This window comes from Mixophyes fleayi, chromosome 5, assembly GCF_038048845.1.
Source record: "Mixophyes fleayi isolate aMixFle1 chromosome 5, aMixFle1.hap1, whole genome shotgun sequence".
Classification (NCBI taxonomy): domain Eukaryota; kingdom Metazoa; phylum Chordata; class Amphibia; order Anura; family Limnodynastidae; genus Mixophyes; species Mixophyes fleayi.
The window spans coordinates 275737861-275880555 of NC_134406.1; the positions used below are offsets into that span (position 1 = coordinate 275737861).

General features: G+C 44.5%; 6 protein-coding genes, 1 long non-coding RNA gene and 4 other non-coding genes across 17 annotated transcripts in view; 10 read left to right on the forward strand and 1 right to left on the reverse strand.

Moving 5' to 3' along the window:
* TBRG4 (transforming growth factor beta regulator 4) overlaps nucleotides 1–284 on the forward strand; it is a 14040-nt gene extending 13756 nt beyond the window's left edge. The window contains exon 11 of the mRNA XM_075214177.1: nucleotides 2–284. Within this exon, the coding sequence (XP_075070278.1) occupies nucleotides 2–106 (105 nt within the window). The 3' untranslated portion in view covers nucleotides 107–284. The remainder of the gene's footprint in view (nucleotide 1) is intronic.
* Nucleotides 285–21715: 21431 nt separating this feature from the next.
* On the forward strand, nucleotides 21716–55613 carry LOC142159361 (uncharacterized). The gene is made up of 9 exons (XM_075214179.1): nucleotides 21716–21982; nucleotides 39971–45106; nucleotides 45932–46201; nucleotides 47250–47338; nucleotides 48838–48921; nucleotides 50944–51090; nucleotides 51849–51980; nucleotides 55032–55154; nucleotides 55449–55613. The coding sequence occupies exons 1-9, from the start codon at nucleotides 21913–21915 to the stop codon at nucleotides 55461–55463; spliced, it is 6066 nt and encodes a 2021-aa protein (XP_075070280.1). The 5' UTR covers nucleotides 21716–21912; the 3' UTR covers nucleotides 55464–55613.
* A 4782-nt stretch (nucleotides 55614–60395) lies between these two features.
* On the reverse strand, nucleotides 60396–84010 carry CCM2 (CCM2 scaffold protein). Of its 5 annotated transcripts, none has more exons than XM_075214184.1 (11): nucleotides 83824–84010; nucleotides 80675–80983; nucleotides 69015–69194; nucleotides 68726–68809; nucleotides 66322–66505; nucleotides 65142–65278; nucleotides 64924–65059; nucleotides 64032–64086; nucleotides 63754–63865; nucleotides 63385–63523; nucleotides 60396–62110 (listed from the first exon to the last, which is right to left on the reverse strand). In XM_075214184.1, the coding sequence occupies exons 2-11, from the start codon at nucleotides 80702–80704 to the stop codon at nucleotides 61809–61811; spliced, it is 1359 nt and encodes a 452-aa protein (XP_075070285.1). In that variant the 5' UTR covers nucleotides 80705–80983; nucleotides 83824–84010; the 3' UTR covers nucleotides 60396–61808. The 5 variants fall into 5 exon arrangements, with proteins under 5 accessions (XP_075070285.1, XP_075070286.1, XP_075070288.1 ...); XM_075214185.1 differs by having other exon boundaries at nucleotides 69015–69191; nucleotides 83824–84005; XM_075214187.1 differs by lacking the exons at nucleotides 80675–80983; nucleotides 83824–84010 and adding an exon at nucleotides 74172–74238 and having other exon boundaries at nucleotides 69015–69191.
* Nucleotides 84011–84032: 22 nt separating this feature from the next.
* Nucleotides 84033–89654, forward strand: ANAPC15 (anaphase promoting complex subunit 15). The gene is made up of 5 exons (XM_075214191.1): nucleotides 84033–84138; nucleotides 86775–86897; nucleotides 86985–87044; nucleotides 88632–88766; nucleotides 88870–89654. The coding sequence occupies exons 2-5, from the start codon at nucleotides 86778–86780 to the stop codon at nucleotides 88915–88917; spliced, it is 363 nt and encodes a 120-aa protein (XP_075070292.1). The 5' UTR covers nucleotides 84033–84138; nucleotides 86775–86777; the 3' UTR covers nucleotides 88918–89654.
* A 4039-nt stretch (nucleotides 89655–93693) lies between these two features.
* LOC142159369 (uncharacterized) lies at nucleotides 93694–99072 on the forward strand. Of its 2 annotated transcripts, none has more exons than XR_012692942.1 (6): nucleotides 93694–93849; nucleotides 95533–95582; nucleotides 96031–96084; nucleotides 96332–96399; nucleotides 97556–97614; nucleotides 98969–99072. It is a non-coding gene; the product is annotated as an uncharacterized LOC142159369 (long non-coding RNA). The 2 variants fall into 2 exon arrangements; XR_012692943.1 differs by lacking the exon at nucleotides 93694–93849 and adding an exon at nucleotides 93973–94064.
* On the forward strand, nucleotides 94562–94696 carry LOC142159728 (small nucleolar RNA SNORA9). Its single transcript, XR_012692987.1, has one exon. It is a non-coding gene; the product is annotated as a small nucleolar RNA SNORA9 (small nucleolar RNA).
* Nucleotides 95634–95767, forward strand: LOC142159725 (small nucleolar RNA SNORA9). The gene has a single exon (XR_012692984.1). It is a non-coding gene; the product is annotated as a small nucleolar RNA SNORA9 (small nucleolar RNA).
* LOC142159726 (small nucleolar RNA SNORA9) lies at nucleotides 96116–96249 on the forward strand. The gene has a single exon (XR_012692985.1). It is a non-coding gene; the product is annotated as a small nucleolar RNA SNORA9 (small nucleolar RNA).
* On the forward strand, nucleotides 97648–97781 carry LOC142159727 (small nucleolar RNA SNORA9). The gene has a single exon (XR_012692986.1). It is a non-coding gene; the product is annotated as a small nucleolar RNA SNORA9 (small nucleolar RNA).
* Nucleotides 99073–101064: 1992 nt separating the features above from the next.
* On the forward strand, nucleotides 101065–117706 carry RBM43 (RNA binding motif protein 43). The gene is made up of 4 exons (XM_075214183.1): nucleotides 101065–101314; nucleotides 102491–102689; nucleotides 103264–103358; nucleotides 113180–117706. Exons 1-4 carry the CDS (start codon nucleotides 101096–101098, stop codon nucleotides 114335–114337), a joined length of 1671 nt encoding a protein of 556 aa, XP_075070284.1. The 5' UTR covers nucleotides 101065–101095; the 3' UTR covers nucleotides 114338–117706.
* A 14004-nt stretch (nucleotides 117707–131710) lies between these two features.
* LOC142159363 (unconventional myosin-Ig-like) overlaps nucleotides 131711–142695 on the forward strand; it is a 135152-nt gene continuing 124167 nt past the window's right edge. The window contains exons 1-3 of one of the 2 annotated variants that reach the window (XM_075214182.1): nucleotides 131711–131729; nucleotides 132034–132153; nucleotides 138743–138951. In XM_075214182.1, the coding sequence (XP_075070283.1) occupies nucleotides 132059–132153; nucleotides 138743–138951 (304 nt within the window). In that variant the 5' untranslated portion in view covers nucleotides 131711–131729; nucleotides 132034–132058. The other variant, XM_075214181.1, reaches the window with a different exon arrangement.

Genomic DNA, 142695 nt, shown 5'->3' on the forward strand with positions numbered 1-142695 from the left:
GGTGCCGTTTTACGAGTGGCAGGAGCTGAAGTCACAGTGGCAGAAGTCCACTTTCCTGAAGGAGCAGATTAAGAAAGCAGCGGCTACTGAAGAGACGTCCTTCTGAGGAGCCTGTGAGCCGAGTACTACAAAGACCAGGAGGAGCGCTGTATATATGTATCTTACTCCCCACTGGGCTGCGCTTGTTGGGGCTTCACTATTTTAGGCTATTGTGTATTTTAAGAGATGTGACAATGAAAGTGAAGGGAAATTATCGCAGATAAAAAACAAATCTAAAAACCAGACCTGTTCTTCTCCGTTGCTTGTGGTGTGTTATCATTTATTTATATAGCGGCTACATATCACAGCGCTGTACAGAGGATATGGAATCATTCACAAAGACATAAGTTATTATATCGAGGTACCATCTTCCATATTATAGCCCCCCGTCTAGTTATCTGTATGTAATTCTGTTTATTTGGAAAAGCGGTTCTGCGGTGTCCATAGTTGTATAATAACGTTCTTGGCTCGCCGGGGGTTAGAGCCGCTGCACTTTAGTTCTTGTTTTATATCTTGCTTTAAATTTATTGCCTAATTTTGTTTTTAGTGGTATGAAAAAATGGGTTTATTGTGCCCTGTTGTGTGGCTTCCGCTGACCGTCAGTAACCCCCATTACTGACCGTTTCTACACCGACTGCACACGAGTTGTGCGAGAGTAGTCGCTGCCACCACCGGGCTCCTTCATCGGCACCTGGAACAGATAACTTCTGGGTGGTTGTATAGCTGCTGCAGCGCCTCTTTGCTAGGGACTTGTGGCTGGTTACTGCTGACCGCATACTTTTGGATCAGCCCTGCAGGACAGTCGGGGCACAGATTAGAGTGTTAGCTCTAGGTCACAGGATTTCATCTGATACAGGAACAGAGGAGGATCCGTAAGAAGAGTAATATTTATTGCTGAATAGTATCTCAGAGCGGTTACACATCACTGTCAGGTAGTAGTGATGTTACGATGGGATACACACCCTACAAAATGCAACGTGCGCTGTGTATATTTATCTATATGAGCCGGAAGTCGTTTCCACCTGTCATACATTCAAATATAAATGACATATTCTCTGTGCAGTGCTATGTAACTAAACTGTAATAAATACACGTGAAATACGCCTAAAGGGTGATGTGAGGAGTGGGGTTGTTCTGGGAGGGGCTGGACTCCGCTGAGCCAATCGGAACACGTTTTGACTAGACCTGTGGACAAGGACTTTCTGCTCATGAGCAGCTCACGTCACTCGTGAAGACAGCGCTGCTGCAAACAGAAGACTTACACTCTGATATTACATATTGATGGTTGGCATTCGGGTAACTGAACTCTAAACAATGGGTTTTAAATACATTTTACAATAATCTGTGGCTCCCAAATAACAACATGGTTCATCATTGAGACAGTTTCCATTGCTAGTCCTTTCTTAGCCAAGGGGACTCCCCGCGCTACAGGCAGGCGATATAATGTAGTGGGTAAGGTTACACCATCCCCCTTCCTCAGGGCAGATGCTCAATACGCAATATCCTGTGTCAGGTGCAGAAACATACTGGGGGGGGGTCACAGCTCAGCAGCTACAACAATATACACAAAACGCACTGCTCCGATAATAGAAAAACATTGCTGTGATAAGTTATTTTTTCCCTGTTTTTGTACTGAGGAAGGTGGGTTCAGCCGCAAGTGGAAACCTGATTTACTTGAAAACAATAATTGAAAAATGTAAGACAAAGTATTGTAAAGTGAAGATAAAATCTAACTTATTTATTTTTTAATTGCAAATCTCGGTGGGTAATAAAGTTCTAAAGATTGAAACAACGTCCACAGTCTGACATGTTATAATTCACGCTGTTGTCTTCCCTGTTCCTTATATATATATATATATATATATGTTATGTTTATATGAATTTACATATAAACAAAACCGATTCTCTTTAAACTCTTGTACTTGCAAAACCTTTTTAGGATTAATTGTGAATAAAAAAAAAAAACATTTCTTCTGCATTTCCTAATATCTGAGATGTGAGAGAAAAAATATATGCTTGAAAACATTTTCCTCCACAAATTACTTAATCATCTTTCCCCACATCCTGCACATACTACCTCCTATTATTTAGGGTATTTGCAACAGAGATGATATATGACACAGAATTCCTGTTCCTATAGTGGAATATATTAGTCATAAATTGCTTTATACAGATATCTAGTGCAGCCGCCTCTGTCACATCAGAATGTAACGTAAAACAAGGAGAAGCAAAAGTGTCTGGTTTTATACAATGTGGGTCCCACTCACTGACTGTAGCCGTTTATTTCATTTTGAAAATCTAGATTTTTATTAATACGATAAAGGAACACAAGGGGTACAGAAAGGAGGAGCGGGTGCATCCATAGTGAAAGGGTTCATCAGGAATCCATCATGCGAGGTATCATCTAAGGGACCATCGGAGAGGTGGATGGAATTTGATATCCTAAAGATAAGAAGGGGGGTTAGTATGGGCTTGTTTTTGGGAGTGGGGGGGAAATGTTGGAGTCATAACCTGTAGTTTGGTATTCAGTAATAGAGAATCATTGTCTAGTATGAGGGGTCCTGGTACCTGCACACCTGTTAGGGGGGGTTGTGACTAACGCTAGTGATGATCTGTGGGCGATGGGCTTGTACCACTAACCCTGGGGGGGGGGGGGGGTTCTAGATGTGTCCAGTTGGCTGTCACTTGGACGTGATTTTCATTCCACAATGCGGTCGTCTTGGAAGAATCCCACTATCTGGTTTGGGGAGTTTGGAAAAGCTCCATAAATGCCAGAGAGCCGATGAACCATCTATAAATGATTTTAAGATGATTTTATTAAGGTCTTCTCAGTATTTTCTCTGATAGTCGACCACTCGTCAAAGTAGAGAATCTGCTCTTTCTGCTTCTCACTTGTTCATGTGGATCTTTAATGGGTTGATTATGGGTAACCAGCAAATGATCAATTGAAATGAGCCCCTGAGCTGAGGAACTATGGAGCAAAGAGCCTCCGGGGTTAACGCATTTATAGCGGAGTATAAAGGTCCCAGTTGGAACTATTGTAGTAAAATATATATTGGGAAAGTGGGTGGGAAATATACAGAGGTTTTTCATGAAGGAGACATTTTGAGGGAAATTAAAAGATGAAGTTCTATGTCCGTGTGTACAGCTATCATCATCATCATCATCATCCTCATCATCCTCCTCTCAGAGCGCACTAAGATCCCTTCTAATAGGCGTATGTTAGATATCTTGAAGACAAAACAATGCATCAATGAGGAACGTTCATAACTTGTCTCCACGTCCGTACCGCGCTGAACTTTCATGTGAACGCTCCGATCCACCTTCAAGAGCAACAGGCTGCGGGCTGTGTGCAGCACATTTCATTATTGTGTGCACCAAGGGACACCTAGAGAAGGATGCTCTGCGCGGTGGATTATCACTGGACGGGAGTGTCCAGCGCCACCTAGAGGGGAGGTTGTCTAGAAGTACCCAAATAATATGCCACACAGTAGAGCCTCCAGTTTCATATATACACACATCAGTAAACACATATTATACCCCTCAGCATTAAACTAAAGAACCCATCGCCTTACCTTAATTGAATAGGCCCCACCATTAAATAATTAGCAACTTTCCACCATTAAATTAATATCCCACCTTCCAACCTCATTATATTAAGACTCCCTCATATTTACCGTCTTCCATCCACGCTGTGTAGGAGCCTCTGCACACGTGTGACGGCTCCTGTCATGTGATGCGTGTTCCATGTGAGACATCATCAGTGACAGACACACACAGGAAACTAATCGTATGATGGAAATTTACATGTGACACAAAGGGTCATTGTGACAGGATGGACTGTGTCACCCTGTCCGTGTGCTGCTGGGATCCAGCTGGGCTTGGCCTTGTCACTGTCCCCTTTCTTTATCCCGATTGTGCCCTCTAACCACAGTAGGAGGGGCATTTGCTACTGCCACCACTAAGTTCCTTAGCGGCACCTAAAACCGGGTCCTTCTGGATAACTCCCGCTGCAAGTGTACCCCGTCGCTGGGCACCTGGGCTGGTACCCCTGACCTCTTCCTATAGATCCGGGTGCTGTGGAAGGTTCCCCCCCTGGCCTATCACACTGATCAGAGCCGCAGGTACCAGGCAGAGCAGTGGTACTGGATGCTGGGTCCAAATCTCAGAACAGCCGGATAACGGATTAGATTGGTCTAATCTGTGGCCACAGGAATTACATAATTAAATAGCTGCCCTCCCTAAAGACAATGGTCCTGTACATTTTTTAAAATTGGACATGAATTGGGTATAGGCACGTTTGAATTCAACAAGGAGCAGATCTGAAGATTCAGTTGGTGATAAATACAGGTCTAGGGCGTATGACTAATGTACAATGTATTGGTAGACACAGATTAATTGATGATTGTCTCCGTTTCCTGTGTCACATTTGTGTGAGGATCCGCTGCAATACCAGCTACAGACGACAGGTGGCGGTGCACAATCAACACTGAAAACTGCACCATGTGAATATCTGCTTCAATACCAGCTACAGACGACAGGTGGCGGTCCACCATCAACACTGACAACTGCACCTTCCACAACGCGCTAATACCTAGTAGGTAACATCTGGCTTCCTTCCCAACTATTCTCATATTTTAAAATAAATTTCAGTTTATACTTTTCCCTGTCACAATTTTGCACTCCCAAAAATTTTGATCACCCTTTAAAGCCTTGCGCTCTAGGCTGCAGCCTGTTCAGCCTATTGGATAATCAGGCGCTGACACTGACAACAGCAGCATGTGGGGAAAAGCCGCCGCCGCTATACCAAATACAGACAACAGGTGGCAGTGTGCCATCAACACTGACAACTGTAACATGTGACCGGCAATGGCCATAATTGCGACTTAACGTGACGATGTGAAAAGCAAAAAAATGAGTAAGTTTTCTCTTGGACAAACCATGTTACAATACAAGGGGTGTGAATTAGTTTATTATCCTGCACATAAGATAAATACTGGCTGTATTTTCATGTAACACACAAATACTTGATAGCTTTATTTGTACACTGAAATGTAAACTTGATCTAGGACATGTCCTACCCCAACTATACATCTGTCCCCACATTTAAAATTTACCTCCCCCTCCAATGCAACATGGTTTTGCCAAGGTCCAAACTTACTCATTTTTACGCTTTACTTCCTTAATAAATCAGGTCCATTACATTTATCTGAGGCAGAAATTGAGACGACCTTGCATGATGCTAACTCTAATCCTAACATTACAGCTGCCCCAATTACAGCAAAACTGCCGGACTGTGGAACGTGCTAAATACACCAGACTTTTCCTGTATATATATATATATATATATATTGTTACACTATTATATTAATGGCCTGTGAGGCTTTTTATGCTTCTACTGTTTGTTGATTGTGATATTTTCGCTATAGAATTTAGAATTACATTTTGTTAAATCCATGTGTAAGGTTTATATATATATATATTGTCACGAGCCGCGGCGGTACTCACAGCCGCCGCGGCTCGCTTCCTGTCGGTCCCAACGTCCCGGCCGTCACCATGACGACCGGGACGTCATTTCCTTCCAACTCCCGACCGTTGCCAAGGCAACGGTCGGACGCTTCCTCAGCGCCGTGTCCTGGCAGCCAGGCGCACATGCGCTCTAGGGACAATCAGGCAGATTTAGCCTGTGGCTGAATTAGCAGGCATTAGCCTGCAGGTGTGGATTTCAGGGCTAAGCCCTGATTGGTCTTGCTAGGTGCTGGCAATTAGCCTACAAGTGTGGCCTTGTCTAGGGGCAGGTTCTGATTGGTTGTGGGTTGTATTTAAGGCAATGAGGTCTGCTGCCTCATTGCCGGTTATAGCTTCTGTGCTCCAGTCTGCTGACCTGCTTGTTCCAGTTCCTGTTTCCTGTATCTACGTTTTGACTTCCCGTGTATGACCCTTGGCTTCGTATTTAACTTCGCTTGTGTTTCCTGTGACCCTGATCCTTGGCGCGTTTACTCGTTCTGCTACTTTGCCTGTGACCTCTGACCTCAGCTTGTTCATTGTTACTGTTACCTGCTGCCGACCTTTGACCTCTGCGTGGACCTGACTCTTCTTGCCTGGGTTCTCCCCAGCCGGTACACACTTCACGACCCTCTGTCAGTCTGCAGCCCAGTCTGTCCCCACCATCAGGGGCTCCAGTGAACACCTGACTGGCAGAGTAGACTCCGGGTTGTGTTGTGCCGGCTGGAGGGGTTCCTAACATTATAACCGGCCCACTCACGGAGACGAGGTTGGAATGGATGCAAGTGGATCCTCACCGTCTCCGGCACAAGCCCTAGCAGCCCATGTTGAGTCCTTATATCAGATGATCCAGGGACTGGCTGAGCGTCTGTCTGTTCAAGAAGAAGCCGCAAAAGTGTCACAACCCACTTCAAGTTCCGTCTGTGAACCTAAGATGAACTTGCCGGATCGCTTCTCTGGAAATAGATCCCTGTTTCGGAATTTCAGGGAGAGCTGCAAGCTCTATTTCCGATTGAGACCCCGCTCCTCTGGGTCAGAGCATCAAAGAGTAGGGATTATCATTTCCCTTCTACAGGGTGACCCCCAGTCCTGGGCGTTTTCCTTGCCGCAGACCAGTCCTGCCATGCAGTCAGTAGACGCTTTCTTCGAGGCATTAGGTCTATTATATGACGACCCGGACCGTATTGCCTCCGCTGAAGCTCATCTACGGGCCTTGAAACAAGGCCGGCGCTCGGCAGAGGAATACTGCACTGAATTCCGTAGATGGTCACCTGATAGTGGATGGAATGATCCTGCCTTGCGGAGTCAGTTCCGTCTTGGCCTGTCGGAACAGGTCAAAGACTCTTTGGTGCAGTACCCATCTCCTACCTCTCTGGAGGATCTGATGCACCTCTCCATTAAAATCGATAGGAGATTTAAAGAGCGGAAAACCGAAAAGGAGACATCATCACATCTATCCGGCTTCATTCCTGTTCCCACGGATGGTGAGGAACCCATGCAATTGGGAGCGTATTGTCTCTCCCCTGAGGAAAGAGACAAGAGAAGATCACAGGGCTTATGCCTCTATTGCGGCACAAAAGGCCACTTCTCCCGTTCCTGCCCGAATAAGCCGGGAAAAGAGCATGCCTAGGGAACGAGGGGAAAGTTCACCTAGGTCTACAGATTGTCTCCCCGAAAAACGCCTTATTGATCCCTGCACAACTCACGTTTAGTGCTCGTTCAATGGACCTGTCCGCCTTCGTTGATAGTGGAGCTGCAGGCAACTTCCTGGACATCGGGTTCGCACGCGCTGCTAAAATTCCGATGGTAGAACTCAAGTCCGCTATTACTGTCTGTGGCTTAGATGGAGGTCCGTTGCCTGGTGGCAAGATTTCCTGGGAGACCTCGCCACTACAATTAAAAATCGGAGCTCTCCATTCAGAATCAATAACCTTCCTCCTTATCGATTGTTCCTCAGTTCCCTTGATCTTGGGCCACCCATGGCTTTCCTGTCATAACCCTGTCATGGACTGGGTAAAAGGAGAAATTGTCCAGTGGAGCTCTTATTGTACACAGTCCTGCTTGTCACTGCCCCTGCGGGTGATTCAGTCTATTCCGGAGCAGCTTCCCTCACAATATCATGAGTTCTGGGATGTGTTCTCCAAGAAAGCTGCTGACACCTTACCACCTCACCGTGACTTTGACTGTGCCATCGAGCTTATTCCTGGTTCCAAGTTGCCTAAGGGTCGCCTGTACTCTCTCTCTGTTCCCGAGACCAAATCCATGCAGGAATACATCGATGAAAATCTGGAGAAAGGCTTTATCAGGCCATCTAAATCTCCCGTAGGAGCAGGATGCTTCTTTGTATCCAAAAAGGATGGAGGGCTAAGACCCTGTATAGATTACCGGGGATTGAATCTTATCACAATTAAGAACACCTATCCTCTCCCGCTCATTTCCGTACTTTTTGATCAATTGAGAGGGGCTACGGTCTTCACAAAAATCGACCTTCGTGGAGCGTATAATCTCATCCGTATCAAGGAAGGAGATGAGTGGAAGACGGCATTCAATTCGCACTCTGGCCACTACGAGTATCTGGTCATGCCGTTTGGCCTTAGCAATGCACCTGCAGTGTTCCAGGACTTGATCAATGAAGTTCTTCGGGAATTCCTTGGTTGTTTCGTGGTCATCTATTTAGATGATATCCTCATCTATTCCAGATCTTTGCCCGCCCATCAGACTCACGTCAAACAAGTTCTACAGAAATTACGAGAGAACCACCTGTACGCTAAGCTGGAAAAGTCTGAGTTCGAGGTGCAGAGGGTATCCTTTTTAGGCTATGTAATCTCTTCTGAGGGATTCTCCATGGATCCAGCTAAGGTCCAGGCTATTTTGGATTGGGTGCAACCCAACAATCTTAAGGCGGTGCAGAGGTTCCTGGGCTTCTCCAATTATTATAGGAGATTCATTCACAACTTTGCCGACATTGTGGCTCCCATTGTCGCTCTGACCCGTAAAGGAATGGATCCAACTAATTGGTCGTCCCAAGCAGTAGCCTCATTCGAAAGCCTGAAAAAGGCCTTTGTCTCCGCTCAGGTCCTTAGACATCCGGATCCAGCTAGGACATTTATTCTTGAGGTCGACGCCTCTGACATCGGTGCCGGTGCCATCCTATCGCAGAAGGATCCTCATACTAATCGTCTGCCCCCATGTGCTTATTTCTCCCGTCAGTTCTCTTCAGCGGAGGCCAACTATGATGTCGGTAATAGAGAACTATTGGCAATCAAATGGGCCTTCGAGGAGTGGCGGCATTGGTTGGAGGGTGCTTCACATCAGATCTCTGTCATTACCGATCACAAGAATTTACAATATATACAGTCAGCCAAACGTTTAAATCCCAGACAGGCCCGGTGGGCGTTATTCTTTACCCGGTTTAACTTCCTGATCACCTACCGACCAGGCTCCAAAAATGTCCGGGCAGATGCCCTTTCCAGAAGTTTCTCGGCACACCACATTCCAGTCACTATCCCAGAGCCGATTATTCCTCCTTCTGTAATCCATGCCGGGTTGACCCAAGATCTGAGTATCACACTTCAGAGATTCCAGAAATTAGCCCCTGATACTACTCCGGAGCGACGTCTCTTTGTTCCAGTCCATCTAAGGAAGGCAGTTATTGCAGAGGCGCATAACAGTAGGGTTGCAGGGCATCCTGGAATTTTCAAGACGTTAGAAATCCTTTCCCGTACAGTCTGGTGGCCATCTATGTCTGCTGACGTCAGGAGTCATGTCCTCTCATGTGAGGTTTGTGCCAGAAACAAAGTTCCTAGGATCCGCCCAATAGGCCAGTTAGTTCCTTTGGCACCACCTGCAAAACCATGGACCCACTTGTCCATGGACTTTATAGTGGATCTACCACCTTCTGCAGGACACAATACCATTTGGGTCGTGGTAGACCGGTTCAGCAAGATGTCCCATTTCGTTCCCTTACCCAGACTGCCTACAGCTCGGGATTTGGCCGTCTTATTCATTCAACATATTTTCCGGCTCCATGGACTCCCTACTGACATAGTTTCCGATCGGGGTTCTCAGTTCATAGCGCAATTCTGGAGATCTTTCTGTACCCTTCTCGGAATCAAGGTTAGTTTATCATCCGCATATCACCCTCAGTCTAATGGGCAGACCGAAAGAGTTAACCAGTCCTTGGAAAAGTTTTTGCGATGCTACACGTCAGAGTTCCATGATAATTGGTCTTCCTTGTTACCCTGGGCGGAATTTGCCTGTAACAATTCCTGTCATTCATCTACTAAAACTTCTCCGTTTTTCTGCAATTATGGTTTTCACCCCAGATCTAACTCCCTGTATTCGCTTAACCCAGTTGGTGTCCAGGAGATCCGTTCCACTGCAAGAGATCTCAGAGTTATCTGGAGGAAAGTACAGGCATCTCTGAAACAAGCTTCAGTTGTCGCAAAAAAATTTTCGGATCGCCACCGTACTATCTGCTCCTTCAAGGTGGGCCAGAGAGTGTGGCTGTCTACAAAAAACATTAAACTCAGACAGCCTTGCAAAAAGTTGGGTCCCAAGTTCATCGGCCCGTTCCTTATCATCAAGCAGGTTAATTCTGTCGCATTTAGGTTAAGAATTCCGGGCTCGTTGAGAATTCCCAACACATTTCACTGTTCTCTGTTGAAGCCGGTATTATATCCTACTCAAATCCAGTCTTCAAATTTGCCTGAGAGAAAATCAAACAGATCACCAAGATACGTTGTTCAGAAGATCTTGGATTCCAAAAAAGTGCAAGGTCAGGTGCACTTCCTAGTGCAGTGGAGGAATCGTGGGTTAGAAGAACGGTCTTGGATCCCACGGAGACAACTCGATGCTCCTAAACAGTTGAAGGAGTTCTTTAGAAAATTTCCAAGGAAACCGGGATGTCGGGGTTCCTTAACCCCTCCTCAAGGGGGGGGTACTGTCACGAGCCGCGGCGGTACTCACAGCCGCCGCGGCTCGCTTCCTGTCGGTCCCAACGTCCCGGCCGTCACCATGATGACCGGGACGTCATTTCCTTCCAACGGTCGGACGCTTCCTCAGCGCCGTGTCCTGGCAGCCAGGCGCGCATGCGCTCTAGGGACAATCAGGCAGATTTAGCCTGTGGCTGAATTAGCAGGCATTAGCCTGCAGGTGTGGATTTCAGGGCTAAGCCCTGATTGGTCTTGCTAGGTGCTGGCAATTAGCCTACAAGTGTGGCCTTGTCTAGGGGCAGGTTCTGATTGGTTGTGGGTTGTATTTAAGGCAATGAGGTCTGCTGCCTCATTGCCGGTTATAGCTTCTGTGCTCCAGTCTGCTGACCTGCTTGTTCCAGTTCCTGTTTCCTGTATCTACGTTTTGACTTCCCGTGTATGACCCTTGGCTTCGTATTTGACTTCGCTTGTGTTTCCTGTGACCCTGATCCTTGGCGCGTTTACTCGTTCTGCTACTTTGCCTGTGACCTCTGACCTCAGCTTGTTCATTGTTACTGTTACCTGCTGCCGACCTTTGACCTCTGCGTGGACCTGACTCTTCTTGCCTGGGTTCTCCCCAGCCGGTACACACTTCACGACCCTCTGTCAGTCTGCAGCCCAGTCTGTCCCCACCATCAGGGGCTCCAGTGAACACCTGACTGGCAGAGTAGACTCCGGGTTGTGTTGTGCCGGCTGGAGGGGTTCCTAACATATATATTATTTATATTAGGACCATTGGTAGGTAAAAGTTTTGCCATTTTTTTGTGGGAGGGTATATATATCTAATCATTTATATTTGCAGAATGTCAGGGAGTTATTGGTTTTAATGTAATTTGTAATCTGTGCAACTTATCGTACTTTTGCCCTATACCTTGTGAGGGGATATTCTAGTGAGCGATTCTTTTACACACACAGGGTCTATGCATCGAGCTAATTTTCCATTTAACAGATGCGGAAACCAAGATTATATATGTGAGCACAATTGCACAAAATTCATATCTGCACTATGTGGGGTCCTCTCTGACACTCACAGCCCCTGTGTTTATGGGACAGTACTTACACTTGGTTTTACGATGTATTTCTTACACCCGCTACAGGTCAGGAGTAACCGCTGGACGGCAGGGATGACCGACGCAGTCCACGTACATCTCCGTAGCGACCACTGTACACATTGAAGATTTATTTATTTTGTTAATGTTAAATATTGTTATGAAGTAAATAAAAATAAACTATGGATCTGTTAAAGGACCCGTGTTTGCGCCTTCGTTGTGCACATTATCCTCTCCTGTTCTCAGATACACTCGTTATAAAACTCCCACTTTTATGCACTTTACCTTACACAGTGTTGCCTTACTCAGTCTTTTGACCACACTAAATAACACAAGTTTTACAGAACTATTTATCCAACAACCACTGTATCTCAGCAGTACTTCTCAGTATATATTTGTTATAAATAAGCAATACTCACAACATATGTATGTATTTAAATCAAAGTATTTTACTGTTAACGCAGAAAACTCAGCATTCACAGTTCACACATATATCATAATATAACATAACATAACATAAATATCAATATAACATTAACCCTAGGTTCACCACTGTTATTCCTGATGCCATCCTTGCACTATTTTCTTTACATATTTTTCTTTAATAAGAATTAGCATTTATAATATTGATTTAACTATCACAAATATCAAACAATAGCTACTCAGTTATATGTATATAAATAGTTAAATCAACATTACAAACACAGCTTTATAGATATATAATTATCAAATCCTTGTATCCTGGATCCAATTCTTTGTCTGCAATGTAGGGAACGTTCCTGTAGCATAGAATCCTTTCCTGTAGCGCAGTGTATATTTTCTGTAGTTTAGTGTATCCCTATAGAATAGTGCAGGGGTCGGCAACCCCCGGTGTGGCACGCAGCCCCCTGAGTCCTGGAACGCCGTCTGTTCTCAATGACAGCCTGAGAAGAGCTGAACTGGACCACGGATCACGCCTGGAAGAGGTAAGTATAAACATATATTTTTTTATTCATTTATTTGTGTCTTAAAAATTTATTTCATGCAATTCTGAGGCCATAAGAGTCATTGGGGGCATTTTTTCTCTATCTACAAAATTTTTTGGAGGCACTTTGAAGTGTGAAGAGAAGGGGGCATTACTGTGACATAAAAGGTATTGGGGGCAACTGTGGCATACTATGTGGCTCTGGGGCAACTGTGGCATACTATATATTTATGGGGGCAACTGTGGCATACTATGTGTTTCTGCGGGCAATTGTGGCAAAGTATGAATTGGGGGCACAACTATGTGCCATAAGATGAATTGGGGGCACAATTATGAGGTAGGATGTGAACTGGGGCACTACTGTGCGGCATAACATTTTTTTGCTGGTCCCTTACTGTTAATATGATATTAGCCTCATAAAATGAGACATAATTATATATATATATAGCCGCCGAGAGGGGAGGGGGCGGCTACAAATTGCCTGGGCTGCTTGGTGGCCCGAGTCCCCCTGGAGACCTAATTTTGAAAAAAAAAAAAAAAAAATTTTAAAAGTACTTTTTTTAAAATAAATTATTATTCGACCAGTGTAACTTTCACGAATTGGAAGGGATCCTATTAGGTTCCCTCCCTCATGTATTCAATATGGTTTAACAGCAGAATTGTTTAATGTGTTCCCCCCACTATGTACCCCTTCAATCCTTCCCCTTTTTTATTTTGTGTCCTTTCCTTACCCCACATCCCTTTTCTTCTTTCTGTACCCCATAATTTTTGAAAAATTAATAATAAAAATACTATTGAAGTTAAAAAAAAATTATTGAGTGCAGGGGGATCGGTAGTGGCTAAATCCCCTTCAGCTCAGGTACCTTCAGACGCCAGGTCATGTGACTGCAGTGGTCACATGGTACTCGGCGGGCTGCTGGATATCTTTCCATGCTGTGCAGTGGAGAATAAGGTAAGAAGAAGGTGTGCTGGAGAGGGGGCATGTGTGACTAAAGGTGATGGAGAGGGGATATGTGTCACTAAAGGTGCTGGGCAGAGGGGGGGGGGCAAGTGTGATTAAATCATATGGGCAGAGGGGACATATGTGAGCAAAGCTGCTGAGCAAGGGGGCATGTGTGAGTAATGCATTTTTCTGTAAGAGGGTGGCCTGGTGCATTTCACCTGCTAGACACGCCCCCAATGATGCACTGCCACACCCCCAATTGTATGACTACTTGCATGGTAAAAAAAATTGCTGTGGCGCAACATTTTTTTAACCATGCTTAACTATAAGGGAGGACACATGAAGTTGCTGTACTGGGCCATGAATTTCTCTAGGCAGCTCTGTATGTATCAGAATACCATTTAACAGAGAGCAAATGTGTCTAGTTTAGGGCACTCAAAGGATGTGATAAGTATAAGACATTTTCAAAGTTTATTGGTATACATTAAAATTATAATCATCATAACACATTTAAGCAGTGAAATATTAAAAGTTGCACAATGAAAATATGAACCAAATTGAGGTGATTATAACTGTTAAGACTAGCTATACTTACTAGTACGCGCCGTCCATTCTCTATTTATATAGAAGGGGGTATAGATAAAATATTATATATTAAGGAGCATATCAGATGTTAATAGAATACTAGGGTTTTATATCCGCCTTGAAAAAGCTTAATGTAGTGAAACGCGCGTTGGCATAAGTAATGATCTCCTCAAGAGACAAGAAAAATGGCAGGGAAATGCTGATGAGGAATTCCTAGGCAATACTTCCATATACAATAGAATGGCAGGGGACTGGACACAATTACTCAATGATTTGAAAAACTCAATGTACAAAAAAACAAAAGTTTTTGGTAACAAAACTATGTTTAACAGTTACCTAAAACAACAAATGGTCCCAAGGGGTCTAAGACCCAAATTATACCCAGCATTCGAACTGTATAATGGAGAACTGAAAAAAAAGTGGGAAGGGGTTTTAACAAAATGTTCTACTGATTTGATTCATACACTAATATAACATGATAGTCTACTCCTACAATCTTACTCAGAGGAAATTACATCATTGGGGGAAAAACTGAAACAATATGAAAACATAGAAAAGTTTCAAAAAGCATATGACAGATTTAAACTTGACCTTGATCAATTTGAAGGTATGATCATGGACAAGAAACGGCAAAAATTTACAAGAGACACAAATGATTATCTAAACAATAGAGTCTTCAGATGGGACATCTCTAAGTTTAAAAAATCAACATCAGGGTACAGTACTTCTGAAATAGAATCGTCAGGTAATGAGACCTCTGACCAATCCCCAACAGCTAGAGATAATCAAACCTCAATAAAAGATTTGATCATCCCTGACGAAGTCTAAGGACGAAACGCGTTGGGCCAATCCTACACACCCCGCAGAAGGCTCCATGAACATTCACCTCTGCTCCTGGAAGCACCACTCGTAAAAACCTCCAGAAGCGAAGTTTGAATCAGATAGACGAGAACCAACCCAGCCCGCAGTGGAACGCACAGTGCGCTCCACCAACACCGGAAGTCCGGCGCAAGCGCATCAGTTGATCCAGCAGTACCCGGTCGGCTACAGTAACGCTACCGCTCGGTACACGCTACATTCAAAGTCTGACTGCAGCGCCTAAACCACAGGACAGAGAGACCGGCAGGTGAACACCAAACTGCTCTTTTTAGAGCTTTCAAAGCAAAAGTATTTCCCCACCCGTTCTCACTGCACAACCCACCGGATATTAACACATATTCTATATCACCTCACATAACCACTTGCCAATACAATACACTATATAGCATCAGCACATCACAGCACATAACAACACATTTTAAGAGCTAATCATAACATTCACTGCCCTCTATTAAGCTCCATTTAACCAAGAGCTTAACCATATCTCCCCCAGACCTACAGACACACCCCATACAGAAGGTACCAAACCACCACAATATACAGTGCAATAGGGCTGTAAACAGGGCAAAGAGCTATAGACCCACACCAGCAAAACGAGCTATAACCCTTAAACAAGCCCCATTAGTATATTGTTGGTACCACACCTGTACTGTGTTCTCTACACATCACCCCTGCCCCCCCCCCCCCCCATTTCTTTCTCTCTTTCTCTCTCTTTTCTCTCCCCAGGTTGCGCCACGGCACAAACAAGAAGACAGACAACAAGTTCGGTAACCAGAACACCCAAAGAATCCGTAAAGGCAGCACCAATCCCAAAGACACTCCCGTCAAGTGCAGACGCCCAAGTTAAGCTCACCAACAAGAGCCCCTATCACCTGATCCCGAATCCAAAAGATTTTTTAGATCTAAATCCAAGGCGCAGAGAAGGGGGTGGAATGCTAAACACAGGCCGATACGGAGGGGGGGAGGGATACCAGACCAAAAAAAAGGAAAGGTCTGGAAGAACAAGACTCCCAGGGAATGCAATTGCCCCCCAGGAGACAAAACAGGAGACCACGTTACTAAATGACACTATGAGAATAATCAACCTATCAAATCAAGTTATCACTCCGGATCAAATTTCTCTTTTGGAAAAAGGTCTATCATTTTCACCCATGAAAAGTCTGAATAGATTCGAATGGGAAAGAGACTTAACCCTTTTTTCAAGAAAGTTACTTTTAAAAAATGTTTTCCTTACTAAAACGAGGGAACAAGCAACTACCCCAGATCTTTATTTTAACCCAGAAAATTTGGGTCTAGATTCAGCAGAGGAATCGGTGGCACTCCAAATCTTGGAAGATCTGGACACATCAAACTCACTTTCCCACATAGATGGAGAAAGAATAAGGGAGAAAATACCACCTAAAAATAAGAAGAAATCTTACTTTACCCCGGACATTTCAATCTGTCCACAGGTCAAGACATATGTAGATCTGGTATCAAAGGATCTAGACAGATTATATCAACAAGATCACCACAGATCCAAGAAAGAATATAATCTGACAAAAGGGGAATGGAAAGCCCTCAAGGAAATAGAGAAATGGGAGAATATTGTGATAAAGCCATCTGACAAAGGTGGGAACATTGTCTTATGGCCCAGAACACAATATGTGAAGGAAATTTACCGGCAATTGAACAATACAGACTGTTATAAACGGCTAATTTTTAACCCGACTGCCAACTTCCAGCTCAGCTATGATAGGTTAATACAAGACGCTTATGCAGAGGTATCATTATGCGTGCAGATCTGGATTTTCTAACAGTACTTCATCCGAAAGTGGCTACTTTCTATGTGGTTCCAAAAATTCATAAGAATGAATCGGAGCCACCAGGTAGACCAATAGTCTCCGGGATTGGCAACCTCACAGAGAATGCCAGTAAGTTTATAGACACACAATTAAGAGATTTTGTCATAAGCTTAGACTCCTATGTTAGGGACACTTTGGATGTCCTAGCCAAGATCAATAATATCGTAGTGAATAAAACCACTGGACTGGCTTCATTGGATGTAGAGTCTCTATATTCCAATATTATACACGAACAAGGCATACTAGCAGCAAGGTACTTTCTGGAGATGAGAACACAGGATGACATGAATGATTTTATTCTAAATCTATTGAGGTTTGTTCTGACATGCAACTATTTTGTTTTTGAGGATAAATTTTATCTTCAAATCAGGGGGACTGCCATGGGCAGTGCCTGCGCGCCCACTTATGCTAATCTTTTTCTGGGGTGGTGGGAGAGGGAAAAGGTTTTTGTTGAGACTAACCAGATGTATACAACCCACATCATCCTTTGGCTAAGATACATAGATGATGTATTGATTTTATGGGATGGGGATGAAGATCTTTTCTCGGATTTTGTTGAGGCTTTGAACCTGAATAATCTGAATCTCAAACTCACATCTGAGATACATGAGGAAAGCATTAACTTTCTAGATCTTACCATCTTCAAGACACCAGAAGGACATCTTAACACCGATATATACAGAAAGAAAACAGCAACAAATAGCCTTTTACATTCATCAAGTTCCCACCACCCTGCAGTTATTAGGAGCATCCCCAAAGGGGAGCTCCTGAGAGGTAAAGCGCAACTGCTCTGATGAACAAATATGTTCTGATAGAACTAGGGACCTGAAGACAAGATTGGAATTCAGAGGTTACAGTAAACGTACCATACGACAAGCTGAGAGGACAGTCCATAAGAAGAATAGAGATAGCCTCATCTACCCACCCCCTAAAAACAAAACACAGGACTCCAAAATCCGTCTTATTGGCTCGTTCTGCTCTGAGTGGAGACAGGTTTCTGAGGTTTTCCAAAGATACTGGGATGTACTCAAATCGGATGAAGATTTGGCTAAAGTGTTGGGTAACAAAGTATCAATTACATGGCGCCGATCAAAGAACCTAAAGGACAGTTTGGTTCACAGTAACCTGTCCCCAAGAAAGAGGTCCACAAATAGACCTTCTGGGTTCCATAAGTGTGGGAGGTGTCTAGCATGTCAATATGTGATAAATATCAAAGAATACCAGGATCGTTATCAGAAAACATGGAAAATTGCTGAATTTCCTAATTGTGATTCACTAAATGTGATATACTGCCTGACATGTCCATGTGGCTTGAAGAACCCACCAGTCGACCCCTGAAAAGAAGGATATTAGAGCGTGTAGGAAACATCAGAAGGGCAGAGAAGGACACACAAAATATGAAACAGATTACCACGGTAGCCAGGCATTTTCTCAAATGCCATGGAGGCAAACCAACAGGACTCCAGGCGTTTGCGATGGAACAAATCCATATGGGCTTGAGAGGGGGTAATCTTAATCTGGAGCTCCTTAAAAGGGAAACCAGGAAAGTCTTTCTCATGGATAGTGTGACCCCCAAAGGTCTGAATGTCCGCAATAATTTTTCGGTATTTTTATAATTTCGTCATACATTAGTCAATGTTATGCTGAATATGCGTATATCCAACGGTTACCTGCTCCTTGGCTACTTTTTGTCATGACACGGGTGAAGGCACATCTAAAGTTTACAAGATAAATAGTAACACATAGTCACCAGACTGTTTTCTATCAAAGAACATCAAGTCAATATTCACATTGAATTGAACTTAGTAAGTTACACTAAGAAGGTCGACAATGAAACAGTGCTAAAGTAATTTTGGCATAATGATCTCAGCGACCAGCACTATACCCCTAATCACTTTTTATTTAGACACACATTTGGGCTAAATACCTCAAATTCACGAATCAAAGATAGTAGCTCTAAATAGATAAATTAAATCACCACAAACACTAAGGTAGGATTTCTATTAATATAATATTTAATATCAAGCATTTCTTTTCACTAATAGTTCAAGAGTAGGATGCTCTTTACAACATTGGAGGAAATAAACAAAATAAAATAAAATAAAGGGATACTGAGTATATCCTTATCACACTTATTCAAGAACATCTGCATATATCCAATAACAGAGTAATAATGTATAATCACGCTCTGACGCTCTGACCTGAACTTAAGGGATCCGAGTAGGCTCACGAGCCGGCTCGGTACTTTCGGGCGTCCTTGGATCTGAATCGAGGCAAAACGTCATTGTTGCCTTGTCGGATCTTGCGGGTTTTGGATTCCATAAGTCCCGCCCTCCCCAGGACATCCAGTGCCATTCCTCATACAGAAACAGGAGAGGTAGCAGTGTTCTTGTCACTCTCCAGTCTCCAATGCCATTCCTCACACAGAAACAGGAGAGGTAGCAGTGTTCTTGTCACTCTCCAGTCTCCAGTGCCATTCCTCACACAGAAACAGGAGAGGTAGCAGTGTTCTTGTCACTCTCCAGTCTCCAGTGATATTGCTCATACAGAAACAGGAGGGGTAGCAGTGTTCTTGTCACTCTCCAGTCTCCAGTGATATTGCTCACACAGAAACAGGAGAGGTAGCAGTGTTCTTGTCACTCTCCAGTCTCCAGTGCCATTCCTCACACAGAAACAGGAGAGGTAGCAGTGTTCTTGTCACTCTCCAGTCTCCAGTGCCATTCCTCACACAGAAACAGGAGAGGTAGCAGTGTTCTTGTCAATCTCCAGTCTCCAGTGATATTGCTCATACAGAAACAGGAGGGGTAGCAGTGTTCTTGTCACTCTCCAGTCTCCAGTGATATTGCTCACACAGAAATAGGAGAGGTAGCAGTGTTCTTGTCACTCTCCAGTGATATTGCTCACACAGAAACAGGAGGGGTAACAGTGTTCTTGTCACTCTCCAGTCTCCAGTGATATTGCTCACACAGAAACAGGAGAGGTAGCAGTGTTCTTGTCACTCTCCAGTCTCCAGTGATATTGCTCATACAGAAACAGGAGGGGTAGCAGTGTTCTTGTCACTCTCCAGTCTCCAGTGCCATTCCTCACACAGAAACAGGAGGGGTAGCAGTGTTCTTGTCACTTGACAAACATTGACTGGAAATGACTGGAAATTAATGTTATTGAGGTTAATAATAATGTAGGAACAAAAAAAAGAGCCAAATTATGTGATTTTAGCAAAAAAAATAGGGATTTTTGAAATAAAATAGGAATCCAAAACCAATCCCGAACAATGCGAGGGCGGTTTTGCCAAAACCAAAACATGAAGTTAATCCAGATCAAAAACCAAAACCAAAACAGTGAACATCTATAATCTATAGCTTATATTCATCTAAAGACACACAGACAAATCATTGGTCATGTACATACGTCATCCTTAAATTGTATTTTAAATCTGGATCATAGTGTTTATTTACACAATATTTTTATGCTAGTGAGAAGCGCTATTATTATTATTATTATTATTATTATTATTATTATTATTAGTACGTGTCAGTGCTTACCTATAATGGATATTAGTGTTTGTGATAAATCAATCACTATGTATCTGTCAGGGGGTAGATGGAACAGAGCAATGTTCTGCAGATCTCTAGAGAGGTCAGTAATGTAATAATCTGCAGAATATATCACTATGTATCTGTCAGGGGGTAGATGGGACAGAGCAAAGTTCTGCAGATCTCTAGAGAAGTCAGTAATGTAATAATCTGCAGAATATATCACTATGTATCTGTCAGGGGGTAGATGGAACAGAGCAATGTTCTGCAGATCTCTAGAGAGGTCAGTAATGTAATAATCTGCAGAATATATCACTATGTATCTGTCAGGGGGTAGATGGAACAGAGCAATGTTCTGCAGATCTCTAGAGAGGTCAGTAATGTAATAATCTGCAGAATATATCGCTATGTATCTTTTAGGGGGTAGATGGGACAGAGCAATGTTCTGCAGATCTCTATAGAGGTCAGTGATGTTATAATCTGCAGAATATATCACTATGTATCTGTCAGGGGTAGATGGAACAGAGCAATGTTCTGCAGATCTCTAGAGAGGTCAGTAATGTAATAATCTGCAGAATATATCACTATGTATTTGTCAGGGGGTAGATGGAACAGAGCAATGTTCTGCAGATCTCTAGAGAGGTCAGTAATGTAATAATCTGCAGAATATATCGTTATGTATCTGTCAGGGGGTAGATGGAACAGAGCAATTTTCTGCAGAGTTAGATAATAATTAGCAAACAATTACTACAAGAGTACAGGAAGGTCTCCACATGACAGAATCTATTAGGTTAATAATCCATGTTTATAGGTTGACATTCTCTTCCTCTAATAAAATCTATTTCCTTCCATCTCACACTGTACAAGTGCAGCATAATACATAGTTTATACACCAGTATCTGTTCCCATCTAATACACAGATTAAGGCTGTATTATAAGAAATACTTCACTGTTCATTTTACAAACATAAGATGTAGGATTCTTTTCATTGCCACTGATAGTTCTATGTAATAAATCTATAACTAGTACAGATCTACGCTATCAATGAATGATATCATTGGATGTATTATTTGGAAATAGGACCCCGGTGTTTGCAGGGATCTGTCTGGTGCCTCTATAGTCTTGTTTACAGGTCTTACAAGGGTTAATAGCCTGAATAGAGAAGCAGAGAAGACAAAGCTGATGTAATTATATGGTGGAGAGAGAGGGGGTGACTGACACTGAGAGAGAAGAACCTGGACAAGAGGAAACAAGGGGTGCCTGTCCTCCTTCCTTCCCTCCCACCTTGTACACCTTCCCATCTCCTCTGCAGTGCTTAGCACACACCCTGCCCCTTCTGCATGGGAGAAAAACACCATCCCCTATGTGACATCATGCGGAATGACAGAGCATCACTGGAGGCTGCTCCTTATCATTCAGTGAAGCTGCACTAATACAGAGGAGCTTAGTGCGCAGCCTCCTCTCAGCAGCAGCCTGTGTTCTCCTAGCAGGAGAGATGCAGATTCATCCACAGCACTGAGCTCCATTCAATTATCCCCAGAGAGAGGGGGTCCTGACACACAAGGGGACCTCCAGGATTTACAATAGGAGACGGGAAGATGCCGGTGGAATGCACCCAGGAGGAGAGCGCTGCGCAGAAGGATGTCAGGACCTTGCAGGCTGCAGGAGGTGAGAGGGAGGGGGATGAAATGAATCCTGGTGTATTTCGGGAAGGTAGAGAAGGATAGAGGATCAGGCAGGGATTAGGCGTAAGACTAGAAGGATGGGATCATGAGATGGGTGATGACACTGGTGTTGGGATCAGCAGATCACAGGATGGCACGGATCCTTGTGTACCCAGCGTGTGTGATACAGGGCCCAGTGGTGATGACACCAGACATCTCACTATCTCCAGGCCTGCAGCCTCAGGCTTACTGTCACCTACAGGGATTAACTCTCTCGGTTAATCACTTCCAGAGTGGCCAATAGTCTGGTACGTCAGTGAAAGCCTGGTCCATGTATAATATGCCCAGTCACTATTTCATTATCATTTGTGTACCCAGATTCTGCAGACAGACATGTGAGCTGAGATATGGTGATGTAGAGCGATGTAGAATGGAGAAAATTGGGTGTTAATGACTGTCCTGTTCCCCACGGCATCAGTAATCACAGTGACCCACTTACCAAAAATTTGTCTGACCTAATTCTCACATGTTCTTGTTCTCCGGGGGCTGCTGGACATGTCTTCTGCTCAGCAGACTATGGTCAGATCCCAGGTCCAGGGGAGGGTTCAGGAGGAGAAGATGAGAAAGTGTTTCCTAAATAGTCAGGGTACCAATGAAACTGGTGATACAGGAATCCTGGCTAATGGAGAGACTGTTGGGCTGCACCCCGGGTCATCTGGGCACCAGAAAGAGGGGTAGTGTGGGACCCAGTAATACAGGTAGATTGGTTACCAGTAAGAGGAGCACTATGTACAATACACAGACAGATAATTTGGGTACCAGGGAAGTCGGTAATAAGGATACAGGTGAGAGGGGTAGAATATGTATTTATGAGATGGGTACTTTGGGTATCTATGATTCTATATTATGGTAATTTGGACCCCAGTAAAACCAGCTTATACTTCTCCTTGGCATCTGGGTGCCAAGAAGAGGTGTAAACTAGGTACCAGACGACAGGTGCTCAAAGGACCAGAGAGTGGGGAGTACTGATGCCAGTAACACAGGTAATCTTGAACCAGGAGAGGAATACTCGGCATAGTAACGATAGGGGTAACAGTGAGGCAGTTACTGTAGGTGCCAGCGAGATACTAGTAAGATGGGTATTTCTGAGTAACAACGAGAGAAGAAACCTAGGAACTATGGGCATACAAGAGACAAGACATCTGGGTGCCGAGGAGAGAGGTGGACTGGGATTTTGGGAAAGGATAAATATGGTTCAATTGTCTTCAGTCTGATACTGATACCGATACCGGCATGATAGAGAGAAGACTGAGTATCATACCAGCAGCTAATCTGTGTATTCTGGAGAGAGGATGTCTCTGGGGTTACTCGGGGTTTTCAGAGGAGGGGATATCTCTGGTTATTCTGGTAATGGTTACTCAGTATCCAGGAAAAGGAAAAGTCTCTGACACTGTTACTCTTAATATCAGAAGGAGAAATGTCTCACAGTATTAGGGGAATGATCACTCCAAGTATCTGGGAGACAGTTGCTCTGAGTATCTAGGAGAGGTGATGTCTCTGAATATCACAGAGAGAGTTACTCTTAGTATCTAGAAGAGGGGATATCTCTGGGTATCACAGACACAGTTACTCTCAGTATCTAGGAGAGGGGATGTCTCTGGGTATCACAGACAGAGTTATTCTGAGTATCTAGGAGAGGGGATGTCTCTGGGTATCACCGAGTTACTCTCAGTATCTAGGAGAGGTGATGTCTCTGGGTATCACAGACAGAGTTATTCTGAGTATCTAGGAGAGCCGATGTCTCTGGGTATCACCGAGTTACTCTCAGTATCTGGGAGAGGGGATGTCTCTGGGTATCACAGACAGAGTTATTCTGAGTATCTAGGAGAGGGGATGTCTCTGGGTATCACAGACAGAGTTACTCTCAGTATCTGGGAGAGGGGATGTCTCTGGGTATCACAGACACAGTTACTCTGAGTATCTAGGAGAGGGGATGTCTCTGGGTATCACAGACAGAGTTACTCTCAGTATCTGGGAGAGGGGATGTCTCTGGGTATCACCGAGTTACTCTCAGTATCTGGGAGAGGGGATGTCTATGGGTATCACAGACAGAGTTACTCTCAGTATCTGGGAGAGGGGATGTCTCTGGGTATCACAGACAGAGTTACTCTCAGTATCTGGGAGAGGGGATGTCTCTGGGTATCACAGACAGAGTTACTCTCAGTATCTGGGAGAGGGGATGTCTCTGGGTATCACAGACAGAGTTACTCTCAGTATCTGGGAGAGGGGATGTCTCTGGGTATCACAGACAGAGTTACTCTGAGTATCTGGGAGAGGGGATGTCTCTGGGTATCACAGACAGAGTTACTCTCAGTATCTGGGAGAGGGGATGTCTCTGGGTATCACCGAGTTACTCTCAGTATCTGGGAGAGGGGATGTCTCTGGGTATCACAGACAGAGTTACTCTCAGTATCTGGGAGAGGGGATGTCTCTGGGTATCACAGACAGAGTTACTCTCAGTATCTGGGAGAGGGGATGTCTCTGGGTATCACAGATACAGTTACTCTGAGTATCTGGGAGAGGGGATGTCTCTGGGTAGCACAGAGAGAGTTACTCTCAGTATCTGGGAGAGGGGATGTCTCGGTATCACCGAGTTACTCTCAGTATCTGGGAGAGGGGATGTCTCTGGGTATCACAGACACAGTTACTCTGAGTATCTGGGAGAGGGGATGTCTCTGGGTAGCACAGACACAGTTACTCTGAGTATCTGGGAGAGGGGATGTCTCTGGGTATCACAGACACAGTTACTCTCAGTATCTAGGAGAGGGGATGTATCTGGGTATCACAGAGAGAGTTACTCTCAGTATCTGGGAGAGGGGATGTCTCTGGGTATCACAGACACAGTTACTCTGAGTATCTAGGAGAGGGGATGTCTCTGGGTATCACAGACAGAGTTACTCTCAGTATCTGGGAGAGGGGATGTCTCTGGGTATCACAGACACAGTTACTCTGAGTATCTAGGAGAGGGGATGTCTCTGGGTATCACAGACAGAGTTACTCTCAGTATCTAGGAGAGGGGATGTCTCTGGGTATCACCAAGTTACTCTCAGTATCTAGGAGAGGGGATGTCTCTGGGTATCACAGACAGAGTTACTCTCAGTATCTGGGAGAGGGGATGTCTCTGGGTATCACCGAGTTACTCTCAGTATCTGGGAGAGGGGATATCTCTGGGTATCACAGACAGAGTTACTCTCAGTATCTGGGAGAGGGGATGTCTCTGGGTATCACAGATACAGTTACTCTCAGTATCTGGGAGAGGGGATGTCTCGGTATCACCGAGTTACTCTCAGTATCTGGGAGAGGGGATGTCTCTGGGTAGCACAGACAGAGTTACTCTCAGTATCTAGGAGAGGGGATGTCTCTGGGTATCACAGACAGAGTTACTCTCAGTATCTGGGAGAGGGGATGTCTCTGGGTATCACCGAGTTACTCTCAGTATCTGGGAGAGGGGATATCTCTGGGTATCACAGACAGAGTTATTCTGAGTATCTAGGAGAGCCGATGTCTCTGGGTATCACCGAGTTACTCTCAGTATCTGGGAGAGGGGATGTCTCTGGGTATCACAGACAGAGTTACTCTCAGTATCTGGGAGAGGGGATGTCTCTGGGTATCACAGATACAGTTACTCTCAGTATCTGGGAGAGGGGATGTCTCGGTATCACCGAGTTACTCTCAGTATCTGGGAGAGGGGATGTCTCTGGGTAGCACAGACACAGTTACTCTGAGTATCTGGGAGAGGGGATGTCTCTGGGTATCACAGACACAGTTACTCTCAGTATCTAGGAGAGGGGATGTATCTGGGTATCACAGAGAGAGTTACTCTCAGTATCTGGGAGAGGGGATGTCTCTGGGTATCACAGACACAGTTACTCTGAGTATCTAGGAGAGGAGATGTCTCTGGGTATCACAGACACAGTTACTCTCAGTATCTAGGAGAGGGGATGTCTCTGGGTATCACAGACAGAGTTACTCTCAGTATCTGGGAGAGGGGATGTCTCTGGGTATCACCAAGTTACTCTCAGTATCTAGGAGAGGGGATGTCTCTGGGTATCACAGACAGAGTTACTCTCAGTATCTTGGAGAGGGGATGTCTCTGGGTATCACCGAGTTACTCTCAGTATCTGGGAGAGGGGATGTCTCTGGGTATCACAGACACAGTTACTCTGAGTATCTGGGAGAGGGGATGTCTCTGGGTATCACAGACACAGTTACTCTCAGTATCTAGGAGAGGGGATGTATCTGGGTATCACAGAGAGAAATACTATCAGTATCTAGGAGAGGGGATGTCTCTGGGTATCACAGACACAGTTACTCTGAGTATCTAGGAGAGGAGATGTCTCTGGGTATCACAGACAGAGTTAATCTGAGTATCTGGGAGAGGGGATGTCTCTGGGTATCACAGACACAGTTACTCTGAGTATCTAGGAGAGGAGATGTCTCTGGGTATCACAGACACAGTTACTCTGAGTATCTAGGAGAGGAGATGTCTCTGGGTATCACAGACAGAGTTAATCTGAGTATCTGGGAGAGGGGATTTCTCTGGGTATCACAGACAGAGTTAATCTGAGTATCTAGGAGAGGGGATGTCTCTGGGTATCACAGACACAGTTAAGCTGGGTACACACTACAGAAATTTCGACCAACTTTTTATGCCGAGCGATTTTACATGCGACCGATGGTCCGATCGCTCGGTCCATGGACTGCATACACACTAGCCTTGTTTAGGACGATAAAGGGAAGAGCGGACGTCCCGTTAGCGACTTTTTACAGCCATGTTGTTGTGAGCAATGACTGTATTTTTAAATTCACTGTTGTGGATCGGTCGGAAGTTTATACACACTACACAGCGGAAACGAGATTGGAACGAAAATATTAAACGTTACGACCAACCAAATGAGGCGATAATCGTCCACTTGGGCAGACTTTCGACCATCGTGTCACTACACACACTGACCCGACTTTTGAACGAGCGGTCGTATGTCGCTGTTTGAGACGATTATTGGATGAAAACAGTGTAGTGTGTACCCAGCTTTACTCTTAGTATCTGGGAGAGGGGATGTCTCTAGGTAACAATGAGAGAGTAATTGCTGTCTGTCAGAGTACAGTGACAGTCACGTGGTGATAACAGATATAAGTAATGATAAATGAGATTACCACAGACAGAATATTATCTAATAGCGATTGTGTTTCTGTTTAACTCAGTGTGGTTGTTACTGCAGTGTCAGAGGACACGGTTTAATGTATATTAATGTTACTGGTTGGTTACACTAAGGAAACATTTAGAAATATCTCTATATAGAATCATATTTTGTTTCTGAAAACATGAAGCCCCTTATTCCCAGAGACATCATCTAGGGTTCTGGATGGGGAGGGGGAGGGGGGTATCACTTCTGTAACTTCAGATAAAATACAAATACACCAGATAAGGGTGACTAGAGGGACCTGTAGCCCAATATTTGTATGTTTCTAAGGTATCGATGTTTACCTAGAGTGGGACCAGGGGGTGGGTGTATCTGTAACCGTATCCCGGATCTATGGATTTGGCTCTAGACATGGCACCATTATCTCCAGATACTATAAATCCTGCTGGTGTATTTAGGGCACAAACCTTTACTAGAATATGATGAAAGCAGACCCCAGCTGTCCTGATTTTTAGACCACAGGGGTAGAGCCTGCACTGTAGTGGATATATCTTAAAAAGTGGGAGCGTTTGTTGCATCAGATTTTGCTTGTATAGGTGTCGGAGGGATATAGTACATCGCAACTGAGTATGGGAAGATTTTCAGGCTCCATCACCTGAGCAGAATTTAGGAAGAAGATTCAGTGAGAGTCAGCGTTATATGTGTCTCACCGACTGAGATCCCAGGGGACACTGATCCAGATATACATAGTGCTGGGTCAGGAGAGATTCTATTACACAATAATACAGAGAGGTCCTGATGGAACATTGACTACACACATTAATCTGACACCTGAGAATTACACCATGTCCGACACTCTGGACCCTCTCTCAGGACAGGCTCCGAGAACCCAGTCAGTTTATTTAAAATTTTAAATTTAGTGGGTTTTTTTGATAGTGAAAAAAACATTCACTATTAGTCAGTGCATATATTTGTACTTTACGTTACACAAACAGCCATACAGTCAGCTCAGCAGCAGGTCCTGGGCCATCATCCCATATACAGATCTTCATCATACAGAAGGCGGATTTGATGTCCTGTTCTCAATGGCTCCCGCGGTGTAACTATGTCTCCACACAGTCTCGGCCATGTTTTGTCCTTGTGCTTTGATAACTAATCTACCTCTGTAACACTCCTCTCCATTTGCCCTATTATGTCCTAATTGTCCATTTCCATCCTGTTGCTTTCCATTCTTTTTTGCGCTCTTTTATTTGAGTCATTGTCACCGTTTTATTTTCTATTTCCTCTTGTACCATCATGTTCCAGTATTTGTAGTGTAATCCCAGCTTGGAGCTCTGTGGGCCGATAATGATGATGTAATTGGACGCTCACGGTTTCGGTTCCTCTGTGATTTTTGGTTGTGAGAAGTGTTTGGTGGATTCTCCATCACAGAGATGACGGGACGATTTTCTGCTGCTCTGATCACACTTACTGTCATTGTCATTCTGAGCTGCTGGTGTCACTGCTGCTGGGAAACTAAACACGCGCTGTGACTTACCGTGTCCCCGCTTGGGCAGAGCAGTGGTTAGCATTGCTGCCTCTCAGCGCTGGGGTCATGGGTGTGATTCTAACCAGGGCTCTGACTGTGTGGAGTTTGTATGTTCTCCCCGTGTCTGCCGGGGTTTATCTGTGTACTCTGGTTCCCTCCCACACTCCAAAAACATAATGTTTGGTTCATTGGCCACTGTCAAGAATGGATCCTAGTCTGTGTTGTTATGGTGTGTGAGTGAGTAGGGAATATAGATTGTAAGCTCTGTTGGGGCAGGGACTGATGTGAATGCTGACATATTCTCTGTACAGCGCTGAATAATATGTAGGCACTATACAAATAACTGTTATTAACTTCACAGCTCACAGGGTGCAGCAGTTCTAGATTCTGATGGTAGGTGATTGTGTAAGTAGACTGGTTGGATGCTGGCGTCTGTCACCTCCGCGGGCTCAGCTGGTTGGACGGTAATTCTCTGCTCCGGGTGTGGTGGAGCATCTCTGCTGATACTGTAATAGGAATTGGTGGTATTGCCGGGTGCCTTTTGTGTCATCTACATCATCTATGGAAGGCACAAAATACTTGTTAGCAGCCGGGGATTGAGACCGTCTTATGTTTCTCTCCGGCCGCTCTATCTCTGCTCTCAGCTGGTCACTGCACTTGTCCCCATGGACTACAGAATTAAATTTAAACATCTCACTGTCACCTACAAAGCTCTCAACCAATCCACCCCCTCACATGTCCAAGCTCATCTCTACCCACTCTCCTACCCACCCCCTCCGCTCTGCTAAACCCTCGGCCTCACTACGTCACTGAATACCTGTTCCCACTCCCACGCCCCATCAGAATAGCCTCTACCAAGTGTGACAATCAGTCCCGCTCCTAACTCCTTGGTCTCAGCTTCCCCTCAACTCCCCTATTTGTGTCTTCCCTTTAGGATGTAAGCTCTTGGGAGCAGGGCCCTCCCTCCTTGTGTTCTCCCTCTATTATCCCATCACCCTCTGTAGCTGTAGCCCGTCATCGTGATCCCAGGAATACTTCACGTTGGACATTTCCATCACTCTCACTCAGTGTCCCATCAATAAACTGATTTGCATAAATGTCCTGCACACATCAATATGGATCCTCTCCGGTAAGGGGAGCACTGGGGATGGTCTCTTGTGAGCGTCGGGGGTAGTGAAGGCAGCGGCTTTACTGCACATGTCCCAGACCCGCACTCTAATCTTCTGAGAACAGCACGGAGGACTTCAACGCCACTACTTCTATTACTACAGTACTTCTCTTACAGTATTTATTATATTACTACAGTACTTCTCTTACAGTATTTATTATATTACTACAGTACTTCTCTTACAGCATTTATTATATTACTACAGTACTTCTCTTACAGTATTTATTATATTACTACAGTACTTCTCTTACAGCATTTATTATATTACTACAGTACTTCTCTTACAGTATATATTCTATTACTATAGCACTTCTATTACAGTATTTATTCTATTACTGTAGTACTTCTCATACAGCATTTATTATATTACTACAGTACTTCTCATACAGTATTTATTATATTACTACAGTACTTCTCTTACAGTATTTATTATATTACTACAGTACTTCTCATACAGTATTATATTCTATTACTATAGCACGTCTCTTACAGTATTTATTCTATTACTGTAGTACTTCTATTACAGTATTTATTATATTACTACAGTACTTCTCATACAGTATTTATTATATTACTACAGTACTTCTCATACAGTATTATATTCTATTACTATAGCACTTCTATTACAGTATTTATTCTATTACTGTAGTACTTCTATTACAGTATTTATTGTATTACTACAGTACTTTTATTACAATATTTATTCTATTACTGTAGTACTTCTCATACAGTATATAATCTATTACTATAGCACTTCTATTACAGTATTTATTCTATTACAATAGTACTTCTCATACAGTATTTATTGTACTACTAGAGTAAATATTACAGTATTTATTCTATTACTACAGTACTTTTATTACAATATTTATTCTATTACTGTAGTACTTCTCATACAGTATTTATTCTATTACTGTAGTACTTCTATTACAGTATTTATTATATTACTACAGTACTTCTCATACAGTATTTATTATATTACTACAGTACTTCTCATACAGTATTATATTCTATTACTATAGCACTTCTATTACAGTATTTATTCTATTACTGTAGTACTTCTATTACAGTATTTATTGTACTACTAGAGTAAATATTACAGTATTTATTCTATTACTACAGTACTTTTATTACAATATTTATTCTATTACTGTAGTACTTCTCATACAGTATTTATTCTATTACTATAGTACTTCTCATACAGTATTTATTCTATTACTGTAGTACTTCTCTTACAGTATATAATCTATTACTATAGCACGTCTCTTACAGTATTTATTCTATTCTTATAGTACTTCTCTTACAGTATATATTCTATTACTGTAGTACTTCTCATACAGTATTTATTCTATTCTTATAGTACTTCTCTTACAGTATATATTCTATTACTATAGTACTTCTCATACAGTATTTATTCTATTACTATAGTACTTCTCATACAGTATATAATCTATTACTATAGCACGTCTCTTACAGTATTTATTCTATTCTTATAGTACTTCTCTTACAGTATATATTCTATTACTATAGCACTTCTATTACAGTATTTATTCTATTACAATAGTACTTCTCATACAGTATTTATTGTACTACTAGAGTAAATATTACAGTATTTATTCTATTAAAATAGCACTTCTATTACAGTATTTATTCTATTAGTACAGTACTTCTCATACAGTATATAATCTATTACAATAGTACTTGTCATACAACATTTATTGTATTACTATAGTATTTTTCATAGTTTTTATTGTATCACTAGAGTAAATATTACAGTATTTATTATATTACAATAGTATTTCTCATACAGTATTTATTCTATTACTATAGTACTTCTATTACAGTATTTATTCTAGTACTATAGTACTTCTCATACAGTGTATATATTCCATTACTATAGTACTTATCTTACGGTATTTATTGTATTATTACAGTAAATATTACAGTATTTAATATATTACTACAGTACTTCTCATACGGTATATATTCTATTACTATAGCACATCTCTTACAGTATTTATTCTATTACTACAGTACTTCTATTACAGTATTCTATTACTGTAGTACTTCTCATACAGTATTTATTCTATTACTATAGTACTTCTCATACAGGATATAATCAATTACTATAGCACGTCTCTTACAGTATTTATTCTATTATTATAGTACTTCTCTTACAGTATTAATTCTATTACAATTGTACTTCTCATACAGTTTTTATTGTATTACTAGAATAAATATTACAGTATTTATTCTATTACAATAGTATTTCTCATACAGTATTTATTCTATTACTATAGTACTTCTATTACAGTATTTATTCTAGTACTATAGTACTTCTCATACAGTGTATATATTCCATTACTATAGTACTTCTCTTACGGTATTTATTGTATTATTACAGTAAATATTACAGTATTTAATATATTACTACAGTACTTCTCATACGGTATATATTCTATTACTATAGCACGTCTCTTACAGTATTTATTCTATTACTACAGTACTTCTATTACAGTATTCTATTACTGTAGTACTTCTCATACAGTATTTATTCTATTACTATAGTACTTCTCATACAGGATATAATCTATTACTATAGCACGTCTCTTACAGTATTTATTCTATTATTATAGTACTTCTCTTACAGTATATATTCTATTACTATAGTACTTCTATTACAGTATTTATTCTATTACAATTGTACTTCTCATACAGTTTTTATTGTACTACTAGAGTAAATATTACAGTATTTATTCTATTACAATAGTACTTCTCATACAGTATTTATACTATTACTATAGCACTTCTATTACAGTATTTATTCTATTACAATTGTACTTCTCATACAGTATTTATTCTATTATTATAGCAAGTCTCTTACAGTATATATTATATTACTACAGTATTTCTATTACAGTATTAATTCTATTACTATAGTACTTCTCATAGTTTTTATTGTATTGCTTGAATAAATATTACAGTATTTATTATATTACAATATTACTTCTCATACAGTATTTATTCTATTACTACATTACTTCTAATACAATATTTATTCTATTACTGTAGTACTTCTCATACAGTATATAATCTATTACTATAGCACGTCTGTTGAAGTATTTATTCTATTATTATAGTACTTCTCTTACAGTATATTTTCTATTACTATAGTACTTCTATTAAAAAATTTATTCTATTACAATAGTACTTCTCATACAGTATTTATTCTATTACTATAGTATTTCACATACAGTATTTATTGTATTATTACAGTAAATCTTACACTATTAATTATATTACTATAGTAATTATCATGCAGTATATATTCTATTACTATAGTACTTCTCATACAGCATTTATTATATTACTGGAGTAAATCTTACACTATTAATTCTATTACTATAGTACTTCTCATACACTATTATTTCTATTACTATAGTACTTCTCATACAGTATTTATTATATTACTCTAGTATTTATTATACACTATTAATTATAATACTATAGTACTTCTCATATAGCAAATTTTCTATTACTGTAGTACATCTCTTACAGTATTTATTCTATTACTATAGTACTTCTCATACAGCATTTTTCTATTGCTATAGTACTTCTATAACAAAATTTATTCTTTCACTATAGTACTTATCATACAGTATTTCTTCTATTACTATAGTACTTCTCTTAAAGTATATATTCTATTGCTATAGTACTTTTATTACAGTATTTATTCTATTACTATAGTAGTCTCTTACAGTGTTTTTTATTTTCTCATAGTACTTATCGTACATTATTTATTCTATTACTAAAGTACTTCTCTTACAGTATATATTCTATTGCTATTGTACTGCTCTTACAGTATTTTTTCTACTACTATGATACTTATCATACAGTATTTATTATATTAATATCGTACTTATCTTACATTTATTCTATTACTATAGTACCTCTCATACAGTATTTATTCTATTACTGTAGTACATCTCTTACTGTATTTATTGTAGTACTATAGTACTTCTCATACAGTATATGATCTATTACCATAGTACTTGTCATACAGCATTTATTGTATTACTAGAGTAAATCTTATAGTATTTATTCTATTACAATAGTACTTTAGTACTTCTCATACAGTATTTATTATATTACTATAGTACCTCTCATACACTATTATTTCTATTACTATATTACTTCTCATACACTATTAATTGTATTAGTATAGTACTTCTCATACAGTATTTATTCTAATACTATAGTACTTTTCATATAGCATGTTTTCTATTATTGTAGTACATCTTTTACAGTATTTATTCTATTATCATAGTACTTATCGTACATTATTTATTCTATTACGAAAGTACTTCTCTTACAGTATATATTCTATTGCTATTGTACTGCTCTTACAGTATTTTTTCTACTACTGTAATACTTATCATACAGTATTTATTATATTAATATAGTACTTCTCTTACAGTATTTAATCTATAACTATAGTACATATCTTACAGTATTTATTCTATTATTATAGTACTTCTCATACAGTATATATTCTATTACTATAGTACTTCTATTACAGTATTTATTATATTACTATACTACTTCTCATACAATATTTATTCTATTACTATTGTAAATCTTACAGTATTTATTCTATTATTACATAATTGCTATCTACACAACTTTTATTACAACACTACTTTTACTACTGTGTTCATTTTATTACTACACTATTTCTATTACTTTACAACTGATATATAAAGAGCTGATGATGATGCTCACATTTTTTGTATTACTACACTACTTCTACTATTATACTACTGAAGTTATCATTTTCTGGTATTACTACACTACTTCTATTACTATACTACTGATATTATCACACTTCTTATATTACTACACTACTTTTATTACTATACTACTGATATTATCACACTTCTTGTATTACTACACTACTTCTATTACTATACTACTGATATTATCACACTTCTTATATTACTACACTACTTCTATTACTATACTACTGATATTATCACACTTCTTATATTACTACACTACTTCTATACTGCTGATATTATCACACTTCTTGTATTACTACACTACTTATATTACTGTACTACTGATATTATCACACTTCTTATATTACTACACTACTTCTATTACTATACTACTGATATTATCACACTTCTTATATTACTACACTACTTCTATTATTATACTGCTGATATTATCACACTTCTTGTATTACTACACTACTTCTATTACTATACTACTGATATTATCACACTTCTTATATTACTACACTACTTCTATTACTATACCACTGATAATATCACACTTCTTATATTACTACACTACTTCTATTACTATACTGCTGATATTATCACACTTCTTATATTACTACACTACTTCTATTACTATACTACTGATGTTATCACTCTTCTTATATTACTACACTACTTCTATTACTATACTACTGATATTATCACACTTCTTATATTACTACACTACTTCTATTACTATACTGCTGATATTATCACACTTCTTATATTACTACACTACTTCTATTACTATACTACTGATATTATCACACTTCTTATATTACTACACTACTTCTATTACTATACCACTGATAATATCACACTTCTTATATTACTACACTACTTCTATTACTATACTGCTGATATTATCACACTTCTTATATTACTACACTACTTCTATTACTATACTGCTGATATTATCACTCTTCTTATATTACTACACTACTTCTATTACTATACTACTGATGTTATCACTCTTCTTATATTACTACACTACTTCTATTACTGTACTACTGATATTATCACACTTCTTATATTACTACACTACTTCTATTACTATACTGCTGATATTATCACACTTCTTGTATTACTACACTACTTCTATTACTATACTACTGATATTATCACACTTCTTATATTACTACACTACTTCTATTACTATACCACTGATAATATCACACTTCTTATATTACTACACTACTTCTATTACTATACTGCTGATATTATCACACTTCTTATATTACTACACTACTTCTATTACTATACTACTGATGTTATCACTCTTCTTATATTACTACACTACTTCTATTACTATACTACTGATATTATCACACTTCTTATATTACTACACTACTTCTATTACTATACTGCTGATATTATCACACTTCTTATATTACTACACTACTTCTATTACTATACTACTGATATTATCACACTTCTTATATTACTACACTACTTCTATTACTATACCACTGATAATATCACACTTCTTATATTACTACACTACTTCTATTACTATACTGCTGATATTATCACACTTCTTATATTACTACACTACTTCTATTACTATACTGCTGATATTATCACTCTTCTTATATTACTACACTACTTCTATTACTATACTACTGATGTTATCACTCTTCTTATATTACTACACTACTTCTATTACTGTACTACTGATATTATCACACTTCTTATATTACTACACTACTTCTATTACTATACTGCTGATATTATCACACTTCTTGTATTACTACACTACTTCTATTACTATACTACTGATATTATCACACTTCTTATATTACTACACTACTTCTATTACTATACCACTGATAATATCACACTTCTTATATTACTACACTACTTCTATTACTATACTACTGATGTTATCACTCTTCTTATATTACTACACTACTTCTATTACTGTACTACTGATATTATCACACTTCTCATATTACTACACTACTTCTATTACTATACTACTGATGTTATCACTCTTCTTATATTACTACACTACTTCTATTACTGTACTACTGATATTATCACACTTCTTATATTACTACACTACTTCTATTACTATACTGCTGATATTATCACACTTCTTGTATTACTACACTACTTCTATTACTATACTACTGATATTATCACACTTCTTATATTACTACACTACTTCTATTACTATACCACTGATAATATCACACTTCTTATATTACTACACTACTTCTATTACTATACTACTGATGTTATCACTCTTCTTATATTACTACACTACTTCTATTACTGTACTACTGATATTATCACACTTCTTGTATTACTACACTACTTCTATTACTGTACTACTGATATTATCACACTTATATTACTACACTACTTCTATTACTATACTGCTGATATTATCACACTTCTTATATTACTACACTACTTGTATTACTGTACTACTGATATTATCACACTTCTTGTATTACTACACTACTTCTAGTACTGTACTACTGATATTATCACACTTATATTACTACACTACTTCTATTACTATACTACTGATATTATCACACTTCTTATATTACTACACTACTTCTATTACTATACTACTGATATTATCACACTTCTTATATTACTACACTACTTCTATTACTATACTACTGATATTATCACACTTCTTGTATTACTATTGCTACACTACTTCTATTACTATACTACTGATATTATCACACTTCTTGTATTACTATTGCTACACTACTTTTATTACTATACTACTGATATTATCACACTTCTTATATTACTACACTACTTCTATTACTATACTGCTGATATTATCACACTTCTTATATTACTACATTACTTCTATTACTATACTACTGATATTATCACACTTCTTATATTACTACACTACTTCTATTACTATACTGCTGATATTATCACACTTCTTATATTACTACATTACTTCTATTACTATACTAATGATATTATCACACTTCTTATATTACTACACTACTTCTATTACTATACTACTGATATTATCACACTTCTTGTATTACTATTGCTACACTACTTTTATTACTATACTACTTGTCTTAATACATTACTTGTATTACTACAGTACTTTTATTACCACGGTAGTTCTAATGCACTATTTCTGTTATTGAACTTTTTATATTCCCACATAATATCAATTACTATACTAATTGCATTATTGTAGTACATATATTACTACAGAACTTATATGATTCAGTTAGGCGGAAGGTGATAGGACCCTGCTGATAGGACCTTGATAGGGGGACTAAGAGACACACAAGATAGTAGCAGATCGAGGGAATGATTAGACTGTCTGGGCAGGGTGACATAAGGAGCAGGGAGGGAGTACTCCAGGACAAAGGGGTTTGTCCCCCTGACCCACCCTATTCCTTACTGCATCTCTGCCTCTGTGGCTCCCTCACCTAGGACCCCTTACACTCCTTCCCTCTCCCTCGCTGTAGTCTCCTCTGTAGTTCCTTCTCTCCTCCCCACTCCACTTCTTCCCCTCATTCCCTTTGCCTCCTTGCTCACGCCCTATAGCCATACTCTAATCCTGCCCCATTCTGAGCCCCAGACCCTACGCACCGATTCGAACCTGTAACCCTGACAATCTCATCGACATCTCTCCACTGCCCACTCATCCTTTCTCCTGTGCCCTTTGGGATGCCAGATTCATCTGCAATAAACTTCCCGCTGTCCACAACCTCTTCTTATCCAACTCTCTTAACCTCCTTGCCATCACCGAAACCTGACTCATCCTCTTGTACCACTTCCCCTGTTGCTCTATCCTAGGGGGGCCTTTCCTTCTCCCAGCGATCCTTCTGGCAGTGGTGTGGCCATCCTCCTTTCCCTAACTTGTACCTTCCATCTCATCCCTCCTTCCCTCTCGTTCTCCTCCTTTGAGGTCCAAGCCATCAGTCTCTTCTACCCCTTTCATCTTCTTGTTACAGTCATTTCCTGCCTCACTGGCCCCACTTCCCTATTCCTTGATAGCTTTGCTTCTTGGCTCCCCCACTACCTCTCGCCAGACCTTCCTTCCATCAACCTGGGCGACTTTAACATCTCCATTGATAACCTCTCTGACCTGGGTTCCATCAAACTTCTGGCTCTTTTATCATCTTTTGGCCTATCACAGTGGACCTCCCCCGCCCATTGCCTATGGTCTCATTTAGACCCTCCAGATTTAGTGTCTGCAATTTAAACATCCAAGATACCTCTTCCCCACACAATCTTTTATATCAGTCCCCTCCTGTTATGGTGGGTTGAACATTTTCTACTCCTACAATAGTAAGACCTATGGGATCTGCGTTATGCTTCTCTAAAAAGTGTCTAGAGACACTATGTATCTGTGAACCTTTTATAGTATTCACCCTATGCTCCCTAAACCGCATTTTGAGTGAGCGGGTCGTCCTACCTACGTACTGGAGTCCACAAGGGCACTCCATAACGTAGATTATATCAATTGTCTCACAATTTCCTTCAAAAGCTGTACATATATCATTTATATTTTGGCTTTGTAGAGGTCCTGTTGCTTGTAGCAGAGGCATCCAAATTGGTAGTCATTCAAAGGTCACTAGGATGCAGTACCTCCTAACAATCTGTAGGTGATGCTGTGTAGCTATGACCAAAATAGTCATAGCTATTTTATTGAATTACACATGTTTACGGTAGGTTTTTTAGATGTGATTTGCCTATTGCATTTGCCCAGTCTGCCTGCTCCCCTCTTGCAATATATGTACGGGTTTCCATGTAAGATGGGTTGATACCCCAATGAAGGCACAAGTACTGTGAATGGGGGGAGATTCAGCCTGACATACGTACAATGAACACGTGTGTGTGTGTGTGTGTGTGTGTGTGTGTGTGTGTGTATGTGTATGTGTATGTATATATATATGTATATATATATAGATATAGAAAATCAAGCAGACAGGGGCGCTTCCATAGTGCATTACCGTATTTTAATAATTAAAAACATATGTGATTTACACGTACCAAAATAACTCTTGTAATACAGCATATAGTAATGACTGGAACAGCAAAATGGTCCGTAGTCAGCAAAGATATTCAGCTGTAAAGCTCTTTACATCCTCTACGCATTTCGTTGGTCAACAACTTCGTCAGGAGGTATAACTACAGCTCAGATTGCATACCTCCCATATATATATATATATATATATATATATATATAGCACATGCACATTGAATCATATTGAATTTACTGTACTCACAGATAATTGACAGCTCACATTTTTCTATTTTTCAGGTATATCACCAGTGGCTTCCACAGCGTCGACTCCAAGTAGTGACTCGGCCACTCCCAAGTGTTTAAGCCCATTGGAGGAATCTCTTCTGGTGGACCCAGCATGTGCCACCAACAAAGACCTCGTGTCTTCATACCTGCCGGCCACAGAAGGAGACCGACCTCAACCAGAAGGAGCAAGTAGTGAAGCATCAGCAGGGGGCGCCGCTGGGATTCTGCATCTGGACTGTGCAGCATCAGACGAGTTACCAGTAACTCAGGAGCAGGAGTTAGAAGAAGCTGTGCAACATTCTCCTTCTGAGGTTCTAAACACAGATACGCTCGATACAAGAATTGTAATGGGGGAAGAAACATCTTGTAGCCCTGAGGAAACAGGAACTGTAAATAGGATCCACACCATGATTCCTGAGAGTGAGACTGCTCCTGGGGGCACTTTAGATGAAGCAACAATGCACTTACATCATCCTAAATCTGAAACGTCCGAGGAGAATTCGGTCCAGGAAAGCGAGGAAGCCATTGTGTCCCAGTCTTCTGATGATTTGCACTTTCAATACAATGAGACCTGCAGAGAGTATGCTTTGAAAGATGGCTTATTTTCTCAGGGCGAACCGGTCTCTGATGTGCCTTCATTTGTCAAACCCACCAAAGAGTCGTCCTACAGCTCCACAGAAGGTGATGCTCAGTCATTACAAACCAGACCTGCATGTAACACAGATTCCGACTTATACACCACCGCTCCTTCTACACCAGTGAAAAACATCTACACACAGCTTAAACAACACTCCTTCTCAAAGGCTGCTCTGAACGATGACCAGAACGACATTGAAAACGACAATATGTCTTCTCCTCCCACGTCACCTTCCGGATCCTACATCACTGCAGAAGGAGGTAGCTGGGCCTCCTCAGTCACCTCTAGTGGCTCTCCTTCTTATTCCCCAAATTTGATGGCTGAGGCAGACACAGTTGAATCACCCAGTCCTTACCCAGACCATATGATAGCTCACGAAGAAGGTCTCTGTGAAGACCCCTGTTGCATGTCCCCTGACATGTTAGATGAAGATATTCCAGAACTCTATGTTGGAGACATAGATCCTGAAGACTTCTCTCCAGCCAATGAGGAACTCATAGATGGGTATCCAAGTGATGTACAATCCAGTGTAGAGGATGAGGATGAAGGTGAATGGGAAACTGACTTTTCACCATCCTTTAGTAGCATCCCCTTGTGTCCTGAATATATTAATGCTGGTGGTGCTATTGATCACCATGTAGCCGAGACACAGCAAGTATCTCAAGCAAGCTGTTCTACTGACGTTGATGTTACCCTACAATCAACGAGCCCAGATGAAACATATTCAGAATTACCAAGGGCTACCCTGCCGAGCACTGAGAATGACCACATGATTCCAGCTTTCATGCTGCCGTTCCAGGGTAGTCTGGTGTTTGAAGCAGAGTCTATGGAGATCACATTGTTCCCCCAAGGGGAGGCCGCTGAAAGTGAGGTGATTTTTGGGGAAGGAGGGGAAGATGGTGATGACGATGATGATGATGATGATAGCACCTCTGCTTCATATCTCCATTCATTGTCCGAGACCTCAATCAATGAAGGGGTAGACGAGTCGTTTGCTTACCAAGATGACACTTCGGAGTCCTCAGACTCTGCCTCTTATAATGGGGATGAGGATGACAAACGGTATACCACGGAGGAGTACGCCGTAACAACCGATCCTGCTCCTGACGCCGCAGAGGCCCCTGTAACAGCCCCACACGACTCTTCTAATTCTGGATGCGAGAGTGAGATGGAAACATCATCGGACCTGTCTGAAACGGAGGACGACTGTGCAGGTAGAGCAGCTCTTGGCACGAGAGGCGCAGAAGTGGTAGGAAGTGAAAATCCACTTCTAGGGGCAAATTCCAGCCCCAATGAAGCTGCTTCTGCAAACGAAGAGAACAAATTAAATAGTGATGAAGAACATGATGTAAGTGTTGGATTATCCCATTTAGCCGAAGGTTTTTCAATACCAGAGTCTAAAGAGACTTGTATCACTCAAGACAGTTCAAGTGAGCTGGAAGATTCTAGTGCCAGCAACGCAGCTCACGATATATATGGGGAAGACATGAGAAGCCGTTTTGTTCTAACATCAGAAGCTGAAACTGAACTTAATTTTGTAAATCCAGAGTTATCACTGAGACTGGAAGAAAGAGAGAGAGCTATGAGGATGTGGTCTGATAGTGTAGTAGAGCAATCATCACCATCATCATCATCATCATCAGAAATGGACCGTGTCCTTACAGCCGGGATTAGCAATGTTGGAGAGTGTTTAATCGCTTGTTTTGATACTGATGAAGAGCTCGATACTCTGTCCCCTCTAAGCACCACTGTGCAAAGCCAACAAGGTGACCACAGACAGCGTGACGAAAGTGGAAGGCAATCTTCTATGGCAGTGCAACTGGCCGAGGACGGAAATTATTTCACAGATCAATGTGAAGATTACGGAGATGAATATGCAGAGATGCCTCCATTACTGATGCACCCAGATGCACTCAAAGAAGAAGAAACAACACATGGACACTTTACTTTACAAGCTGATGAAAAATACCATGGGGATTTAGAGGCTGTGGAAACAGAAGAGAAAGGCGTGGCATCGGAAACTGTGTTACAACAAAGAGCTGAGGATGCCCGTTTAGGAGATAAACCTGATGAAGAGTGCTTGTTTGTATGCTACGATTCTGAAGAGGATCCAGAAGAGGTGATACCCCTGGATCGCCCCACTCTCCTTGCCCAGATATATAAACAACAAGAGGAAGCTGCTAATTACATCACAAACCAATCATCTTGTGATACAGATACAAAATGTGCATCATTTCAGAAGGAGATACCAGTAGAGATAACACATCTTGAGGGAAGTATTATTGAAACATGTTCTATGGAGAACAGGACTATACTTACTAGTGAAGTTCTTGAAATAAGACATGAGATATGTCAAATGTCAGGTAACGCAGTTCCTGATGATCCTGTTGATGAAGAGCCAGATGTATCCTTGATTAATGCAGATTTTAAAGAAAATTTTAATGGCTCCGTTACAAGTAAAATTCCCTCTAAGGTAATTCAAAATAATTCTCCATTCAGCAATAGCCCTGATCGAACAGAAGCTTCCTCAAATGATATCACATCCATATCTAGTGAAGAATCTGCGACTAAAGAGGTGGTCATTGATATAACCGCCCAGGTGCTACCAACACAACTCATAACTTCACCATCGCCACCCATAACTTCAGATAATCCTGGAGATCAAACAACGGAATCTGTGGAATCACAGTGGTGTAATGTGTCAGAGGACCAACAAACATGTGCTGTAATTCAGAGTACCGTTGATAAATGTCCTCACTCTTCACAGAGAGAAGTGTTGGACGAACTTTCTTTAGAACTCAGTGATGCAACTACTGTAGGTCAAGAAGTAAGTTGTGTGCAAGAAGTTTCCCAAAAAAGTGAAATTGAAGAGTCCACTGATATACGTGACCATCCTGTTTCTAAGGAACCACCCGATCGGGAGAGTCTTCTTCAGTGCAGCAAACAAGCTGAGGATCATGGAGATAGTCCACAGTCCGTTGATAGTAGCATCTCTTATTTACAGCAGAGCAACACCTCAAACATGGAGATGGAGAACAGATTTATGTGCGAGAGTCAACCACGTCTGGGCACAGAAAATAAATTACCCAATATTTCACAACTGGCAAACAATTTGGAACTTGAAGAAAATAATAAGGGTTTTTGCCCTAATGACGCAAAGGTTGAAAATGTAACTTTTGAAAATAGGTTACTGATCTCTGATAATCAAGACTCTGATATGCCAAATGCTGTCAAGAAGGCAGATGGCAAAAAGACCATCCCTAGCCAGATGACCCATCCAAATGTTCTCTTCCCTGAGACATCGGCAGAAAAAGATATTTCGGAAGAGCGCAATTCCATAAAAAACCCTACAGATACCAAAGAGAGTGTTGAACAATTAGATAATTATGAATCACATGCACTTTCTAAAGACAACATAGTAAATAGTGTAAATATTTATCGTACCGTTGTTTCAGATAATGAATATGATTTATCCCTGAATGATACACCTGGGCTATTAAAAGATGATAATCACAAACCAACAGATACGTTTTTCATCCCTAAATCATCACCAGAACGTTCACCAGCAGAGATGTGTACAGAACCTAGATCCTGTGACATCCCAAGACAAGGGGTCCTACCACCATCTGCCGGTACTTCACCAGATATAACTTCTAAATCTAGAATGGTCAATGTGGAGATGTCCAGTGACATTCAAGAGATGGCGAAGTTGCTACAAGGTTCGTTTGGCAAGCTGGAGGCTTTGGATCTTAGCATTCGGTTGGGTTCTTCAGATATCAGCACTTCTAGGCCCACAAGTAAAACTTGCAAGGTTACTGGCAGCGATGATGCTGAGGGTTTGTCACGAAACAAGCAGCATACGGCAAAAGATGCTGAGTCTCAGCCAGGGAAGGTTGTAGATGTTTGTGGTTTGGAGGAACAGGAAGTTGAGATAAACCAGGATGGTCCTGTACTCTCAGAGGAAGCTCCAAATGAGATGCCCATCACATTAGAATTCAACGCTGACAGGGAAGAAAGTATTTCTTCTAAAGAAGATCAGACCCAAGAGAACATTGGAGATGATGAAGGGAGGGTAGGGGAGAATACTTGTCTTGAATTACAGAAGTTACACGATCCGCCATCACATGATGAACTACAAACCCCAACCGAGACGCTCAGTGTGGCCGATAACACAAAACGGGACAGATGTGTAAAAAACAGGTTTAGCGAGGAACTGAGGACCTCACACCTCATCACTGAGAACATTGAGGATGAGCAGGCCAGCCAATCACATAACCAGATCCTGCGGATGGACAATGAGCGTCCGCTATCTCTGCATGTTGCGCCCCAGACGGAAGCAGCACTAACCCTTGCAAATAATGTTCTACAAACAACCAACCTATGCCCTGTTGTAAGTAAAGTGCCTCCTGCAAAATCTTTTACCCCGGTGCCTGCTGGATGCTCTCAGGATCAAAAAGTGGTCAAACATCTGTCTGCGTCTGAAAACCCCAGGACCAAAAAGCTTTCAACAGGTAATTTTATTTCAATGCATTATCCATCATCTGTCTCACTCTAGACCCATCCTTGAATCTCCCTTAGCTCATATCAGGTGAGGACAACGTACTGTAGATGTCCTCAGCTCCTCATCTTCTGAAAGGTAAACTTAAGGGATATAGAACAAAAGTACTCCCTGGCGCAGTGTTTTGGACTTAACTTAAGGAAGCAGTTTTATGCTGTTAAAACAAGTATATATTTATACTTTTCAAAACAATGTACAAAACAGTACAATATATAACATAGAGAAATTGCTTTCTGCTTTCATCCACAATTGGTTCTAGACAGGTACTTTCCCTTTAAAGATGTAAAAGAAATACTTTATTCCAATGTTTCGGTCTCAGATAGAATCTTTTATGGGTATATGGGACCTTAGTGAGGGGATGAAGACCCTGTACCCACAGCTGAACCCCTATCCGCACAGCAGAGCATCTGGAAGAATCCAACGCAAGACAAGAACTTAGAGACTCCAAGGTGATAGGTCCGACTGCTGTGCGGCACCACAGTGTCATCGCGGCATCCACTACTTCTGTAGTCTTCATTACTAGAATGAGCCCACCTCAGTGAGGAGAGGGGTGTACAGCACGTTGTCCTGAATATGGTTTCTAAGACATCTTTAACTTTTTATAAATACTACAGAATAAGTCCTAAAATCACCCCTTGATAATCCAAAGCAAATGATTAATAAGATATCGTTATTAGGGGAATGGTCGATGTACAAATAATGTTGATTGTGTGATATCACCAGATATGTGAACAACTCGTCACTGACTTCAGTGTCATTATACGTTTGTTATTTTCAGATGTTCCTGAAAGTAGCTCCACAAACCCCATTCTGAGCACAGAGACCCCTCTCTCCAGTAGATGCCCAAGAGCCCCCCCAGCCCAGGAACAGATGGGGAAGAAAATCCAACTGACCTGTCCTCCATCCGAGCCCAGTTCCTCTAGTGATAGTGAGCTGACCTCTAGAGGGCAGGAGATGCAGCTCCTAACGGAGTCCTCCACCGTCACCCTACTGGGCATCACCAAACCCCTCCTGAGGCACCGAGGCTGCGAGACGCTGAGCCACCGAGGTGAGAGAGGTCGGTGCGGGGAAGGTATGAGCTACTGTAGAATTGTAGGAAAGTGGGCAGAAGTAAATTCTGGTATGGCTCAGTCAGAGACCTCTAACCACATCCATAGCCCCCCCCACCATGACTCTAGCCCCCAATACTGTTACTAAGTGGGAGTTTTGGGTAAAGTGACTTTTGTCCCTTGGTCTTTTATAAAATGTCTACATCTTGTCTCAAAATGATTTTAACTTCTTTATCAGCAACTGAAAAGCTTCTACTATCCCCCTCTATGGCCCAGCTGATAAATAAATAGAAATTAGTTTGTGCCCCGGCCGAGAGTTCAAGAGTTCGTGGCTCTTATACCCTAGACAGGGGCAACTGTGGTATTTTTACATTTAATATACAGAAAGACATAAATATGAAACCCACATCACAACTGCAACGTGTGTGTAATCCTGCCCAAGAATAGTCTACAAGTCGCTTGGGTCAATGACATCTATAAGAATGCGGCACTGCATCTATTTACGTGTATAAATCCTGCCTGTATCTTACTTCACCTTATTTATAGACGTGTTTCACCAACAACATCCTGGGTGGTGACTATAAATATTTACTAGCATGTTGTATAAATGTGCACCCTATTTATTCATGCAACAATAATGTGACCGTCAGTTACTAACAGATTTGTGGAAATGTTGCACAAGGTTGTACCTGGGAGGTAGAAGACGAAGGTCAGGAACGGTTGTATGTCACCGTTCCTATGTTTTCTTTCTATTGTTTATTAACAGTCGATTTATACATTTGTGCAGAATTATGTCTATATATTTATTTATTTAGGAGCTGGAAAGGGAAGATCGTGGTTGAAGTGGGTGAGACACGGGAGGGGCTGGGGGCACAGAACAGTAGACTACAGTGTAAAATATACAAATCCCGATCGGTCCTCAATGTGTTTGGTGAATTGAGTTGAACTCTCGTTGTAGTGTTGGAGTTTGACAGACAAGTGACAACGGAATTTGCACCGCTCTCTCTAGCGCCCCCTATAACAATGTGTTTGTATTCTGTGTGTTAGGTTCCTGCAACGACACTGAGAGTAACGACGAATCCCTTCCTGAACTGGAGGAGCCAGACATGGCCGAACCACGGACATCATCCACCCAGGTACAGTTCTACAGAACCTCAATCTCTCCTCTAGGATTAATGGAGTGAAGGTCTGTAAGATAGGGAGCGAATTAATAAAGGTTATAGTCTCTATCACAAAGTGCTAATTGTCAATGATAAATAATAATTAATAAATAATAATAATTGTCCCTTCTTATGCTTCCAAATTCCAACAACTGACAAACTATCCTATAAGATTACCGACATTGTATTGTCGCCCCTGGCTTGTCTCAGCAATGGGACCTTACCACAGGTAATACAAGTAACACAATCTAAATCTAGATAGAACAATCAAAACAAAATAAAAATTAGATTGAAGAGGAAGAGAGAGGAGATGCCACAGACCGGGCATCGTAAAAGCAAAATACACACAGTGTGCCAAGGTGCCCATAGGTATAGGTAGACATGTTATAAATCATTATATTAATATATCCAGTGTGGGTCTTTGTCCCGCTCAGACATGTTTTCATAAACAAGGAAGAGGGGCATTTGCCAAGGGCCTACCGAAAGACTTGGCCCATCGTTAGACTGTAAGAGACGTTATTCCAGCACGGTAGAGCAGTAGGTGGTCAGAAGACCCCTTACGTAGAGAACTAAACATATGATTTACCTGACATTACACCCAAAATAACGCCAGCAGGCCAAGTTCGTACCTCTACCATAAATAGCCTAAACTAAGGTAATAATCCCGTCGTGTTTATGAATCTGCCAGGTAATAGGGATAGTGTTTGATGTAGTTTCAGAGGTACTCCTGGTTAATGAGTGTACCGCAGTTCCTGACTCACAGACATGTACATGGTTCTCTTGGAGAGATCATTTTACACAGACTACAGTTGTAGAATGCTGTGGAATCTGCACATATAATTTCCAAGATAGGGATCATTCATCCCTATTTCTTTGCTTACACTGAACCAACCTTCCATGGTCCATACATCTGTACATTTGAACCAAGATCTCCCGGCACCCTCTGGCTTACCAGCACTATTCCACCACTTAAATCTGTGATTGGTGAACGCAGCATTAACTGAGCTGGGTATAAAGCAATCTGTGGCTCTCCAGTTGTGGTGGAACTACAAATCCCAGCATAGCGTTAGCCAGAGTGCCATAGGTTGTCTAAGCCATTCTGTCAGATCATGCTGGGACTTGTTGTCCCACCAGAGATGAAGGCACAGGGTGATGGACCATTACTGAAGCATCGTAGTATCTTCCATCCATTTCCTAATATACAGATATATAGAAACCAGCCAGGAAGTAATGATACTAAACTCCGACACAAACACTTCTCCTCTCTGATTCCAACGCTGCTAATGTTTTATCTCCCTATAAATTCCATTAACTAAGTAATCTTGTGACTCGCAAGGAGCAGCGGAACGATGGAAGTCAGGAGGTATAGGAGACATTAATGCTGTGAAACAATCAGCTGACATTTGCATTTTTGGATGGAATTGACCATCTAAGCTGCTCTGATTGCTGAGCACCATCCATTTGTGTTTCTGCAGAACCAGCTGGCTCACTGCGTGGGCTCTGGGGAGGAATCGATCAGCAAAGCCAAGCAGAGCCGCAGCGAGAAGAAGGCCAGGAAGGTGAGTGAATAATTCATCAGAGATATTTGAGCTTGGAGGAGACCGGCTGCACAGACACCCTGCAAATCTGACACAGAAGTGCTGCTTGTATGCTGTATATTACTCTATGCAGGATCTAATGTATTAATGTATAGACTGGTTCCTGATGTACATTAAGCTGTTTTACAACTTTGTGCTGCTTGTAGATATGTATAAAAGGTTAATGTTTGCTGCACAACCCCAGATAGACAATTTGGCAGCACGCCTATCCACGCAGGTTGGATGTACGCCTACGCACGCAGGTTGGATGTACGCCTACCCACGCAGGTTGGATGCACGCCTATCCACGCAGGTTGGATGCACGCCTATCCACGCAGGTTGGATGCACGCCTATCCACGCAGGTTGGATGCACGCCTATCCACGCAGGTTGGATGCACGCCTATCCACGCAGGTTGGATGTACGCTTACCCACGCAGAATGGATGTACGCCTATCCACGCAGGTTGGATGTACGCCTACCCACGCAGGTTGGATGTACGCCTATCCACGCAGGTTGGATGTACGCCTATCCATGCAGGTTGGATGTACGCCTATCCACGCAGGTTGGATGTATGCCTATCCACGCAGGTTGGATGTACGCTTACCCACGCAGGTTGGATGTACGCCTATCCACGCAGAATGGATGTACACCTCTCAACGCAGGTTGGATGTACGCCTATCCACGCAGGTTGGATGTACACCTCTCAACGCAGGTTGGATGTACGCCTATCCCCGCAGGTTGGATGTACGCCTACCCACGCAGGTTGGATGTACGCCTATCCACGCAGGTTGGATGTACGCCTACCCACGCAGGTTGGATGTACACCTCTCAACGCAGGTTGGATGTACGCCTATCCACGCAGGTTGGATGTACGCCTATCCACGCAGGTTGGATGTACGCCTATCCACGCAGGTTGGATGTACGCCTATCCACGCAGGTTGGATGTACGCCTACCCACACAGAATGGATGTACACCTCTCAACGCAGCGTAAAAAAGCAGGTTGGCACTGCGCGTGCCTCCAAACAAGCCGATATAAATTCACACTTATCAACACAAGCGCTTGCTTGTGACTGGCTGATTGTGAGCTCTGAAGTGGATAGGTGCTTTCTGCAGTGATCACACATATACTATACGATTGAGTGGATGTCTTTACTAAATAACTTTTTGCTGCTTTCATACTCGAGAAGGAAAATTATATCTGCTGTATTATACGAAGCCTTACAGCCCATGTGTCTATCGCTATAAAAACAACTGTGAACAAACTGTTCTTGTGCTTATGAGCTGGTTGTGTGTATGTGGGTGTAGTTATGCCTGAGGTATGTACACACTATGACGTATATATACTATGACATATATACACTATGTTGTATACGCTGTAGGTGCAGTATGCAATGTGTGTGACTCAGTGTATGGCGTAAAATAAGCTATTTTTACTCAGGCCCCTTGTATCGTAAAATCCTCGGTATCCATCTTTCAAAACCTTGTGAGGTGCAGAGACAGTGTGTGAGTAGTGTGAGTGTACACTCGTTCACCGGCACTTCCAAGTGCAATTTAAAAGGAAAGGAACCTCCTCTGAAAAAGACACATGCTAAAGAAAGGTGAACTGCTTCACCTTGACTTGAATATCAAGTTATAGATTGGGTTGACCAAAAATTTATTCTGAAGTTGCTTACTGCTTGTTGCCATATTTTCATAAACATTTCCCTAACATTTGTTGGGTACATTACTTTAATCAGTAAACTGCCAGAATAGTATGTATGTTACTGAAGAGTTCTTGTTATCTATTATTATTCAGTTTTATTTTCTCTGTGAGATTTGATGACTGTTACCCTATACAGTGTATTGGGAGCTCTTGCCAAGTGGCTGTAGAACTACAAGTTCCAGCATGCCACGCCACAATTTGCCTACCTCTAATCTAGATGAAGCTGGGAAAACTTGATGGGAGTTCCCACCATCATCTCTACGTAACTCACCCTGCTGTGTTCTTGCTCTCTGCCCCAAGGCCATGTCCAAGCTCGGTCTACGGCAGATCCACGGCGTCACCAGGATCACCATCCGGAAATCCAAAAACATCTTATTTGTGATCACTAAGCCCGACGTGTTCAAGAGCCCGGCCTCCGACATCTACATCGTGTTCGGAGAAGCCAAGGTGATTGCTGCAGTCAGGAGTTGTATACGCCTGGTATCCTGTTGGTGTTCTAGGATATAAACACTCAAAATTGACGGCAAATAAATCTTTATTGACCTCTGTTCCACACGTGTTGCTGCAGCTGCAGGATTAATGCCCAGGCTGGCAGTCTGCATCCTCAGTCGTAGGAATAGTCATACATGGGCCGCAGGGGAGGGCTGGCAAATTTAAGCCCAGGGGGCGAAACTTGGCTTAGCAGCCAATTAGGAACATTTTAAAGGGAGGGGGGGGGAAATGCAGTTGGTCCAGTGACCCAGCAAAAGGTGACCCCACTATGGGACTGGTCTCCCGCCCAGCCCCTGATGGGTCGTAGCGATCCTCTCACCATCTTATTGTTCCATCAGACATCGCTATGAACATTCTGTGATGTCCATGAGATCAGGGCCAGTTGTTGATATCGCTGCAGATGTAGTTACAAAAGTTTATTCTGAGGATCCTGTTTTGATCCCAGGCACCACCCTATATAGTTGTTCCCACCACTGCATTTGATATAAGTCCTTTCTAGAAAAATTATATTTAATAACATAACGGTTCAGCTTTCACCCCACCAGTATTATTCTACACATAGACATTATAGCCCTTAACTGTATAGTACAACGACCAGTCTATAAGCACGGCCATGGGAACCATATACGTACCCAGAGATCATTCTGATCTGGGAATATTCTCTGTCTTATTGCTCTTGGATACATTGGTGAGTTCTTTCTCTACCCCCCCAGATTGAAGACCTCTCACAACAAGTCCACAAAGCAGCTGCTGAGAAGTTTAAGGTCCCAATGGAACATTCCCCCCTTATCACAGAGACGGCCCCCACCCTGACGATCAAAGAGGAGAGTGAGGACGAAGAGGAGGTAAAATGTCTAAAACGTTCAGTGAAATCACTAACAACAGAAACAAGTAAAACTAACAACCTTGAGATAAGTAGCTCTGGTACTGAAGTTACAGGTAGTTCCTCTGTTCTGGTCTATCCTACTCTCTGGATAACTCTATTTAAAAATCTCAGATGGGGGAGGGGTTATTTTAGGACTTTTAGGAGTTCTGTTCTATCTGCCATTGTCCTTTATGATCTGCAGTTCCTCCCAGTAAACACACAATTGACTTTGAGCTCCAAAGCCCCGCCCTTAGTGGGCAGGGCTACAAAAGCAGCGTGAAGCTGTTGGGAGGAGATGTGGGAAAGAGCAGGAACCTCCAACCTCAGGACAAAACTGTCTGTGGGTGATGGGACAAACCCCTTAAAATCAAGACAGCTGAGAGGTACGGATATAGAGCCTAATTTAGCAAAGCAAAATAAAGGAGCAAATTTGCACCTTGGCAAAACCATATTGTACTGAAGGAGAAGGGGGGGGGGGGTATTTCAAAATTCTGAAAAGGTTTAGAACAGGCCTGTCCAACCTGCGGCCCTCCAGATGTTGTGAAACTACAAGTCCCAGCATGCCCTTCCAGCTATCAACTGGCTATCTACCAGCAAAGCTTGTAGTTTCAAAAACACCTGGAGGGCCGCAGGTTGGACAGGCCTGGGTTAGAGTGAGGAAGGGGCCTGTCCTAGCTCAACTAGACACCCAGTATTTTCCCTGCGTACTTATGACCCCCACCCCCTGTACTGCAACATGTTTTGTCCAGGAGCAAATTACACATTTATTTTGCTTTGTTCCCAACTCAAAATGACGCCTGTAATCTGCAAAGAAGAAAAAGCTTTTCATCCATCTATCAATTAATTGCACAATATTCTTTTTCCTTATTTTATTCTGATATATTGTTCATTTTCAGATTTTCCTTTTACGGTATAATACCCGTAGGAGATAATAAGGTTTTGTTTTATAATCCCATGTAAGAGAATGGAAAGAGGTTTTCAGGTGTTTATCGGGAGTAAATTTGAAGCTACAAAGCACTTTAAATATGCAAAAAAACAATGTTTGGACATCTCCTAAAGATTTGGACAACTTTAATGCTGTTGTTTAGGTTAAAATGTCTTTTAAGGATTGGTTTGTTCCTCCTTTGTAAGCCAACCATTCCCAACAGCAGACTAATGATACACAGACTCTCTAGAACAGGCTTGGCTAACCTGTGTGTTGTGAAACTACAAGCCCCAGCATGCTTTGCCAATATATAGCAGCTTATTGCTGGAAGGGTATGCTGGAACTTGTAGTTTCACAATACCTGGAGTTCCACAGATTAGCCAACACTGCTAGAACATTGCACAATTCACTTATTCCATCGGGTGAAATAGAACCCACCCACTGCGTAGTGTCTGGAGAAACCATGGTTTGGGTGTCTGCAAGTTTCAAAATGGCCGCTGTTCATATATAATTATCAGATAGCTGGATAAGCCACATATTAACTGTTCTGGTGCCCGGTACAGGGAGTACTATTGTTATCGTAGATTTGTAAGAAGTTAATGCAGAAATAAAAACAAAGTGTATAGAGGACCCTGCTCATTAGAGAGCTTACATTCTAAGTGGGAGAGGTCACAGCTGAAACAAGAGGAGTGAGTGTGGCTCAGAGTGGAGATTGGGATAGTTGTGAGTGTGTATTAGTGTGAGTAGTGTTATCTGGGATAAGGTCATCTGTAAAAAAAGAGATGGCATTTCAGAAAGCGTCTATAGATTTGACGGCCGTGGAAAAGTCTGAGAGTGGTAGGGAATTCCGTAAGTGCGGAGCAGCACAGGAGAAGTCTTGTAGGCGGGAGTGAGAGGATATTACCAGAGGTGAGACAAGGTGCAGGTCAGAGGTAGATCTAAGAGGGTGGGAGGGAGAGTATTTGGATATGAGATTTGTGATATATGAAGGATTAGTGGTGTTGAGGGCTGTGTAGATAAAGGTGAGTAATATGGATTTGATTCTGGAGGACACAGGGAACCAGTGTAGGGATTTGCAGAGTGGTGCAGCAGATGTGGAGCGGTGAGAGAGGAAGATCAGTCTTGCAGCAGCATTTAGGAGGGATTGAAGTGTGGATATATGGGTGTCAGGAATGTCAGATAACAGGAGGATGCAATAGTGAAGAGAGGAGATGATGAGAGAATGGATAAGGGTTCTGGTAGCACGTTGAGTAAGAAAAGGGCGTATTCTGGCAATGGTTTTATGGAGTCAACAGGACTAGGAGAGAGTCTGTATGTGAGGAATAAAGCAGAGGGCGGAGTTAAGTGTGACATCAAGAGAGCGGGATTGGGAGACAGAAGCAATTGTGGTGTTATTAACAGTGAGGCAGATTTGAGGGCAGGTGGTGACTCTGGCAGGAGGGAAGATACTAAGCTGTTTTGGACATGTTGAGCTTTAGGTAGCGTTGGGACATCCATGTGGAGATAGCAGAAAGACAGTTGGTTACACGAGATAGTACAGAAGGAGAGAGGTCAGGGGAAGAGATATAGATTTGGGTGTCATCAGCATAGAGGTGTTACTGGAGGCCGAGTGAGTGAATTAGAGCCCCAAGAGAAGAGGTGTACAATAAAAAATGTAAAGGGCCAAGAACAGAGCCTTGTGGAACCCCAACAGATAGTGGGAGCGGAGGGGAGGATGTGCCAGAGGTAGAAACACTAAAGGAGCGGATCGATAGGTAGGAAGTGAACCAGGAAAGAACGAAGTCATGAAGGCCAAGGAAGTAAAACACGGTGTTAGCTCATATATGAGTCAGTCGCTCCTTGTAACATGTTACATCAGCCACCGGACAGATATCAAACCAAACCAATATGGTGAAACTTTTTGACAAAATCACCAAGAACCAGAGAAATAGTTAATATCTGTAACAAGTCTGTCTGCCGCGGGCTCAGGTCCTAATCTCTGGTTTGACTAGATTAAGAACAAGAATCGGCAGCTCCCCTAATCGCAGCAGAGCTTGTTCCCAGATTTTCACCGTGTCCCGTCCCAGCTTGTACCTTGGTTTTCATCGTCTCATGCTCTTCCCGCAGGTGGACGAGACGGGTTTGGAAGTACGGGACATTGAGCTGGTGATGGCTCAAGCCAACGTTTCCCGAGCGAAGGCCGTGCGGGCGCTGAGGCACAACAACAACGACATTGTCAACGCCATCATGGTAAGAAGTTAACCCTTGCATCACAACTTGTGCGGGCATAAATCTATTATATGGATTAGTATATCCCTGAAGACGCTGGAGTGGAGAAATATCCAAATTAATATCAAGAGTAGAATTCAATGTAGCGGTGTAGGATGATGCATCCAGTCTGGCGATTGGTCACTTAATAATGACTGTAAATATTTCCTTTCCATGTGAAGTACGGGGCGGGAGGAACGGATACTACTCAGGTTTGTGCATTTATGAAGTGTCAGCTTCTGTGACCAACGTTTTTCATTTCTCTTTGCTCTGCAGGAACTAACAATGTAGCGGCTGGTCTGATCGGCTGCCCGGACGCCTCTTCTGCCTCACCGTGTATAGATGCACAGCTATTCATTACCCAACGCTCTCTCTTAGACTTGCATATATTCCGACTAGGATGCCACAATGATGCTGCTCAATAAACCTTTGCCTCCTACATCCAAACTGTGATTTCACTGACGTGTCCCGGAGGGATCACAGCCCCCAGCACTAGATTTATTACCCAACATATGGAACAGCAAAGGATACACTCAAAGCACATTTACAGCATAGGCTGTAGGTTATACGAGAGCAGGAGTCATATGTACCATACTGTATAATGTATTGTATATTATAAGTATGGTACACTTATATTCCGATTAGATGTTACTAGATGCAACCTGTTTATCATTAGAAGTACACACAAATGGAACTACAAGTATCAGCATACACAGCTAGCTAGGCAAGGAGCCGGTGGTTGCGTATATCCCCATATGTATATAATTTAATGTTAAATATATAATTCTGAATAGGAAGGTCAGACCGATCGTTACTGGCAAACTAAGTGCTTTTATATCCCCGGCAAACGGCTATATCTATTAGGTACATTGTTATAACGGGAAGAAACTCCTAGAGTCAGTGTTGGCTGACCTGTGACACTGCAGGTGTTGTGACACTACAAGTCCCAGCATGCTTTGCCAATATATAGCAGCTTATGGCTGGAAGGGTATGCTGGCACCTGTAGTTTCACAACTCCTGGATCGTCACGGGTTAGCCAACACTGGTCTAGATGGATCTGGTGATCACTGGCACAGTGTCACCCAATAATCATCATGAATGACCTTGGACACTCGCACTGCCTACGGCCCTAGAATCAGACTCCTGAGCGGGCACCGTAATCATGCCTGGGATAGACATATATCCTATATCTGGGGTCTGAGATTATCGGGTATAATGCCAGGTAGGCTGTACCGGCCGCGTGAATCTGCTGTGTCTATGATCGGCCGCTTAATCAATTTATAATCTGAAAATGTTGCAGATTAGGGGAGCGGCAAATTACTAAAAGCTCCCAAAGTCAGTTCCCCTGCCCTCATCTGCCAGACCCCAAACCTACAATTAGGAAACGGAGATAAAAGAAAAGGAGATTTCCGTTCCATACATTGGTAACCACGTAAGAGGTGACCTCTTCCAAGCAGATGGTCTGTAACCTAATTAATAAGAGTACCAACATTTACTCACATATACATAAGAGCACAGCTCACCCGGTGGTTTCTCTTCCCAGAGAGGCCCTTAGGCAGTGGCCCCCATTTGTGCTTGTAAAAGTGATGCTACGAGGGTTTATTATTTACCTCAGGAATGTATTGTAACAAATATAAGACACTTGGTACTGGTGCATGTGTTTGGGTGAGGTAGGCGTTCCCTGAATGCTGTTCCACGCTTTCTTTCTCACATTTTCTGACTTATTTGCTGTCACTTTAAGTCGCCTTCCAACCACCAGAAAAAAAATAAAAAAGTAAAATAATTTCATCCAATGCTGTGACAATAAGGCCCAGCCAGCTTCTCCATCAATATAATAATCCTGGAAAGGCAGAACTGGCCGTCTCCCATATATTATATAATCACAGTGGATCGGACGGCCTCTAACATCACCAAGGTCGTTGGTGTCCACGTAACGCAGCGCAGGGTGAATGGCCCCAGTCTGAGATGGTCCATGGAAGACTCTCCCGATGGGTCATTCAGCTCTCTAGTAGTTTGCATCAATGTCCGGGACTATGACCCCCTACTCTGTACATTGTATCTCAGCCTCCAGCTGCCTTATTTTAGTCCTTTTCATCTCTCCAGGAGACCACCTACCCTCTTATCAATATAAGACATCAGGCTCCATAAACTCCCTCCCTAACCTCTATTGTGTGGGGGAAACAGATTGTGTCAGCCCCCTGCTGGGTCCCACACCCAGGTCCCGTCTTTATGGCCATACAGCTGAATGATTGGGGTCTACCTGTCCATTTGCTGCTTGTGACTTTCCACTCTACAGTTAACGATCACCGGTTTGGCCCCAGTTATGTACGGTGGACTTTGCTGTTTGACATCTACAGCTACACCCTGCGATCTCCAGAAACTGCGTGATCTCAGACAGATACCTCCATTCAGCCCCTGTCCAGAAACACTGACGGACAATTCAATCGCTCTTCACGTCTCTGTAAACAGATCATTTTTCCACAGATGTTTTGTTTGGAAATCCAGCTATGCAAATCAGGGCTCCCCAATACATACCGTACAGCAACCATGCCAAAATACCCACAATTCACCAGCTCCACCCTGTGAGCCTGCTGTCCCGAGGCCGAGACCCCATATTGGTACCTGGTCTAGTCCTTATCATCACCTCCTCCCTATATGGAACTAATTAATAAGTCTCTAATTCCAGACTATAAATTTATATATAAATGATAAATAAAACATGGATAGAGGGTGTAAAACAAGATATTTGTACTTTGTTCTTGTGATATAACCATGTTCTGTTCTTGTATCCAAAACACAGACATTCAATAAAAGGGATGAATGTGGTATCAAACGCTAATAAAACCGTGGCGGCAGGGGGGGTGGGGGGGGGGGGGGGGGGGGGGGGGGGGGCAGCGCTCATCGGGAAGGATCAGAAAAAAAAAAACAGGAGCGGGTTAGAGGCACTCATATATTTACAGATAAAAATAGCACATACAAAATAAATCATACAGTCAGCGGAGTAAACAAGGAATATAAAAGCACTAGATAAAAACAAAACAAAAAAACAAAAAACCAATCAGCACTTCAGTCTCCTCCCAACATGCCCAAATATCCAGCAGTAAAATAAACACAACAACAAACTCTTCAATCAAAAGCTGCTACACTAAGCCTAAAGAAATTGGCCGAAGTAATGCTGGTCGCCAAAAACTCTGCTCTGGCTTTAGACATAAAAGTCAGGTGATCACGGCCGGGGCCACCGACTCACCTGTGTGTCACTCAGTATAGATTAAAGTACGAGCATTACTATACCCGGGAGAACCCGCCTCCCCCTCTGTGATATTCCACCTACACTCAAAGGAAACAATCAACTTATTGGCTACATGAAAACCGGTGCCTGGGAAAGTTACAGATACCGACCATTTGCTTGTAGGTTCTTTACTGCAGTAGATGGTTAGATCCTGACCTGGTGCCGTGAGCTCCAGAACCCTTTTCCCATGCACCAGTTTCTATATAACAATACCACGTGTTTGGGTTCAGCTCAGGATGCTGAATGAAATGAATGGTCCAAGTATCAATGATCCGGTTTAAATTTTAATAACTGGTGAAGTCAGAGATATATGTAATTATATTCTATATAATGCAGCCGCTGCGGGTCCTGTGCTACGGATGACAAGGCAGCTGCCGTGTACATATAATATCCCATAATAAGGAAGCATAAAACGGGACATTGAGGAAACCTGAGTGTTCTATAGTGAGCGGAGGAAACTCTCTGATACAAATATATGGTGAGATGGAGTAAATATGTCATGTACCAGGTGACTAGCAGCAGCCAATGACACCGTGGTATGTATTATACTTAGACATAATGTGAGGGGGGGGTGGTGTCTTTTGACTCCCCCAGGACACAGACAACAAAAGTCTAAAAACACATCCCGAGTGATGGTATCACTCCGACATCCTCCTTCTTTATACCTGGTATAACCTGCCCCATCTACAGTGCACGAGTGATGCTCATTTAACAGCGCTGAACTTCTGGAAATAATAATCGGTGTAAACGTTCTGATGTCATCACTTCAGTGCTTGTTAGTAACACTGGTTCTACGAGGGACAGAGCTGGGACGTCTGAGGGGCTACAGCTTGTACAACCCAGAACTCCTCTGACTTATAATATCCATATTATTTACAGGCGGGGGCGAGTAATCCCACAACATCTAACACACCTCTGGTCCTGCTAAGGAAGGAGCCGCGGCAGCCTGGGGCAGGGGCCTGCTCTGTAAGCAGCCGCGAGGGACTGGGGTGGGGGGCCCGCTCTGTAAGGAGCCGCGGCGGACTGGGGTGGGGGGGCCCGCTCTGTAAGGAGCCGCGGAGGACCGGTGTGGGGGGCCCGCTCTGTAAGCAGCCGCGAGGGACTGGGGTGGGGGGGCCCGCTCTGTAAGGAGCCGCGGCGGACTGAGGGTGGGGGGGCCCGCTCTGTAAGGAGCCGCGGAGGACCGGGTGTGGGGGGCCCGCTCTGTAAGGAGCCGCGAGGGACTGGGGTGGGGGGGGCCCGCTCTGTAAGGAGCCGCGGCGGACTGGGGTGGGGGGGCCCGCTCTGTAAGGAGCCGCGGAGGACCGGGGTGGGGGGCCCGCTCTGTAAGGAGCCGCGAGGGACTGGGGTGGGGGGGGCCCGCTCTGTAAGCAGCCGCGAGGGACTGGGGTGGGGGGGCCCGCTCTGTAAGGAGCCGCGGCGGACTGGGGTGGGGGGGCCCGCTCTGTAAGGAGCCGCGGGAGGACCGGTGTGGGGGGCCCGCTCTGTAAGCAGCCGCAGGGACTGGGGTGGGGGGGCCCGCTCTGTAAGGAGCCGCGAGGGACTGGGGTGGGGGGGCCCCGCTCTGTAAGCAGCCGCGAGGGACTGGGGTGGGGGGGCCCGCTCTGTAAGCAGCCGCGGCGGACTGGGGTGGGGGGGCCCGCTCTGTAAGGAAGCCGCGGAGGACCGGTGTGGGGGGCCCGCTCTGTAAGCAGCCGCAGGGACTGGGGTGGGCTGGTGAGCTCAGTTCAGCACCGTAAGGGGCGTTCACGGGGTTCTCCACCCAAAATGATGTATAAAAAGAGAATAATAGAAAATATACTAAATTAGTCCAGCTGCCTCCAGAGACTGCACAAAATCTGTACACCAGATATTCGCTTTTTTCAGTCTGATCTTAGTGAGGAACTGAGCCCCATCATAGCCAGAAAAGTCCACAAACTGCGCACAGAGACACGTTTCATGAAAACTCCATAGGGATGCGTTTAATTACGGCGGTATCGTGGCCCTAAGTTTCTGAGGCGTGGTCATCTCCTCAGCAGCTGGCCAGTTTTCTGAGCGTAGTCCAACTTACCGCTATTGATCAAACATCATGGCGGAGAGACGCTGGGAAGCAAGGAGATAATTACAAGATCGGCAGCATGATGACCCTGGGAAAATGTCACTAGGGAATCGCCACAGGTCATTTTAATTATTGTCAGTGGCTGTAGAGTAATCTCAGCGCTTCTCCGCCATAACGGGCGGATCGCAGAGGTAGATGAAAAACCGCCACGACCGCTGACTGGAGGATAAATATCAATAGACAAAAACAAAAATATACTATAGAGGGTAAATAGTTTTGTGTGGAGAAACTCTCGTAATGGCTCTAAACCCCTAAAAATGACATTAATATAAGGGAGACAAATGAAAGAAAAAGCTATATACATATTTCTTTAAAATAAACACCTTGAACCAACTTACCAAACCTTGAAATCGCAGCTGATCTGAAACGCGCCAAAGCTTTGGCACCAAGACAAATGGTGGAACCGGGATCCACGCATCGCTGTAACATACAAGCAGCAAGATTGGCCAATTCTTGTAAACAGCATAGACATTGTATAAATCATGTAACAAAACATTATAAATACAACGTGTACCCAGGGCTACAGGCCTGAGAACCAGCTCGTGTAACCGCGCTATTGTGGGGCGCCCTCGTCTCCCACACTCCGTGCCCGGTTACCCTGTCCTTGTAAACGCAGGGTCCTGGGACTGGCAAACACTGGTGAGTACATAATATACACTAGTACACATTGATAAAACACAAGCGCACACACCAATCATCAACATGGAACAGAGAAACCTCCACGCTCATCCTTCAACGCCGGCTGCGTAACTCCCACGCATTTCACAGATTCACATTGTGGTAAACTTTGTTTTTTCTTCTTTTCACCCAAATATTACATAGATGTCTTGTGTGTAACAACGAAAAGAGTCAGTGTGCAAAGTAGGAAACAGTCACTTCATTGTACAACTTGCCTCCGAATTACTTCAGAACCCCAGGAGCTTACAGTCCGTGATGCAGAGGAGTGAAGGAATCTTTGTAACAAATGCACTTTAGGGTATAAAAGTTTTCCAGTCTTTCGCTAAATTTTGAAGGCCCAACAAAACTTGGGCATCATCATTATCTCTCTGCTCACTTGGGGTAACGTTAAGGCGACAATGCCAAATTAATGCCCTTGGGGGCGTTCTGAAAACGTAGGGGATAGGTCCCGAGAGTGGCAGATCAGTGCTCTCCGTAAGGCTTGGAAGTAGTAGACCAGAGACCACTTTTACCACCGATCCAGTAAATGCTGGTGAGGATTCGTGGACTCGCCATTTGCCACCTTCAGGACTCATGAATAGTTAGCGGGACCTGGCGGCAGGTCTTGATCCATGCTACATCCGAGGGCTTCAATGTCATTACTTATGTCCGATATCATTCGGTCCCATTCGTCTCCTTCCGACGGCACAGACTGGTCGTCTGAGCCCTCCGCCGCGCCGTTGCCGTTTGTGGTGGAGTTTGAGGCGGTGCTCATCGTCCGTCTGTACCTCCCGAAGCTGTCTGTGATGATCCCTCGTCCGTCCTTCACGCCGATGGTCTCCAGGAAATTCTCGAAGTGTTGGCTGTCCTTCTCGGGAATGAATGGCCGGAGACCTGCGCAGAAGGAAAGACAAGTTAACAGAGGGAGGGCCGTTAACTACACGCGGCACATCCAAGTACCTGTGTGGTAAAACAGGAGCAACACCTGACGAACGGATTTATAAGAGAAATCTTAAAGGTTAACCCCTTCATGACTGGTACAGACTTGCTGGGTGGACATAGGAGGCCAGAACCGTCCCATGAGCCAAATCGAAACCTCTCCTCTTCTTTCACCATCTGCTTCTTTGAGCTCGATCAGCGGTTATTCTCCCTCACATCACCCGCTAGCTCTGCCCCTCACAGGCTGAACAAGGTAAGGGCCACGCGGGCTCTAGCAGCAGCGAAGTGATCTGTGCCGCCTGAGGACAGACCCAGCCGTACAGCGGGGACGAGGGCGTCTTTCAGACAGTTGCAAATAAAAATATTTACCCGTCTACAGCATTTATAAAAATAAATAAAGAGATGGTTTAAGGGGAATAGAATATAAAAGCAAACGTCTGAGTTCATAAACTCAATCCATAAACCACATCTCAATAACTGTTCTATATCTGTAATAGCTACAAATCAACAAGTGCGTATTATTAGAATATATCTCGTCACTTTTCCCCGTTATCTTTTTAGGGATTTTTGACCCGAGTCCAGTCAGTTGTTATAGGAATCAGCAGGTTTGATTTATTAGGCGAGACTTGTTTATCGTTCCCAATGGAAGATCATTTTAACGGATTAAGCCCCGCTAGTACTCGTGAGTTGTGCAGTAATAAGGGGATAAAATTACTCACGCGTTTCATTATAAAGCAGAGTTTTCCTATTCACATGTAACCTCCTTCTTATCGCTGCATGAACATCACAGAAAGAAGTATAGACTCCAGAGGTATGGCGGCAGTCCAATGATACAGTCGTAGATTAGCATAAAAATCCACAGGGGATATAATACCCGACGCGTTTCTGTGCAATTCTAATTGACTGATTTCTTTGGCACCAAACACAAATCTCTACTGTAAAAAGCATCCTCTGTACACAGAACACACAACGTCAACATGGAGGGAGGACAGGATAACCATGGAGAACGATAACAAGAATCTACCAGAGATACAAACACGGTGATAAGAGGAAGAGCCGACGTCAGTATTATACCAGTTATCGGTTCCTTCACAGCTGCTGCTGAACTACAATCCCCAGCAACCTGGCTGACCATCAGAACACATCTAAATAAAATGTACGCAGTCCACGTTCCTGTGACCCTTAATAAAGAGGAATGTTGGGGTGTCGCTGCGCCCCTCTTTTCTTACCTAGCAGCAGAAACTTCCTGCTGTCCCCATACAGTTGGCGGAGATTGATGCAGAACTCGTGGATGGAGGCTCCGTTCCGGTACTCGTGGATGAGCATCGCAAACTGCTGGATCTCTTGTGAAGATAGTTTGGTTCTTAACTGTAGATAGAATACAGGGATCATCAAGGACACAATCAGGAACAATAAACTGCATGAAGATCCCAGTGATCCTATGATCAGTGGACCCGTCCTGGGCCTTTGTGGGTTCCCGGTACTAATAGTCACATTGTAGCGGGTTATTAGATACAACAAATAAGCGTTGTGTGGTGAAGGTGCAGTCGCCCCCCCCCCCCCCCCCCCCCAGTCACGTGACCTCAGAGCGGCCTTACCGTCATCATATAGTCCTGCAGCAGCTCCGCCGCTGTGGCGCTGAGCTCACTCTCGCTGGCCGTCTTGTTATGAGGAGAATTCCCGTCGCCGTCCACCGAGCCCTGGAAAGAGCTATTGGGAAAATAACAGAGAAGATCATTACAATGTAACTGTATCAGTCACCGAAGCCCATGTTAGGATTAAACACACACACAGTGAAGTAATGACAGGAGGACAGTCAGTGATAAGAGTGCAACCATCAGACCGAGAAACTGTACAGACACTGTGTGTTACTTACAAGGCCCCGGCTTCCTCGTAGCCTTCCTTCCCCTCCATCTTGCTGGAAGAGTCATCTGAAATAGGCAAATTACGAGGTCACTCATCCCTGAGATGTCAGAGTGTTTTACGGACATATGACATCTCCAATAATACCGGAGCGCAGAGTATGACCCACAGCGGTGTCAGAAGAACGCAGATTAAACGTTAAAACGCAGCAGTCCCATTAATGGTGCCCTATACCATACAGGCATAGTCTACTTCACAGGGTGTAACCTGTGGGTGGGGTACACAAGTGGGGTCCCAGAATCTGTATAAGGGGCTCCCCTGATTGTCAGATATACAATATAATCTATTGTGAACTGCATCTTTTGGGGCCTTCGATATTTTTTTTTTTAAAAAAGTAACTTTAACCCTAATATAGAACTTGGTTCAATTAAAAAAAATAATAAAAAAAATGAACCATCTTGTAACATTCAAACATAATATATATTCTCATATAGGGACGGACAGCGTTAGGAGGTGCAGAATATGCAGCCGCACGAACCATGTTGCACTGTAAGGGGAGGAAATGCACGTTTGTGTTTTGCATGCAGGAGACACAGCGCACAGCGCTCACGGCTACGTTATCCCTCTTCACGTATCAGTTTGTGCATTTAAGAATTTTTTCCAAACACAAAAGCAGTTTTTCCCCCAGGTACAAAAGTTGCCAATTAGGAAACACAGTGAATCGCTGACCACAATATCGCAATCGGTGCAGTTATCGACCATGCGCACATTCGTCACATGGGATTCAGCCTGAGCCCCAGAACTAGTTACATGACCCTGACATATTCTACAGCGCTGTACAAAACACAAATCTCTATAGCGCATGGATCGCTAGAATAGTCTCTGCTTCCATCCGGCTCACGTACCGCTGTGCAGGGACATATGGCGGGTGGGTGTAGACGCACCATCAAATATGGCCCTGTCTAGGAAGTCGATGGTGGATTCGGTGTAGACGATCTGGAAGACCTGTCCTAGGAGCGAGCACAGCTCCTCTGCAGCCGCCTGCGGGGGACAAAACACAGAGAAGCGGTCACTACATGGAGGAGAGTCGCTGGTGGAGGCAGGGAGACAATGGGGACATTACTTTGCTCTCCGTGGCCAGGATGACCAGACAGCAGGAGTCCACGGGGCCCGTCCCACAGTCACACAGGGAGCCGGAGGTGAGGACTTTGGCACTCTCTGCGGACAGGCTCTGGCTGGGAGAGATCCCGGGGTCCTGGGCTGTACAGGACAAGAGAAGAACAGCGGTTAGATGGTGACCGGACCCCTCTTATGCCTTCACCAAGAACCAGTGACAAGACTGAGGCATGAGGCACAAAAAGCAACCTCATGCCTCAGTGATGTCATTTCTAGTGATGGCTGTAAATATTCTTATAAATGCTGCCTGCACTCATGTTATACTGCGATATATTACATTTGTACAGAGAGAACAGCTTCAGAAGTGGGGTACGGTGCATGGGGTACAAACTTCATGTTACCGGGTGTGTGAGGGGGGTGGGAGCCAGATATCAATAATCTCAGTTTAAGGGGGAATGTTGGGGTTTTGGGTTATATATTAAATTTGCAGGTTCCCCCCCCCCCCCCTGAGCCTTCACCTGTGGCTCCCAGATGTCAGATGTGTGCGTTATAGCGTGTAACACGTGTGTAAAATGCTGCTGATATGTTATTAATGATTAAGGGTAATGTATGACCCTTGTGAAGGTTAGAGGGCCACACCATGTGGCCCCTGAAGGGATCAGGATGCCCATTGTCCCATAGAGGGTCTTACAAAGGCTTTAGAAGCTGCAGTAAATGAAGTGTCTGAATAAGAGTCTGTATAACTCTGTACTATGCTGCGTGCTCAAGTTTAATATTACAAACATTGCATTGTGGCCTATGGGACCTAAGCAAACAATTTTAATATTCCCCAAGGACCAATTTAAATATAAAACTGCATCAATACAGAGAAGAGTAACAAATGAAGTGAGATAAGGATGTAATACAGACACTGTGATGGTAACGCCCGGCACGGCTTCCACAGAACTTCCTCACCAGCTCATTGTCTGGGATTCTAACCCAAATAATATCATCTTCAGACTTAGACCCTCGTTATAATTCTATGATCATTACACCACTCACCAGCTGTGTACAAATCATCAAGTCCAATTTAAAAAAAGAAAAATCAGTGTGAAAATCCGGAAATAATCCGTTACGGTCAGGGGATTGGAGTAAGGACCCCACGTTACATGAAGCACATACATCGGGTGCCACAACCAGGCTCTCACCCGTTTTCAGAAGCACCAGATGCAGACAGTCATCTCGGATGTAGGAGACGGCCGCAATGTCGTGGATGGGAACTCTGAGTATTACGTCCTCTCCGTCTCGCCATACCACCTTGACATTGTACGCGGACAGGCTGATGACCGCGTCGTGCTCCTGGGTCAGCTGGGCGGGGAGCTGGTGCAGTCTCTGCGTGCAAAACACAGGGGTTAATGGGGAGCCTTAGTAGGGTGTAATAATAAAAAATGTATTTAAATGCTCTGGATCAGTGTTGTTTACAAATGTATTTGGCTATGAATGTATTCCTGTACGGGGCAGGACGTCATAAGCTAATCTACAACAGCAAATTAGAAGCCCAATTAGACTGATCGGTCGTTACTGATCCGTGGACTCCAGAGCAGGTACAGCAGATTTAAATCTGCTAGTTTCCTCCTATTCTGCAGGGATCTTAATCTGTATAGTTTGGAGCAGAGAAGGGAACGGGGGGATATGATAAAAACTTCAGATATATCCAGGGTTTGAACAAGGTGCAGGAGGGAAACATTCTACAAAGGAAGATAAGTACAAGAATACGAGGACATGTACTGACACTGGGGGGAAGAGAAGTATTAGAACATGAGGACATGTACTGACACTGGAGGGAAGATAAGTACAAGAATACGAGGACATGTACTGACACTGGGGGGAAGAGAAGTATTAGAACACGAGGACATGTACTGACACTGGGGGGAAGAGAAGTATTAGAACATGAGGACATGTACTGACACTGGAGGGAAGATAAGTACAAGAATACGAGGACATGTACTGACACTGGGGGGAAGAGAAGTATTAGAACACGAGGACATGTACTGACACTGGGGGGAAGAGAAGTATTAGAACACGAGGACATGTACTGACACTGGGGGGAAGAGAAGTATTAGAACACGAGGACATGTACTGACACTGGGGGGAAGAGAAGTATTAGAACACGAGGACATGCACTGACACTGGGGGGAAGAGAAGTATTAGAACACGAGGACATGTACTGACACTGGGGGGAAGAGAAGTATTAGAACACGAGGACATGTACTGACACTGGGGGGAAGAGAAGTATTAGAACACGAGGACATGTACTGACACTGGGGGGGAAGAGAAGTATTAGAACACGAGGACATGTACTGACACTGGGGGGAAGAGAAGTATTAGAACACGAGGACATGTACTGACACTGGGGGAAGAGAAGTATTAGAACACGAGGACATGTACTGACACTGAGGGGAAGAGAAGTATTAGAACACGAGGACATGTACTGACACTGGGGGGAAGAGAAGTATTAGAACACGAGGACATGTACTGACACTGGGGGGAAGAGAAGTATTAGAACACGAGGACATGTACTGACACTGGGGGGGAAGAGAAGTATTAGAACACGAGGACATGTACTGACACTGGGGGGAAGAGAAGTATTAGAACACGAGGACATGTACTGACACTGAGGGGAAGAGAAGTATTAGAACACGAGGACATGTACTGACACTGGGGGGAAGAGAAGTATTAGAACACGAGGACATGTACTGACACTGGGGGGAAGAGAAGTATTAGAACACGAGGACATGTACTGACACTGGGGGGAAGAGAAGTATTAGAACACGAGGACATGTACTGACACTGGGGGGAAGAGAAGTATTAGAACACGAGGACATGTACTGACACTGGGGGGAAGAGAAGTATTAGAACACGAGGACATGTACTGACACTGGGGGGAAGAGAAGTATTAGAACACGAGGACATGTACTGACACTGGGGGGAAGAGAAGTATTAGAACACGAGGACATGTACTGACACTGGGGGGAAGAGAAGTATTAGAACACGAGGACATGTACCGACACTGGGGGGGGGAAGTAGGTTCAGAGGGAACTACTTCACAGAAGGGTAGTGGGTAAGTGGAATAACCCCTCATCAGAGGTGGTAGAGGCTAATACACTACAGCAATATAAATATACTTGGGATAGACATAAGGTTATCCTTATAAAGAATAAAGGATCAAATGAGGTTTGAGGTGATCATAGGTTATAATATGGGCAGACTAGATGGGCCAAGTGGTTCTTATCTGCCGTCAAATTCTCTGTTTATAGAAACACATAATAATAAAGTCAGCAGGTGCGGTATAGCCGCCACTGTACACCACGCTGTACATCAATGGTCCCAGTATACTTTATGTACGACAGGCAGAACCTATGTAAAAGGGAGATCCGGCCAGTTTATAAGCAGCTGGTACAATATGGCCGTTGGACAGTCTGTATTATGCACATTTATTGTGCAAAGTAAAATATCAGCCAGACTCCAAAGAACATTCTACAAAGAGACCCAATAACACTTAGTGCTCGTCCTCTAAATAAACTTATATTACGCTCCATGTTTCTTCCTCACCTTGGCGTTGTCTAGAAGCTGCAGGATCTCCGTCCGGCTAGAAGGGTTGAGGTATCCGGGGATAGAAGTCAACTGCCCTAAATACTAGAGACAGAACAATTCAGGTTCATATAATATAATTATTTATATATTTAATTTACATATTAGAAAATAATAGTTCACAGTAAACGTCCCTACAGGATATAGAGCCCTTATACGAAGCATCTCAATGTAAGGTTGGATGAATAATTTGCTTAGACAGCGAACCAGCTGAAAATTGGGACAACGCGTTTATGAGAGGTGTCCCCACCTTGACTTCTTTCTCAATATAATCGTTGAGCAGCATGTCCGGCTCCACGCGATGTTCGGCCGGTGACGCGGACACGGTGTGTAGAGGCCGCCGCTCTGTCACCTTCTCCTGAGCCTTCTTATCTCTCCCCTTCTCCCCCTTCTGGAAGACCCGTTTAAATGGGGACACAATTCCAGGCTGCTGGGAGAGAAGACCATTAATAGAGAGCCCCTAATGGACTGACCGTCTCTACAGTTATATCAGGTATAAAGCAGGTTACATACAACATACAATCACAGGGCCCTGATCCTCGGCCATATTACACTGTACACATCAGAGATTTACATGCACCGTACTGATAGGTGGATGTAGAAATATTCTGTCCTATCTACCAACGCACCCGGTTAGATTTTGGAACAGACACTGCCAAGATGTTAGGATTCTGGGATTGGGGGATATTCTCTCATCTCTGCATCGCCCGTCATATCGGTTTTGACAACTTTGGGAAGTTTCTAGCAGTGGCTCATTGCAGGAGCAATCCCAGACCTTCTGGCCGTGCCAGGAGATGGGGGAGGGGGTTGTTTTTTGTACCAGTCACAGTTACCCAAGAGAATTGGCCTTTTACTAACTAAAGCAACATACACAACACAAGGGAAACGCTCCCTCCAGAGACACCACAATCAATGGCTGATCGGTATACAACACATTCTGTGACTTCAGCGGTTGTGGAACTACTAGTCCCACCATACACAGTCATGTCCTTAATGTAAAAGGCCCCATAGCCTACGCACGAGAGGACCATCATTCTGGGCCACCACCCTGCACTGCAGGGAACCTGAATGAGATATTGCAGGGCTGACACCCCATACAGGTCATCAGAGTCATCGAGGGCATCACCGTGTGTTCAGCCTGGAGAATGCGGCCGCGCTCCATTCACCAGGACAAATCTCTATCAAATGACGGCTCCTTACCGACCACCATGGCTGCCGGCACCTAGCAGCGTGAGGGGTGTAGCAGGAACCAGGAGTCAATATTGGGAAGCAGCTTAAAAGTCTGAATGTATATGTAACGCCAGACAGGACTGTACCATTCTGCTGGGGAACATACAGAGTGCAGAGATTGTGTATGTCTAAGAGGAACTGACAGTCACACACTATAACTGGTTCTCTAAGGCACCCACGCCCCAGGGCGAGCAGGTGTTCAGCAGCCGAGGAAAGGAACAGGATGTGTACATAGAGGAAGAGGTCTTGTGGTCGGCACATGAAGAGGTTAAACCAAATAAGAGTGACCCTCGTCTCACACCATACCATACCATACTGAAAACCACACACTCAATAATGTGGAAGAGACCACACAAGTTACATAGAGGTAATAAAAAGGCTGAGCTGTACTATGTACACGAGAGAGGGTTGTGGGGCAAGTAAAGACGGTTGTGAGGGGAGAAAGAAGATCAGATGGGGGCTAGATAGGAAGTTTATGCTTCATATCACGCAGAGTAAGTTATAAAGTACTTAGAATGATCCATTATACGACTGCATATAGACATCTTTTATCATCTACTGTCGGAGTGTTTCCAGCATCGATGGAGTCACCTCCGTGACATCTCCCATCCATCCCCAGAGACCTTCCAGGGTCCTGAACACTCTACAGGAACACAGGACTTTGTAAGCCACTGGCTGGTTCTAAGACGGGGCGGAGAGAGAGCAGAGATCCCTGGCTGCCCAGACAGAAGCATCACATCGACCAGCAAACACAACTGTCCGCCATGGAAGCACATCGCCCCCCCACCTACCTCTCCGTCCATCTGTAAACCCAGGAGCATTAAATCACATAGCCGTATACCTCTCAAAGTAATAACTACGCAGACGTGGGGGTGGGCGGGGACCACAACTTCCTTCTTTAAGTGATGTAGTAACAGCTTAATCTCACCACAGATGTTTAAAGGGCACCTGCTGTCATACGGAGGAGGCGGCTATTCTGTCACTGAATCAATATTCATGAGAATGTTTTCATTTTCTAAACGGTACTAGTGAAAGGATTGCTGCAATCTGATTGGCTGAGAAAGGCAACACCACTGTTTAATTAAAAAAAAAACCCTGTAAAACTGAATCCAGATGTTTTTATAGGACTGATTATGACACGCGGGCAAAGTGTCTATTTTGGTGTTTATGTTTGTTTCCATCTACATTGAGCAGCTTCCTGTTGGTTTCTGAGACTAGTGACCCTGAAATGATCTTGGGGTAAAACCCTGAGAGCCCCAGGTTTGTGCACTCACTAGAAAACAGGGACAAAGTCTATACTGGTTCAGGCCAGAAAAATACGGATCAATCAATATATAGAGAGAACCTCACGTCTCTGCACCATCGTACCCAGCGATACACATTGCAGGATACAAGGTTTGGGGGCGGAGTACAGTAAGCATGGGTGGAGCTTAAAGCAGCACACTACATTTTAAATTTGTAATGTCTATGCAAAACTGGGGTGCAACTATATTGTAGGGTTGTTCTTGTATTTAGGTTTTCTTAACACAATATCCACTTACAGGGTTTGTACATGCACAGAGCCGAGTACTGGCCCAGCAATGAGTAGCATACTGTAGGCAAAAAGAAGGATATTTAATGTACTGTGAACAGCAGGGAGCTCAGTGCTGAATCCTCAGTAGATACAGATAGGATTATTGTGCTCTGTATATCATGCCGTATGATACAACAAAAGAGCAAGACATGCAATAAGACCAATAAGATGTAACAGTATTAGTAGCAATAGTTATATAATTATAATAATTACCAGTGATGGTCATACCGAAGAGAGTTCAGGAATATTTTTTTTGCGAGAAGAATGGAAGAAATATCCTTACTTTATAAGCATTATGTAGGATAAAAACAGGCAAATATAAGTAAATGGACTTTCCCCTGATCCCTCCCCTCATACAACACACGTGGAGGTAGGGCCCAGGAGCATTATTGTTTATTAAGGGTGTTTTTCCTCCTGTAGACGAGAGGACAGCAAGAGGGACATCGACGTTCTCTAACGATCGGCATTAACCAGTGACACCTCATCACTCTCCTGCATTCCTGCAATGTGGTTTTATTTGGTGCTGCCAAAGAAACAGAATCAGATAAATCCCGGCCACAATATGGGAATCAGAGGCCAGTTTCCCACAATCCAGTTCAAATACAGGCAGCACGGTGGCTCAGTGGTTAGCACTTCTGCCTCACAGCACTGGGGTCATGAGTTCAATTCCTGCAGGACTGTACAGCTCACTAGCTACTACTTATCTACCGTCCTGCAGGACTGTACAGCTCACTAGCTACTACTTATCTACCGTCCTGCAGGACTGTACAGCCCACTAGCTACTACTTATCTAGCTGGTTATCTAGGACAGCGGTCCCCAGCCTTGGTTTTGAGAGGCAGGGGTCTGTGGCAGGCAAGCAATGTCCTGCAGCAGCTCCCAATGCGCTGTAAGTCTTCAGCTCACACTCCGACAGAATAAACAACTGTTATATTAAATGAACAATTCGCTAGTTCACAAATCAGCAAAAATGCTCTGAAATCCTGCAAACAGGACAATTATAGATCTGTGTCTGTGGAGAACATGGGTCATGCTGCCATACTTGTAATTAAAGAAGAAACTATTAGGGCAGGAAGCGGTGGGGGATATGTGTAAGATTTGTGAGGGAACATTTGGGAAAGACGAGGAATAAATCTATAGGGAAGAGGAAAACAAACACGGTTTAAATAAAGACAGCGACATCTGCTGGCTATAAACGGTACTACTAAAGAATTGAATAACAGTTTGTTGCCAGTATTTAAATGATTCACTCAAAAGTTTTACAATTGAAACTAAGCTTTTCTCATTCCATTCAGCTCAGTTCTCAGCTACCTGAATAGGGAAGGGTTAATGCTCAGGCCGATTATTGGACAATCTGCAGAGCCTGTATCAGCGAATCATAGTAAACTATGTAATAATGACAACAGACATACCATAACACCAGCAGAGACCTATGTAATAATGACCACAGACATACCATAACACCAGCAGAGACCTATGTAATAATGACCACAGACATACCATAACACCAGCAGAGACCTATGTAATAATGACAACAGACATACCATAACACCAGCAGAGACCTATGTAATAATGACCACAGACATACCATAACACCAGCAGAGACCTATGTAATAATGACCACAGACATACCATAACACCAGCAGAGACCTATGTAATAATGACCACAGACATACCATAACACCCAGCAGAGACCTATGTAATAATGACCACAGACATACCATAACACCAGCAGAGACCTATGTAATAATGACCACAGACATACCATAACACCAGCAGAGACCTATGTAATAATGACCACAGACATACCATAACACCAGCGGAGACCTATGTAATAATGACCACAGACATACCATAACACCCAGCAGAGACCTATGTAATAATGACCACAGACATACCATAACACCCAGCAGAGACCTATGTAATAATGACCACAGACATACCATAACACCAGCAGAGACCTATGTAATAATGACCACAGACATACCATAACACCAGCAGAGACCTATGTAATAATGACCACAGACACCCCATAACACCAGCGGAGACCTATGTAATAATGACCACAGACATACCATAACACCAGCAGAGACCTATGTAATAATGACCACAGACATACCATAACACCAGCAGAGACCTATGTAATAATGACCACAGACATACCATAACACCAGCAGAGACCTATGTAATAATGACCACAGACATACCATAACACCCAGCAGAGACCTATGTAATAATGACCACAGACATACCATAACACCAGCAGAGACCTATGTAATAATGACCACAGACATACCATAACACCAGCAGAGACCTATGTAATAATGACCACAGACATACCATAACACCAGCGGAGACCTATGTAATAATGACCACAGACATACCATAACACCCAGCAGAGACCTATGTAATAATGACCACAGACATACCATAACACCAGCAGAGACCTATGTAATAATGACCACAGACATACCATAACACCAGCAGAGACCTATGTAATAATGACCACAGACATACCATAACACCAGCGGAGACCTATGTAATAATGACAACAGACATACCATAACACCCAGCAGAGACCTATGTAATAATGACCACAGACATACCATAACACCAGCGGAGACCCCAATGTGATCACACTTGGGGGGGCTGCGTCCTTTGCCTCAGCAGTAAACACGGCCTGGACTATAGCAGACGATGACAGCCACGGGGAGGGGGCTGTGGGCGCACCCACCTCTGTGACAAGAGGAAAAGACAATTCCCAGGAACTCACCAGTGAGAACAAATGTAGTTCCCAGCCCCACCCTGACAGTCAGAGGAAACCCAGATATACACAGGGCAGCGTGATAAACAGCACCAGACAGAGGGTAAGATTCCTGCACAGCCCTTATCAGACGTACCCTGGACATGTAGGATGTCAGCACACGTGGCCAGAAGTCTACTCATCATCTATCACCAAAACACGGCTTCCCACAGGGAATCAACACCTCGAGGAACACAAAACGTGTTCCGGGAGAAGGACACGGACCACTTTAATAAGTGTATTTAGTATCATTTTATTAAAGTGTTGAAACTGCAGAACCTCGTTAATGCCACAAATAAAACCCCCAAAGACAAGACAATGGTTATGTTCATAACCCCAGAACTTTGCATTATGTATTAGGGATAATTAGGATCACTACAGAGTTAACATGTTCAAATAACTAAATCAATACCAGGCATTTGGGCAATTTCCGTCCAAATTACAAAGGGCAGAGTATATAATGCAAACATGCAGAAATAAACTATATATTGATGTGTAATACTCGTAAGTAGCCTCACCTGGATACTGGTTATTTAGAGAGTTCATAAAACCAGAAAGAAGGGAAGGGGCCAGAGGAGCCACGGAAGTAAAACACATTGTCTGGTGTTACCCTGACATTATAATGCAGATCTAGTAAACCCCCCCTTCATTACAGACAGCTGACACCCCCCCACATCATCACAGTGTCCACATGGGATTTCATACAAGGCAAGAAGACCTCACTGCCCAGTGTATAAATTAACCAATCTAAGGAGTGCACATCTGCCAGTCATCATCATCAACAGTTATTTATATAGCGCCAGCAAATTCCGTAGCGCTTTACAATTGGGAACAAACATTAATAAGACAATACTGGGTAATACATACAGACAGAGAGGTAAGAGAACCCTGCTCACAAGCTTACAATCTATAGGACAATGGGAGTTAGAAACACAAGGGCATGTGCTACATCATATTGCACAATGGACCAGCCAGACTGCAAAGGTAAAAGTATTGAGTGGGGGGTGTGTGTTGCAATGTTGGTCAGAAGGTTGTTGTCTTGTGTTAGTTGTGTAGAGGGTGGTAATAGGGTAATCTAGGGAAATTAAGATGATGGTTGAGGAATATCATAACCTTGTCTGAAGAGGTGGGTTTTCAGTGAACGCTTGAAGGTTTGAAGACTAGAGTAAAGTCTTACTGCGCGAGGGAGGGAATTCCACAAAGTAGGTGCAGCCCGGAAAAAATCCTGTAACCGAGAATGGGAGGATGTGATGAGAGTGGAGGAGAGACGTAGATCTTGTGCAGAACGGAGGTGTCGAGTAGGGAGATATTTCGAGACCAGTGAGGAGATGTATGTCGGTGCAATTTTGTTGATGGCCTTGTATGTTAGTAGAAGAATTTTATATTGGATTCGTTGAAATACAGGCAGCCAATGTAGAGACTGACAGAGTGGCTCAGCAGAGGAAGAACGGTTTGTAAGGAAAATCAGTCTAGCCGCTGCGTGCAAAATAGATTGTAGGGGTTCAAGTCTGACTTTGGGAAGACCAGTAAGGAGGGAATTGCAATAGTCGATGCGGGAGATGATGAGTGCATGAATTAATGTTTTTGCGGTGTCTTGTGTCAGATATGTGCGTATTCTGGAAATGTTCTTTAGGTGTATGTAACATGATTTAGATATAGAGTTGATGTGGGGAATAAACGACAGTTGTGAATCAAGGATTACACCTACACAACGAGCTTGCGGGGTTGGATTTATGGTCATGTTATGGACAGAAATAGAAATGTCAGGCAGGAAGCTTCTGTTCTTGGGTGGGAATATTATTAATTCAGTTTTTGAAAGATTGAGTTTGAGTTGGCCAGTCACTCTGTGCCTGCTGGGTGAGACAAGCTCATCCCCCTAACATGTACTGCAGCAGAGGAGAGCGATATACAAGTATAAACACTCCTATTATTTCATGTATATTATTCAGCTCAGTAATACAGACTTTCATATGTCCAGAGTTTAATTTGTGCTGGAACGCATGGGAATATAATTCCTGCATTTATTTTCGCCCCATTGATCTTTAATGTTTAAATGTAATTTTCATGTCCTCCCAGCACAGATCAGACATTGTTGAACTCCACTTCTCCTTTGTCTACATATTAAGCCCTGAATATAAGGTTCTACGGTTCTTCTAGGTGGGGGTCATTTTTAAATGTACTATAATAATATTTATCAGCGTGATCAGAACCCAGACTGCCGCACACAGTAATAGCGCACATCACACGCTAGTTATCGATGGAGATCACTGATAACATTATTTCATTATCACTTTTTACTGTTACCAGAGAGTAACCTAAAACTTCCCAAACATTGGCACAGGCCAGACAAAGAAAACAAAATAAAATATATATATGGGGGGAGGTTAATGAGAGGTTTGGCAGAGTTGCTGGAGAATAAACACAGGATACAACATGTAACAAGTGTTAACTCACACGTCTGGGTTTGCAGCATTTTGTGAATAAAGCAGTTTGGATTCTTGTCAGATCATCGGGTGTTGGGGCCACACACGCAGAGATATCGCTGACAATGCTACAAAGTGATTATGTTTTGACGAGGACGTAGCTATCCCTACTGGCGCTCCATTACAATGAGCCATGGCCAGAGGGCATTTATTCTGCCCTGTAGGAGGGCACAGAGAGATCCCTGCAGAGAGCGAGCTGAGACGTCTACCTTCCAGGATATGAGTTCAGTACAGGAGACAGACAGAGGGTCAGAGGTACACGGCAGACACATGGCAGCACGGGTCAGAGGTACACGGCAGCACGGGTCAGAGGTACACGGCAGACACATGGCAGCACGGGTCAGAGGTACACGGCAGCACGGGTCAGATGTACACGGCAGACACATGGCAGCACGGGTCAGAGGTACACGGCAGACACATGGCAGCACGGGTCAGAGGTACACGGCAGACACATGGCAGCACGGGTCAGAGGTACACGGCAGACACATGGCAGCACGGGTCAGAGGTACACGGCAGACACATGGCAGCACGGGTCAGAGGTCACGGCACAGTGTGACTGCGTGAAAAATATCCCCATATTCCTACTCCTCTAATTTACTGATCGAATCAAAGAGAAATAAATGGAGAGTGAAATGTAATAAGATTTCGTACAGTATATGAAGGGAGCAGTCAGTGATTTGTGATGTGTATTAATATTGTCCAACTGACACAGTGATACTCTCATAACAGGACACTCCGCTTATTACATAGATCAGGACAGACATATAAAGCTCCTTACACTGTAATACAGCATCACTAATACCCCTCCGTCAGCAGATGTTTGACTATAAATAGATTCTTCTAAACCACAGAAAATGCTTCTATTCATTTACAGTTTGCTCCATAAATGGGAGCCTTGTTATACAGCTCCTGTACCTGAATGCCCAGAGACCAGTTCTAAACTTCACATAGGAGGTGTGTCTGACAGCAAAATCTGCCCACACAAGAATGACGGGAATTTTACATCACTGCTCTGTGCTGCTGGGGACCCTGCTCCTTCCACTATATATCTCTCAGTCTGTGACTTCCTGCTGCCTCCATTCTCCTCCTCACATCATATCACTGCCCCGTCACATGCAGCCCTGTCCTCACTAACACATCACTCCTCTCCTGATATACTCTGTGCTGCTGGGGGACCCTGCTCCTTCCACTATATAACTCTCAGTCTGTGGCTTCCTGCTGCCTCCATTCCCCTCCTCACATCATGTCACTGCCCCTGTCACATGCAGCCCTGTCCTCACTAACACATCACTCCTCTCCTGATATACTCTGTGCTGCTGGGGACCCTGCTCCTTCCACTATATAACTCTCAGTCTGTGCCTTCCTGCTGCCTCCATTCCCTCCTCACATCATGTCACTGCCCCTGTCACAAGCAGCCCTGTCCTCACTAACACATCACTCATCTCCTGATATACTCTGTGCTGCTGGGGACCCTACTCCTTCCACTATATAACTCTCAGTCTGTGACTTCCTGCTGCCTCTATCCCCCTCCTCACATCATGTCACTGCCCCTGTCACATGCAGCCCTGTCCTCACTATCACATCACTCATCTCCTGATATACTCTGTGCTGCTGGGTACCCTGCTCCTTGCTCTATATAACTCTCAGTCTGTGACTTCCTGCTGCCTCCATTCTCCTCCTCACATCATGTCACTGCCCCTGTCACATGCAGCCCTGTCCTCACTAACACATCACTCATCTCCTGATATACTCTGTGCTGCTGAAGACCCTGCTCCTTCCACTATATAACTCTCAGTCTGTGACTTCCTGCTGCCTCTATCCCCCTCCTCACATCATGTCACTGCCCCTGTCACATGCAGCCCAGTCCTCACTGACACATCACTCATCTCCTGATATACTCTGTGCTGCTGGGGACCCTGCTTCTTGCTCTATATAACTCTCAGTCTGTGACTTCCTGCTGCCTCCATTCTCCTCCTCACATCATGTCACTGCCCCTGTCACATGCAGCCCTGTCCTCACTAACACATCACTCATCTCCTGATATACTCTGTGCTGCTGGGGGACCCTGCTCCCTCCACTATATAACTCTCAGTCTGTGACTTCCTGCTGCCTCTATCCCCCTCCTCACATCATGTCACTGCCCCTGTCACATGCAGCCCTGTCCTCACTAACACATCACTCATCTCCTGATATACTCTGTGCTGCTGAGGACCCTGCTCCTTCCACTATATAACTCTCAGTCTGTGGCTTCCTGCTGCCTCCATTCCCCTCCTCACATCCTGTCACTGCCCCTGTCACATGCAGCCCTGTCCTCACTAACACATCACTCATCTCCTGATATACTCTGTGCTGCTGGGGGACCCTGCTCCTACCACTATATAACTCTCAGTCTGTGGCTTCCTGCTGCCTCCATTCCCCTCCTCACATCATGTCACTGCCCCTGTCACATGCAGCCCTGTCCTCACTAACACATCACTCATCTCCTGATATACTCTGTGCTGCTGGGGGACCCTGCTCCTACCACTATATAACTCTCAGTCTGTGGCTTCCTGCTGCCTCCATTCCCCTCCTCACATCATGTCACTGCCCCAGTCACATGCAGCCCTGTCCTCACTAACACATCACTCATCTCCTGATATACTCTGTGCTGCTGGGGGACCCTGCTCCTTCCACTATATAACTCTCAGTCTGTGGCTTCCTGCTGCCTCCATCCACCTCCTCACATCATGTCACTGCCCCTGTCACATGCAGCCCTGTCCTCACTAACACATCACCCATCTCCTGATATACTCTGTGCTGCTGGGGACCCTGCTCCTTCCACTATATAACTCTCAGTCTGTGGCTTCCTGCTGCCACCATTCCCCTCCTCACATCATGTCACTGCCCCTGTCACATGCAGCCCTGTCCTCACTAACACATCACTCATCTCCTGATATACTTTGTGCTGCTGGGGACCCTGCTCCTACCACTATATAACTCTCAGTCTGTGGCTTCCTGCTGCCTCTATTCCCCTCCTCACATCATATCACTGCCCCTGTCACATGCAGCCCTGTCCTCACTAACACATCACTCATCTCCTGATATACTCTGTGCTGCTGGGGAACCTGCTCCTTCCACTATATAACTCTCAGTCTGTGACTTCCTGCTGCCTCTATCCCCCTCCTCACATCATGTCACTGCCCCTGTCACATGCAGCCCTGTCCTCACTAACACATCACTCATCTCCTGATATACTCTGTGCTGCTGGGGAACCTGCTCCTTCCACTATATAACTCTCAGTCTGTGACTTCCTGCTGCCTCTATCCCCCTCCTCACATCATGTCACTGCCCCTGTCACATGCAGCCCTGTCCTCACTAACACATCACTCATCTCCTGATATACTCTGTGCTGCTGGAGGACCCTGCTCCTTCCACTATATAACTCTCAGTCTGTGGCTTCCTGCTGCCTCCATTCCCCTCCTCACATCATGTCACTGCCCCTGTCACATGCAGCCCAGTCCTCACTAACACATCACTCATCTCCTGATATATCTGCACGACTCACCACATCAGGACAGGTCACCGCTATGAGCTGTACAGTATCACAGACACTGGGAACGCGCTGTGTGTACGAGCCCAGCAGAGTCAATAGCAGAATATAAGACAAATAACAATGTACTGAGCACATCAGCCAGCAGTGTATAGTTCATTTATAAAGTAGAAACAGTGCTGTGTAATTACAGAGAAATCACATATTATTACAGAACATTTACAGCACTTCGGTGCCCAAGAGCTTGCACTCTTCTGCTCCAGTATACATGTGGTAACAGTGACACTTTCTTACCTTTTTCCCCTTCTTGCCGTCATCTTCCATCTCTCACCTGCACAGTCTCCTCCTCCTGCGATCCTGGGTGGCAGACGACAGGCAGGGCGAGGAGGGAGGTGGTGTTGCTGTCGCCCGTGTTGGGGGATACAATGACATGCCTGCAGCCCAAGAGCTACAGGTGGGTTTGTACGAGAAGGTGGTGCCCTGAGGCGGCAGAGGGCGGCCAGGCACAGATAGAAGCACGGAGAGGATACAGATTACTGGGATTACTGGAGCAGCGATGGAAAAAACAGATGGAAACCTTCACACATCAATGCATTCGAAAACCTGAGAAATAAGACCGTAGAAGTGTGAGCGTGACTGAGAAATAAGGATGGTCAGGTAGTAACACGTTACACAAGCAGCACAGAATGCAGATCCCAGTAACACACACAGAGACTCAGGACCACAAGAATACGACCAACAGTGCGAGGAGGAGACCAGCACCAGAAAGTCACACATTTATGGGGACAGGTAATAGTGAGGAACACTAGTGATAAAGGGGAGGGGTCAGGTAATAGTGAGGCACACTAGTGATAAAGGGGAGGGGTCAGGTAATAGTGAGGCACACTAGTGATAAAGGGGAGGGGTCAGGTAATAGTGAGGCACACTAGTGATAAAGGGGTGGGGACAGGTAATAGTGAGGCACACTAGTGATAAAGGGGTGGGTACAGGTAATAGTGAGGCACACTAGTGATAAAGGGGTGGGTACAGGTAATAGTGAGGCACACTAGTGATAAAGGGGTGGGTACAGGTAATAGTGAGGCACACTAGTGATAAAGGGGTGGGTACAGGTAATAGTGAGGCACACTAGTGATAAAGGGGTGGGGACAAGTAATAATAGTGAGGCACACTAGTGATAAAGGGGTGGGGACAAGTAATAATAGTGAGGCACACTAGTGATAAAGGGGTGGGGACAAGTAATAATAGTGAGGCACACTAGTGATAAAGGGGTGGGGACAGGTAATAATAGTGAGGCACACTAGTGATAAAGGGGTGGGGACAGGTAATAATAGTGAGGCACACTAGTGATAAAGGGGTAGGTACAGGTAATAGTGAGGCACACTAGTGATAAAGGGGTGGGGACAGGCAATAATAGTGAGGCACACTAGTGATAAAGGGGTGGGTACAGGTAATAGTGAGGCACACTAGTGATAAAGGGGTGTGGACAGGTAATAGTGAGGCACACTCGTGATAAAGGGATGGGGACAGGTAATAGTGAGGCACACTAGTGATAAAGGGGTGGGGACAAGTAATAAGTGAGGCACACTAGTGATAAAGGGGTGGGGTCAGGTTATAGTGAGGCACACTAGTGATAAAGGGGTGGGTACAGGTAATAGTGAGGCACACTAGTGATAAAGGGGTGGGGACAGGTAATAGTGAGGCACACTAGTGATAAAGGGGTGGGGACAAGTAATAAGTGAGGCACACTAGTGATAAAGGGATGGGGACAGGTAAAAGTGAGGCACCCTAGTGATAAAGGGGTGGGGACAGGTAATAGTGAGGCACACTAGTGATAAAAGGGTGGGGACAAGTAATAAGTGAGGCACACTAGTGATAAAGGGGTGGGGACAGGTAATAGTGAGGCACACTAGAAATAAAGGGGTGGGGACAGGTAATAGTGAGGCACACTAGTGATAAAGGGGTGGGGACAGGCAATAATAGTGAGGCACACTAGTGATAAAGGGGTGGGTGCAAGTAATAATAGTGAGGCACACTAGTGATAAAGGAATGGGGACAGGTAATAGTGAGGCACACAAGTGATAAAGGGGTGGGGACAGGTAATAGTGAGGCACACTAGTGATAAAGGGGTGGGGACAGGTAATAGTGAGGCACACTAGTGATAAAGGGGAGGGTACAGGTAATAGTGAGGCACACTAGCGATAAAGGGGTGGGGTCAGGTAATAGCGAGGCACACTAGTGATAAAGGGGAGGGGACAGGTAATAGTGAGGCACACTAGCGATAAAGGGGTGGGGTCAGGTAATAGTGAGGCACATTAGTGATAAAGGGGAGGGGACAGGTAATAGTGAGGCACACTAGTGATAAAGGGGTGAGGACAGGTAATAATAGTGAGGCACACTAGTGATAAAGGGGTGGGGACAGGTAATAATAGTGAGGCACACTAGTGATAAAGGGGTGGGGACAGGTAATAGTGAGGCACACTAGTGATAAAGGGGTGGGGACAGGTAATAGTGAGGCACACTAGTGATAAAGGGGAGGGGACAGGTAATAGTGAGGCACACTAGTGATAAAGGGGAGGGAACAGGTAATAGTGAGGCACACTAGTGATAAAGGGGAGGGGACAGGTAATAGTGAGGCACACTAGTGATAAAGGGGTGGGGACAGGTAATAGTGAGGCACACTAGTGATAAAGAGGAGGGGTCAGGTAATAGTGAGGCACACTAGTGATAAAGGGGTGGGGACAGGTAATAGTGAGGCACACTAGTGATAAAGGGGTGGGGACAGGCAATAGTGAGGCACACTAGTGATAAAGAGGAGGGGTCAGGTAATAGTGAGGCACACTAGTGATAAAGGGGAGGGGTCAGGTAATAGTGAGGCACACTAGTGATAAAGGGGTGGGGTCAGGTAATAGTGAGGCACACTAGTGATAAAGGGGTGGGGCCAGGTAATAGTGAGGCACACTAGTGATAAAGGGGTGGGGTCAGGTATAGTGAGGCACACTAGTGATAAAGGGGAGGGGTCAGGTAATAGTGAGGCACACTAGTGATAAAGGGGTGGGGACAGGTAATAGTGAGGCACACTAGTGATAAAGGGGTGGGGACAGGTAATAGTGAGGCACACTAGTGATAAAGAGGAGGGGTCAGGTAATAGTGAGGCACACTAGTGATAAAGGGGAGGGGTCAGGTAATAGTGAGGCACACTAGTGATAAAGGGGTGGGGCCAGGTAATAGTGAGGCACACTAGTGATAAAGGGGTGGGGCCAGGTAATAGTGAGGCACACTAGTGATAAAGGGGTGGGGTCAGGTAATAGTGAGGCACACTAGTGATAAAGGAGTGGGGTCAGGTAATAGTGAGGCACACTAGTGATAAAGGGGTGGGGTCAGGTAATAGTGAGGCACACTAGTGATAAAGGGGAGGGGACAGGTAATAGTGAGCCCCCACTCACCTGCTGATCCCCTGGGCCCCGGCCTCAGTCCCAGCACACGGGCTCCTCCCCGGTCAGTTCCTCCAGCCGGGCGCCTAAGACTCTTTTCAAGTCTCCTGCCATGTTGGGTGTAGACTTCCCAGCATCCAGCGCGGCGGAGACTGTGTGAGAGAGGGGGAGTGACTGGGAGGACTGACGTCACCGCACAGCGAGCAGCAGGGACGCTCTATCTCCGCCGGCTCTATCATCAGTGTCTGGATGAGGGCGTGGCTTCCCTGGCCGTTATCCGCCATCTTGCTAGAGGCAGGAGAGTAGCTGGAGGCAGCTCCCTGTAACGTGAGTGTTTATTGTCTGTTCAGTGTTATGTGGGTGTATCTCCAGCTGTGACCATGTTATTACATTATCTCCATGTGACATGGGATGAGGGGACGCACACGAATGTGACATGGGGATGGGGGGAACGCACACGAATGTGACATGGGATGGAGGGACGCACACGAATGTGACATGGGATGGAGGGACGCACACGAATGTGACATGGGATGAAGGGACGCACACAAATGTGACATGGGGATGGGGGGAACGCACACGAATGTGACATGGGATGAGGGGACGCACACGAATGTGACATGGGATGAGGGGACGCACACAAATGTGACATGGGATGGAGGGACGCACACGAATGTGACATGGGATGAAGGGACGCACACGAATGTGACATGGGATGAAGGGACGCACACGAATGTGACATGGGATGAAGGGATGCACACGAATGTGACATGGGATGAGGGGACGCACACGAATGTGACATGGGATGGAGGGACGCACACGAATGTGACATGGGATGAGGGGACGCACACAAATGTGACATGGGATGGAGGGACGCACACAAATGTGACATGGGATGAGGGGACGCACACGAATGTGACATGGGATGAGGGGACGCACACGAATGTGACATGGGATGAGGGGACGCACACGAATGTGACATGGGATGAAGGGACGCACACGAATGTGACATGGGATGAGGGGACGCACACGAATGTGACATGGGATGAGGGGACGCACACGAATGTGACATGGGATGAGGGGACGCACACGAATGTGACATGGGATGGAGGGACGCACACGAATGTGACATGGGATGAGGGGACGCACACGAATGTGACATGGGATGGAGGGACGCACACAAATGTGACATGGGATGAAGGGACGCACACGAATGTGACATGGGATGAAGGGACGCACACGAATGTAACATGGGATGAGGGGACGCACACGAATGTGACTTGGGATGGAGGGACTCCTAAACGAATGTGACTTGGGATGAGGGGACGGACACGAATGTGACTTGGGATGAGGGGACGCACACGAATGAGACATGGGATGGAGGGACTCATAAACGAATGTGACTTGGGATGAGGGGACGGACACGAATGTGACTTGGGATGAGGGGACGGACACGAATGTGACTTGGGATGGAGGGACTCCTAAACGAATGTGATTTGGGATGAGGGGACGGACACGAATGTGACTTGGGATGAGGGGACGCACACGAATGAGACATGGGATGGAGGGACTCATAAACGAATGTGACTTGGGATGAGGGGACGCACACGAATGTGACTTGGGATGAGGGGACGCACACGAATGTGACTTGGGATGAGGGGACGCACACAAATGTGACTTGGGATGAGGGGACGCACACGAATGTGACTTGGGATGAGGGGACGGACACGAATGTGAGTTGGGATGAAGGGACGGACACAAATGTGACTTGGGATGAAGGGACGCACACGAATGTGACTTGGGATGAGGGGACGCACACGAATGTGATTTGGGATGAGGGGACGCACACGAATGTGATTTGGGATGAGGGGACGCACACGAATGTGACATGGGATGAGGGGACGCACACGAATGTGACTTGGGATGAGGGGACGCACACGAATGTGATTTGGGATGAGGGGACGCACACGAATGTGACATGGGATGAGGGGACGCACATGGGATTCACCGCATTTAGTTATTAAGAAAAGAAAGGCACAAAAAGCTCCAATTTTGCCATCATCCATACTTCAAACACCACAGGGATCTCGTGTCATGTAATAGACGTTATGTCTGTAAACTTTGTGTTCTTTTAGAATCTCTGAGCTCAGAGGTTTTAGGATGATCTCAACAGCTCCCATTTCATACTTTACTCCTAAATAAGAAAATTAGTTTTGATTTTCTTTTATAATATAAATAAAGTTTTAAACAATGCAAATCACTCTGACTCTGTCTCACCAGAATAGAGCAGACAGCACTGAACTAATGCCAGCTCTGGCTGGATAACGTGTGAGATAAGGGAGGATTATAAAGTGGAAATGGGTGTAGCTCAAAAGATCAAACTCTTAGGCCCTATCTGGATGTCAGAGGGTAAGTGTGGTGTCACATGTCACTTTCTGCCCCATTATAATGCTCCTAGTGTTTACCCTCTCCTTATACCCGCACTTTGCAGAGTGTCTATATCAGTTACACAACTGGGATATGCTGTATGAACCCTGTGTTGTGATTGGACCACTGCCTGCCATGTGCCGGGATAAGGAGACATCTTTCTTTTTATACTGCTAGGAAGCTGCAAAACCTGCTTCTCCACTTTGTGCAATTTTATTTTTGGGACAGATTGTAAAACAGAAAAATAAAGTAAAAAAAAATCCCACTGTTTCTGGAACAAATCTACAGGGTAGTATTCAATTCGCTATACACAGCTGGTGTCGGGTGTACTACAGACCACTGTATTTCCCTGTTGATCTTGGCGTTGTGGATACCCGCTCCCTCCAGCGCCAGTCCTTACCCCTGGCCGAGACAGTGTTTATATCGGGTTTCCTGTTGCGGGTCTATAAACATTTTGGGTACAAGGTATAAACAGATGCTGCATTAGTCTTGTGTGTACAATCACCCGATCACTGATACGTTGTTCTTCATTCCAGACCATGTCCACCCTGTTTCCATCGCTGTTTCCACAAGTCACAGAGTCCCTGTGGTTTAACCTGGACCGGCCATGTGTGGATGAGAATGAACTACAGCAACAAGAACAGCAGCACCAGGCCTGGGTGAGTCAGGGGCCCGACGGGGTCCCCCAGAAGCTCCCACCCTCAGACACCTCATTGCCAGACTCTAATGTCAATCTTCTCCCCCAGCTCCAGAGCATCGCTGAGAAGGACAACAACCTGGTGCCTATAGGAAAGCCGACCTCGGAGGTAAGGAGTGCGAATTGTGACCACACTGCGCACGGTACGCCGTATCCGCAGGTCTTTCAGTTTGCTGAATAAAAGTAACTTATTGCCCTTGTGAGACAGGTTGGTTGTTACTTATTAAAGGAGTTGTCTATTATAAACTAAACCCAGCTATAAGCTGATATTGTCACCCAGAAACAATTCCTCATATTATTTCTGCAGTCGCTGGGTTTTTCTTTTACGTAGTGTTTCCACTGTGCTGCATCATTGTTCTTTGCTGACCTATTAGTACTCACTTCTTTGTGAAATGTCTCCGCAACATCGCCCGCATCTGTCCCTTCCTCTCTCAGGATGCCACCAAAACTATCATTCACGCACTCATCATCTCCCGCCTGGATTACTGCAACCTCCTCCTCCCTGGCCTCCCCCACTCCCACCTCACACCCCTCCGCTCTGTACTCAATGCGGCTGCAAGACTCATCTTCCTCTCACGCCGCTCCTCCTCTGCCTCCCCTCTCTGCCTTGCCTTACACTGGCTCCCCTTCCCCTACAGAATCCTTTTCAAACTCCTCACCACCACGTACAAGGCTCTCTGCAACTCTACTGCCCCTTATATCTCTAACCTCCTCTCCATTCACACTCCTGCCCGCTCCCTGCGCTCAGCCAACGACCGCCGCCTCTCCTCCACTCTTATCACCTCTTCCCACTCCAGAATCCAAGACTTTTCCCGTGCTGCCCCCCTTCTCTGGAACGACCTCCCTCGCTCCATCCGCCTCTCTCCCAATCTGTGCTCTTTCAAGCGAGCACCCAAAACTCACCTGTTCCTCAAAGCCTACCAACCTTCTACCTAACCCCGCATCTTCTTCTAACGTTCTACCCTCTCTTCTCCCGGTCCTGCTCACCATACTTCAACTTCCTCCCATTGTGTCTGTTTCGTTTCACCCACCCTTAGGATGTAAGCTCGTATGAGCAAGGTCTTCTTCCCTCTTGTCTCCACACCTGTTCTTCTCCTCCGCCTCTAGTACATTAACCTGCCTGGAGTTTCTGAAGCATTGGTATTTTTGTTTATTGTTATGTACTGTCTCACCCTGTATAGTCTACTGTTTGCTCTATGTACGGCGCTGCGGAAATCTTGTGGCGCCTAACAAAGAAACGATAATAATAATAATGTGAACTCCCAGCATTGCTAATCTGTGTTACTTTACTCGCTGGGACCTCTCAGTAACTGATTTTTTTTTTTGATTTTTTTTTTTATAACCTTCATTTCTCATTTATCCTCTTTGGGGGACACTGCTTCACTATGGGGCGTAGAGGGCGCTGTGCTGGGAGTGAGCCGCTATCTACTCAAAATACTTGTCTGGTTTTCTCTTCTACGAGAGCACTGCTGCTCTCAGTGCTGGTGTAAGCGCTGCAGGCGCTTCTCTGCGGCATCCCGTCTCTGTGTCAGCAGGGCTCCCGGAGGGGTCAGATGTATAGAAACGGTAGCTAGGGACACCGCAGTGCAGCGCAGCCATAGCAATCACAGCTGCTAGGAATGATGCAGGATAGCGCCCTCTAGAGGTGTAATCAGACGTGTCTGGATAATAACCGTAGCTTTCATCTGTCTCCCAGCCTTACGACGAGGAGGAAGAGGAAGACGACGAGGACGATGAAGACAGCGAGGAAGATTCTGAGGATGATGAGGACATGCAGGACATGGACGAGATGAATGATTACAATGAGTCTCCGGATGATGGTGAGATCGAGGTGAGTGAAAGTGAATCTTTAGAGGACGATGTAACGATCTCAGTGTAAATATTCTGCCTATATCCAGCTCTGGGGTCTCCAACTAACTATCTCTCATCTTTAGGCCGACATGGAGGGAGCAGAGCAGGACCAGGACCAGTGGATGATCTAGCAGATACTGCTGCTTATGTGTACTTACCTGCAGATGTTTGTACTTTACGAAGATTCCTGAAAAGCGAGGCGACCCCTAACACCTGCTTGTAAAATGTATTGTAATATAGTGAGGGACAGGATTGTGTGACTGACGGGAAAGGACACATTTATCCTCTGTCTCGCGTTCACTTGTTGTGTGTTACTCCGGCTGTCTCAGGAATGATCAGACATCATAATGCCGGTGTGATGCCAGCGGCTCGTGGCTGCGAGTGTGATCCGACATCTGTCTCCTAGTCTGCAGTGTGAGGTTCTGCAGATTCCATCCAATGTGCACAATATACACGTCCTGTAATCTGTGCACCGTCTACTAGAGGGTATAAGACTTTACCGTGGCTCCTGCCATCATCTGGAATATAGAGAGGGTCTGCGGCCAGCCCCCAATACCGTGTCACACACCTGATACCCGTAGGTTTGAACTGAAGACTCCAAGCCCTCTGTATGTTCGGACCACACTAGACCACATGTGTGTATAATATATGTGTATGTATATATGTATGTGTTTAATCTCTCATACAAAAACTGATGGGTTAGGCAGAATAGACACTGTATACCTATCTTGCACATTGAAACCCTGAATCTGTTTTATGGGGAGTCCCACGCATCCGAGAATTTTAACGTGAAATGCGGAGCTGGGATAGAGGAAAGGGGATGATGTTTGTTTATTGGTTTTGCAATAAAGATTGTGTGTTTTTTTTATCTGCTTTGACAGTCACTCAGGACTCGGTGCCTGGTGTAGAGGACATAGGACATCTGATGTGTAACTTCTCAGTACTTCTAGATCAGTGTTTCTTAACTCCTTGCACACCACCAACAGCTCATGTTTTCAGGATTTCTTTAATTGTGCACATTAGACTTAGGGGTATATTTACTAAACTGCGGGTTTGAAAAAAAAATGGAGATGTTGCCTATAGCAACCAATCAGATTCTAGCTGTCATTTATTTAGTACCTTCTACAAAATGACAGCTAGAACCTGATTGATTGCTATAGGCATCATTCCCATATTTTCACACCCACAGTTTAGTAATTATATACCCCTAAGTCGCCTTGGTTGGGTTGGTAATTATCCTGTTTCCCACAGCCAGAAATACTGAAAACATGAGCTGTCCGGGATGTATGAGGACTGGAGTAAAGGAATGTGACAATATTCTAGTAAACCAGACAACATTGGACCAGTTAGTGGTATCTGCTAGGTTGGGCTCCGACTTCAGCAGATCTCTCCCACTCAGTTTACCGTGTATCCAGAAGAAGGCAGTTTATAAGCAGGTTTACATCAAACCAAGGGGCGCATGTCTGGTCACCCTAGAAAACCGAACCCAGAACCTTTATATTGTAGGTAGTTGCTACAAAGAAAAACCTCGCTGACTCGGAAATGCTGATGTGTAAGAGATCCCTCCGTCATATCAGTTACGATCTTAGTCATCATATGTAACTTGCCATCTATGATAATGGTTATTCAGTAATTGTACAGATGGGAATATTATCCCACAAATGGCTGAGACACTAAAGAAAAAATAGAGAAATAGTCCATTCAAGGAATTAACGAGCCTGTATTATACCAATGTCCAAGTATCTCTCGGACAGTGATGTATTAAATGCTCAATAATTTCCTGACCACTGTAAGTACAGCTTATTATTTATTAATAAGAACTTTGCTTGGTCTGCACATATATTGTCTCCAGCACTCGGCACTCTCTACGCTATTGATCTTACCGATGTGGCGCTGTCTCTGGGAGCGGCCTCAACCCCTAAGAGGTGCAGCTGGAGACTATAAGTGAGCGATTACCATCCCGTGATGTTTATCATTATCCCACAACTTGTTCTCAACTATCTGTAGGTATGTCAGTACCCCGAAGCTTATGTATGTGTGTGTGTGTGTGTGTGTATATATATATATAATTTGTGAATGCGTTCTCTGTACAGCGCTGCGGAATCAGTGGCGCTATATAAATAAATGATGATGATGATAGTGCTTCCTATGTATGTGTAGAGCCCTCTTAGGGTCCTGGGTACATCGCATTATGTGTATTTTTCATACTGATTCTGCTGATTGACCTGAGACAGAGGACTCTGGGCCCTTACAATGCCAGATCAATATAACTATAACACAGTGGAGAAATTAATGTTGGACTGAGGAACCAGTCCCTCAGTTCTATGAGCCAGGGGGATGTGCGGCCTAAACATGGACACCAGCAAACCTGGCGTATAACCAGCCCTGGTACTGATCACCATCAACTATATAGCGCCGCTAATTCCACAGTTACTGATCGACTGCACAACATTAACCCCAAACATTACACAGATGTTCCAGGATCCCGTCAGGACCCTTATTCAAGAACACTCCTGGAAGTGCTGGTCAGCAGAGCGTTTACTCAGGAACGCTCCTGGAAGCGCTGGTCAGCAGAGCGTTTACTCAGGAACGCTCCTGGAAGCGCTGGTCAGCAGATCGTTTACTCAGGAACACTCCTGGAAGCGCTGGTCAGCAGAGCGTTTACTCAGGAACACTCCTGGAAGCGCTGGTCAGCAGAGCGTTTACTCCGGAACGCTCCTGGAAGCGCTGGTCAGCAGAGCGTTTACTCAGGGACGCTCCTGGAAGCGCTGGTCAGCAAGAAGTTTATTTGGGAACTATGACGTCCAGGAGAATTCACAAGTAAATGATGCTGAAAAGTAGTGGTTATAACACAAAAACACAATTACACGACTACAAAAGATACTGCCTGATTCCTCTGACAGATGTTGGCGTCTATGCTCTGGCGCGGGCTCTTTCTTACATATATGGTGGGACTGCCCGAAACTGATTCCCATCTGGCGCGAAATTAAAGTTTTGATAAAAATGTTAATTTAAACCCCCATACCCTTTGACCCAAAATTTTTCCTTCTACCCCTTGGGTTCCCCACGGCTACTAGACACCAAAATAAGCTTGCTCGTCACATTATTTCAGCGACCACATGTCAAATCGCCATAGATTGGAGGCAGGCTGCCCCCCCTTCATTCTCCGCTGTAACTAATAGGATTTGGCATACGTATAAGATGGAATATATGACTAGCATTATACGAAACACGGCCAAATCTTTTAACAAGGTCTGGGACCCCTGGATGTCTCACTTCCAATACCGCTCCCCCTTTTCCTAATCGTTCCCCCTTCCCTTACGTAGCCCCCTCCCATCTCATTGCCTCTGGTTCAAGAGCGATCTCTCACGCTTCTCCCCCCCCACCTCTCATCTTCTCTTTTATCTTCCCCTTTCTCATCCTTCTCCTTTTTCTTTTCTTTCTTCTCTTTTAAATATAAAAATATCGGTCTTTATTTTATAGAATCTGTGCTATTTTTTCTCTGAAGCACTGAGATTTCTACTTCACTATTTAATGTACTGAATATATTTTGTTTGATATAACATGTATCTTTTTGCATTGTTAATTCTTTTTTGACCGTTAATAAACACTTGTTTAAAAAAAAACAAAAAAAACACACAATTACAACAGCATGGCATTTAGTGGGGTCGCATGGAGCTGCCTAACATATAATGGGGTCACAAGGAGCAGCAGCATGTCATGGGGTCACACGGAGCAGCAGCATGTCATGGGGTCACATGGTGCGGTGGCATGTCATGGGGTCACATGGTGCAGTGGCATGTCATGGGGTCACACGGAGCAGCGGCATGTCATGGGGTCACATGGAGCAGCAGCATGTCATGGGGTCACATGGTGCGGTGGCATGTCATGGGGTCACATGGAGCAGCAGCATGTCATGGGGTCACATGGTGCGGTGGCATGTCATGGAGTCACACGGAGCAGCAGCATGTCATGGGGTCACATGGTGCAGTGGCATGTCATGGGGTCACATGGAGCAGCAGCATGTCATGGGGTCACATGGTGCGGTGGCATGTCATGGAGTCACACGTAGCAGCAGCATGTCATGGGGTCACATGGAGCAGCAGCATGTCATGGGGTCACATGGTGCAGGGGCATGTCATAGGGTCACACGTAGCAGCAGCATGTCATGGGGTCACATGGTGCAGTGGCATGTCATGGGGTCACACGGAGCAGCAGCATGTCATGGGGTCACATGGAGCAGCAGCATGTCATGGGGTCACATGGTGCGGTGGCATGTCATGGGGTCACATGGAGCAGCAGCATGTCATGGGGTCACACAGAGCAGCAGCATGTCATGTGGTCACATGGAGCAGCAGCATGTCATGGGGTCACATGGTGCGGTGGGTGGCATGTCATGGGGTCACACGGAGCAGCAGCATGTCATGGGGTCACATGGTGCAGGGGCATGTCATGGGGTCACATGGTGCGGTGGCATGTCATGGGGTCACACGGAGCAGCAGCATGTCATGGGGTCACATGGTGCAGGGGCATGCCATGGGGTCACACGGTGCAGCGGCATGTCATAGGGTCACATGGTGCGGTGGCATGTCATGGGGTCACACGGAGCAGCAGCATGTCATGGGGTCACATGGAGCAGCAGCATGTCATGGGGTCACATGGTGCGGTGGCATGTCATGGGGTCACATGGAGCAGCAGCATGTCATGGGGTCACACAGGGATTGGGGTACACTGCTGGGCAGTAGCTGACATCACTGAGACTACTTACTGCGCCCCCTGCTGTACAAAGCGCGTACTGCATCCCGCCCAGACCGAACCATTCTCGTCAGCGGGGGGAGTCTCCTCCGTATACGGCTCTTCTTATCCCCGTGCTCCTGTCCGTGTACTAATAAATCACATAGAGCGGTATTATAATGTGTTCTGTATGTACGGAGCCCCCGGAACACCGGAATAAGGGGATAATTATAGTACGTGTTATATAGTAATAGATGGATCAGCCGGGGAGGAGGTAAGGTGGAGCCGGGACAGGCGGCGGCCTCAGTCCTCGTGTGTTGCTGGTGGAGGTGAGATGTGCGGGGCTCGTGGGCTGTACCGGGCGGGATGAGTGTGCGGGGGGGCTGTACCGGGCTCTGTGTGCGGGGGGCGGGGGGCTGTGTTCTGGGTGCACTGCCTGGGGGTGGGGGCAGCAGCTTGTCCTGGGGTCACCCGGCCACGTGTCAGTGTATTTCTAGTCATAGAACACGCTGCAGCAGGATGAGGATCTCTGTACTATATACAGGTAACACACAGCACGTCCTGTATAACCAGTGATATCTGTATATATGTCTCATCCTTATGGCTGCTCCCTCCCAGGTCCTTACACACTGGTCAGTTAATTGTCCTGTGACACCGTGGCCCCTGATCTGTATATGGGGGTATAGACTGTAAGCTCCATGACACGGGGCCTTGAGACAATGTGTCACCCGTCCCTGGAACCTGCTGCACAATATGGGGCCGCTGTATGATCACTGGTGACCTCCCCCCTCCCTACTGTAACTTATTATGGGCATCAGATGTCACATTGAGTTTTCTGCTACTTGTTTTAAATAAATCTCGGCCTACAGCCCCCAGTTATATGCTCACCAGACTCTGCAGTGACTTCACTGTGGGGACTGTGTTCTCCCTACATTATACATTATATGGTATCTTCAGTATTGGTTTAATTTAGTAAAGGCAAATGTGTTCCATGTCCTGTATAAATGTTCTTTATTGCCCTGTATGTAAGTTCTCTGTATATTGCAGGTCTTCCAGCATGGCCGGGCTTGGTGTAGCCCTGATCATTCCTGTAGACTCTGCTAGATCAGCCCTGGGATGGTTTGAGGCCTCTCTCTGCCCCCTCCGGGGGGGAGGTTATAGAAATCTCAGACACTGATAAAGGGATAAATAGCTCCCAGTGATTGGTGTATGATTCATGTATGACCCTTCTGGGTAGATTACATGAGGGATGGGACCTATTTCATACATGTAATTGTGTTCTACCACCATAGTCTTTGCAAATGCAATAATCTGGGCTGGATTAATTGGTGTTGGGGATACTGGTAGCAGAACATGATGGTATGAATGGGTCATGCATGGGGGGAGGTGATCAGTGACAGTGACTGCCATGTACTGGGGGTGGGGGGTGAACCTTATGGGGTACAGTGACTGTCAGTCTGTACTGTACTTTATATATAAATTGTTTTCTGGGATATCCTGGAATGACGCCCACTATTGTACACCCCAGCGGGAGATGGCGCTTTCTGGCACAACAGTTAGATGGAGCCGTCCATTCCCTAATAAGTCCCCACCAGATCCTATATTTGTTATTCATTGAAGTTTGAGTAAAGTGATCAGTAGCTTTTATTATGAACATGAAATCCGGGAGATGCCTGTTATTGATGAGACGTTCACTGTAACACTGCTGAGGACTGTGTTATAGATGTTACAGGTTACACCCGTTGTGGTTTCTACCTTGTGGCTCTTTAGGAGACTTTGCTCGCGACTGAAGGCAAAAATGCAAAGCGTAAGCTCTGTAACCAAATATCATTACAGCAAACGGTCATGTCTGTTTGTATCAATGGATGAAATAATTAACTCTTCTAGAATTTAAGATATATTTTCTGCAGAAATAAGTTGCAACATTAGCTACAGTGCACATTGATAATTTTAAACCTTGTTACGGATGATTATTAAATTGTTTGTATCATTTATTTTTTGTCTACTTAAAGGATGAGTGTTTTCGATTCCTCAGTGGTGGATGAAGACGGCTGGATACATGGTACGTATTGCCCCCCAATTCTTACCTGCACTCCTCCCCCTCCCCCGCTTTGTGCAAGTCTTCCAGCATGGCCGGGCTTGGTGTAGCCCTGATCATTCCTGTAGACTTTGCTAGATCAGCCCTGGGATGGTTTGAGGCCTCTCCCTGCCCCCTCCGGGGGGAGGTTATAGAAATCTCAGACACTGATAAAAGGATAAATAGCTCCGTATTGCTGTTGGTTCATTATTGTGTATTTAAACCTTTATATTGGAGGCGGTACAATCCCTGGTAACATCTCGCTGGCTTGTTAAATCATTGGGTTCCTATGTAACGTTTGTTACACTCAGACTATGATATAAATGGTGACAGTTACAACTCATGCAGACAAGTGTTTAGTTAGAATTTAGTTCCACCGTGTTCCAAATGTATGTTCCCATATTAATTTACATATTTATTTTTGACCACACAGGAAGGGCTAATTTCAGTGTCTCCAGTAGTGGATGAAGTATCTGCTGGATACATGGTACGTATCGCCCCTTGCACCCCCTCCCTTTGTGCAAGTCTTCCAGCATGGCTGAGCTTGGTGTAGCCCTGATCATTCCTGTAGACTTTGCTAGATCAGCCCTGGGATGGTTTGAGGCCTCTCTCTGCCCTCTCCAGGGGGAGGTTATAGAAATCTCAGACACTGAGACATTGACAGAAGTATCTTATTTCGGTAATCTGGCACCATGAGATGTTAACTGCATTAATTCTGTTTTTCCCTGTGTCAGCATCTACCCCCGTGAGTCAAGTACTGAACTCAATGATGAAGCCGCAGATGACCGGTTAAAACATGGAGGTAACTAGGGCGAGAAAGTGTAGCGGTCCCAGGAACTATTTGGAGAGACCCTATAGAATGGGTCTATTCATTATGTCTATAGTTAAAGGATCACCCAAAGAATTCTATACAGTAATGTAAATACTGTTCTCTAAACAGCGGTTAATGTCTGTTTCTCTGCAGCATAAAGGGTTCATTATTATTACTATTATCTATTGTTTAGAAGGCAGAATACAGTAAACTGCCATACACAAGAACACATGGCCAAACCAGCAGTAGTGGGGAGCTATGCGGGGGAATATCATCACCCTAAGAGTTGAGGATAGGGGCATGAGAGGGGGAGCAAGTCAGCCAAAGTCAACTTGTACCCAGGAGTGTGGCCGTAGACGGGTTTGGACCTAGGAGTGTGGCCGTAGACGGGTTTGGACCTAGGAGTGTGGCCGTAGACGGGTTTGGACCTAGGAGTGTGGCCGTAGACGGGTTTGGACCTAGGAGTGTGGCCGTAGACGGGTTTGGAGCCAGGAGTGTGGCCGTAGACGGGTTTGGAGCCAGGAGTGTGGCCGTAGACGGGTTTGGAGCCAGGAGTGTGGCCGTAGACGGGTTTGGAGCCAGGAGTGTGGCCGTAGACGGGTTTGGAGCCAGGAGTGTGGCCATAGACGGTATTGGAGCCACTGATTGAGGAGACCACGGCTGTTCTGGTGCTGTAGATAATGAAAGGCAGAGGACACGAGGGAAGATGGCCCTGTTTGTGAGAGCTTACAATCTAGAGGGGAGGGGGAGATATATTCGGGTGGCACAGTGTGATGGGAGGGAGAGTATGTGGGCGTTAGGATGAGAGCTGGGTCGAGAGAGCAGCACAGGAGAAGTCTTGGTGGTGGGAGGAGAAGAGGCGGCAGTCATGTTGGACGCTTCAGCAGTGTTTTGAGAAATTTTAACTCCAATCATGGCTGACTATAGATAAGAGGAGGGGTTAGGTGAGAGCTTGGGGGCTACTTGTTTTCTAACTTATCTGTAACATGTTTGCTGAAATCTACAGCTCACTAGTAGATAGGTTAGAAACTACTTAAAAAATGATTAAAATTTTGCAACTTATAACTGGAAATATTACGTTCTGCCTGGGAGGTTGACACGTGTGATATGGTACAAATATGACGTCATCCTGTCTCTGTATTTTCAGAATCCCTGATGCTCCGGTTGCACTAAGGAGAACCTGTCTGTAGTGATCATACAATAAAGGTGCGTATGGCCCCCTGCGACCCTCTCGCCCACCTGCAAGTCTTCCAGCATGGCCGGGCTTGGTGTAGCCCTGATCATTCCTGTAGACTCTGCTAGATCAGCCCTGGGATGGTTTGAGGCCTCTCCCTGCTCCCTCCGGGGGGAGGTTATAGAAATCTCAGACAACGTCATTATGAAGATCTGATCCTCTGCGCTTCCTCCTGGATATATAGTAAATAACACCAGGACATATGGTGCCATTAGGTTGTGTTAATATGTTCCCTGTACTAAATGTTGCAATACAAGTTAAGAAGGAAAAATCATCGCCTCCCACCACAGTATTATAACATCCGAGGCTGCAGGCCCTGGAGCATCAGGGGGACTGAATATGTTGATTATTATAAGAGATAATGCATATATTGTGCTGGATAACTGATAACAGGAGCTAATGTACTATTTGGACTAGAAGTCCTCAGTTTTCTTATGATCCACATGAATATAAAATTCCTCTTTCTCCCTATGTCCTGAGAATCAGAAGATACAGGGAGTGACCTGGATATAAAATATCCATATACTGCTTATTGTATCAGATACCAACCTGCTCTGTGATTGATTTGCTGCTTCTCATGAATATATAAAGGGAGTTAGATTTACCTTGGTCTGAACATAACTTCTTTTAAAAGTCGTTCAACTTAACCTTTAAGTTTCTCTTATGAAAAGGCCCCTGGTAGTGTATAGAGGTAGGAGGTAAGATTGTGTATAACCTCATCTGCCTCAGGGAGGGTTATTGCCCTCTTATTATTATCATGTATTTGTTGGGCGCCACAAGGTTTCCGCAGCGCTGTACACAGTACAAACAGTAAACCATACAGGGTGACAAGTACAGAGCAATAAACACAAAGTAGCAATACTTCAGAACTCCGGGCAGACATATGGGTAAAGACGGAGCAGAATAACAGTTATGGAGACAGGACGGGAGGGGGCCCTGCTCATCCGAGCTCATATCCTAAGGGAGGGTGAACAAACAGGCACAAGAGGGAGCCATTAAAGTAAGGGAGAGAAAGGTGGGGGCTAGGGGAGAACGAGAGGGAGGTTAGCGAAGGAGCAAGAAGGTTATCGGCAAGTTCTTCTGGCTGCAATGCTCTTGATTGCAGGAACCCCCCCATCTCCATCCCCCCCCCCCCTCTCTGACAACGTGTTCACCTGGTTTAGGAATGTATTTAGTAACTTGTAGTTTATGAGTGGTGTATGGAGCCAGTGTCCTTTCGCTGTAGGCCCAGTGGATCCTCTTATTTTGGTTATTTTCTGGGTTACTGTGGAGCGTCTGTTATATAATGTGTTCGTTCTGTAATCCAATTCTTTTACTTTCTGGTAGATCCGTGTTGCTGAGCGCTGGAACGAACGCACGTTTTCTTACAGTCTGCGGAGACCTTGTCGTCGGATGTTATTTGTGTTAATAAAGTGATTGTGGACAATGTGCCTCTTTGTTTACTTGTATTGTGTGTTCTGGATAAAGTGCAGCATCTGATCACTGACACTGGATTATTGGGTGGTGGTAGATTGCAATTTCCTATCAACCAACAAGAAGTCTAAATAAATGTTGTACTGGGGGTACTTATCCTTTCGCCAGATTCCTGGGTAAGACGTCTGTATGATGCTTGTGCACCAAGGCTGGGGGATGGTAGCTGCAATCATAGGTGGGCTTGGATGGCACCCTGGATTTATGCCAGTACCCTGGTGCTGATCTGCTGTCCCCTTACTATTCTGGACATATGGTGGGTATACGGTACATATCAGTCCCTTCCATTACCCCAACCCACTAACATCCACCTGAAATATGAATACAGCTACTTACTGCATGTGGTATAGGTTCCTCCAGCAATGAAGGAGAGTGAGTGGTCTAAGTGTAGGGGTCTCCCAGACAGTAGGAGCTGACAAACGTACAACGCCCTTCACCTGAAATGTTACTTAACTTCTATAGCGCCAGCATTCTCTGCAATACTTTACAACAGGGAAAATCACAGCAACGATGGAAGAAGTGGGCAGTGATAATCAGCTTACTATCTATAAGAGTGTGATTAATGAGGGGGAATGCGGCCTACTGTGCTACGCAGACTAATGGGTAATATCGCTCAATGCCATCCAGTCACAAGATGTTGGGGTCGGCAGGGTGTGTGAGTGTAGAAAGGCCTGGTTCTAGGTTAGGTCTGGCCCCAGGTACCCACAAGCCAGAGCCTGCCCTGCTGGCTGTTTGCCTTATGAGTCTGCAGAAGAGGGGACATGGGCAGTTCTTTGTCCGGGGCTTATCTTGAGCAAAGGTTGATGGTGCCCCATCATCATTTATATAGCGCCAGCAGATTCTGTAGCGCTCTACAGTTGGGAACAGTAATACAGACAGGTAAGAGGACCCTGCTTACAATCTACGGGAAGCCACTTAATACTAACACATGGTGAGTATCGGGTGTCCGTGAGATCTTTGCAGTGATCACTGTGGTTTACACTATATGTATGTGTATATATATATATATATATATATATATACATATACACACACACATACATACAAATGCCAGGGCTGGCTAATGATGGGTGAATGTGGGCACAGGAACGGTGAGAGACACTGGCAGGTACAAGTAACAACCTCATGTCAGACGGGTTAAAGACACGAACCATCATAAAAAACAAAAAGTGAAATATCAGCAGAGTTAGAATAATACTATAAATCTGGTTTAAGGAGACATTGAAATAAATGTGATGTGCTCGGGCTGTAACTAAAGGGGGTAAAACCAGATTTTTCCCTAGATACCAGTTAGTTTGCGAAGGATGGGAGAGCAGCCAGTTGTCTATGAAGAGCACATGGTGCTTTATTGTCTGAGCAGTGAGTAACATGAGACAATCAGATAAGTAGTACATGGGTCAATCAGTGCGTGTGATGTCAGACAATGGTCCTATAAGTGGGCGATCCAGGGCCTCTGAGGCGTGCTGCAATGAGCACTGTGAATGAGGCCTCAGTGAGTGAATTAGACAGAGGTTATGTTATTATTATTATCTTTAATTTATAAGGCGCCACAAAGGGTCCGCAGCGCCGTACGCGACATATACAGAAAACAGTGACACATGACACAACATGATACAGAAAGAACAAAAAATGAACAAAAATACACACTCACAGGTAACATGGTGCAAATCAAATTATTACTGGGGCAATGAGTGAAAGTGATGGTAGAAATCAGCAAGAAGTAGGCAGAAGCTTAATAACTTCCTTCACTCTGCTTTATTTCATAATCATCAATGTGCCTGGCACCCCCCTTGCTGGTCACACCATAATGAACAGACCCCCTGGCACAGTCCTACACTTACCATTCACTACCCCCTGGCAGTGCCAATCTCCTGTACAATCTAGTTCCCAGACACTACCACTCACTGTGCCACAATCACTGGATCCTCTGGGCTGCCCTGTCTGTGACAGTCATATCATACACAATGACCAGCACCCCGGTCTATGCCCCCTGGCACTGCCAATCTCTTCACAGAGCAATGTCTGCTGGGCACACTACACCCCCGGGCACAGGTCTCCCAGGACATCACCCCCCGTCTTCCGGGTGTTAGAGGGAGTTCCCACCAGTTACTTCCACTTTCGTTTTCTCCGGCTCACGTTGCTCAGTCGCCCTCACAGAGGAGCCCGGTGGCCCCTGAGCCCGGAGGACCCCGGTACCCACAGGTGAGGGGGTGAAGTGGGGGCAGTTCTGTGGGCGGTACAGGCCCCGGGGCAGCTGTGTCTGTATCTTTACCCCACCGGGGTGTTTCCATAGTTACCAACTGTTGTGCACATTAGTCCCGATTTTATACTGACAACTTCTCAGTAACATCCCAGATCCCTGTGATTGTCCCATCTGTCCTCATGTTATAGTGACCATGGCATGCTGGGGCTTGTAGTGCTCCAAGGTCTGTCTACAGCAGCAGAGTGTCCCGTATGTTCATATCTAGTAACAGCTGGACAGTAACAATGACTAGTAATAGTAATAACTAGTAATAAACTACAGTGTCTGTATAAAGAGGTGACTGTTGTTGAACTACAACTCCCAGCAGGATGCCCTCAGCTTACATAATCCTGATGTCTATGCTGGGGCAGAGGAGCTGACGCTCTATCACGTGACACAGCTTATTTCTCAGAGATAGTGACACAGACCCGCGTCCTTTATGTTATAACCCTGGGACTAGCGCTGTGATATGTTATTATTCCCATGATGACATCTTACACTGTTCATGGAGTAAACTTTGTGGGACATAATCCACAAAGCTCAATGTATTCCACACGCAGCCTCCATTTACTGTTAGGTCAGTTTGTGGAGTGGAGGAAGTAGGAAATAACAACATTAAGTAGATCAGTTGCTCCCAAACTAGCAGTCTGCAAATTCACCAATTCAGACAGAGCATTTCTGTTACCTAGAGGACTGCAAGCCCACCGATCAGGCTGACTTCTGCACGGCCGCAGAGTAATGTATGATTCAGACGCTCCACCTTCATTAGCAATTTTTAAAATATGTCTTTTAACAAAGGGATGGGGCAGATATAATGCTGTACAAATGCAGTGATATTTCTTTATTCCAGGTATATTAACGAGCTTCTATATGTTATCAGTCTCCCATAACAGGTTTATTTTGTCTACAAAAGCGAAAGTTAATTCACATTATTCTTCTTACTAAATGTAACAGCTGTACCCCCATGTGTGAGAGTTGTTCTGTTGAAAATTCATTATTTGTTATTTGCTGCAGGTAACATTGACACAATGAGCTATATTGGTTTGCTGGTCTGTAGATGGTGTGATCCGTGCATGCTACATAGGTGTAAAGTGTATTTTGTAACCTAAATTTCCTCCCTTTATGGCCTGGTGTAGGTAATTTCGGTCATAGCCATGGCGGATAGACGAGTTCTACAAGTGTCTGGTATTCCTTCACGTCACTATGAAGATGACCTAGTGCGAGATAAGCTCTTAATACACTTTCTGCAATTCAAGAACGGAGGGTCCGATGTTGATGTGCGTTATCCCACAGAGCGGGAGGGTGTGGCCATGCTGACCTTTCATCTGGAGGAAGGTGATTAATTATTTGCTTGTTGTATATTTGGTTATACATTTGGTATAAATCTATACTTAGTTCAGACTTGAATGGCAATCTGGCAAATGTGGCCTTTGCCCAGAGGGCTGGTGTATCTGAGAACATTAGTGGGCTGGTCTGGCTCCCAAACTATTCTTAAAATTGGTTTCACTGTCTCAGTCAGCCCCCAGTCCTGCGTTTTATAAAGAAAATAGTTGCACATTTGGCATTAACAGACTCAATTTCAAACCACATAATTCCTCTGTGACATTATTAAGCTGAAATAAACCTTTTTGGCACCAAATAGCCGGATTTTCAGAGACATCTGGGTACAGAGCTGCCTATTTCTGCCACAGATAGGGCTAACGTCCAGGTCACAAAAATTGTGGGACTATTTGCAACTATTCGTAATCACCGTTATGTCATTTACCAGAACAAGAATGACCCTGTTACAATAAATATGATCCCGTTTTGCAATGAATTTCATTAGAATAATAATACTGAAGATTGTAGTTATAGTACAGACCAGCTCGTTCTGATGGAATAAATTACCTTTGTCTTTACATAATAACAGTGGCGAAGAGGGTCCTGGACAGGAAACACATACTGACCATAGCGAAATGCACCTACCCGTTGGAGGTGAGGCGTCCGCTGCAGCAAGGCTCTCAGGTAAGTGGGCCAGTGTCACAGAGCCCCATGAGTGGGAGTACCACTGTTACTGGTATATTACCATGTTCTGCCCCATCACTCATCTGCAATAAACAGTCTGTGAGCTATTAATCTCCCGTAAGACTTTTATTTGGACCTTCAACAAAAGCTAAAGTTAATTCCCATATTCATGGCTCAGAATCTCTCTTGGTAATGTTACGGCATAGTCCAGGGAGGAGATGACAGAAAGAGAGGCCCCAGATGGATAGATCATCATCATCATTATCACCATTTATTTATATAACGCCACTAATTCCGCAGCGCTGTACAGAGAACTCACGCACATCAGTCCCTGCCCCATTGGAGCTTACAGTCTGTATTTCCTAACATACATATACACACACAGACAGAGAGAGAGACTACGGTCAATTTGATAGCAGCCAATTAACCTACCAGTATGTTTTTTGGAGTGTGGGAGGAAACCGGAGCACCCGGAGGAAACCCACACAAACACAGGGAGAACATACAAACTCCACACAGATAAGGCCATGGTTGGGAATTGAACTCATGACCCCAGTGCTGTAAGGCAGAAGTGCTAACCACTACGCCACCGTGCTGCCCCTAGATCTGGTGATATATGAGCTCGGAGATATTGTGCTACTTTGTGACAATCTGAGTAATAGGATCAGTTTGTCTGTAATCCACCAACTAACTGGTAAAGAGCCAACATCTATGTAATCCCGGTGCTCCCACATTACTCCGCTGACAATAAACCCAACATTTCAATACAGCTGAATAATTATTTCTATATGAAAAGCCCGTACAGAGATACAGGACGGGACAGTGGCCGGATCATTGGGAGAGTGTCCAGGTTCTTTATTTTCCGCTTCCAGAGCTTCCGCAGAGATAGGGACGGGATGTTGTGACCACCAGCAGAATCTAACGCCCGGGGACCTCTCCTATTTTATATATGAGGGGACACGTGTTATATTGAGGTTAATCCAGCTGGGGAATTAGTGTGAATACTGGGAGCAGAGACAACACTGTGCGCAGGTGAAATGGATCAAGTTGGATTGAACCACGATGACTCGTGGAAGGTTAGGTCTGATGGCCTCTGTCATCGTATCCAGCAAGTCTTGTGTTGGAGGATGTATCCTGCCTACCTTAGGTCTATAGCTATATTACCATTGTACATCCTGTAATTAGTGATCGCTGAGCTTGGTCTCCATCTGCCACACATACATGTCGCAAAGTTAACACCACAAAACCACTAGTCATACATTGATACACATTTTATATTGCACAATATATGTCCATTGTTACCCATAAATTGCACAGAGACCACCCAATTACTAGGTATATATTGCACAGAGATATTCCCTATTAGCGACATATAATATACAGATATACCACGGTCCTCAGTTGCTGGACATATATTAGCACAGTCTGATTATAGCCCTGAATGACCCCGGGACTTCCAGACAGCGGCAACTGACGTGATGATGACGAGAGGATGCAAATAGGTTCCACAGGTCCAGGTCTTGTTACGAGCCGCAGCGGTGCCCAGCCGCCGCGACTCACTCACCCGCGTCCCGGCCGTCGCTATGGCGACCGGGACGTCACTTCCGGCCATAACCCGGCCGTTGCCCGGGCAACCAGGAGACGCTTCAGCGCTGCGTCCCGGCAATAAGAGGAGGCCGGGCGCAGCGTTCATTCTACAGCCTGTGGGCTAATTAATATGGGCGGATTATGGCAGGCAATTACAGGCATTAGCCTGCAACTGTGCAGGCCAGGTGCAAGCCCTGATTGGCTCTGCTAGTTACTGCTTTATTAACCTGCAGGAGTGTGTTCAACTTGTGATTGGTTTAGCTGGGTATTTAAGGCAATGAGGTCTGCTGCCTCATTGCCCGTTATAGTTCTGTATCCAGTCTGCTAGCCTGCTCCCTGCTTGTTCCTGTCTATTGGACCTTGTTACTCCTTACCCGTGTATGACTCTTGGCTTGAATTTGGACCCTGCTTGTGAATCTCGTGACCCTGACCCTGACCTCTGGCTTGAATACTTACCTCCCTGTCTGCTTGTGACCTCTGACCTCAGCTTGTTCCTTGATACCGTTGTCTGCTGCCGGCCTCTGACCTCTCCTTGGACTCCACTCCGCTGGCCTGGGTTCTCCCTAGCCGGTGCACACTTCACGACCCTCTGCCAGTCCGCAGCCCAGTCTGTCCCCACCATCAGGGGCTCCAGTGAATACCTGACTGGTAGAGTAGACTCCGGGTTGTGTAGTGCCGGCTAGCGGGGTTCCTAACATTATAACCGGCCCAAAAAACAGACGTTCCGGAGACAAAGTTAAGATGGAAGGAAGTGGAACTTCACCGTCTCCGGCGCAAGCCCTAGCGGGTCATGTGGAATCCCTGTACCAAATGATCCAGGGATTGTCTGAGCGTTTGTCCACTCAAGAAGAAGCTGCAAAATCTTCACAACCCACTCCGAGTTCCGTCTGTGAACCTAAGATGAATTTTCCCGGATCGTTTCACAGGAAATAGATCCCTGTTCCGGAATTTCAGGGAGAGCTGCAAGCTTTATTTCCGGTTGAGACCCCGCTCCTCCGGTTCAGAGCAACAAAGAGTCGGGATTATCATTTCCCTCTTACAGGGTGACCCCCAGTCCTGGGCGTTTTCCTTGCCGCAGACCAGTCCTGCCATGCAGTCAGTAGACGCTTTCTTCAAGGCGTTAGGTCTATTATATGACGACCCGGATCGAATGGCCCCCGCTGAAGCTCATCTACGGGCCTTGAAACAAGGCCGGCGCTCGGCAGAGGAATACTGCGCGGAATTTCGTAGATGGTCACCTGATAGCGGATGGAATGACCCTGCCTTACGCAGTCAGTTTCGTTTAGGCCTGTCAGAACAAATCAAAGATTCTTTGGTGCAATATCCGTCTCCTACCTCACTGGAGGATCTGATGCACCTCTCCATTAAAATTGACAGGAGAATTAAAGAGCGAAAAACTAAAAAAGAGGCATCTTCTCCTCAGTCTGCCCTGATTCCTGTTTCCACGGAGGATGAGGAGCCTACGCAATTAGGAGCATATCGTCTCTCTTCTGAGGAAAGAGACAGGAGACGATCACAAGGTCTATGTCTCTTCTGTGGCATAAAAGGCCACTTCTCCCGTTCCTGCCCAAATAAGTCGGGAAAAGAGCATGCCTAGGGAATGAGGGGAAAGTTCACCTAGGTCTGCAAATTATCTCCCCGAAAAATGCTGTATTAATCCCTGCACAGCTCACCTTCAGTGCTCGCTCTGTGGACCTGTCGGCCTTCATTGATAGCGGAGCTGCAGGCAACTTTCTTGATATCGGGTTTGCCCGCTGTGCCGGAATTCCGATGGTAAAACTCAAATCTGCTATTACTGTTTGTGGCTTAGACGGAAGTCCGTTGCCTGGTGGCAAGATTTCCTGGGAGACCCCGCCACTACAGTTGAAGATCGGAGCTCTCCATTCTGAGTAAATCACCTTCTTCCTGATCGATTGTTCGTCGGTTCCTTTGATCTTGGGCCACCCATGGCTTTCCTGTCATAACCCTGTCATAGACTGGGTAAAAGGAGAGATTGTCCAGTGGAGTACTTATTGTACACAGTCTTGCTTGTCACTGACTCTGCGTATGATTCAGCCTATTCCGGAGCAGCTTCCCTCACAGTATCATGAGTTCTGGGACGTGTTCTCCAAGAAGGCTGCTGATACCTTACCGCCACATCGTGACTTTGACTGTGCCATCAAACTTATTCCTGGTTCCAAGTTACCTAAGGGGCGTTTGTATTCCCTTTCTGCTCCAGAAACAAAATCCATGCAGGAATATATCGATGAAAACCTGGAGAAAGGCTTTATCAGGGCATCTAAATCTCCCGTAGGAGCAGGATGCTTCTTTGTATCAAAAAAGGACGGAGGGTTAAGACCCTGTTTAGACTACCGGGGATTGAATCTTATCACAATTAAAAACAACTATCCCCTTCCGCTCATCTCAGTATTGTTTGATCAGTTAAGAGGGTCTACTGTCTTCACTAAAATCGACCTTCGTGGAGCGTATAATCTCATCCGTATCAAAGAAGGAGATGAGTGGAAGACGGCTTTCAATACGCACTCTGGCCACTGCGAGTATCTGGTCATGCCGTTTGGCCTCAGCAATGCGCCTGCAGTGTTCCAGGACTTGATCAACGAGGTTCTCCGAGACTTCCTGGGTGGTTTTGTGGTCGTCTATTTAGATGATATCCTCATCTATTCCAAATCTTTACTCGCACATCAGACTCACGTCAAACAAGTCTTACGAAAATTGCGAGTAAACCACTTCTATGCCAGGCTGGAAAAGTGTGAGTTTGAGGTGCAGAAGGTATCCTTTTTAGGTTACGTAATCTCTTCTGAGGGATTTTCTATTGATTCAACAAAGGTCCAGGCTATTGTGGATTGGGTACAACCCAACAATCTAAAGGCGGTACAGAGGTTTCTGGGCTTCTCCAATTATTATCGAAGGTTCATTTACAACTTCGCTGACATTGTGGCTCCCATTGTCGCTTTGACCCGTAAAGGAATGGACCCAACTAATTGGTCGTCCCAAGCAGTAGCCTCATTCGAAAGTCTGAAAAAGGCCTTTATCTCAGCTGAGGTCCTTAAACATCCAGATCCAGCTAAAGCATTTGTTCTAGAGGTCGATGCCTCGGACGTCGGGGCCGGCGCCATTCTATCACAGAAGGATCCTCATACTAATCGTCTACACCCATGTGCCTATTTCTCCCGTCAGTTCTCTTCAGCAGAAGCCAACTACGATGTCGGTAATAGAGAACTATTGGCAATCAAGTGGGCCTTCGAGGAGTGGTGGCATTGGTTGGAGGGTGCTTCGCATCAGATCTCTGTCATTACCGACCACAAGAACTTGCAATATATACAGTCAGCCAAGCGTTTAAACCCTAGACAGGCCCGCTGGGCATTATTTTTTACCCGGTTTAATTTCCTGATCACCTACAGGCCAGGTTCCAAGAATGTCCGGGCAGATGCCCTATCCAGGAGTTTCCTGGCACACCATGTTCCAGTTACTAACCCGGAGCCCATTTTTCCTCCTTCCGTAATCCATGCCGGGTTAACCCAAGATCTGAATGTCACACTTCAGAGATTCCAGAGATTAGCCCCAGATGCTACTCCGGAGCAACGACTCTTTGTTCCAGTCCACTTAAGAAAGACGGTTCTTGCGGAAGCACATTGCAGTAGGGCTGCTGGGCACCCTGGAATTTACAAGACGCTAGAAATCCTTTCCCGCACGGTCTGGTGGCCATCCATGTCTGCCGACGTCAAGAGTCATGTCCTCTCATGTGAGATTTGTGCTAGAAACAAAGTTCCTAGGATCCGTCCAGTAGGCCAATTAGTTCCTTTGGCCCCTCCTGCGAAACCATGGACTCACTTGTCTATGGACTTTGTAGTGGATTTACCACCTTCTGCAGGACACAACACGATTTGGGTCGTGGTAGACCGGTTCAGCAAAATGTCACATTTCATTCCGTTAACCAAACTGCCTTCCGCTCGGGATTTGGCTCTCTTATTCATTCAACATATTTTCAGGCTCCATGGACTCCCTACTGACATCGTCTCTGATCGAGGTTCTCAGTTTATAGCGCAATTCTGGAGATCCTTCTGTACCCTTCTCGGAATCAAGGTCAGTTTATCATCCGCATACCACCCTCAGTCAAATGGGCAAACTGAAAGGGTTAACCAGTCCCTAGAAAAGTTTCTACGATGCTACACATCGGAGTTCCACGATAATTGGTCTTCCTTGTTACCCTGGGCGGAATTTGCCTGTAATAATTCCTGTCACTCAGCTACTAAAATCTCTCCGTTCTTCTGCAATTATGGTTTTCACCGCAGATCTAACTCCCTGTATTCACTCCAGTCCGTTGGTTTCCAGGAGATCCGCTCCACTGCAAGAGATCTCAGAGTTATCTGGAAGAAAGTACACTCATCATTGAGACAAGCCTCACTTGAGGCAAAAAAAAATTCGGACAGACATCGTACCACCTGCTCCCTTAAGGTTGGCCAGAAAGTGTGGCTGTCTACAAAAAATATCAGGCTCAGACAGCCTTGCAAGAAGTTGGGTCCTAAGTTCATCGGGCCGTTTCCTATCATCAAACAGGTGAACCCCGTCGCATTTAGGTTAAAAATTCCGGGTTCGTTGAGAATTCCCAACACATTTCATTGTTCTCTGTTGAAGCCGGTACTATATCCTGGTCAAGCCCAGTCTTCAAGTGTGCCTGGGAGAGGCTCCAGTGGGCCACAAAAATTTGTGATTCAAAAGGTCCTTGTTTCTAAAAAAGTTCAAGGACAGGTACATTTCCTTGTACAATGGAGGAATCGCGGATTGGAAGAGCGATCTTGGGTTCCGCGGAGTCAACTCCATGCCCCAAAGAAACTGAAGGAGTTCTTCAAAAATTTCCCTAGAAAACCGGGATGTCGGGGTCCCTCGACCCCTCCTCAAGGGGGGGGTACTGTTACGTGCCCAGCCGCCGCGACTCACTCACCCGCGTCCCGGCCGTCACTATGGCGACCGGGACATCACTTCCGGCCGTTGCCGGGGCAACCAGGAGACGCTTCAGCGCTGCGTCCCGGCAATAAGAGGAGGCCGGGCGCAGCGTTCATTCTACAGCTTGTGGGCTAATTAATATGGGCGGATTATGGCAGGCAATTACAGGCATTAGCCTGCAACTGTGCAGGCCAGGGGCAAGCCATGATTGGCTCTGCTAGTTACTGCTTTATTAACCTGCAGGAGTGTGTTCAACCTGTGATTGGTTCAGCTGGGTATTTAAGGCAATGAGGTCTGCTGCCTCATTGCCCGTTATAGTTCTGTATCCAGTCTGCTAGCCTGCTCCCTGCTTGTTCCTGTCTATTGGACCTTGTTACTGCTTACCCGTGTATGACCCTTGGCTTGAATTTGGACCCTGCTTGTGAATCTCGTGACCCTGACCTCTGGCTTGAATACTTACCTCCCTGTCTGCTTGTGACCTCTGACCTCAGCTTGTTCCTTGATACCGTTGTCTGCTGCCGGCCTCTGACCTCTGCTTGGACTCCACTCCGCTGGCCTGGGTTCTCCCTAGCCGGTGCACACTTCACGACCCTCCGCCAGTCCGCAGCCCAGTCTGTCCCCACCATCAGGGGCTCCAGTGAATACCTGACTGGTAGAGTAGACTCCGGGTTGTGTAGTGCCGGCTAGCGGGGTTCCTAACAGGTCTACAGGAGACTGTCGTTGGTTCTCACCCTACATAGTATGTCGCTCTATCAGTGCTAGTTTCTCTGGATCCATCTCCTCCGTTTCCTCTATCAGTTGGAGACCACAAACCTTGGTCCTAGGTCCTCTTCTCTATCTACACCACTACTTCTGAAAGACAAACTAGCTCCTTTGGACTATGTAGATGATGCCCAACTATATCTCCTCTCCTCATTTCTCGCTGTCTTGCCGCGTTACTGACTGTTATTCTACCATAGTTTCGCCATCTCAAACTCAGTCTTTCAAAAACAGCTGATAATATTCCCACCAGCCAACAGAACCTGCCGACCTGATAACGTTACCTTTGGCGAACACGACATAAACCTGCCCCTCAGCCGGCTGCCAAGTTCTGATCCACCACTCAGAACTGTCCTTTGTCCCCCACGTCCTGTCTGTATCCAAATCCTGTTACATCTAAAAGACATTTCCAGAACACACAGGTATCTGACACTGCACAATCTCCTGCAGTCACTATTACTACACCCTCGTTACCGATCTTCCGCTAACCAGACTTTCACACCCAAAATCTACAATGATTGTGGAAATTAGTCTAAATTATAAAACTTTCTTCTACAGCTGCTCCACTGTCAGTCTTTACATTGGTCCCTGTATTTTACTGAATCCAATATAAAATACTTCTACAAACATACAGGGATATTACCAACACTGCACCAACATACATCTCTTCCCTTGTCTCAAAATATCTCCCAATCACCCCCTCCGCTCTGCATAAGATCCTCTCATCCACACTCATAACATCCTCCCATTCTCCGTGACAGGACTTTAGGGCTGCACCCACTCAGTGGAATTCCCCTTCTCGTATAACCAGACTTTCCCCAGGTTTCAAACCTTCAAGCGTTCCCTGAAAACTCATCTCTTCAGGCAGATTGTCAAATTCCCACACCCCCCTCTCACACCCCGCGGCTCTTTTACCCTATTCATGAGTAAGCCTAGAACAGTTCTTACCTTACAACACTTTAGAGAGTGTATCTTTTCTCCCCACACTTCAAAACACATTGTTTAAGTTTTGTTGTCATACGAGAAGTACAGAGGGTGATGGAAAATTAGGAGAACTCAAGGTGAGAGGGTCCTAAGAGCTCACATCCTACAGAGAAGGGAGACGCACATAGACTGGGATAGGGGGGTGATCGCCAGGGTAATGGAGTTAGGAGGGCTGAAATCCTTGAATAAAGATATTAGATTTAAGGACACAACTTAGAGTAGAGACCAACCTGATAGGGGCGGGTAATGGTTCGGGATCAGACCGACAGAGTCTTGGAGGCAGGAGTGGGAAGAGGGAATCGGCGAAGTAGTGAGGCGGTGGTCATTGGCAGAGCTGAGGGGGCAGGAAGCAGTGTGGGTAGAGATGAGGTTGGAAATGTAGCGGGGAGGCTTAGTAGGTGAGGGGCATTCTGTAGGTGAGGGGCATTCTGTAGGTGAGGGGCATTCTGTAGGTGAGGGGCATTCTGTAGGTGAGAGGCATTCTGTAGGTGAGGGGCATTCTGTAGGTGAGGGGCATTCTGTAGGTGAGAGGCATTCTGTAGGTGAGGGGCATTCTGTAGGTGAGGGGCATTCTGTAGGTGAGGGGCATTCTGTAGGTCAGGGGCATTCTGTAGGGCACTGGAAGCCAGTGTAGCAATTTGCAGAGAGGGACAGCAAAGATAGAGCCTCAGGAGAGAAAAATAAGGCGATGGGGATATGTGCGAGGAAATAGGAGGGTATTATATTGTCTCTATGTAAATGGGGGTATCTATTTTTAGATTATACGATTTTTAAGTAAAAGACAAATAATAATATTAAGTGATAGATAGCATAATATATAAATGATATATTGATAAATGAGGGAGATATACCACAAAGGTTTTATAATAATAGTATTAGGTGATGGTACACAGGCTTTAGGATGGCAATGGTTAGGTGTAGGTTTGAGTGATAAATGAGCGTATATGTGATATGCATTGAAAGGTATGTAAAGTAGATATCATTACAGTGTGAGATGAAACAATGAGAATTATTAGAAGACGAGATGGGTCATAGACAGTGACAGTGAAGACTAAGTCAAAGTTGAAAAAAGCATGAATTAAATAAAATTGAAAACAAACCGTGAAGAGTGCAGGAGTAGACCCTGGACGCGTTTTGTGGATACTTAGACATGTGAATTACAAAAGTAAATTTCTGTTTTTAACATAGTCATATGGATAAATTATTGTATCCAAGATACTGATGTATATTTTATTTGAATATAACTTTAGTATAATATTTGAGAGTCAAACTCATGCAAACCAGATAACACAATAGTTTAAGCCAATTCAGAAGCGATTGTGTTTCCGAAGAAAAGCGACGTTGTGGCCATTGTAACACATCAGTAGGAACTGCGCACGTTGCTGACGCTCAGTGTAATCGTTATACAGAGCAGGAGGTTATTGGGAGACACAGCAGGAGGTCGGCAAAATTGTTTATGACAGTTCTATAATTTTCTGTTAATAGAAAGTTTTTATTTAACTGTTACATATATGTACGATGTGTAATAGCTGTTTCTTGCCCCTCAGTTTTCCATGCACGTTAAAACATTCTTGGACCTGGCGTATTTCAGTGACGTCTCTGAGGTAATGAGACTGCTGGAACATTACAACCTAAAATTCAATGAACGAGGTTCGTGTCTTCTCATTGAAGGGGATTTCTGTGATTTGAGAAGATGTCGTAAGAAGCTATATGAGAAATTAGGTGATTCTCTCCTCCGTAGACCGGATAGTGGGGAGAACCAAGCAGTCCATGTGGTTCAGGATCCCTCAAAGGTCCGTCTTACACCGAGAGATAAGGAGAAAAGACCACCCAAAGATAACAACCCCCCTACAGATATGGCCAATAGCAGAAGACCAAAAAATGTCCCAGAATTAAGAAATCATTCAACACTCATTGATGCTTCAAGACAACGTAAGGACAATTTTGCAAACCCATCCGCCAATCCTCCATCCCCGAAGTCAGCTAATGAGCCCTCCTCAGCATTGCCAGGTGTTACATCATCATCGCCAATGCATTCGGGGAATAACTACACTCACAACTCACTTTCTAGCAGTTTATATTTGGATCCAGAAGTTTATACCTATATAATGACATTTCAAAAACCTAAACTTAAAGCCATTCTCCATCAGTATTCTCTAGATATGAAAGGAGAAGACTGTGGGAATATTTACATGATCACATTTACAGCAAAGTCTCCAAATCATTCCACATACTTTAAAAGTGGCTTTGATAAAATGACAAAATTCTTTGCATTTTTTGAATCTCGTCTCCGTAGTGAAGAGATCAAATTGACGACCATGTCAGCTGAATTGAAAGAAGAAACCAAATCGTTACCTAGTTATCTATTGAAACATGACATTTGCTCATGTCAATATGAGGACTCGATAAAACTTATTGGACCTTCAGAAAATATCCATAGGTTTATGCAGGAATGGAACGCGTCCCAAGGGGAATCTGCACAACCTATAAGAGAAGAGAAACCAATCTCAGCCTCCTCCCGGCCCCCTACAGGGGCCCTAAAACATCTGCATCTCTCTGACAAGACCAGGACGGAGTCCCAGGTGACGCACCAGCCAACAGCACGTGAACCCGGTCAGAGGGAGACTACCAGGGGGAAAGGGAGACCACGAGGGGTACCTGGGACTCACCGAAAAACGTCCTTCACCAATCAGCCATGGAAATGAGTTTAAGGATATTGGAGATTATAACGCTGACATTTAATGAAATATTTAGAGGTCAGTGTCCGATCTCATTACACCAGTTGGTTTTAGCTGATCCCTCGTTCCATGATTAGCACCCACCATAGACTCTACATATATCCACTAGGTCACATAAGGACCTTGATTGTCCGACTATACGACCTGATTATAGCTTTAGTCTGTTCTGTGTAACATTCCCAGCGTGGCCTCTGTCCGGTCTGCAGCTAGCACACAGGTATTATATTCCAAGTTCTGCTTAATTCCAGATTCTGATCATCTTTATGTCACGTTCCTCTTGTTCAATATTGGTAGAAAATAAAATAACACCACAGATTAAGGTGAGACGAGGCGATATAGTGACTTCTATATATCATGTAATGAGCAGAAGACGCTACAATGTGGATCCAATGTTACAGTTTCTATTTTATTTTTCTAAATTGTAAGTATATATGACTGTTACTACCGATTAATCTATCAAATGTTTTTGAAATTTAGAGCACTTAATATATATTTGTTTTTTATTGATTATTAATAAACAATAATGTAATGTTAGTTGTAATTTAAAACTAATTCCTAAAATAATTGTTGATTTTGACCAGACACCTCAACATGACAATGTACGGTGCCCTACCCCCTGTACGGTGCCCCACCCCCTGTATGATGCCCCGCCCCTGTACGATGCTCTGCGCCCTGTACGATGCCTCGCCCCCTGTACGATGATCCGCCCCCTGTACGATGCCTCGCCCCCTGTACGATGCTCCGCCCCTGTACGATGCTCCGCGCCGTGTACGATGCCCCACCCCCTGTACGATGCCTCGCCCCCTGTACGATGCCTCGCCCCTTATACGATGCCTCGCCCCCTGTACGATGATCCGCCCCCTGTACGATGCCTCGCCCCCTGTACGATGCCTCGCCCCCTGTACGATGCTCCGCCCCTGTACGATGCTCCGCGCCGTGTACGATGCCCCACCCCCTGTACGGTGCCTCGCCCCCTGTACGATGCCTCGCCCCTTATACGATGCCTCGCTCCCTGTATGATGCTCCGCCCTCTGTATGATGCTCCGCCCCCTGTCCGATGCTCTGCTCCCGAATGTCCCACCTGTTTTCCTGTTGCAGGTTTCTGGGCATGTGGATGTGTCACAAATAATATTGAATAACTTGTCCTCTCCAGTCTGGCTTCCGCCCCCTTCACTCCACTGAAACGGCCCTAGCTAAAGTCACCAACGATCTCCTCTCTGCTAAAGCCAGGGGCCACTTCTCCCTTCTCATCCTCCTCGATCTCTCTGCAGCCTTTGACACCGTCGACCATCCCCTCCTCCTCCACACCCTCCAGTCCTTTGGTCTCTCCGGCCCAGTCCTGTCCTGGTTCACCTCTTATCTTGCTGACCGATCCTTCTCTGTCACCACCTCTGGATCTCTCTCCCCCCCGTCCACCCTTCCAGTTGGAGTCCCCCAGGGCTCTGTCCTGGGACCCTTACTCTTCTCTCTCTACACCTCTTCCCTGGGTGAACTCATCAGCTCCTACGGCCTCAACTACCACCTCTACGCTGACGACACTCAACTTTACCTCTCCTCTCCTGATCTCTCTCCCTCCCTCCTCTCTAGGGTGTCCGCCTGCCTCTTTGCCATCTCATCCTGGATGTCCTCTCGATTCCTCAAACTTAACCTTGCCAAAACTGAACTCATAGTCTTTCCTCCCTCTCACACCTCGCCCCCTTCTGATCTCTCTATCACTGTCGACAACACCTCTATCTCCCCTGTCCCCCAACTTCACTGCCTCTGGGTCATCCTCGACTCCTCTCTCTCCTTTGGCCCCCACATTCTCTCTCTCGCTAAATCCTGCCGCTTCCAGCTACGTAACATCGCTCGCATCCGGCCCTTTTTTCCCAAGATGCCACCAACTGTCTTATTCACTCTCTGATCATCTCCCGCTTGGACTACTGCAACCTCCTCCTTACTGGCCTCCCCCACTCTCATCTCGCTACCCTTCGATCTGCCCTCAACGCGGCCGCTAGGCTCATCTTCCTTTCTCGCCGCTCCTCATCTGTCTCCCCCCTCTACCTATCCCTTCATTGGCTCCCATTCCCCTACAGAATCCTGTTCAAGCTCCTCACTCTTACATACAAGGCCCTCGCCAACTCCACTGCTCCCTACATCTCCAACCTCATCTCTATTCATGCTCCATCCCGCCCGCTCCGATCTGCCAATGACCGTCGCCTCTCTTCCCCCCTGATCACCTCCTCCCATGCGCGTATCCAAGACTTCGCCCGCGCTGCCCCCCTCCACTGGAACAAGCTCCTTCCCTCTATCAGAACTTCCCCTAATCTGTCCAGCTTCAAACGGGCTCTAAAAACCCACCTTTTTCTTAAAGCCTTCCAGTCTCCCACTTAATTTCCTACCTTTTCTTCTACCTCTTCCCCTTCATTCCCCTTCCCTTATCCTTATCTCTCCCTCTCTCCCCTGTGTCTCTCTGTCTGTCTACCCCACCCCTTAGATTGTACGCTCCTCTGAGCAGGGTCATCTCTCCTCCTGTCCTCACCACTCTTAACTCGGCTCTCCAGCTACCTTGCCCTCCTCCTCGAGGACCCTCTTCCCCCCCCCCCCCCCCGTCCCCTTTCGCTCCTTCCTCTCCCCTCTGGGAGTTTCCCTATCATCCGGGCCCTCCCTCTCGGGCTCAGACGTATGCAGGACCTTCCCCTCTCCCCTCCCCCGCCCCTCTAGCTGTGCTTTGAGCTCACCGAGTTACTGTGCTTATTGTTTACTGTACTGTGCTGTCTCACCTTGTATTGTAACTTTGGCTGTCCCTGTACGGCGCTACGGACGCCTAGTGGCGCCCTATAAATAAAAATTAATAATAATAAAATAATATATACAGTATATGCGCTGTTACCCATAGCAACCAGCTAGCTGTGATGTGATTGGCCCTCTGGTTACTGTGGTACAGCAGGTTCTTCTCCCATTATTAAATAGGACCTATGGGGTGTTCGGTCTCCTGTAGCTAAAATAATTTCAGTAAAAAAATGATTTTTAAATAATATTTGTAAAACGTAACCTCACCCCCTACATGAATTGTAGTATGCAAATTAAATACAATATTCTTAGTGAATCCTGTTTCAGATATCTGCGAGTGCTGTTTGTACACAATGGGGGGGGGGGGGCATTGTACAATAATATCCTGTATCAGTCGTACTACTTAGACCCACATGTGAAGCTATTACATTAATATATATTGTGTCAGCTGACATTGGGGAATTTGCAAACTCACTGAAATTTCCCTTCTGTGATGATATATTGTATTTTATGGACCTGTCAAATGTATGTTTTGATAAATACACTTTATACTGTTTGTATTAATCTTTCTCTCTCTTCTTTCTTGTGTCTCGCTAGACATGGAAAAATCTTACTAAAAAAATGTTAAAAAAATAGTTTTTAATAATTCCCATAGAGCCAGGAGGGTCTAACAGAGGGGTCACCTGTACACGTAATATAACAAGGAATAAGGTTCACATCTCCTGTGGATGTCTGTGGTCCCCTGTAATAATCACCATAACACGTGGCCGTTATTTACCGACTGTCCTAGACACAGGCAGACGTCAGACTGTTACCTGCACCCTGTATAACAGCACTGCCTCATATAACAGGAGATCAGAGAACACAGGAAATGATGACACTAATAACAGACCACATCAGTGTCATCTAGAGGAAGGAAACCTCTCACATAGACCACACGTGTGTCATGCATACAGCCCGTGTACAGCACATGCAGTATCTGTAGATACAGTATGGAGTATATTTACTAAACTGCAGGTTTGGAAAAGTGGAGATGTTGACTATAGCAACCAATCAGATTCTAGCTGTCATTTTGTAGAATGTACTAAATAAATGATAACTAGAATCTGATTGGCTGCTATAGGCAACATCTCCACTTTTTCAAACCCGCAGTTTAGTAAATATACCCCCATGTGTAATATTTCCAGACTCGTCCAGTGTAGTAACTGCAGCGAGTGTAATATCTGGAGACTCAGCCAGTGTAATATCTGCAACCAAACTAATATATTACAATCACACTGTGTCCCTTCATAATAACACTGTGCCCCTGGCTGTTATTTTGTAATATCTTCCCCACCTTGTAAATTCCATTATAGCTTTGGGAATTATTTGCATCTCCTTATGATCAAAACTTTTACATTTTTAATGTTTAACATTTAATCTCATCCTCCTAATCCTCTGTATGAAGTGCTATAGCCCCCTAGTGTTCACACAGAGTATTACATAAATCATTAGAGGTTTGTTCATTTCCTTTTTCAAACTCATCTTGTGTCTTTAGATCGTTTTAACGTAATCGCCGCACACTGGGCCTGATTCACCAAGGGACGCATACTGAGGACAACGTGCGTTTCTTTTAAAATGCACGGAATTCAGGCATACGCGCGGCCAGATTCAACAAGGAGCGGCTGTGAAGACACGTGCGCCGATTAATTTGGGTGTATGTCCGCTCTGCTCTACTACATAAAACGCTGCAGGATACATCCAATACCTATGTGGAATATAAATTCGCAAAAGAACGCACAGAAAAAAAATTCAATTAATAATGTAGGAATTAATGATAAAACAGTAAAAAAAGTGTTTGTTTTATTTTTTATTCTCATTAGATACATTTATTAGGCTGTTAATGTCCACTGAACATAAAACATTTTTAAAGTTGCTCGTGATTGTAAACACATGTTATAGCTGCACAGGAGACTGTCATCACTACTGATCAGGACTTAGACTGGGTCTGTAGCTGGAGCCAGAGATACGGCAGAAAAACAAGTAACTTTGAGACTCTCAGAGCTTGAATCAGACGCTGCTGCGTGCGCTGGAGTTTGGGACGCTCTTACTGTACACTGGTACGGGCGAACGCCCTTAAAGTAGACTGATACGGGCGAACGCCCCTTCCTCGCCCTGATCACTCCCAGCAATCATAAGCTGCAGTAATTATCATTTGCGTATGAAGATGAATTCAGCGTTGCTGCATTTAGTCGCATATGGTCCGGTTCTGGGAAAGCGCATATAATTATTGGTTGTGAAATGATGAATTCCATAACAACGTTTGTAAAGTCTTGTTTTAAACTCCTTTCCGAGAGCAGTTTCTAGATTCTCAGGGATATGACCTGAATTAAATATTGTTTTAGTCACCGCTGTAGCCGTCATAGTGGTCGAACCGATATCCCGGGCTCTGTTACCGAGTAGGTCAATAACCGGTAAGATATATTTATAATTACTTAGGAAGATCTGTAAGCGGAACAAGTTTGTTTTTCCATTGTTGACTTATATTTGACGCACAAACCATATATCTTGCTGGTCTATGTATTGTGTAAGTGTCTTTATGAAGAAGCCATTGTTTAATATTATACCTTTTAAAATCCACTCTATCAGCCTTATAGAAAACATCAACACCAGCATCGATTCTGGGGTTGTGATGATTTATAATATATGTTTCTCAGTCACTCTGAGTGATCTTACATTTGTACATAAAATATCTGCTGGGTCTATAAAGCTGCTTTTCTCTCATGTATCTGTGATCTGAATAACTATTGTTGGTATTTTTGTTACTATATCATGATATTAGAATACCACCAGGTGGCTGTAATACAAGAATAAGCGGCTAAAGATCGCCCCCTGGGGTAACGGGGAAATACCTGGTGGGCCCCACTGCCTTAGGACTCCTCCCATTTTACTGAAGGGGCAGGGCCAGAAACTAGACCAGGGTCATCAGGGGTGGGGTCATATCATGGACCTAAAAGAAAAGGGGAGGGGCTACAGCCACTGCTGCTCTTCCCTCCCCCCCATAGGATCAGGTACCACCCCATCCACCCCTCTCTCCTCCCTTCACTCCCCCTCCTTAGGACCCACAGAGACTTCCAGGAAGCAGACAGAGGGGTCTCCCTCACCATTCTACAGATAATGTAAGTGTGATTATTAATATATGAGTGAGTTAGTATATACTAACCTTTAGATCGTACGCTCCTTTGAGCAGGGCTCTCCTACCTCCTATCTTGATCACTTTTAACTGCGCTCTCCAGCTACTCAGCTCACCTCCTCTCGGTCCTTCTCCCCTCTGTCTCCTCTCGCTTCTCTCCGCTCCCCTCAGTGACTCTCAACCTGTCATCCGTGCCCACCCTCTTAGGCCAAAGTTACCTGCCTATACTCACTTTTCCCCTCCCTCCCTCTCTTTCATGCTGTGCCTGAGCCCCCAGAGTTATAGTGCTTACTGTTACTTGTACTGTGCTGTTTCACCTTGTACTGTGCCATTGTTTGTCCTTGTACGGCGCTACGGATACTTTGTGGTGCCTTATAAATGAAAATTAATAATAATAATCATAATATACACTGTCATGGTTAATATACTGTGTGGACTGGGGTGTGTAAATGGTTCAAATACTGTGGGCAGAGGTGTATCCCCTTCACTACTTCCAGGTACCCCATCTGCCACATTCCCCCTGCCTGCTGCCGCTAGCCCCGCAAACACAAAGCGCCTCTCTTCTGCAAGACATTCCCTGCTGCTGCATCTCACCTGCTGCCTTACTCTACCAGGCTTTAAGCTGGTCTTCCTGCACTGTTTCACAGCTGCTTTGGGGGTATGAGAAGAGAGACACAAAAAAAGATATTACATTCACTTTGATCTAGGTAAATGCAAGTACAGTATTTTTATATATATAATTATTAATATATTGTTTTTATTAGATAGGATTAAAAAATAACCTTTAGATGCAAAAAATTTAAAATCTAGATATCGTAACTTGTATAAAATATTGTTTTTTAACTTCAAGTGGAAGAAGCAGTGCAGCGCTGAGAGCTACAGCGGCGTCCATATAACTAATAAGTACCAAGAGAAAAATTAAACTATTCCGTACGCTGACCACACCCCTCTAGCGGCTCGCGTCTGGTGACTGGCCATGTCAGTGGCGGTGAGCACACACTACTTTTGGGCCCCTATCATTGAAATTCCACCAGTGGATCCTTAATGCCCCAGTTCAACACGGATGAGCGAGTCCTAAAAGCAGTATGGTCACCTGTGAATAATTAACAGTCAGCTTCACTCTGTACTTCTGTTCATGGTCCATAAATATTCCGGCTCTTCCCATGGACTTCCTGGACTCTGGTTGTCTGTTCCTTCTGATAATCCTGATATAAGGATGTTTAGAAGACTAGGAGACTAAAATCCCTGCCTTTTAAAAACTATTCGTAATCTGACTATCACTTCTGTTGTTGCTGACTTGCAGCTGTATTCGTGTTCACCTGTTTACATTGAAGAGAAGTTGTATTCGTGTTCACCTGTTTACACTGAAGAGAAGTTGTATTCGTGTTCACCTGTTTACACTGAAGAGAAGTTGTATTCGTGTTCACCTGTTTACACTGAAGAGAAGTTGTATTTGTGTTCACCTGTTTACATTGAAGAGAAGTTGTGTTTGTGTTCACCTGTTTACATTGAAGAGAAGTTGTATTCGTGTTCACCTGTTTACATTGAAGAGAAGTTGTATTCGTGTTCACCTGTTTACATTGAAGATAAGTTGTATTCGTGTTCACCTGTTTACACTGAAGAGAAGTTGTATTCGTGTTCAGCTGTTTACACTGAAGAGAAGTTGTGTTTGTGTTCACCTGTTTACATTGAAGAGAAGTTGTATTCGTGTTCACCTGTTTACACTGAAGAGAAGTTGTATTCGTGTTCACCTGTTTACATTGAAGAGAAGTTGTATTCGTGTTCACCTGTTTACATTGAAGAGAAGCTGTATTTGTGTTCACCTGTTTACATTGAAGAGAAGTTGTATTCGTGTTCACCTGTTTACATTGAAGAGAAGCTGTATTCGTGTTCACCTGTTTACACTGAAGAGAAGTTGTATTCGTGTTCAGCTGTTTACACTGAAGAGAAGTTGTATTCGTGTTCACCTGTTTACATTGAAGAGAAGTTGTATTCGTGTTCACCTGTTTACACTGAAGAGAAGTTGTATTCGTGTTCAGCTGTTTACACTGAAGAGAAGTTGTATTCGTGTTTACCTGTTTACACTGAAGAGAAGTTGTATTCGTGTTCGCCTGTTTACATTGAAGAGAAGCTGTATTCGTGTTCATCTGTTTACATTGAAGAGAAGTTGTATTCGTGTTCACCTGTTTACATTGAAGAGAAGTTGTATTCGTGTTTACCTGTTTACACTGAAGAGAAGTTGTATTCGTGTTCAGCTGTTTACATTGAAGAGAAGTTGTATTCGTGTTTACCTGTTTACACTGAAGAGAAGCTGTATTCGTGTTCAGCTGTTTACACTGAAGAGAAGCTGTATTTATGTTTTAGTATTGAAGTGAAGCCGAGTTTGTTTGTATTTCTATTTGTTGATGAGGAAACCTGTGTTATATTTCAACAAGCCTCCAACCTCCTCTCAGAACTACCTACCACATAGATCTACAACATTCCAGATCAATGTCACGTTCCGATCCAGTCCTTACTGGGTGACAGAGGAAGAGGAGGCTGAGATTTTAGGCAGAGAGAGAATCCAGCACACATAGGGAACATTATAGTATTATATATGAAATGTGAGGACAGCACCTGAAAATGAGGAAGTTAGAAATGACTAAACAGTCTCTCTAATGAGTAGAATAAGAACGAGCAGGAAACGAACCAATTCAAAAACAAATTTAGTAATCAACATCTTACCGTGGGCAGAGAGGAAATTGTGTGATACACTGAGCAAGTTCTACACCCGTAGTAACCATCACCCAAAATACACTGAAAATACATTACATGTGCTGTAAACATCACAGGGCAAAGTCTATAACAGAGGAATCTGATCACTAAAACCAAATATCTGATTAGCTAATTGTTCACTATATTCTCTTAATGAAGTACTTAATTATGATGTAAAAATATCCTTTATGTGTAATTTTTTTTTTTTAGATCAATACTTTATGTGTAATTTTTAATCGTTAAAAGGGTCATTTTTGTCCCATGTGTTCGTACAACAATATATTATAATTCAGCAGGAAGATTAGTTTCTTACTTTTCTAGTATGACGTTACGATTCAGTTGGAAAAGTCTACATAGAAATGAGGTACAACAAGTATAATTCTCATTAGTATGAGGCAGATACGAGGCGAACTGATGGTACAATAGTATAGAATATCCAGTCCTCCTATTATAGAATATCCCTTAGTCCCTCCGTAATACCATGACATAATCCAGACATTCACCATTTGTGGGCCTATAATAATATACTGTACTTCATATTCCAAAACTTTATGGTGACATATGTCATATAACCGGAAAGTGACAGTAATCTGCCTGTCTCGGATCTGTCCAGGATTCTCCTAGTTACCAAGATCTGGATAGGTGAATCTGAGCACTCTGCTATCGGAGCAATTTCTGCAAATCTTGGTGCACTACAATTCCCAGCATTAGAACTGAACATGGTTATAATGACGATGTTGTACTTAGTGCTCAGTAACTCATACTGTCCTGGAAGAAGAATAGATGGTGATAATTGCACCTTAACAATGAGATCTGCTGTCATTCCAATGACTGGCGCACTCAATGCCACTTTTATCCGACTCTGGAGACAATGATTGAGAACTGTCCCACTGCAAAGAGAAACCAGATCAGATGCCCCATTAGGAATAAACCCAAGAAATAAAACCAACAATTTATAACAAAGCCAAAACGAATGGCGCAAGAGTCACAGAACCAGCATCGATGAGGCAGAAACAAGGTTTATAGTTTGTTAGACCCCCTGTATCCCAGAAATACACCACGTGCCAGACGTCTCCGGCGATTAGGAAAGAGAAAGCCACAAATATAGAGAGAAGAACAGCCTGCTCCAATGTTACTGCTCCAATGTCACTGCCATTATTCCAGTGTTAGGAATATACTGGCAGGAGAATGAGTTTCTGGTGCATAAAGATGGATTATTGAAAGAGTCACAATACTGAACTGGCAATAATGATAAAAAGAAACACAGTGAACAAGAGACAGGAATATGCAGACAATATGGAGATGGTGCAGCAGAAAATCTCTGGCAGTCACTGGTAATGCAGCGGTGTCTCTGATACACGGTCTCTGGTATAAATGATGCTCACATGAGGTAGGTGCAGACAGGCTGATGGGTACACACTCCAAAAATCTGAGCACTCAGAAGAGCGTCACTACTGAGACAGGCCCGGAGCCCCTCAGTGTGGATGACAGAAGTGCTGAACTGTGAGTAAGTACTGTAGTGTGTAACTGTGGTAGAGATACCTGCGAGTAGGGTGCTGCAAACGGAGGAGGTGTTTGTAAACCAAGCCGAGTAGTCAGTGCCAGAATTCACCGTAATGCAGAGCCAGGAGTCAGAGGTCACCGTACTGTAGAGCCAGGGGTCAGGAGCCAGAGGTCACCATAATGCAGAGCCAAGGGTCATGAGCCAGAGGTCACTGTACTGCAGAGCCAAGAGTCAGGAGCCAGAAGTCGTACCTTAGAGACCCCAAGGATCACCATAATGTAGCGCCAAGATTCAGGAGCCAGTGCTACCTTACAGACCCCCCAGACTGATTAGGGAGAGGGCAGACCATCAACTGTAACTGATCCGCTAATCGCCCCCAGATGTCAAGAAAGTGACCAGGATGAAGCACAACACAGTGACAATATGCATATGAACCAAGCGGGGAAAAGGATGAAAAAGATCACATGCAAATCCTGTGGACATGACCCTGAAGGCAAAGTTGAGTTTGCCACAACAGAATGGAAACATTCCACCACTCAGGATACCCCAAAACCTCCACCAGTTGGAAACAGCTGGGGTGAAACTGCAGCAAACTGAAACTGGCGTTGCCACCAGTGTCCCCCTTGGGCCCTCCTTGGATAGGGCCACCCTTGTGTAGCACAGGCTGCTCTGGACGAGGTCTGATACTTGGACCGAGCAGCCAAATAAGCCCATATCCTAGATTATTGTGTATTTACTGTGTATTACATAGTATTCCTGGTAACTGGATTCACTGGCGAGCAATGGAAACCCCTGTCTGATGCTGGCGGATCTCCAATCATTCTGCTGACAGGAATTTATTGTCAATGGTTAAAAAAGGGACAGATGGTCAAGTGACCCCTCGGATTTCCGAGTACTAGAGAAGTATTTATAAGAAGTGAAACTTCACATTCAAACTGAAAACATATAACTTAAATTCAACAAATACAGAGAACTATAATCAGCATATATAACTCAAGAAGTGTTACTGTGCCCATACATAAAGCATTAGAACAGACACTGAGAATTACATCCAGCATACAGAACAATGGAAGTGGTACTGTGCAGTGCAGTGTACACACATATAGGAGGGGTGTTATACCGCACTGCTCTGTAGACGGGTCGAGTGGAATCGTTAGAGTAAATGGGGACCCACAAAGTGCTGCCAATGGAGAGTGAAAGGTAATTAAATGTTGTTGTTTTCTTTATCTCATTGAACTCCACTGAAAATTACATTTTCGTTTTGAGAGGAGTCATCATTTACTGATAAAGGGCCTGATGTAGAGTTGAACGGCACTTGGTCGTAATTTACTTTCCAAAAATGAGTCCAGTTCTGCATCTGTGTGGTATGCGCCAGGTTTACGGAAGGCGTACTTACACCCACAGTCACATAACCAGGGCGGAACAGCAATAACACTGTGTAAACATTTGAACTGGTTCTGAAGGGCTTTTACACTTATTATTACAGTATGAAGGTCATGTTACAATGATAATTCAGTAAGACGCAAAATGAACATATTGTGAGTCTCTTTAAAAATGCACATAAATCGGGTGCACGAACATCCATATGTTGCAAAATAATGCACAGGAAAAAAAAAAATTAAATTAATGTCAATTAAGTTGGGGTTTTTTTGTATTTATTTTCTTCCCATGAAAAACATTTATTAGGATGTAATTAATGTCTACTGGACATAAACAAAAACTTTTTACAGTTGCTCCTGATTCTATACACAGCCGTCATCTCTGTCACTCAGCACTTACACCTGACCTGTAGCTGTATACACAGCCGTCATCTCTGTCACTCGGCACTTACACCCGACCTGTAGCTGTATACACAGCCGTCATCTCTGTCACTCAGCACTTACACCCGACCTGTAGCTGTATACACAGCCGTCATCTCTGTCACTCAGCACTTACACCTGACCTGTAGCTGTATACACAGCCGTCATCACTGTCACTCGGCACTTACACCCGACCTGTAGCTGTATACACAGCCGTCATCTCTGTCACTCAGCACTTACACCCGACCTGTAGCTGTATACACAGCCGTCATCACTGTCACTCAGCACTTACACCTGACCTGTAGCTGTATACACAGCCGTCATCTCTGTCACTCAGCACTTACACCTGACCTGTAGCTGTATACACAGCCGTCATCACTGTCACTCAGCACTTACACCCGACCTGTAGCTGTATACACAGCCGTCATCACTGTCACTCAGCACTTACACCTGACCTGTAGCTGTATACACAGCCGTCATCACTGTCACTCAGCACTTACACCCAACCTGTAGCTGTATACACAGCCGTCATCACTGTCACTCAGCACTTACACCCGACCTGTAGCTGTATACACAGCCGTCATCACTGTCACTCGGCACATACACCTGACCTGTAGCTGTATACACAGCCGTCATCACTGTCACTTGGCACTTACACCTGACCTGTAGCTGTATACACAGCCGTCATCTCTATCACATAGCACTTACACCTGACCTATAGCTGTATACACAGCCGTCATCTCTATCACTCAGCACTTACACCCGACCTGTAGCTGTATACACAGCCATCATCACTGTCACTCAGCACTTACACCCGACCTGTAGCTGTATACACAGCCGTCATCACTGTCACTCGGCACATACACCTGACCTGTAGCTGTATACACAGCCGTCATCACTGTCACTTGGCACTTACACCTGACCTGTAGCTGTATACACAGCCATCATCACTAGTAATCAGCACTTACACCTGACCTGTAGCTGTATACACAGCCGTCATCACTAGTAATCAGCACTTACACCTGACCTGTAGCTGTATACACAGCCGTCATCACTGTCACTCGGCACTTACACCCGACCTGTAGCTGTATACACAGCCGTCATCTCTATCACTCAGCACTTACACCCGACCTGTAGCTGTATACACAGCCGTCATCACTAGTAATCAGCACTTACACCCGACCTGTAGCTGTATACACAGCCGTCATCACTGTCACTCAGCACTTACACCTGACCTGTAGCTGTATACACAGCCGTCATCACTGTCACTCAGCACTTACACCTGACCTGTAGCTGTATACACAGCCGTCATCACTGTCACTCAGCACTTACACCTGACCTGTAGCTGTATACACAGCCGTCATCACTGTCACTCAGCACTTACACCCGACCTGTAGCTGTATACACAGCCGTCATCTCTATCACTCGGCACTTACACCCGACCTGTAGCTGTATACCCAGCCGTCATCACTGTCACTCGGCACTTACACCTGACCTGTAGCTGTATACACAGCCGTCATCACTGTCACTCGGCACTTACACCCGACCTGTAGCTGTATACACAGCCGTCATCACTGTCACTCAGCACTTACACCCGACCTGTAGCTGTATACACAGCCGTCATCACTGTCACTCGGCACTTACACCCGACCTGTAGCTGTATACACAGCCGTCATCTCTGTCACTCAGCACTTACACCCGACCTGTAGCTGTATACACAGCCGTCATCTCTGTCACTCAGCACTTACACCTGACCTGTAGCTGTATACACAGCCGTCATCACTGTCACTCAGCACTTACACCCGACCTGTAGCTGTATACACAGCCGTCATCACTGTCACTCAGCACTTACACCTGACCTGTAGCTGTATACACAGCCGTCATCACTGTCACTCAGCACTTACACCCGACCTGTAGCTGTATACACAGCCGTCATCTCTATCACTCGGCACTTACACCCGACCTGTAGCTGTATACACAGCCGTCATCACTGTCACTCGGCACTTACACCTGACCTGTAGCTGTATACACAGCCGTCATCACTGTCACTCGGCACTTACACCCAACCTGTAGCTGTATACACAGCCGTCATCACTGTCACTCAGCACTTACACCTGACCTGTAGCTGTATACACAGCCGTCATCACTGTCACTCAGCACTTACACCTGACCTGTAGCTGTATACACAGCCGTCATCACTGTCACTCAGCACTTACACCTGACCTGTAGCTGTATACACAGCCGTCATCACTGTCACTCGGCACATACACCTGACCTGTAGCTGTATACACAGCCGTCATCACTGTCACTTGGCACTTACACCTGACCTGTAGCTGTATACACAGCCGTCATCACTGTCACTCAGCACTTACACCCGACCTGTAGCTGTATACACAGCCGTCATCACTGTCACTCAGCACTTACACCCGACCTGTAGCTGTATACACAGCCGTCATCACTGTCACTCAGCACTTACACCTGACCTGTAGCTGTATACACAGCCGTCATCACTAGTAATCAGCACTTACACCTGACCTGTAGCTGTATACACAGCCGTCATAACTAGTAATCAGCACTTACACCTGACCTGTAGCTGTATACACAGCCGTCATCACTAGTAATCAGCACTTACACCTGACCTGTAGCTGTATACACAGCCGTCATCACTGTCACTCAGCACTTACACCTGACCTGTAGCTGTATACACAGCCGTCATCACTGTCACTCGGCACTTACACCCGACCTGTAGCTGTATACACAGCCGTCATCTCTATCACTCAGCACTTACACCCGACCTGTAGCTGTATACACAGCCGTCATCACTGTCACTCTGCACTTACACCTGACCTGTAGCTGTATACACAGTCGTCATCACTAGTAATCAGCACTTACACCTGACCTGTAGCTGTATACACAGCCGTCATCACAATGATAATTCAGTAAGACGCAAAATGAACATACACAGCCGTCATCACAATGATAATTCAGTAAGACGCAAAATGAACATATTGTGAGTCTCTTTAAAAATGCACATAAATCGGGTGCACGAACATCCATATGTTGCAAAATAATGCACAGGAAAAAAAAAAATTAAATTAATGTCAATTAAGTTGGGGTTTTTTTGTATTTATTTTCTTCCCATGAAAAACATTTATTAGGATGTAATTAATGTCTACTGGACATAAACAAAAACTTTTTACAGTTGCTCCTGATTCTATACACAGCCGTCATCTCTGTCACTCAGCACTTACACCCGACCTGTAGCTGTATACACAGCCGTCATCTCTATCACTCGGCACTTACACCCGACCTGTAGCTGTATACACAGCCGTCATCACTGTCACTCAGCACTTACACCCGACCTGTAGCTGTATACACAGCCGTCATCACTGTCACTCAGCACTTACACCTGACCTGTAGCTGTATACACAGCCGTCATCACTGTCACTCAGCACTTACACGCGACCTGTAGCTGTATACACAGCCGTCATCTCTATCACTCGGCACTTACACCCGACCTGTAGCTGTATACACAGCCGTCATCACTGTCACTCGGCACTTACACCTGACCTGTAGCTGTATACACAGCCGTCATCACTGTCACTTGGCACTTACACCTGACCTGTAGCTGTATACACAGCCGTCATCACTGTCACTCGGCACTTACACCCGACCTGTAGCTGTATACACAGCCGTCATCACTGTCACTCAGCACTTACACCTGACCTGTAGCTGTATACACAGCCGTCATCACTAGTAATCAGCACTTACACCCGACCTGTAGCTGTATACACAGCCGTCATCACTGTCACTCGGCACTTACACCTAACCTGTAGCTGTATACACAGCCGTCATCACTGTCACTCGGCACTTACACCCGACCTGTAGCTGTATACACAGCCGTCATCACTGTCCCTCAGCACTTACACCTGACCTGTAGCTGTATACACAGCCGTCATCACTGTCACTCAGCACTTACACCTGACCTGTAGCTGTATACACAGCCGTCATCTCTGTCACTCAGCACTTACACCTGACCTGTAGCTGTATACACAGCCGTCATCACTGTCACTCAGCACTTACACCCTACCTGTAGCTGTATACACAGCCGTCATCTCTATCACTCAGCACTTACACCCGACCTGTAGCTGTATACACAGCCGTCATCTCTATCACTCAGCACTTACACCCGACCTGTAGCTGTATACACAGCCGTCATCACTGTCACTCGGCACTTACACCCGACCTGTAGCTGTATACACAGCCGTCATCACTGTCACTCGGCACTTACACCCGACCTGTAGCTGTATACACAGCCGTCATCACTGTCACTCGGCACTTACACCCGACCTGTAGCTGTATACACAGCCGTCATCACTGTCACTCAGCACTTACACCTGACCTGTAGCTGTATACACAGCCGTCATCACTGTCACTCGGCACTTACACCCGACCTGTAGCTGTATACACGGCCGTCATCACTGTCACTCAGCACTTACACCTGACCTGTAGCTGTATACACAGCCGCCATCACTGTCACTCAGCACTTACACCTGACCTGTAGCTGTATACACAGCCGTCATCACTAGTAATCAGCACTTACACCCGACCTGTAGCTGTATACACAGCCGTCATCACTGTCACTCGGCACTTACACCCGACCTGTAGCTGTATACACAGCCGTCATCACTGTCACTCAGCACTTACACCTGACCTGTAGCTGTATACACAGCCGTCATCACTAGTAATCAGCACTTACACCTGACCTGTAGCTGGAGCCGGTGATACGACTGAAAATAACGTACCTGAGAGATGCCCAATGCTTGAATCAGACGCTGCTGTGAGCGCCCCAGCCTGGCCCTTACTGTACACTGACTACGGCATACACTGTTCCCTCCCTGAAATCATAAGCTGTCGTAAGTGTCCTTTGCTCTCGAAGATGAATTGGACGTTGTTGCGTTCTGTGGCGTATGATCCAGTTCTGATCATTATGCTCATTATATGCAAAAAATCACCAGATGCTCCTCAGCGAATCAGGCACTTTATCAGCCATTTACACCACCTACAATATAATTCAAATTAAATTTATTTTACTTACATTTTAAATCTATTAGGTGGAGTTGACTATGTGACAATAAGTTCCAATGTTTTACATCCGCTCTGTGGGACCAGTTCACGTAAGAACAACATGGAACCACTGCCGGCTTCAGCCGCCGTCACAGGTACGTAAAACACCATATATAGCCTTAACGTAGAGCACTCAGACTAATACTGAAATGTAGATTTTGGGTGGAGTTCTGGGCTCTGCCCTTCCCTCCCCACCCACGTGTCTGTCGTCTCCTTTCATCCATCTCATAGGTACAAGGATGCTGTAAATGTGATGGGTGATTGTAGAATGGACACATTGAGAATAAGTCATATCTCTGTTCCTGCTCGGTGGTCGGACGTATCTGTGCACAGGAACTGCAGACTGAGTGTGATCCTCACAAACCCTGCAGCCACCTCTCTCAGTAACTTCCCTCCACTCTAACATCCCCTCTCCCCGCCTGAAACCGCACCAGGAAGTCACAGACCGGCTCTGAGCCTTGCTCAGCCTTCCTGTGCACTTGTCTCCGGTTGTCAGATACTATTTGTGTCTAATCCTCCTATTCTCACCCCCAAGACCCGGCTGACGTCCCCCTGGTGGGATGGCGGAGCAGGAGAGCTTGGAGTTTGGCAAAGCCGATTTCGTCCTTCTGGACAATGTGACCATAGAGGACTTTATGGCTAATCTGAAGCTGAGGTAGGTGAAACAGGTGCAGTACTTATGTGACTTGTAGTCTCCTTCACGATGGATGAAACGAGGGTACTCCTGTGTCTGAGAGAGGCGTTTGTCAAATCCAAACTAAACGTTCCACCAGTTTAAATTCTACCCATTTTTGGGGTGTTGTTCTGTTGGTGTCTGAGGCTGAATGGTTTATCTCAGCCAGGGGAACGGCTTGGACCCTCCAATCATCACTGTACGGCGCCACAAGACTCTGCGACGCCAGACAGCGGGATTATATTCAGGGTAATGCGCCAAATAATTACTGCTCGTGTCTATTGCTGGACATTTATAAGATATACAGCAAAAAGATGGCAGTAACAGAACAGTTATTCAGGTGATACAAGTAATGACCACTATGCTTATTACATAGGAGAAAGGACGGGTTACACCAGTATGAAGGGCGAAATCTCTAACACTTAGCACAGGTGACAACGCAGCTCTGTGCTGGGCATAGTGACTGTATACATCTGTGTGTGAGATCTGTATTACATACATAAGACTCTGAGAAACATTAAATTAATGTAACGTTCACTACAGTTGGTGTAAAGATCTGTTCTGTATGAGTTCCCAGACACTTTGTATCTCTGTATAAAGACTGTTTCACCATCTATCCCAACATGTACAAATAAAGAGCCCCCTCCCCTGTATATAGAGACACTGACACCCCTACATGACTTTAGAGGGGGAATTTTGGCCACAGCCACTTTCTTGAGAAATGAATAACAATGAAATCACTTAACAATGAGATAAACAACAACCAACGACAGATGTAGCAGCTCCTTGTTACACCCAGTGATACTGCAGACTAGGATGTACCATAGAGGTGTGTGCAAATACAGGGCCTGATCCATCGAGGGACGTAGCTGACGATTTTGAGCGTATCGTCCGCAAAATCACTCTGCGTCTGCCCAGAACCGGGAGACACGTCCGTGAACGCTGCCCGTCTCCAGCTGTGGGCATCTCAGGGTTACTTGTTTTTCTGCCATATCTACAAAGCTAATATAAGTCCTGATTGCTAGCTGATGACTATCTCGTGTGCTGTAACGTATCTGCTCAGTAGACATTAACAACACTCTAATAAATGTATTTCATGGAGAGAGAAAAACACTTTTTTTTAAACTGCTTGATCACTAATACTAAGGGATTATCTGCGCTTCCTAAAAATAGGAGGCGGTGCTACCACTGGGGGGAACCAATTGGGTTAAAGAGGTAGGTCTCTATCCTCTAAATTTTGGATCACAATGGGCTGTGGTTCCTGGGCGCAAAAGCTAATTATATGTGTTAAAAATAGGTTAGAATATAATTGTGAAGGCAGTAGGCACCCTTAAGTATGGTAGGATGTACTGTGTAACCTATTAAATATTGAACAGCAAAGGTGCAATAAGATGAAACATGTATTTCAATCAGTAACAAATTTATCTGGCCAGAATTCTATAACCATACACGACTAAATACTCATCATAGTAAAATTAACATATAGGGCCTGATTCATTAGGGAAAGTAAAGCAAAAAAAAATGAGTAACTTCGAACCTCGGAAAAATCATGTTGCATTGGAGGGGGAGGTAAATTTAAAATGTGGGGACAGATTTATAGTTGGGGTAGGACATGTCCTAGATCAACTTTTAATGTCAGTGTGAAAATAAACTCAAGTATTTATGTCCTACATGAAAAAACAGCCAGTATTTATCTTATGTGCAAAATAATAAACTCATTTGCACCCCTTGTACTGTAACATGGTTTTGCCAAGGTTGAAAGTTACTCATTTTTTTTGCTTTACTTTCCTTAATGAATCAGGTCCAGGGGGCGTGTTTGGAACAGATCATGGAAATGGTTTGGGTTAGAGATGGGAGCTGCAGATGGCGATGAAAGTCACCATAAATCTTAATCCTTTTCTCTGTGCTGTTAGATGCGTTTTTTAGGATTTGGAATGGCGTGGGACTGAAATACTCCATCACACTTTAGTTTTGAACAAATCTGAAGTTGATGGGGCAAAACCAAACAATGTATTTTACCCACTTACCTCGTATCCAAAAATGTTTGTGTTTAGTTATCATTTAATTGCAATTAATATGACACACATACAAACCAGATCAGCTCTACTCAGTACGGATTAAGGAAAAGTGCAATATATGCAGAACATTGCTGGGACTAGTTAATAATAACTGAATTATTCTGTCTGATACATCAAGTATAATATTTTAGGATTATTCCGATTTCTATTGTTCTGAGTGTTATACAATATTCACCTTTTCTGGTGGCACTATAGCAGGGGAACCCGCAGCAGATGGTCGCACTTCCATAATGACAAACCATGTTACAATACAAGGGGAGCAAATTAATTTATTATTTTGCACATAAGATAAATACTGGCTGTTTTTTTCATGTAGCACAAAAATACTTGATAGCTTTATTTTTACACTGAAATTTAAAGTTGATCTAGGACATGTCCTACCCCAACTATAAATCTGTCCCCACATTTAAAATTTTCCTTCCCCTCCAATGCAACATGGTTTTGCTAAGGTGCAAAGTTACTCTTTTCTTGCTTTACTTTCCTTAATGATTCAGGCCCCATATATTTTTATTAAAAATAATAACCCCTCATATATTTACCATCTGATGTCTTCCTCTGTAAGGTTTCCAATCTTGTAAACTTTTCATACAGATTACTTTAAACCATAACCAAAACCATAATATTCCCAGGTCCTGTAGTTGTCCATAAAAAAAAAAACAGCCCAAAAAATATTCCAAAAATTATTGGAAAAAAATCTTCCTTTCTTCTTTCTTGTAACCAAAATAATCCATTGGACAGGATCCTGCTTGGCAAAAAAAATGAACCCATAAACAACACAACGCTAAACTATGATCCACTATGGAAGATTACCCACACAATGAAATATTAACTGTGCGCTCGAGTGTGACACGCCCACACTGCAAATTGACTGCCAAAATTCGGACGGAAAAGGGCTGTGTTACCGCCCATATCTGCCGGTCCTGGCTATGTGCAGAGTGATTTTGTGCATGATGGGCCTAATTCATTAAAGAAAGTAAGGCAAAAAAAGGAGTATAAAACCATGTTACAATACAAGGGGTGCACATTAGTTTATTATTTTGCACATAAGATAAATACTGGCTGCTTTTTCATGTAGGACACAAATACTTGATAACTTTATTTTTACACAGACATTAAAAGTTGATGTAGGACATGCTCTACCCCAACTATCAATCTGTCCTCACATTTTAAATTTACCTTCCCCTCCAATGCAACATGGTTTTACCAAGGATCAAAGCTACTCATTTTGTTTGCTTTACTTTCCTTGATGAATCAGGCCCTACAACTGCTACCTTGTGTCTAGAAACCTTGTTATGTGTATATTTCCTGCTTATTGATCTCTTCTTGAAACTACTTTACAGCTAAATACAGTTTACAGCAGTGTTTATATTATCGTTTATTTACAAGGTACCACTAAAGTCTGCTGCTCTGTACAATGGGGTAATAGAGCATAGTACATAACATGTACAGGCAACATGCACAACTTTCAAAAGCATAAATGGTGGTACTGAGCAGTACGTTTACATGCAAAATAAAAACAGATACTGAGAATTGTATCCAGCATACAGAATGAGAGAAGTCGTACAATGATTTTACCCATAAACACAGAGGGCCTGACTCACGCTTAGACGTGAGTCCCATTTAAAATAGCTCTGCACATGCTCAGGAACGTCAATGACCCAAATAACATGTAATTCATGTCTGAATGCAAATGACACTTACTATTATCTGTGACTTGGAGGGCGGAACGAGGTTGGAAAGGGGCGGTGGATGTAAGGGTGTGCCAATGCAGATATATTAAGTCCTGGGTTTCTCTTAAGGATCCTGGTTTCAGACGTATCATTTGCGTGAGCTACGGATCATCATCCTCATCATCATCATTTATTTATATAGCGCCTCTAATTATGCAGCGCTGTACAGAGAACTCACTCACATCAGTCCCTGCCCCATTGGAGCTTACAGTCTAAATTCCCTAATATAGACACACACAGACAGACAGGGAGACAGACAGGGAGACAGACAAATAGGGAGAGACTAGGGTTAATTTTGATAGCAGCCAATTAACCTACTAGTATGTTTTTGGAGTGTGGGAGGAAACCGGAGGACCCGGAGGAAACCCACGCACACACAGGGAGAACATACAAACTCATGACCCCAGTGCTGGGAGGCAGAAGTGCTAACCACTACGTCACTGTGCGGCCCTATCAGGTGTAAGTGCTGACTGATGGTGGTGACTGGCACAGCATCATCTTTACACATGTGTGTGCCAGTACATAGCACAGAACATGGGTGTGCACGTAAACAGGAATTATGTATTTAATGTAAAACAAATTATATAAAGTATATTGTTTAGATTTGTTCATTTATTTTATAATATTCAATTTTTTGTTTGCTTTCTGATGTGACCTTATATTGCACATACGTTTGTGTGTCTACATATGACAAGACCTGTTTATGCAGAGAGTACTTACACCCAGATTCAGATGGAAACGCATCTTGAGATCCACTTGGATTGAATACGTTCGGAACTAGTTCCGCGCTCTGTTATAAACCTTCCTTGCAAGTTGCGTTCAGATTTAAATCAGGCCCTGCAGGAAAATTATATCCAGCATATAGAACACGGGAAGTGGTTCTGTGCAGTCACTGATACATACAGAGCGATAGAACAGATACTAAGAATTATATCCAGACAGATGAACAACAGAAGTGGTTCTGTGCAGTTGTGTAATAAAATGTTGCTGGCGGTAGGGATTGCTGTGATCAGCGATGGGTCAGAGTCTAGCCCAGGCTGTACACTGGACACATACACCCGTTGGGTGATGTCGGGTGATCCGCCCTCTCGTCTGGTGAAGTCATTGCTCGATGCAGGAAGTTCTGCGGACCGTGATACCAGCTGTCTGTGTACAGAGGTGCCCACGGCTGTCACTAGATATGAAACGTTTCCTGTCTGACAGCTCTGTGGGTCATAACTAAGATCCCATCACTCACGAGGGAAGCAGACGATAACTAGCAGGGAAGACTCTGAAACACACTCACATGTGAAGTTCTGCCGCGGTGTCATTCCTTGCTACTTATTGCACTGTACGTTACAGTAGTATGTTGTTTGTCGATTAATTCATGGTTGACTATTGGTCAGTGACCTCCGAGCCTTCACATATTTAGGTAGTTCGTTTTAAATGAGTTTCTGAAAAAATCTAATGGTCACGTTCAGAGCCATATCTATTATTATTTACATTGATGCGTAAGACACCACAGTGCTCCGCAGAGCCAGGCAGTAGGCAAAACAGAGCACAGATAAAACACGGACATATAAGGTAGACAACATAACAGCAGACATGAATAGAGGGTACGGAGGGCCCTGCTCGTGAGAGAGCTTACAATCTAGCGGTAAACGGGCACAGCTAAGACAAGTATAGAGTAGTATAGATGTGAGAATATTGGTGTGAGTAGTAAAGGTGTTAGTAGTATTATTATTATTATGGTAGATTTGTAAGGTACCACAGTGCTCTGCAGCTCTATATAGGAGTAAAAACAGGACACACATATACAGGACATATATATACAGGACATACAAGGCAGACATAATAAACGCAGACATGAAAACAAAAGGTATGGAGGACCCTGCTCATTAGAGAGCTTACATTCTAAGTGGAGGAGGGAACAGCTGAAACAAGAGGAGTGAGTGTGGCTCACAGTGGAGAATGGGACAGTTATGAGGGTGTATTAGTGTGAGTAGTGTTATCAGGGATAAGGTCATTTCTAATAAACAGATGGATTTTCAGAGAGCATCTAAAGATTTGAAGGTTGTTGGAAAGTCTGATCGAGCTTGGTAGGGAATTCCATAAGTGGGGAGCAGCACGGGAGAAGTCTTGTAGGTGGGAGTGAGAGGTGGTTACCAGAGACAAGGCGCAGGTCAGAGGTAGATCTAAGAGGGCGGGAGGGAGAGTAGTCTGATATGAGATTTGAGATGTATGAAGGGGTGGAGGTGTTGGGTGTTTTGTAGGTGAGGGTGAGTTATTTGAATTAGATTCTGGAGGATACAGAGAGGAAGATCAGTCTTACCGCAGTATTTAGGGTGTATTGAAGCAGGGATAGAAGGGTCAGGTTAATTCCAGATTGGAGGAGATTACAGTAGCCGAGGTGGGAGATGATGAGAGAACAGATAAAAGGTTTGGTTGCATCTTGGGTAAGAACAGGGCATATTCTAGCAATAATTCAAAGAATGTATAAGATATATATTTGTAAAATAGGAACTATAAGTGTAATGCACTGTAATAAAGCATTGCTATATTATACAATATCTGGAATAAAGATGCAGCATTATCCGTATGCGTAGTCCGCAGGTGGACACTGTTTAATAGTTATTTTATGTAAAGTATTTTAGTGCTCGTATGGTACAGTCATTACTACAACTAATTACATAAATAAATAAATCATAAAATGCTGTATGCTTTCATCACTTTCTGCTCAACAGTCCCCAAGAGCTGACAATCATTCTTCTTGTCTCTGTGCAGGTTTGAGCGAGGCAGAATCTACACGTATATCGGGGAGGTTGTGGTGTCTGTAAACCCTTATAAATCCATGGACCTGTATGGGAAGGAAATGATTGAGAGTTACCGGGGCAGAGAGCTGTATGAGCGGCCCCCGCATCTCTACGCCATCGCAGATGCTGCTTACAAGGCCATGAAACGCAGGGCCAAAGACACCTGTATTGTTATATCAGGTAGCACAATTTCTCAGACAAAAATGGACAAATGATTCTCTTTATAACTGCACAGTTTGCATCTCTTGTAGACACAGAAACACTTTCATGCTAAAACATACAATAAGCGCACAATACATATTCATTCTGCCTTAAAATAGTCTACAGCTCACTGCAAGGAAGTATGGGTGTGCTCTGTGCTGCCACCATTGGTCACAAGAGGTACTGCAGCGAGTGGTTGGGTTTTATTTCAACTTCTTCATCATCATCATCATCTATTTATTTATATAGCGCCACTAATTCCTCAGCGCTGCACTCATTCAAATCAGTACCTGCCCCAATGGAGCTTGCAATCTATATCCCAGTGGCGCACACAGGGGGGGTTTCTGAGTCTCCAGAAACCCCCCCTGCGCTAACTAAGTGGCCGCTATAGCTGCACTGTCCTATACAGCAGCCGCGGCGCTGTCAAAGAAGCGTCCGCGGCGGTGCTGTAGTGTATACAGCACCGCCGCGGACGCTTCTTAGACAGCGCTGCGGCTGCTGTATAGGACAGCGCTGAAGAAACGGAGCTGCTGCGCATGCGCAGCAGCTTTCGTGGGGGGTGGGGTTTTTTTGGGTTGGGGGGGAAACCCCCCCCCCCCGACAATCCTCCGTTCGCCCCTGTATCCCTTAGCATACACACACACATAGACCGAGAGAGACTAAGGGCAATTTAATAGCAGCCAATTAAAATACCAGTATGCTTTTGGAGTGTGGGAGGAAACCGGAGCACCTGGAGGAAACCCACGCAAACACGGGGAGAACATACAAACTCCTCACAGATAAGGGCATGATTGGGAATTGAACTCATGACCCCAGTGCTGTAAGGAACAAGTGCTAACCACTGAACCACCGTGCTGCCCAACTTCCCAGATTGTATCTGTTATTGTGGGGATTGCCGTACTCTTTTAGAATTTCTAAATCTAATACGGACATTTGTACTCTTTTATGTTTATGAGCCATTATTCTGCATTTTGGAACATTGCTGGTTACAAATATGCTTGTTTTCTTGTTGAGCTTCTTGTCTAGGAGCCAATCCAACGCTCTTTATCTCTTAAACACAGATAGAATAATAATAACCAGGATAAATAATAATACACCGTGGCTCAGTGGTTAGCACTTCTGCCTCACAGTACTGGGGTCATGAGTTCAATTCCTGACCATGGCCTTATCTGCAGGAGTTTGTATGTTCTCCCCGTGTTTGCGTGGGTTTCCTCCGGTTACTCCGGTTTCCTCCCACACTCCAAAAGCATACTGGTAGGTTAATTGGCTGCTATTAAATTGCCCTTAGTATCTCTCGGTCTAAGGGCAATGGGGCAGGGACTGATGTGAATGAGTTCTCTGTACAGCGCTGCAGAATTAGTGACGCTATATAAATAAATGGTGATGATGATGATGCTCTACCCCAAATATAAATCTGTCATCACATTTTAAATTTGCCTCCCCCTCCAATGCAACATGGTTTTGCCCAGGTGCTAATTTGTAATGAATCAGGCCCCATAAGTCCTCAGTGTTGAATATATAAAAAAGAAGAAATAGAAAACAAATAGTGCAATACTGTATATACATAGACGAGTGTTTTCAGCTGTTAACTCTTAATATATGTGTAATAAATACAAATCTTCTAATTACACTACCTTGACAAAACCCCTTGGAAGGATGGAAACATGTTGGGGCGTACCCTGAGTAAGGATCACCATCCATTGGATGTAACATGCTTGGTGTATTAACACAAGTGGGGTTTGTGTAAGTTTTTTCACATAAGGGGAATCACAGTGATGATTGACACCTGGATCACAAGTTAGTAGAATTGTATTTATTATCTTTATACACTCGTATACATTTATATACAGTATTGCACTATTTGTGTTTTGTTTCTTCTTTGTATATAAATGTCTGTTTTCAACATTGAGGACCTATGAAGAACATTTGTTCCACCCACCATTGAATATTAGTATTTCTCCTGTTTATTATTATTCTATTTGTGTTTGAGAGATGAATATTCCGGACTGGTCCTTAGACTTCTGTTATATTATATTTCGTTACATCAGCTGGTGAGTAGTGGATCTAGGATCCTCCCGGCAGATAGTGAAGTCCTGGATAATATCCACGTTCCTGTTTTATATTTGTTGAGCTTGTTGCTAAATATCGTATCAGCGTCTTATCTGTGACTGAGCCTTGGCAGGAGCTGGATAACCATTTTTTTCTTCACTAAAGGACTATTTTTTTCTGCCACCTTAGATTTCCATGGTTCCAGTTCCCAATAAATACGGGTCTAGGAACGCAGCCTCGAGAACTGACTTACACATAAAACCCTGTACAGCCAGACAGGAGGCTATATACACCAGAGGACTCCTGTACAACCATGCAGGGAGTTATATACACCAGAGGACTCTTGTACAGCCAGGCAGGAGGCTATATACACCAGAGGACTCCTGTACAACCAGGCAGGGAGTTATATACACCAGAGGACTCCTGTACAGCCAGACAGGGAGTTATATACACCAGAGGACTCCTGTACAACCAGGCAGGGAGTTATATACACCAGAGGACTCCTGTACAGCCAGACAGGGAGTTATATACACCAGAGGACTCCTGTACAGCCAGACAGGAGGCTATATACACCAGAGGACTCCTGTACAGCCAGACAGGAGGCTATATACACCAGAGGACTCTTGTACAACCAGGCAGGGAGTTATATACACCAGATGACTCCTGTACAACCAGGCAGGGAGTTATATACACCAGAGGACTCCTGTACAGCCAGACAGGAGGCTATATACACCAGAGGACTCCTGTACAACCATGCAGGGAGTTATATACACCAGAGGACTCCTGTACAGCCAGACAGGAGGCTATATACACCAGAGGACTCCTGTACAACCAGACAGGAGGCTATATACACCAGAGGACTCCTGTACAGCCAGGCAGGGAGTTATATACACCAGAGGACTCCTGTACAGCCAGACAGGAGGCTATATACACCAGAGGACTCTTGTACAACCAGGCAGGGAGTTATATACACCAGAGGACTCCTGTACAACCATGCAGGGAGTTATATACACCAGAGGACTCCTGTACAGCCAGGCAGGAGGCTATATACACCAGAGGACTCCCATACAGCCAGGCAGGAGGCTATGTACACCAGAGGACTCCTGTACAACCAGGCAGGAGGCTATATACATCAGAGGACTCCCATATAGCTGGGTAGATAGTGTAATACTTCAGAGGACTCCCGTGTAACCATGCAGAAGGCTATATACATCAGAGGACTTCCATACAACCAGGCAGAAGGTTATATACATCAGAGGACTTCTGTACAACCAGGCAGGAGGCTATATACATGAGAAGACTCCTGTACAACCAGGCAGGAGGCTATATACACCAGAGGACTTCTGTACAACCAGGCAGGAGGCTATATACACCAGAGGACTCCCATATAGCTGGGTAGGGAGTTAAATACATCAGAGGACTCCCGTGTAACCAGGCAGGAGGCTATATACATCAGAGGACTCCCGTGTAACCAGGCAGGAGGCTATATACATCAGAGGACTCCTGTACAGCCAGGCAGGAGGCTATATACATCAGAGGACTCCTGTACAGCCAGGAAGGAGGCTATATACATCAGAGGACTCCTGTACAGCCAGGCAGGAGGCTATATACATCAGAGGACTCCTGTACAACCCGGCAGGAGGCTATATACATCAGAGGACTCCTGTACAGCCA

Excerpts from the sequence above, each read along its gene's own strand:
- RBM43 (XM_075214183.1), top strand. The coding sequence starts at position 101,096 with ATGCCCCCTGGCACTGCCAATCTCTTCACAGAGCAATGTCTGCTGGGC. Across the intron at positions 101,315-102,490 it reads GAGGACCCCGGTACCCACAG|GTAATTTCGGTCATAGCCAT; the intron begins GTGAGGGGGTGA and ends GGCCTGGTGTAG. Across the intron at positions 102,690-103,263 it reads GACCTTTCATCTGGAGGAAG|TGGCGAAGAGGGTCCTGGAC; the intron begins GTGATTAATTAT and ends ACATAATAACAG.
- ANAPC15 (XM_075214191.1), top strand. The coding sequence starts at position 86,778 with ATGTCCACCCTGTTTCCATCGCTGTTTCCACAAGTCACAGAGTCCCTG. Across the intron at positions 86,898-86,984 it reads AACAGCAGCACCAGGCCTGG|CTCCAGAGCATCGCTGAGAA; the intron begins GTGAGTCAGGGG and ends CTTCTCCCCCAG. Across the intron at positions 88,767-88,869 it reads CGGATGATGGTGAGATCGAG|GCCGACATGGAGGGAGCAGA; the intron begins GTGAGTGAAAGT and ends TCTCATCTTTAG.
- CCM2 (XM_075214184.1), bottom strand. The coding sequence starts at position 80,704 with ATGGAAGATGACGGCAAGAAGGGGAAAAAG. Across the intron at positions 65,279-66,321 it reads TCTGGTGCTTCTGAAAACGG|CCCAGGACCCCGGGATCTCT; the intron begins GTGAGAGCCTGG and ends TGTCCTGTACAG. Across the intron at positions 64,087-64,923 it reads CCATATGTCCCTGCACAGCG|ATGACTCTTCCAGCAAGATG; the intron begins GTACGTGAGCCG and ends TGCCTATTTCAG.
- LOC142159361 (XM_075214179.1), top strand. The coding sequence starts at position 21,913 with ATGCCGGTGGAATGCACCCAGGAGGAGAGCGCTGCGCAGAAGGATGTC. Across the intron at positions 46,202-47,249 it reads CGAGACGCTGAGCCACCGAG|GTTCCTGCAACGACACTGAG; the intron begins GTGAGAGAGGTC and ends TCTGTGTGTTAG. Across the intron at positions 51,091-51,848 it reads TCGTGTTCGGAGAAGCCAAG|ATTGAAGACCTCTCACAACA; the intron begins GTGATTGCTGCA and ends CTACCCCCCCAG.